At 42.6% G+C, this 116,955-nt stretch overlaps 1 protein-coding gene across 2 annotated transcripts; it reads right to left on the minus strand.

The window, feature by feature from the left end:
- Positions 1-482: 482 nt before the first annotated feature.
- On the minus strand, positions 483-94,758 carry SRPX (sushi repeat containing protein X-linked). 2 transcript variants are annotated; one of them, XM_015245729.3, is made up of 10 exons: positions 94,459-94,758; positions 45,229-45,288; positions 39,950-40,141; positions 38,393-38,569; positions 29,250-29,376; positions 26,096-26,217; positions 25,190-25,369; positions 23,534-23,667; positions 13,504-13,625; positions 483-999 (listed from the first exon to the last, which is right to left on the minus strand). In XM_015245729.3, exons 1-10 carry the CDS (start codon positions 94,550-94,552, stop codon positions 816-818), a joined length of 1,392 nt encoding a protein of 463 aa, XP_015101215.2. In that variant the 5' UTR covers positions 94,553-94,758; the 3' UTR covers positions 483-815. The 2 variants fall into 2 exon arrangements, with proteins under 2 accessions (XP_015101215.2, XP_015101216.2); XM_015245730.3 differs by lacking the exon at positions 45,229-45,288.
- Between the last annotated feature and the right edge of the window lie 22,197 nt (positions 94,759-116,955).

The following is a 116,955-nucleotide window of genomic DNA, read 5'->3' on the forward strand; positions in this document are numbered from 1 at the left end:
GAAGTCTCAGCAGAGGAGCATGAAAGGAGACGCCTAAAGGTACTTTTCCCCACTATTTCAGTATCCAGTTCTTGTCTGCTCCCAGCCCTCCCCACTGCCATGACTCCAGGATCCATAAAAGAGCCGGGGCTCCCTCAACAGTGTGACAACAGCGTGTCTTTGCTGGGCCACCTGCCCTTCAACTGGTGCACTGGTCCACTGAGGAAAAACAGAAAACAGAGTTGGTATATCTTCCATTTTTCATTTTGTTTATACCAGTAAACAAGTGATTAAGGTCTTACCTCTCATTTTCAGCTTGTTGCTTTTAATTGGCTGCTCCACCACTTCAAAGTCCAGCTGTCCCAGCTCAACTGAGCTTCTCTTGACAAGATTTATTACATTTTTCCTTTCCTAAACCACCACTAAGAATCACCATCCTAAAACCAGTGACCACACTGAGCAAGTATGGCTGGTGCTTGAAAAAGAAAATGAGTTCATCAATGTGCTCCAAAATATTTTATTAAAAAGTTTTATATAAAAAAGATAGATATGTGTCACACTGAATAATGTGCATTGAAAGCATGTGTATGGGTGTATTCCCTAATTTCTCTATAAAATTAACCAGCCATGATAGAGTAAATATATTCATTTTGGGGAGCGAATCCTTCAGAGTACAAAATGCAGTGTTATTTTTAAGTGCAAAGAAAGCTTATAATAAAATAGACTTTTAAAATTACAAATAAAAATCTGTACATCAAGGATATTTTTCAGGCCTTTCTGTGTTCATAGCACGGTGTAGAAAGAGAAGAGGACCTGCCCAGAGAGGACCCAGCCCATCAGGTGTTACAGGTCTGGCCCATTTCCGCTTGCAGGACCATCTCCTCTTTCCTCAAGGGGAATGTGTCGATCAGGTTGAAGAGGGCCACAGGCGTCACCAGGGAGACATAGCGCTCCTTGTCCATGCCGTGCTTATCCACCAGCACCATGCTGAAGGAATAGAGTGGGATCCGCAGCAACAGCCTGGGGCAAAGAGAGGACTGTGTCAAAACTGACACCCATGGGCTCTCGTGCCACTGGGTCTGGACAAAGGTTCCACCAAGAACCGAATCATCCCTTAGACCCTTGCTACTCCAAGTATGGCACCTGGACCAGGAACATCACACACGAACTTGTTAGAAACGGAGCAGCTCATGCTCCACCCCAAACCTATTGAATTAGAAGCTGCATTATTACCAAGATCCACCAAAGACTGGTTTGCACAGGAAGGGCTGAGTAGTACGGCTTTAGATTAGAAGGTCAGGAAGACTTTACACCTGCAGTGGTGCTGCGTACCAACAGTGCTAACAGGCGTTTTTGTATTAAGTTGGAGTCCATCCCCATTTGCAGACTATGTTTGCACGACCACATCTGTATTAGAGTCACTGCTTAGCAACAGGAGTGATTTTGTCCCCAGAGGACATTGGGCTCCGTCTGGACAGTTTCGGTGTTCACAACCAGGGTTGCAGGTATATGCTACTGGCCTCTAGTGGTTGGGGACCAGGGATGCTGCCTAACATCCTGTAGTGTACAGGACAGCCCCTCCCTCTCCCATAAACAATTATACAGCCGCAAATGTCACCAGTTCTAAGGTTAAGAAACCCAGGACTAGGTAAGGCTGAAATAACTTTATAAACATCATACTTCTGGTCCATCCAGCTCACGATTGCATAGAGGGACTTGAACTTGAACTTGCTCTATAACCCTAGGTAGAGTGACTTAATTTGTACCTCAGGTAATTTTCAAAAGCATGTGAAGTGGTTCCTAAAGGTCTGATTTTTTTTTTCCTATTCTACCACATTAAACTATAAAAAAATTTTCAATACAAACATGTTTAGATGAAAAAAGCCAGAGACAGCAAACAGAGAAGCCTTGCCCAGTGGGGGCCAGAGTGGGTGGGGAAGAGCCCACTCAGCTAAACTAAACAAAATCTGGAGAAGAAACTATCTTGAGATTTCTGTGAGGCAGAATATATACTGCCATCTGGATTTAAAGTGAAATATTTTCCTGACACAAATGGATTAAGGAAAAAGAAAATCCTTACTCGAAATCCAGACTGACTACACTTCTGCTTTTTAAGAGGGAGTTTCAGGGAAGATGGGAATAATTTGCTTTATCCCAGTGGGAAGCTAAATTGGCTTATCGACTTCTAGGGAGTAGAAATAAAAGCCTCACAACCTCTCCACTGGTTTCTTGGGGTGCTCAGAGGGGAACGGCAGAGTAGATGACTCAAGTGCATTCAGGAGTCTTTGAACATGTAAACAGACCACGAAGTGAGGTGACAATGGAGAGCTAAACTTCTCTATATCTTTAAATATTCCTCCTCTGAGAGTTTGTGGGGAGCAGAGAAGAGAGGGAAGGCCTAGGGGACAGGTGTCCCAGGAACCAGAAGAGTAAAGTAAACAAGTCTAGAAAGAATACATGGCTAAGCAATGCTGTGGTGGCTGGAATCTATGGGGAAGGATGCCCAGTGAGGAATCGGAGCATTGGATGTTCCATTACTTAAGAAATTAGGATGGAAATGTCCCACGGTGCCACCAGCTGCTACCACACACCTTCCTCCTGTGAGCCTTGTGTCTTGACTGACACAGAATCTAAAGAGGGAAAACTGCCATGAGAAGAGATGAGTGGTCAGGTCAGCAGGCTACTGCCAGGCACGGAGATGCATTCCACTGTGGCCAGGTGGCCACAGCCATGAGGGGTGGTACCTGCAATATTTTGGAGTTACACAAATGTCTGTCAGAATGCAGTGAATTATTCCTGGACAATCTTCTAGAGAATTCTAGACAAAGAAATCCTACAGGAGGTTCCAGTTCAAGATGGCAACGTAGGAAGATCCTGAACTCACCTCCTTCCGTGGACACACCAAATCTCCAAGTACGTTTCCAACAATCTTCTCTGAAAAAAACTTTTAAAATCTAGGATAGTGACTCCTGCTTATCAGGCACCCCAACTTTTAAGGCCTGCACTTGAGACAAACTCCAAAACATCTAACTTGTAAACACTAACGAGGCTTGTACCCATCAGATCTACGGGGCTGTTGAACTGAGAAACAGCTCATGGGAAGACTAACTCTTTCCCTAGACCCATTTGAAAAGTACCCAGACTTTATATGAATGGGCTCATTTGCTAGTCTTCCAAGGAGTCAGACCGAGGGGGCAAGTATGTGCCAATGGGAGCAATTTTGGAACTCTCTACCTTGCTAAAGCCAGCAGAAACCAGCTCTTTTATCTCTGTTTTCCAGCAGCTCGTCATCTTTACACTGCAGCCAGCAAAGACATCTTTGTGCATTGCCTCAGCCTTGCTGAAGCCGGCAGGCACCTTATGTATCTCTCTTTGTATACTGCCTGGCCCTGGTGGCCACTGGGGCTTAGATACAGTCCTGAGGGACTGCAAGCATATTTGCTTACTTTAAAAGCTGCTGCCTGAAGGTCTGCCTTCCAGTCAGCCCGAATCTAGGTGCTGACAGATCCTCTCCATCGGGGCACTGACAGGTCTTGGCACACCCTCAAACACTGGGAGCTATTAAAACTAAAATAGACTAGACAGTCACAAAGGTGTGGGACACTAACAAGACCTGGGGCAGGGTTCAGCAGTAATGTTCATTTCCATGAGGCCATTCCTTCAAGATGAGAAGTGGCTCACCTAATGCATAGAAGCTGAGAGCCAAGTAAAATGAAGAAACAAAGGAATATGTTCTAAAACAATAAGAGAAACTTCAGAAAAAACCTTAAACAGGGATAATTTACCTGATGAGTTAGTAGTTAATACAGACGCCCACCAAGCTCCCAAGAATGGATGCGCATAGTGACTTCCCCAAAGCAATAGAAAATACAATGTACTGAAGAGAAGTCACCTCACAGAGAATACAATAACTACACTGAAAAACGCACTGAGGGGTTCAAGGCAGACGAACCAGTAGACAGTACCAGCCAACTCCAAAGACAAGGCAGTGGAACTCACCCAGTCAGAGAGCTGAAAGAATCAAGAATGAAAAACAGTTAAAATACCTTAAGGGACTTATGGAACAATATCAAGCAGACTAATATTCGTAGTATAGGGGTCCTAGCGGGAGAATAGAGGAAGAAACAAAACTTATTTGAAGAAGTAACAGCTGAAACCTTCTCTAACCTGGGAAAGAAAACCACCAAATCCAGGAAGCCCAGAGAGTTCCAAAGAAGAGGAACTTAAAGAGACCCACATCCGGACACATTATAATTAAAATGTCAAAACCTTAAAGGGAAAAATCTTAAGTTTTTTTCCCTTGTTGTTACATACAAGGGAACCCCATAAAAATCAGATTTTTCAGCAGAACTGTAGCAGGCCAGAGTGAGCGCAACAATTTATTCTGCTGAAAGATTAAGAACTTCTAACCAAGAATATGCTACCCAACAATCATTCAGAATTGAAGTGAGAGAGTCTTCCAGACAAACAAAAGCTATAGGTCAGGCCACCAATTAACCAGCCTCATAAGAAATGTTAACTGGACTTTAAGCTGAAAAGAAATGGCACTAATTAGCAACAAGAAAAAACATCAAAGTAGGAATCTCACTGTTAACAGGTATGTATAAAGGCAGTGGATTTATAAAATGAGTACAAAGGTTAAAAGACAAAAGTAGTAAAATAACTACACTAACTAGTTAAGGGATACACAGGATTAGAAGATGTCAACTGTGGCATCAAAAAAGTATGTGGAGCTTTAGATGTTTCAATAGACCATTATAAAAAAGTTGTTATACGTAAGACTCGTGGTGACCACAAAGCAAAAAGCTACAGTGTATACGCAAAAGATACAGGAATCTAAGCATACCACTAAAGACAGTCATCAAACCACATAGGAAGAAAGAAAAAGATAGTAACAGAGGAACTAAGAAACAGCCAAAAACCAAGGCTTTAAATGAACTGAATTCTCTAATCAAAAGACTTGAGTAGTTAAATAGATTTCTTTTTAAAAAGTAAGACCTAGCTATGTGCTTTCTCCAAGAGTCTCACTTCAGACGTAAGGACCTACACAAAGTGAAAGTGAAGGAATGGAAAACTACATTCCATGCCAACGGAAACGAGAAGTTGGATAGCTATTTTTTTGTAATTATTGATTTTTATTTTCTATTTAATGACAAAGGTTAAATTTAGCAGCAAAACTTTGACACATACATACACGTTATATTAGTGTGTGTACATATAGTTTTTCCTAATATTTTTGAACAGCTATTCTTAGATAAAGTAGACTTTAAAACAAAGACTAAATGAGATAAAGGCAATACAAGAGATATATATTTGTATATTTATAAATATATATAAAGCAAATATTCAACTTTTTATTTTTTATATTTATAGTAATATGTTATAAATAGTATATATATATATATATAAAGCAAATATTAACAGACCAGACCTAAACGGAGAAATAGACAGGACAATAATAGTAGGAGACTAATACCCAGCTTACAACAATAGATAGATCATCCCAACAGCAAAATCAATTAAAAAATAGCCTTAAACACATTAAAACAGATGGACCTAAACAGATATACACAGAATATTCCATCCAAAAGCAACAGAAATATGTATTCTTCATGTGCACATGGAGCATTCTCTGGGATGGATCATGTGAGGCCATAAAACAAGTCTTAATAAGTTTAGAAAGATTATTGAAGTTATATCAAGCATCTTTTTTAGACCACAATATATGAAAATAGAAATCAATTACAAGAAGTAAACTGGAGGGAAGTGTACATGGAAACTCACGTGCACCAGGTCCAAGGGCAGAGGCAGTGATTTCATAGGAACCTGGGCCAGACCTGCCTGCTGGATTTGGAGGGTCTCCTGGGGAGGTGGGGGATGGCTACAGCTCACTCAGGGGACATAAAAGCTGGTGGCAGACATCCCAGGAGTGTTAATCTATATGCTCTTTCCTGGAGGCTGACATCTCAATTGGATCATTAGCACCAAGACCTAGCCCGACCCAACAGCCTGTAGGGAAGCCTCAGGCCAAGCAACAGACAAGGTGGGAACACAGCCCTACCTATCAGCAGACTTCCTAAGCCACAAAGGCCTCTGGACACAGCCCTACCCACCAGAGGTCCAGGACCAAGCTTCACCCAGCAGTGGGAAGGCACTGGCTCCTCCTGCCAAGAAACCTGCGTAAGCCTCTAGACCAGCCTCATCCACCAGGGGCAGATACTAGAAATAAGAAAACAACAATCCCAAAGCCTGTGAAAGGAATCCACAAACACACAGAAAGACGATATGAGGCAGCAAAGGAATATCTCCCAGGCCACGGCATAAGATAAAATCCCAGAAAAAGAAATAGGTAATTTATCTGAGAAAGTTTAAAGTAATGATGGCCAAGATGTTCAGAGAACTCAAGAGGAGCATAGATGCACAGAGTGAAGTTTTTAGCAAAGAGTTGGAAAATGTAAATACCCAGAGTTGAATAAAATCACTGAAATGAACCATACACTAGAAGGAACCAAGAATAGACTAAATGAGGCAGAAGAATGGATCAGTGAGCTAGAAGACCGATTAGTGGAAATCACTACTTCAGAACATAGAAAAGAAAAAAGAATTAAAAGGAATGAGGATAGTTTAAGAGAACTCTGGGACAACATTAAGCACACTAATATTCACATTATAGAGGTCCCAGAAAGAGAAGAGAGCAAGAAAGTACCTGAGGAAATTTTTGGAGAGATAATCACTGGAAAATTCCCCAACTTGGGAAAGGAAATAGTCACCCAAGTCCAGGAAGCACAGAGAGTACCACACAGAATCAACCCAAAGAGGAACACACCAAGGCACATAGTCATCAAATTGACAACAATGAAGGATAAAGAGAAAATATTAAAATCAGCAAGGGAAAAGTAAAGAGTAACATACAAGGGAACTCCCATAAGGTTATCAGCTGATTTTTCAGCAGGAACTCTACAGGCCAGGAGGGAGTGGCATGATATATTTAAAGTGATGCAAGGGGGAAGCTTAAAACCAAGAATACTCTATCCAGCAGGGCTCTCGTTTAGACTTGGAGAAGTCAAAAGATTCACAAACAAAAGCTAAAAGATTTCAGCACCACCAAACCAGCTTTACATCAAATGTTAAAGGACCTTCTCTAGTCACCAAACTATAAGAAAAGAGAACAAAAAGAAGAAAGAAAAAAAAGACCTACAAAAGATTGCTTTGGCTGTTTGGGATCTTTTGTGGTTCCTTATAAATTTTGGAATTGTTCTAGTTCTGTGGGGAATGTCATGGGTATTTTGATGGGGGTTGCATTGGATCTGTGGATTGCTTCGGGCAGTGTGGCCATTTTGATAGTGTTGATTCTTCCAATCCAAGAGCAGAAGAAATCTTTCCATTTCTTTGTGTCATTTTGGTTTTCAGAGTATAGGTAACCTCCTTGGTTAACTTTATTTCTAGGTATTTTGTTGTTTTTGATGTAATGGAAATGTCTCTGCCAGTTATAAAATTCTGGTTTTTGAAATGAAAAAAGTGAATGAAGAACTGGAAATGGCAAAACATCCCTCCTTTTTATGGGTGAGTTGTATTCCATTACATACATACATATATTTTTATATATATATATATATATATATATATATATATATATATATATATATGCTGCATCTTTATCTATTCAACTATTAATGTGCACTTGGGATGCTTCCATATCTTGGCAATCAAATAATTTTGCTGTTAATAAGCAAGGTGTATGTATCTTTTTGAGTTAATTCTTATTTTGTGGTTGGCTTTATTCCTTTGATAACTATGTAAGTTTAAAAAGCTAAAGCTCTAAACATTCTTAGAAACAATGAACAGTACATATATGTAAATTTAAAAATATATATGCAGTAAAAAAAATTATCTATCAAGCCATGAAAGACATAGAAGAAACTTAAGAGACGTATTACTAAATGAAAGAAGCCAGTCTGAAAAGGATACAAACTGTACGATTCCAACCAAAGGACATTCTGGAAAAAGCACAGCTACAGAAACAATAAAAAGATGGTGGTTTCCAGGGGTTTGGGGAGAGGGAGGGAGGAATGAATAGATGGATCACAAGGGATTTTCAGGGCAATGAAATTACTCTGTATGATACTATAGTGGTGGCTACATGTCATTATGCATTTGTCAAAACCTATAGAATGCACAACATCAACAGTAAACCCTTTTGATCATTTGTATGTCTTCCTTGGAGAATTGCTTGTTTAGGTCTTCTGCCCATTATCAGAGAAATGCAAATCAAAACTACAGTGAGGTACCTCCTCACACCAGTCAGAATGGCCGTCATTCAAAAATCCACGAATGGCAAATGCTGGAGAGGCTGTGGAGAAAGGGGAACCCTCCTACACTGCTGGTGGGAATGCAGTTTGGTGCAGCCACTATAGAAAACAGTGTGGAGATTCCTCAAAAGACTAGGAATAGACTTACCCTATGACCCAGGAATCCCACTCCTGGGCTTGTATCCAGAAGGAAATCTACTTCAGGATGACACCTGCACCCCAATGTTCATAGCAGCATTATTTACAATAGCCAAAACATGGAAACAGCCTAAATGTCCATCAACAGGTGACTGGATAAAGAAGATGTGGTATATTTATACAATGGAATACTACTCAGCCATAAAAACTGACAACATAATGCCATTTGCAGCAACATGGATGCTCCTGAAGAATGTCATTCTAAGTGAAGTAAGCCAGAAAGAGAAAGAAAAATACCATATGAGATCACTCATATGTGGAATTTAAAAAACAAAAACAAAAACAAAGCATAAATACAGGACAGAAATAGACTCACAGACAGAGAATACAGACTTGTGGTTGCCAGGTGGGTGGAGGGTGGGAAGGGATAGACTGGGATTTCAAAATTGTAGAATAGATAAACAAGATTACACTGTATAGCACAGGGAAATATACACAAAATGTTATGATAACTCAGAAAAAAATGTGAGAATGAGTGTGTATATGTCCATGAATGACTGAAAAATTGTGCTGAACATGAATTTGACAACATTGTAAAATGATTATAAATCAATAAAAAATGTTAAAAAAAAAGAGTAAACCCTAATGTAAACTATGGACTCTGGTTGATAATGTGTCCATGTTGGTTCATCAATGGTACCAAATATGCCACACTGATGAGGGATGTTGAGGGTAGAGGAGTACGTATGTGTGGGTGGGGAGGGCTATGTGCAAACTATTTTCTGCTCAATTCTGCTGTGAATCTGAAACTGCTTTAAAGGAGTAAGAACTATTTTAAAAAAAAAAGCAGAAGTAAAGTGGAAAATTCAGAAATATAGAGATTAAACAGCAAGTTACTCTACAACCAGTGGGTCAAAGAAATCAAGAGAAATCAAATACCTTCAGTCAAATGAAAATGGAAATAAAACATACCAAAATTTATGAGATGTAGCAGCAAAAGCAGTTCTAAGAGGGAAGTTCACAGCAGTAAATGCTTATCTCAAGAAACCAAAATCTTAGAAAACAACCTAACTGTACACCTCAAAGAACTAAAAAAGAACAAAGCCCAAAGTTACAAGTTAGGAAATAAGGATCAGAGAAAAAAATCAACCAAAAAGAGACTAAATAGACAGTAACAGAAAAGACCAATGAAACTAGAGCTGGCTCTTTGCAAAGGCAAAATTGATAAATCTTTAGCTAGACTCACCAAGCCAAACGGGGCTCAAATAAAAATAAGAAATGAAAGAGGAGACGTTACAACTGATAACATATGTATTCAAAGGATAAGAGACTATATACAATTTATGCCAAGAAATTTGACAACTTAGAAGTAGATAAATTCTTAGAAAATATAACCTTCTAAGACTGAATCATGAAGGAATAGAAAATCTGAACAAATTACTCATCAGGAGATTGAACCAGTAATCAAAAACCTACCAACAAAATCCCAAGACCAGATGGTTTCAATGGTGAATTCTACCAAATATTCGAAGAATTAATACTAATCCTTTTCAAACTCTTCCAAAAACTAATAGAGGTCACATTTTGAAACTCATTTTTACAAGGCCACCATTAGCTGATAGCCCAAACTGGACAAGGGCACAACTGCGGAAAATCACATGTCAACATCCTTGACGAACAGAGATGCAAATACCTCAACAAAATCTTAGTAAACAGAATTCAACATACACTAAAAGCATCATATACCTTCAGGTAGGGTTTATTCAGGGATGCAAGGACAGTTCAACATCTACAAGTCAACATGATATACCCTATCAACAAAATGAATAATAAAAATCATACGATCATCTCAACAGATGTAGAAATAGCATTTAACAAAATCCACCATCTATTTATGATTAAAACTCTCAACAAAAGTGGGTATAGAGTGAATATATCTCAACATAATTAAGGCCATATATGACAAGCCCACAGCTAACTTCAAACTCAATGGTGAAAAGCTGAAAGCTTTTTCTCTAAGATCAGGAACAAGACTAGGACCTCCCACCCCAGACTCACCAACATACTATTGTTATCCTAGCCACTCACTAGGCAAGAAGAAATAAAAGGCATCCAAATTGGAAAAGAGGTCAACTGTCACTGCTTGCAGATGGCATGATATATATAAAAAAAACCCTAAAGATTCCATCAAAAACTGTTAGATTAATAAACCAATTCAGTAAAGCTGCAGAACACAGGATGACTATACAAAAGTCTTGTACATTTCTATATGCTAACAACAAAGTATCCAAAAAAGAAAAATCACTTATAATTGTATGAAAATGAATATATACCTAAGAATAAATTTAACCGAGTGGGTAAAAGACTTGTAATTGATAATTATAGAACATTCCATTTCAAAGCCTTTGGTAAAAAAAAACACAAGGCCAGTGGTTCACTCAGTGTGATTCCCCAGACAAGCAGCATCAGCAACACCTGGGAACTTGGTGGAAATGCACATTCTTGGGCCCCCTCATAGACCTACTAAGGCAGAAACTCTGGGGGGTGGAGCCCAGCAATCTGTTTTAACAGCCGTCCAGGGGATTCTGAGGCAGGCTAAAGCTCGAGAACCATTGCATAATTCATTTATGCAACTTACTTGTTGCTTAAATCATCCTCAGCCTTTAGAGGTCTAGAATAGCCCCCATATATACAACCTGAATGATTTAAGAAATCAGATTTTTCTGTTCTCCAAATTTAAACAATGTAAAGTCATATAAATATCTTACATATGTAGACCTTCAATGGAATACTACGCAGCCATTTAAAGACATAACAAAACCAACAAAAAACAAAACAAAACCCATGTAGTCTAGCCCCTCTTTGGCACAAAATGGAAGGATCTAGGTCGTAATCTGCTCATCATGAACATCAGAGGGAGAAAGCAAATGTACATGATTTGCATGGTAAAAGGAGCTGAAGAAACTCAGGAAGAGAAAATAAATGAAAGTTTTCATGAACAAAGCAAACCATCCAAAAAAGACCTCAGATAGAAAATGAACCGAACTGTTTTGGAAGCACTTTGCCCTGTCCTCCTCCCAGCAAGTCCAGCCCAAGTCCTATGCTGAAGTTCAATCATTGAGTGCATCAGCATGTGACTTTTGCTAGAGTTGGGGCGGTTAAATCTGATTAGACTGAATGGATGCCTGTCCTCTGGAGCCCTAATACCATCAGAATTGTGCCATGCCGTTAACAGAAGGAGGTTAGGAACAGGGGATACTGCCATTGGGTTCCTGTTTACTCCATAAAGGCAGATTCCTGCAGACCAAATAAACCCATCTATTTGTTGATGGGGGGAAAAAAAAAGTCCTATCAAGCTTTTATAAAAAGATTCCCTAGCTGTATATGCAATGAGAAAGTCCTTTAGTAAATTCTGCAACAGGTTTTTTTAAAAAATCATTGACATAGATTATGAGTAGGTAGTTCTAAATAAGCAATAGCTTCATGAAACCTACTTTGAGGATGTTCATTAAAATTTCAGATGTCAACATGATCCTCTCAAGTTCTGTGATCTTCAAATTGAAGTGTTGGTATTTGTAAATATACCTTTAATTGTAAATATACTCACCCCTGGAAATAGTAAAGCTGTTTCAATTTAGAGTCATTTACTCTACCTACTTAGCACCAGCATGGTACCAGGCACTGTACTAGGTAGCAAATGTTGAAAAGATCTGGTACGGACCTCAGGAGGGTTACACACCCTAGGCAGGTACTAGATGCAAATGCAGTAGGACAAACAAACCAAAGCTTTTGAGTGTTCCCAGCCCTCTCCTTCCTTCAGTCAACTCCCATCCAAGTACTAACCAGGCCCGACCCTGTCTAGCTTCTGAGAACAGACAAGATTGGGCGCATTCAGGGTGGTATGGCCATAGACCCTTCAGTCAACTAAAGAGAATTCAGGCATAATAATTCTTCCATCCCTGGCCTTCTGAGTTTTTGACCTTGGTGTGGATGGGGTAGACTCTTTTAGGGTGGAGAGAGGTCAAAAGGCAGATGGAAAATAGGGAAATTAGAAAAAGAAATTGTGTCAATCTAACATCACTTGCTAAGGACGTTTCTATCATATAATCTCTCAAGGAATTTCTGTGAATCTCTGAAAAATCTGTGACAGGATTCACGAAGTTCTATTTCACTTTCTTCTGCCTGGGTATAGAAAGACTACATTTCCCAGCCTCCTTTGACTTTTGATCACGATCATGTGCTGAGTTCTGGCCAGTCAACTGGGAGAGAGCAATTTTATGCTTCTGATATGAAGCATAAAAAAGTAGCATGGTCTTTTTTTACTCTCTTCCCCTTTTGCAGAAACTTTGAAGTCCTGTATTCTGGATGTTGATGTTACAAGATAGTGGAGCCTCCATCAGCTTGGGACCCTGAGAGACTACTGAACAGAGATCTACCCCATCCCCTTGCAGCGTATGACAGAAAAAGATATGTGAGAAATGCAGATTTTCAGGAGCTTTGCTTCAACCTAATTATCCTTTTCACAGTGGTCCAGAGATACAAGTAAAAATTTGGATTGCTTTGAAATTACCTCTTGGCTGTTGAGTTCTGCTCCTTTAATGCCCCATTACTCAGAGTCTGGACACCATGGTTCTGGCTTTGTAAGTGTTACCAAAATAAAATATAGTTGTTAAAATAGGGCTATGGACAAGTGCCCTGGAAGCCTGGAGGAAAAAGATGCCAAGCCTGGAAAGGCTAAGTTGGATGCCTGCCCTCTTAATAACACCAAGGATTGCTCAAGACCTTTTTGCACTCTCCACTACCCATCCCACTCCTACCAAGGAAAAAAAAAACAGAACAAAGATAAAGCGAGAACATTTGGTTGGAGGGGGAAAAGAACACTGTCAATTACCCACTGCATCATATTTGGACAAGCAGCAACATTCCAGTTAGCATGGTTATAATACTCCCAGGATAAAAGTAATTAACTGTTGAAGGTTTCCTGGAATCAAGACTGAATAGAGAGGAATCCAGGAACCTCATCAGAGAAAAAGGACATTTATAGGTGATAACATTTAAGGACAGAAATTTCCCCTACCTGAGCTGCAGAGCTAGGGCTGGAGGCATGATCTTTGCCCCTATCCTGCCGATGAGGGTCGGGAACACACCTACCAGCTCCACTACGGTGATGTGTCGAAGATCCAGACCACACTGGGCTTGCTGGAAAAAACACAAAAACAATAGAGGAAGTGTGAGTGTGGCTGAAGAAAGAATTCCATGTCAAACTGCAAACTCACAGGAGCGGCACTGTTCTGTTTTGAGAACTTCATTTGCCGACTCCAAACTGTCCTGAAGACAGTTGAGAAATTGGGGTTAAACAAGTAGCTATAAAACCTAAATACCTTCCTAGAGGAATCATTCAGAAATGGCTTGGCAATGAGATTTCGAAAACCTAAGCAAAATGGCAGTGTATGTATTTCCAGATGGGGTGAGACTTTGCATGAGCCAAATTTCCAAAAAAAAAAAAGTCCAAGACCACCCCTAGAGGATTCTAATTTTGTCTTTGCAAGGAGGAAGGAATATTTCAGTGTCCCCTCTGCCCGTGCTTCCACCCATCACATCGCCTGCCCTAAGCCCCCCAACACATGAACATACTGAAGAAACAGGGATAAAAGGTTTCAACTCTGATCTGATACCTTGGTTTTTTACATCTGGTGACCTGATTTGGGTGGTTGCCACCCAGGGACACCCCTTGATGGCCTGGCTCTGGTGGCCAGAGAGGTCAGCATTCCTGGGTCCCATGTGACAGTTCTTGGTGGGCTACCCCGTCCAGGGCATTGCACAGACAGCAGACCGAAACATACCCCCATTTCTGTGAAAGAGGTCTCATATTTTTGTCCTGGGTCTTCAACCCTAAGAGCGGGCGTCAGGTTTGGCGCACACCTAGAGGTCCACAGGGAGGCTCTCAGAGCCTGTAGGCCAGGGACGCCATCTTTGCACTTTCCCTGTGGAGAGTTACCCGGCTATGCCCAGACAGGGGAGTTGATACACAGCCCCACCTACTGCAGATTGAGGCTCCTAGCTCTTCCAGACCAGAAAGCCTGTTTGGGAAACAGAGTTGCCTGCAGTGCCCCCCCTCCCACCGCCCCACCCAGGCAGGAGCCCACTCTACCTGCTGTGGAGTGTGGCCCCCACCTGGCAGGAAGGGTTAGTCACAGCACCTGGGAGCAGCGTGACCTAGCGACTCCTAGGCTGAGAGGTGGGTGGCCCGAGTTAGTGGCTGTCAGAGCCAAGCCAGTGGCCCTGTTCAGCCAGGGAACCTGAGGCCTAAGTCGGCTTGATTCAAGGCCACAAACAGCATTGGTGGCAACTGAGCTGCTTCTCCTGCTACGCCCAGGAAGGGAAATGCATTCCCGTGTTACTGAGCACAGCCTTCAGGCCGCCTGACCCAGGATCCCAACCAACACACACAGGCAGCCGTGCCGCCCATCCAACAGCCCTGCTTACAGTGGCACTTGAACAGAGAGCACAGCCCGTCGCTTTGTCTGCAGACCAAAACTGGTGTGGCCTCACCTAACCAAAATATTCAGTGCACACTCTTGCCTGATCTGGGTCCCCAGACAATGAACCATGCAGGCCCTGGGTCCCATCCTGCTGCCTTGCCAGGATAGGGAAGCTAATTCATAGTCCCACCTGCTGCTGGGTATAATACCCAGCCCCAAGCATCTAGGAAGCCTGGCCAGAATCCAGGCAATCATGAAACCCATCCTACAGCCTCACTGGGGCAGGGAACCAAGATAGCAGTCCCATCCAGCTGTTCTCAGCCAGCGGTACACCCCCAACCTCAGAGTTCAAACAAATGCCTTGCCTCAACAGACCCTTACAGCAGGGCCCACCTGCCCAAGGATGTGGCCAGAAACCTCAACAGAGCTAGAGCTGTCTCTGCCAAAGTGAACCTCAAAAGCCTGCAAAAGGAGATCACGTACTCAAATGAATACATACTGGTGTAAAGATTCAGGGATCATGAAAAAGCAAAGCTGTGTGATACCAAAGTACAGTAATAAAGGTCCAATAACTGACCCTAAGGAAACGGAGAGCTATGAACTGTCAGTTCAGATTAATCCTCTTGAAGAGGTTTAATGACCTGCAAGAACGGATAACTAAATGAAATTAGGTAAAACATGAACCAAGTAAGTTTGACAAAGAAATATAAACCATGAAAAAAAATCAGAGCGGAAGAGCAGAATAACTGAACTGAAGAATTTCCATGGAGAGCATCAAAAGCTGACTCACCCATGCAGAAGGGTCAGAAACCTGGAAGAAAGGACATTTCCAATTATCTGGTCAGAGGAACACAAAGGAAAAATAATGAAAAAGATGGAAGAGAGCCAAAGGGATTTATGGGACACAACAAAAATACTTGCATTTTGGGAATTGAAAAGGGAAAAAAGTGTATTTAAGTCAGTAATGGCTGATAACTTCCCAAACCTAAGGAAAGAATTAAGACATCCAGATCCCAAAGGACCCTAGATATGTTGAACTCAGATAGGGCTACATCATGAAATACTGTAAGTAAATCGTTAAAAGTCAAACACAAAGATTTTTTAAAGCAGCAAGAGAAAACAGAAGTTACATACAAGGGAACCTCCCTAAGACTATCAGTGGATTTCTCAGTAAGACTTTTCAGACCATAAGAGAATAGTATGATATATTCAAAATCTTGGATGGGAAAGAAACTGTCAACCACAAACTACTCAGTGAAGCTCCGCTTCAGAAATGAAAGAGGAAAAACTAAAAATAGAGTTACCATATGATCCAGCAATCCCACTCCTGGGCATATATCCAGAAAGAACTCTAATTTGAAAAGATACATGCACCCCATGTTCACAGCAGCACTGTTTACAATAGCCAAGACATGGAAGCAACCTAAATGTCCAGCGACAGATGACTGGTTAAAGAAGCTGTGATATATACAATGGAATACTGCTCAGCCACAAAGAAGAATAAAATAATGCCATTTGCAGCAATGTGGATGGACTGGGAGATTGTCATTCTAAGTGAAGTAAGTCAGACAGAGAAAGACAAATACCACATGATATCACTTTAAAAAAATTGACACAAATGAACTTGTTTACAAAAGAGAAATAGACTCACAGACATACAAAACAAACTTATGGTTGCCAGGGGGGAAAGAAGGTGGGAAGGAATAAATTGGGAGGTCAAGATTTGCAGATACTGACTACTACAAATGAAATCAACAAGTTTATACTGTATAGCACAGAAAACTATATTCAATGTAGTAACCTATAATGAAAAGGAATGTGAAGATGAATATATGTATATATGTATGACTAAAACATTATGCTGTACATCAGAAAAAGAAATGAAGGATACTTTCCCAAACAAAAGCTGAGAAAATTCATCACCACTAGACCTGCTTTACAAGAAACACTAAAGAAGTTCTTTGAGTGGAAGTACAGTCAGCCCTCCATATCCACGGGTTCCACATCTGCAGATTCAACCAACCATGGACCATGTCCTGTGTGTACAGCCTGAGGATCCATAGATGTGGAACCTACAGATAGAGGACCGACAACAGGATGAGCATCCGCAGATTTTGGTATCCGTGGCAGGTCCTGGAACCAATGCCCTGCAGATACTGAGGGATGACCATAAAGGGATGATAACTGACATCATAAAAGCATAAGGCAGTGTAAAACTCACTGGTAATTGGAAATATATAGTCAAAGTTGAATTCTGTAACATGGTAAGGGTGGTATGTGATTCATTTACAGCTCTAGTTTAAAAGTTAAAAAACAAACATGGTAAAAATAAGCAGAACTGTAATCATCTATTAGTTACACAATATTAAAGTGTAAATTGTAACATCAAAAACCGAAAATGTGAAGTAGAAGAGGAATAAAAGTGTCAAGCTTGGGACTTTATTGAAGTTAAGTTGATATTAGTTTAAAATAAGGTGCTATTAATTTTTAAGAATTTTTTTTATGTAAGCCTCATGGTAACCACAAGGGAAAAAACTGTAGTAATTACAAAAAAGAACATAATACCATACAACATCAAAACACAATAAAGCAGGATAGGAAGGAACAGTGGATCCATAGAACAATCAGAGAACAATTAACAAAGTGGCAGTAAGTCCTTATTTATCAATAATTAGTAGAAACACATGAATAATTAAATATAAACAGATTCAATTCTCCAAGTGAGAAACAGAATGGCTATGTGGATTTTAAAAAAAAAAAAAAGATCCAATGATATGCTGCTTACAAGGGTCACTTTAGCATTCAAGATACAAAGTGAAGGGATAAATATTTTAAGCAATTGATAACCCCAAAAAGGCAGGAATAGTTAGACGATAAGCTTTAATCAAAAAACACAAAGAAGTTCATTATATAACGATAAAAAGCATTGATACATCCAGAAGTTGTAACAGCTGTAAATATTTCTGTGCCCAACATCAGAAAACTTAAAAACAAAGCAAAAACTAATAGAGCTAAAAGGATAAACAGCTATACCCTAATAGCGGGGGACTTTAATACCCCACACTCAACAATGGATAGATTATCTAGACAGAGAATCAATAAGGAAACAGCAAATTTGAACACTATAGACCAAATGTACCTGACATACACAGAACATCCTATCTGACATCAGCAGAATACACATTCTTCTCAAATGTGCATGAAACATTTTCTAGGACAGACCACGTATTAGACCACAAAATAAGTCTTAGAAGATTCAAGACTGAAATCATGCCAAGTATCTTCTGACCACAATGGTATGAAACTGGGAAATCAAACAAGATGAGACTAGAAATGCACAAATACATGGAAATTAAACAACACTCTCCATAGAATCCATAACACATGGATTAAAGAAGAAATTAGAGAAATTAAAACACATCTTGAGACAAACGAAAACACAACATATCAAAACTTAAGGGATGCAGCACAAGCAGTTGTAAGGGGCAAGTGCACAACAATAAAAACCAACATTAAAAAGCGAGAAATTCCCCACATAAACAACCTAACTCTATTCCTCAAGGAGTTAGAAAAAGAACAAACTGAGCCCAAAGTTAGCAGGAGGAAGGAAATAAAGATTAGAGCAGAAATGAATGAAATTGAGAACAGGGAAACGATAGAAAAGATTAACCAAACTAAGTTAGTTCTTTGAAAAGATAAACAATTTTTTAAAAGATATATAAATTTGACAAACCTTTAGCTAGACTAACCAAGGAAAAAAGAGAACCCAAATCTAAGTTGTGACAAAAGGAGACATTACAACTGATACCACAGAAATACGAAGTTCATACGAGGCTATTATAAAAACACTCTAAGCCAATAAATTGGACAACCTAGAAGAAATGGAAACGTTCTTAGAAACATACAAACTGCCAAGAATGAATCGTGAATAGAAAGTCTGAATATATCAATTACTAGTAAGGAGATTAAATCAGTAATTAAAAATCTCCCAAGGAAGGAAATCCCATGACCAATAAATAGCTTCACTAATGAATTTTACCAAACATTTAAAGAAGAATCAAGACTAATTCTCAAACTCTTCCAGAAAAAAAAGGAAAAGAAGGGAACATTCCCAAACTCATTTTATGAGGCCAGCATTACCCTGATACCAAAGCCAGAAAAAGACACTATCAGAAAAATACAGATCAATATTTGATTAAAACACATGGGAAAATTCTCAAAGTACTAGCAAACTGAATTCAGCAGCATATTTCAAGTATCACTCATCGTGATCAAGTGGGATGTATGCCTGCAACGCAAGAATGGCTCAACATACACATGCAGTCAATGTGATACATCAGATTAACAGAATGAAAAAAAATCTCAATAGATGGAGAAAAAGCATTTAACAAAATTCAACATCTGTTCATGATAAAAAAAATGTAACAAACTTGGTATAGACAGAAGGTACCTCAACATAATAAAGGCCATATGTGACTAGCCCACAGCTAACATACTCAATGGTGAAAAGCTGCTAGTGGCATTTTTACATAAGTAGGAAAAAAATCCTAGATTTTATCTAAAACCACAAAAGACCCCTAATAGCCAAGCCATCCTGAGAAAGAAAAACAAAGCAGGAAGCATCACACTTTCCGATTTTAAGCTACATCATAAAGGTATGCTAACCACAACAGTGTGGTACTGGCCTAAAAACAGACCCAAAAAATCCAATGCAACAGAATCTAGAGCCCAGAAATAAATTCAAGTATATACAGTCAACTAATATTTGACAAAAGAGCCAAGAATATGAAATGGAGCAAAAAGTTTCTCTTCTATAATTGGTGCTAAAAAAAAATATTCACATGTAAAAAATGAAACTAATCCCCTATCTTATACTACTTACAAAAATGAATTTTAAATAAAGCCTTGAATGTGACATCTGACAACATGAAAGTCCTTAACAAAAACATAGGAAAAGAAACAGGCTCACAGACTTAGGGGTGGGAAGGGATAAATTTGGGATTTTGAGATTTACAACATGTTAGTCACTATATATAAAAATAGATTTTAAAGAAAGTTTTTGTACAGCACAGGGAACTATGTTCAGTATCTTGTAATAACCTTTAATGGAAAAAATACGAAAATGAATATATATGTATATGCATGACTGGGACATTGTGCTGTACACCAGAAACTGACACGTTGTAACTGACTGTACTTCAATTAAAAGAAAAACAGAAAAAAGGCTCTTTGATATGGGTCTTGGCAACAATTCTTTGGATACGACACCTAATGCTATCAACAAAAATAAACAAGTGGTATTACATCAAACTAAAGCTTCTACACAGCAAAAGAAATGATCAACATGTGAAAAGACAACCTACAAAATGGGGGGAAAAACTGCAAACTGTTTATCTGGTAAGGGGTTAATATTCAGAATATCTAAAGAATTCATATAACTCAATAGAAGATAAATAATCCAATTTAAAAATGGGCAAAAAACCTGAATAGACATTTCTCCAAAGATATATGGGAGGCCAGCAGGTATAAGAAAAGTCGCTCAACATCCCTAGTCAATAGGGAAATGCAAATCAAAATCATTAGATACCACCTCATGCCTGTTAGAACGGCCATCATCGAAAAGACTAGAGATACATACTGCTGAGGGTGTGCAGAAAAGGGAAGGCTCAGGCACTGTAGGAGTGCAGGTGGGAATGTAAATTGGTGCAGCCACTACATAAAACAGTATGGTGGTTCCTCAGAAAATTACATAAAGAACTACCATATAATCCAGCAATTCCACTTCTGGGTAATCCAAAGAAAAACACTAACTCAAAATGATATGTGCGCCCTCAAGTTCACTGCAGCGTTATTTACAATAGCCATGCTGTGGAAACAAGCTCAGTGTCCACTGATGAAGAAGGGAAAAGTGACAGACATGACAGAATGTTATTCAGCCGTAAAGAAGAATGAAATCTTGCCATTTACAACACGGATGGACTTTGAGGGCATCACGTTCAGTGAAATAAGTCAAACAGGAAAATATATGATCTCACTTACATGTGGAATTAAAAAAATATGCAAACAAAAAAAACTAAGCTCGTGGACATCGAGAACAGAATGATTTTTCTTGAGGTAGGGGGTGGGAGTTGGGCCAAGTGGGTGAAGGGATCAAAAGGTACAAATTTCCAGTAATAAAATGAAACAGTTATGGGGACATAATATACAGCCTGGTGACTAGTTATAAATACTGTATTTGAAAGTTGCTAGGAGAGTGGATCTTGAAAGTCCTCATCGTAAGGAAAAAAATATTTTGTCAACTATGTATGGTAATGGTTGTTCACTGGACTACTGTGCAGTACATACCAGTACTGAATCATTGTGTTGCACACCTGAAACTGCTGAAAGCGTTACATGTCAATTATACCTCAGTTTTTTAAAAAAGAGCACGTTCCAGCCCTCTGAGCTGGCCCTCGGCAAGAGCCTCGGGAACGTGACCTGCTCAACCACATGCCAGGAGGTCTCATCACGAGTGGCAGTGGCAACCAGGGAACAAAAAAGTAACTGAAGATGAATACGACTAAATGGGCCAAAATGTAAACTCCTGAATTAAATTATATCACCACATTTTCACTACAGTTCCACTGAAGCATCTCTGTGTGGGGTGACAGAATTGGTAGAAAAGTTAGAAAAAGTAGAAATATACACTTATTATTCTAACTGAATCATTAAGGCAATCAAACCTTTCCTTCAAGGCTCTGGTTAAAATCTCAATGTAAATATGTTGGGGGAAGGAGCGCGGGGGGAGTCACATATAAACACCTTGATGCCAAGTATCCAACTAATTGATTATAAATTTAGCAAGTGCCTGAAGGAATGGGATAAACTAGGGCAGGGGTCAGCAAATCTTTTCCATAAAGGGCCAGTTAGTAAATATTTTAGGCTTCGTGGGGCTGGAAGGTCTAACTATTCAGCGGTACCATTGCAGCGCTCGAGCAGCCGTACAGAATCACAAACCATTGAGCATTGGCTGTGTTTCAATAAAATTATACTTATGAAAGCCCTAGTTTGCCAAATTGAGGAAAACCCAGTTTGGCTTATGCATTTTTTCCATGGAATTAAGAGGTCAGGAAAAAAAAAAGAGGTCAGGAAATGTACAGTCATGGAATAGAGCCTGTAAGGTCAGTTTCCCACAGGAGGGGGAGGGTAGAGCACATGCTTAGCATGCACAAGGTCCTGGGTTCAATCCCCAGTGTCTCCATCAAAAAAATAAACCTAATTACCCTCCCCCCCCAAGAAAACAAAAGAGAACAATTTCCCACACGATGGGGTGCTGTGGGCTTGTGCTACCTGAAGAGCAAGTCCCTAGCTGGGACAAAGGGACACAGGTGGAGGTAAGGTGGCAGGGATGGAGGGGAAAGGTGAATTGGGTTCCTATCAAAGGAGCCCAGGGTGTTTTATACGGCCCTTCAGAGTTCATGGGAAGTCCTTCAAGTACATGGAGAGGATAAACAAAGACATTATTCATTGTCTTTTTTTTTTTTTAAGAGCAAAGATGGGACCAGGGGACTCAAGATCTCGTGGATCGAGAGTGCCGAAAGCCTGATCGACATCATATTTATTAGTATACAGCTCAGAAAAAAATGCGATCAAAGAGGTGGGGCTTTAGATATTTCATATGATAAGCACTAAGTTCTGCTTTATTATTCATTGTCTTGATGCTGAAATGAGAATTTAAATTGTAGGCTTTGATTAAACTAAGATTGTTCTCAACACCTAGTTCTAGTCTGTGTAATATAGGAATGAAATATTCCCCCCAAAACAGTGCAGCACCGCGTCCGCGACCCAGGATAACATCCTGCCTCTTTAGCGTTCAGATTGGCCACTCAGCCAGCTTCAGGACAACAATCAAGCAAGTTCTAGTTTAATCCTTTCTGTTTCTAGCTTGTTTCCCCCCACCCTCAAAAGACGCTGCCTCATTTTGTAGCTGCAAAACTTACACCGCTGGGAAGGGCTCATTTCCCAGAAAAGCCTCCCTCAAATGTTAAGGTTGTTAGGAGTCACCTGGAGGACTTGTTAAAATAGACTCTGATCCAGTAGGTCTAGGATGGGGATTGAGAATTAGCATTTCTGACCAGCTCCCAGGTGATGCTGATCTTACTGGTCCACAGACCACACTTTGAGAACCACTTTCCTAAAAGCTGGTCATCCCTCTCTGGGGAGCTCTGGGAGAGTTGGAAAGCTTCCAGTGGCAGGACCTGGAGCCTGAGGGCTCCTGGATGCCTCTCATCCCTTGAGCAAGCCTTTAGGACAAACGATTGATGCCTCCACCCCAGGCAGATCCTGAACAGGTTCGGCAAAGACCGCTGTTCTTTGGCTGGGCCTGGACGGCATGTCAATTAGGCTTCTTAGTGAAGACAAACCAACCTCATTAGTTGGAAAACGACTGGGTTAGCTCTGGGGAGCCAGTGTTAATCAGGTTATGCCCCAGAAGCAGAAACGAACGGTGGGAGTTCGAAAGTGCCAGTTCCTGCCGCGCACAGTAAATGGATTAGGCACTGAATCTGGCTTTTACTTTTAATAAAATGACTCAGCCCTTCCTGGTAGAGGGCTCCCTCCCGCCCTGGCCCCGCGGCAAGGACTCACCTGCAGCATCCCCAGCTGCAGCCGGTAGAGGAGGTTTCGGGCTGTGGGCGTGGACACAATGAGGAGTCTCCTTTTCTCGTAAAACTGATCCAGAAGTGCAGCTGCTGTTCTGACGCCAACGTTGACATTCATGGCTGTAATCAGAAATAACCAGCCCTCTAAACAAACAAAAGTGCAAAAAACTACACTTCAAATTTTAAAAAATTTTTAGAAATAGCCAGGTAGGTCAGAAACTCTACGGGTTGCGGCTCAACACAGGCCACGACAACACACTGTGTCTAAGAGGTCAAGATTCAACTAGGAGGTCCTAGTTTGTTCGGAAGGTGGTCCCAAGAAGCGCCGGGTCGGAGGGTGGGGAAGTGTTAGTTTCCCCTTGCTGCTGACACTCAGCACCACAAACCTAGAGGCTTAACACACACAAATTCTCTTACAGACGCCCTGGGGGAGAATCTGCTTCCGTGCCTCTTCCCGCATCCAGAGGCCTCCTACATTCCTCGGTTCTTACGTAGCCTTTCCCCCACCTTCCAAGCCGGCAGCATCACATCTTCGGGATTTCCCTCCTCTCTGACCCCTGCTTCCCTTATCTTTGACTCGGAGCTCCGCCTCCCTCTTATAAGGTCCCTTGTGAGTCCATTGAGCCCACCTGGGTAATCCACGCTACTCACCCCATCTCAAAATCCTTCACTTAATTACACCTGCAAAGTCCCTTTTGCTACTTAAGGTCATATAGTCACAGGTTCTGGGGATTAGGATGTGGGTATCTGTGGGGGAGGGGCACTACTCTCCTACCTCAGGAAACGAGACAGGGAAGGAAAGAGGTGTGTTCTCTGTACTTTAATGTATGAAATTACAGAGCCTCGGGCATCTAGCTGATGATGCACATCTCTCTCTCTCTCACCTCACTCTGCATGGCTGGGATTAAAGGAGCACAAAGATGAGAAAACACCAGGAAATGAGAAAAAAGTGGAGTACAGAAAGAAATAAGAGACATGCTCAGAATTTTCTGGCTAGTCCAAATTTCACAGTTAGCATTACCCAGCCCAGTTTTTCTTCCTCAGTAGCAACAGCTGACATGTATTGAGAGTTTATCATGTGCCAAGCACCACTCAGCTCCACTGTTCAGTGGATGGCCACGTTTAATCCCTACAACTGCTCAAGCAGTAGGTAAGGCATTTTCTTCCTCATTTAACAGGAGGAGGAAAGATTCCACGTGCCCAAGGTCTGCGTCACTTTCCAGCCAGTGCTGCAAAGCAGGCCTTACAGTGTCGTCTGCAGTAGTGTACTGGCTTTATAAAAAAAAAAAAGACTCTTACACTTGTAGAAGGAAGGAATTTTTAAATAAAATTTTAAAAAACATTTTTTAAAAAGGGTACCTAGAGCAGGACTTTGCTGATTCATAATGGGCCCCAGGTTCCCACCTCCGGCTGCCTCCTCAGAGGAGAGAAATCCGAAGATCCACAGAGGCAAAGGAGGGTGGGTGAGATGGGCTGCCCAGGGATTCGCGGACCGCTTTCACCCATCAGATGAAGAGGGATGGCACTGAACCTTTCAAAGGATAGAGAATGAAACCCTCCCTCCTCCCTGTCCTGGAAATCACAGCCAAAGGGTCTTTAAGCTCGGCTGCAGGCTGGGCCGGAGAGCGGACTGCACTCGTACCTGCACAGGTGGGCTCTGCGCCAGACCACGCCAGGTTGGACTGACACACGCGGGCAGGACTGCCCTGCAGCTCGTAGCCGCCGATGCAGGAGAATTCACAGGTGGCCCCGTAATTATCGCCGTCGCTGGAGCACTTCATGTAGCCGTTCTCCGGGGCGTTGAGTTTGCCGCAGCGTCTGACTGTGTGGGACACAAGCCCAGGGCACAGGTGGGGGTGGTTCAGTGCTGAGCTCCCCACCACAGAGTAACCAGGGAAAGAGCAGGTTCGGAGGCACCAGCTTTGCAACCCGGCTTCCACCTTGGCCCGGGAAGCGAGGGAGTGGGTGGGCCTTGGAATGGTCACTGTTCATACCACCGAGACCACTGAGATGAACTGGGTTAGCCCCCTGTGTTATAGAGGAGGACGTGGAATCCAGAAGGATAAAGAGTAAAGATGGCTAGTAATTAGCTGCCCAAACCATGAGGCATAAAATAAACCTTAAAAACATTTTTTTTAGATACCAAAGCTTCTGGAACACCGAGAACATTGTCTCTTGGTGGCCCAAGCTAGGGGACCAAGCTAACCTCCTTCACAGAAGGACTTACAGACTTTAGCTGGTCACTGAAGGCCCAGGGTGGAAGAGTTACTGAATCATATTCTCCTGGGAAAGCCAGCTGTGGGCTCATGTGGGACTAGCGTACTGCTCTCTCAGACTCCTTAAATGATCTGCCAGCACTGAACCTCATCCGGATTTGGACTGTGAAATTCAGGCAATAAGATGGCACCCACCCCCCAGCCTCATCAGCAGAGGCTAATCCAGAGGGCAAGTATCCCTCTGGTTTGGGGCATTCACGCTGGGTTCTTGCTGGAGACTCCGCTTCCCTTTGCTCTTATGGAGAAAAAAAGCCAATAAGCAGTCATCTTACCTCTGACTTTTACTCGAAATTTGCAGGTGCCCTTGTTCTCAGCTCTGTCATAAACTGTGTACTGGATCTTGTGGTCACCTTCCGGAAAATGCGAGCCTGGGGGTAACCCTTTAAGTATAACGCTTAAAGGGGGAAAAATCAGAAACACCAAAGATGATCATTGTGGGTGTAACAATAATTAGGCCATGATGAACCTAATGATCAAAGATGCAGACAAACCAAGGGACAGCTATTAGGCCCGTTTCACCACTTCACTTCTCAAAGAATAGAATTTTCTGAGCTTTTCTCTGTTTTGGAAGAGCAGTTTGAAACCAGAAAATGGAAGCCCCCAATTCCTGGGAAGTTTTGATTTATTTTTCTTGCTGGAGTGTGGAACAGCGGATGAGAGAGGCTAAGAACCCAGGGCCCAAGTCTTCCTCCCATCCTGCCTTTGTTCCACGGGGGAATCTGTATTTTCTGTGAGGATAATCATTTGAAAGGGTAGTCCAAGCAGTCATTGGCAACTTGGACCTGCAGGGGGCGCTAGAACTTTCTCTGCTTTTTCTGTCTGGGTGAGTGGAGACCTTTCCTGACCAAAAGGCAAGTTCACTGTGACTCCTTGGTGATCCTAATAATAATAAATTATTATCATTTAAGAATATTTAGTCATTTAAGATAATATATTAATATAATGTAATGGATAATACTATATTAATGTGCAATAATTAAGAACAGAATAATATGATTAATAATTTAGCAATGAATTATAATAAATCATTATCACCATTGTTCTTTGCATGTACATAAACTACACATGTCAGGCACGTTCTAGGCATTTCACATATACTCAGTTCTCACAACAACCCTATGAGGTGGGCATTATTATCTCCATTTCATAGATGAGGAAATTGTGGCACCAAAAGATCAAGGAACTCGCCAAGGTCACACAGCAAGGGTGACTCCCACGTCTTTCTTCTCGGCTGACAGGAACGTCTATAGGTACAACATGAGCAAATCCTAGGTTGTGTTTGTTTTTCAACAGATAGATACTTTCCCTTCTCTCTACACTTCTTAGGAGTGATGAGAATATTGGTTAATAAGGGGCATGTGACATTATCATTGTCACCATCGAGGAGAACCTTCCACTCAGGTGGACAAAGTAGTTGTTTAGAAGTATGAAGTGAGGGGTGTTAGGAAAGTGCCAGAAATCCCACCATTAGAGACATGTCACTTTGGTCCTTAGATGCTTTAAGGTCCTCAGGAAGCACAAGTTAAATGCAGATGAACCTGAGAGGGATCATACTTCAAATATGAGTCGCTGCTAACCTCTTGGGGACTCTCATCTGTGACACGCAAATAACAGTCATAAGGAGTAACTGAGGGAACTCACCGGAAGCCCTGGTCTCAGCTTGACACTAGAACCTTCCCTCCTAAAAGGCGACTATATAACAGGAGCTTGCAAAAGACATGGGGGAAGGGGTCACAAGAGAAATGCCGGAGAAGCAAGGAGGCCAAGCGACTGCTGAGAAGGGGACAAGACGGCCTCGTCTGAACTCCTCGTTCTGCGGGAGGGCGCTCCCCACAGCATCCTGCTCCAGCCTTCGGGCTGCGGAACTCGGGCAGCGGACAGCTGCTCTGAACAGAGGGCCAGGGGCTGCTGTGATGCTCTTTACAAATGTCACCCTTCTACCCATAACACACTGGTTACCCACAAAAATGCCAAGGGGAATAGCCCTGCCAGATAAATAGAATCATCTAGTGACCTGATTATTTTGTGTTTATTACACCGGATTTCAATAGCAGTCACTGTTGTGAAAATCTAAGAACCTATTATGGGCTAGGGGCTGGGCCCGGGCATTGTGCTGGGTCCCAAAAGATTCAGAGATTTAAAACCCAACCCCTGATTATATCAACGGTCACTTATTTTTTTTAATCCCAGTTGCCTAAAGTTTCTCCTTAGGGGTTTGTGATGTGTGTATACGACAGCAAATAAATCATTTTCTTAATACTTAAACTTTAACCTTGAGGAGTTACAAGGGGGCACATAACTAAGATTCTCTAAGTTAGACGGTGCACTGGGAAAACATTATCAGGCTGTAGGAACAAAATGTCCTGCTAGGGGTGAGAGACTCAGCCTCTTCCTCGTAAATGTTCTATTATCACTCATAATTGCTTAAAAATGTTTTTTCTTGCCCAGCCGGGGCTGAGAGGATTCTAGAAAGTCTCTCCCTGCTGTATAGCTCATCTGGGGGTAAGTCAGAGGTATTCTCTGTCCAGAGCTGGAAACTCGGTGGGGAGGTCTAACAAGACCATGAACTTTATGGATGTGAACGTGCTGACATGAAGCAGTGGCCTTCAGGGAACACGAAGTCCGATCAGATAGTTGCAGGGGCGCAGGACCAGACGCTAGATTAGAACAACATGTAGCTGGACTTCACCAAAGGGAACCACCCATTTTTAAAAGCATCTGGGATGGATTTCAAACTATTAATGCAGTTGGTCCTGGAGAGTGGGGGGTGAGGCGGGGGCGGGGGGGGAGAAGGCAGGAGGCACCTCTTTTTTTATTTTTAAGTGGTGTCTTTAAGGGTTCAATGTGGTCACACATTTAAAAAGTTAATTAAAGATCAAAAGTTTTGAAAGAAGCAGTTGCCAAAAAACAAGGGATGGAAAAGTTTTGCACTAAACCATACTCATAGAGCACCAGGCAGGGCAGCACTGGGCTCCAACCTGGGAGACGCAGAGGCTTTCCAGGGCGGCCTCGGGCAGGCCCCTGGCAGGCAGTGGGGGTGAGTCTATCCCTGAATGAACCAGTTGGCTTCCTTTTCCTTCTTCTGTCCCTCCTCTTCTCTTTCTCCCACCACCCCTTCTCCCTTCCTTTTTTTCTTTCAACAAATATTTACTGAGAACCACCTACGTGCTAGGCATGATGCTGGGCATTAGGGATACGGCCGTGAACATATTGCAGCGGAGACAGGCCATACACAAACACATAAGTAAAATATACACTATTTCAGATGGTGAAGAAAAATAAAGAAAGGAATGAGGAATGGCTGAAAGAGGGCTGTGCCGAGCCTAAAAGCATAAATAGACCAGCCTAGATACACGTCCTCACTCTGGGTAGTGAACGTCTCACATAAAAGAGGAGGCATCATTCAAGCTGCCAAGTTGCACTTACTCAGTGAGAATGCCATCAGCTGTGTCTCTTCCCTCGGGGGTCTCCCAGGACACCCGGACAGTCAACTTATTGGGTTCAGCAATGCGTTCCTTCACACTTGGGCACTTGATTCTAGGAGGTTCCATATCTGAAAATATAACCAGGACATTCTCACCATCATCAAGAAATATCTTGTCAACTTGGGGTCCAACACCCAGCATTTGGCATGCCCAAAGCTCTCGATGCTCCCCATTTCTGAAGGGCTCCTTCCCCGCTCTGTATTTCTCTTCCCTCGCTTCATCTTGCCTGTTGAGTTTTAAAGACTGAGTACTCACCCGCACGCCACTAAACCTGCCATCAGCTGGCCCTGCTAAGTGTCTTGTCAGGTAATTTATTAGCTACGGCAACTTCCTCCCCATGCTTCAAAACTCTGCCTGCTGACTTGGCAACATGGCAGTTACCCAGCTAGAAGTCATTCAGCCACAGTGAGTCCCTCCTGCTTTAAAGACAGCATCACAGAATACTAGGGAAAGGTGCCTTAGGTATCATCTAGTTTGAGTAAATTCAAGGCAACAAATCTTTAGTGAGTACCTGCCTTCCCCAAGGCATCATCCCAGCTGCTGGGTTTGGGGATGCACAAAGGCAAGAGAATCCCGTGCTTCTCAAAGGGTTTACAGTCTATTAGGGGCATTAGGTTGCCACACATGAAATATGATATGAGGTGGGAAATGGCACTGTTCCAGGTGAGGTAAAAGTAAGTGCTATGGAGGCTTAATGGAGTGACGCGATGCTCTCATTTACCGGATCTGGAAACTAAGGCTCAGAGAGCATAAGTGATTTATTTAAGGCCAGGCATATAAATAATGATAATGTAAATTATAACCCAAATTAGAGCACTTTGCCCTGGAACAAGCTCTCTCTCTTCTGGCTATGTCTGTTTCCAACATACTCCTCAATATCTGGAAACAAACAATGACCTGAGTCCATGCTCCCCTCCAGCCACCACTGGACCACATCTATGGTTTTCGTGTTTGGGGACAGCAGTTTTACCTTGGCTCTGGCCATCCAAAAGCCTCCAAAATTTCCCCAGATAATTTCTCTACCTGGTAACAGAATGTCTGTCCCCTCACTATCAAGGATGGGTTGATAATAAGGGTGAGAAGTAAGTGAGATGTCAGTTTCTTACTGGGTAAACTTCACCTTATCATAGCTAAAGTGAAATCACAAGGGGGAATTCAAACTTGGGCAAATTCTACTTGATGATTCTGAACAGGTAGAGAATGCATTTAAAGCAGACACAGTAAATGAACAACATTTAGATTTGCACTGCTTTATATATCAACTGGTAACTACTTAAATGCTACCACAACCTGAATGAAAATGAAATGACATTAGACTCTGAATCACAAACATCTTTGAGAGATGAAATGCGTCAAGTAAAGTCTTCATATACTTTGTCCTCCATCTTGTCTAACAATTTCTCATTGTATTTAGGGTAAGAAATTATGAACAATTTGTTAAACAATTTCATCCTCAGCTATCCAAATTCATTTTCATTCTACGTCATGCTTCAATGGAGTGTAAATTTACAGCCCTAATACACTAATCCTGAATTGAATAACTACCGTATTTCATCACTATCAATTGTGAGGAGCACCCTAATTTCTGGGATATTAAAATGTGAAAAAATAGGCTTCTTGGAACTGATAAAGTTTCTAAATGCTATGGTGAAGTGGAAGCTGCTTTAAATGTATTAGAGGTGTCTATTTTCAGTTGCTAAGCTTTTTAAAATAATCCTTTTCTTATTTTACTATGATAGGTGATAGAAGACATACTTTTATCATTCAGATGAACATTTCACAGCTTGGGGTGAATCAGAAAGACAAGTATACAGTACCTGCCCTCTGCTGGCAGTCTCATAATTGGAAAGCATTTTTTAAAAAATTTAAATCAAAAAGAGAGCGGCCAAGGAGAGGAGCTAGATTTCAATGTAGAATTACTTTGTGTTACCGTATTTTCTTGGAGCGACACTGTCAGAGTGAAGACACTGTCAGGCTCTGTGTCATGTAAACTAAACATCTGGATGATATGCTGGGTTTTTTTTTCATATAAACGGCATACTGACACTGTGACCAAACATCGCTCCAAATGAAGTTATCTGGGTGAAGAGTCTCAGAGCTTCCCAAAGCCAGCTTATGACAGCTAACAATGATCAGTCGAAACTGTCCTAATTTTTCAAAAGCACTGCTCTTCCAAATCAGAAACTAGAAGAAAGAAATCACTAAAAATAATAGCTAATATTTACTGAACCCTCCTACATGCCCACCCCATGCTAGATACCATCCCTGCATTATTTCATTGACTTCTCCCCACCACCCACTAGACTAAGCATTGTTATTCTCATCCTCATTTCTAGACTGGGAAATATTTCCTCTCTTTTGGAATTTCTCTGTGGTCTGGAATTTTAAGACATGATCACATATTTTTAAAATTATTTTAATAAGCTGAACCCTTCCGTGTGTCTGCCTGCTGCTGACCTAGTGTTTTCCTCCATCCTCCGCACATACGCTCTTTCGTGGTCGCCTGCTCTAGCTTCCCCGTAAGTCATCAAAGAGCGGCAGCAGGACTCAGTTCTGTTGCATCCTCAAGCATCATACCCTGTCTTTCAGCTGATGAGACCAGCTGGCCGGCCCTTCGGCAGATGCTCCAGAAACCTAAGCCTATTATTACACAGCCGTGGCCATCATTGCTTTTTAGAAGTTATAAATTTCCATGAATGAAATAAACAAAGTTACTATAGAAACATAATCACGTTTCCCTGTTGAGTCAGGATGCCTACAGGGCCAGTTATTGTGTGGAAACCCTGCAACTCTCCTGAAAATCCTGGCCTCTGCCCCACTCATTGGAGCCATTTGACAAACTGTGTCCCTCCTCTGTGCTCTAGTTCCCTCTCTGCGTATAAAATGTCAGAAACCAATATATCGCGCTGTATCAACTACTGTTTATCTGAGAAGCTAAACTATATACTTGGGGAATATTTAACACGTCTAACCAAGTAGAGGGTAGAAATAAGAAAGAGATCCAAAAGGACAATGTTCTGGCCAACAGATTAAGAAGGGAAAAAAACCCAAAAACCTTTAAACTCAGGCTATAAATTAACTGCATCCTAAAATGTTTGCTTTAAATAACGTTTTCCAGGTTCCAGGAGACCTGTGTTTGAAGATGACCACTAGAGGTATGATGAAAAGGTGTTTCAGAACATGACAGTGACGTGTGGCTGAGACTGCCTGACCTGGTGGGGGGTTTCTTCTCTTTCTCCAACTCATTCTAGGGCAAGATGACATTCTTATCTTCAGTAAAGGACCGTCACAGCTGCTCACAGCAAACAGATCCATTCAATACCCCTTTCCTCTCTGATGTCCTCCACAACCCATTCAAACTGGCTTTTAAAAAACATTTTAATTAATTACTTTAGGGCTTGGGGGGGTAATTAGGTTTATTTATTTAGTTTTTTTGTTAAATGGAGGCACTGAGGATTGAACCCAATGCATGCTAAGCATGCACTCTACCACTAAGCTATACCCTCCCCTGCTAAACTGGCTTTTTAACTGCTGTTTCTCTCCCTTCTTTTAGCCTTTGACCTTTCACACCAACTCCCTCTCAATCTGTATAGTCTATGTGGCAGAGACCAGTGGTTGTTCACCCACTCTCTGATTCCCCTTACTTTTAGTGCAGAAGTTTCCCTGGGTCTGTGGCCTTTCAGAAAGAATACTGTATTTCCTGGCCTCCTCTGAAGTTAGATGTGGCCTTGTGAAGTTAGGTGGGTCCCACCAATGGGTTGTGAGAAAAAGTAATGTGTGCAACTTCTGGGTTGTGCTTTTAAAAAAAAGGTGTGTATATGGGGAGGGGGCCTCCACTTTTTCTTTCTCCTCCACTCCACTTTAAAAACATTTTTTATTATTATTTATTCATTTATTTTTGGGTGGTAATTAGGTTCATTTAACTTATTTATTTTTAGAGGGGGTACTGGGGATCGAACCCAGGATCTTGTGCATGTGCTCTACCACTTGAGCTATATCCTGCCCCCACCTCCTCCACTCCACTTTGAATGTGGATGAGCTGGAAAGCTGGAACTGCCATCTAAGGAAGTCCAATTATCTGACTGGAGAGGCCACGTGGAGAAAATGAGAAATGATGTAGGGAGACAGAGAGAGAAAGAGACTCAACGCCAGCCAGTAGAGCCACCTCGGAGTGAGATGCCAGACATGGGAGTGATGCCCTCTTGCATCCTCCAGCCCCACAGTCAGACACCTCAGCCATTACTATGTGGGACAGAGATGAGCTGTCCCCACCCAGCCCTGCCCAAATTCCTAAGCCAAACAACATGAGCAATAACGTGGTAGTTTGAATGAACTGTTTTGGGTAGTCTGTTGTACAGCAATAGGTTACTGATACAAACATAAAACAGTTTGAAGCTGGGGATGGAGGAAGGAAGCGGTCGTTTCACGAGGCATAGGAAGACAGGGAGCGCCAAGGCAGTACAACCCCGGACACTGAAACCTTGCCCGCTTGCTTGCTTCCCCCAGCTGGAGTGTAATCCTTGTAAATGTCTCTGGAAAGTGGTTCCATTTCTGCGGCATCATGTAAGATATTAGCAAACTCTCCCCAGTGGCCAAGGGTCAAGAAGACAAGCAATGAACTCCACAATCAGAAGTCACTGTCTTCACCAGAAAGATGCCAAACTAAAAATTCATTGGTGATATGTTTATATTAGAGAGGGCCACTAAGAGTCGACCTGTTCAGTTTACACTAGCAAATCCTGCCAGGTAAAAAGTGGCGCAGTATCCCAATCAAATCATTCCAAAGCTGGAGCTAGTTTCCTAAAAGCTTGCAAAAGAATGTGTATTTGTCAACCCAGGAAAAAATTAGGATGATTTAAGAGCATACAGCAATGCACTGATAAATTTACTCTTAGCCCCACAATGTTTCTATCTTCAACTGAATCTCTGGAAATAATGCTATTCATGCCCAGCAAACTTCCTTATGGGTCACTGGGTAAACCCAGCTGGCAGATAGCTGGGAAGCCAGAAAAGTATTCCATCCATTTGCATATCTGAAATCTCAGAGAGTATTTTTTATTCCAGAATTTCATTCACGTTAACTCTCCAGCTATTCTATTCTGTAGGAACTATAAGAACAAGCCGAGAGCAATTCTAAAAACCATGTTGGTTTGTACATTGTTCTTTGTTAAAACAACTGGAGGGGAGGGCATAGCTCAGTGGTAGAGCACATGCTTAGCATGCACGAGGTCCTGGGTTCAATCCCCAGTACCTCCATTAAAAAAATAAATAAAAATAATTAAATATTTAAAAAAAAACCAACTAAATGGGGCTCTCTGCATGTCCAAAGATACTGGGTTTTCATTGTCCATGGGTTTTGAACTTTCTTGAATTTCTTTCTCTTCCCCTTTTGGCCCAGGAAAGAGTGTTGGTCTACAGGAGAGATCATGTGTCTACTCAAAATCTGGTCTCTAGATGAGGACTCGTAATTCTAACTGTCCATTGTTCTATCTAAATGCTGATGTAACCAAAAAGAACTAAAAATGGAAAGAAAGAAAAAATATCTCCCCGGCCCAAACAATAGTTGTTCCAGTCTAAGGTTTCTTTTTTTCTATATCAATGGAAGTTGTGGCTCTCGAAATACTTTACCCTCTTGCAATTTGCAGTATGTTTTAAGTCCTGCACTGACATTTCTGTGTCTGTTCCTGAAATAGTCATGGATTTGACTCCACTGCCAGAGTGTGGTCGGCAGAAGAGAATTAATTTTAACTCATGGTACTTTCAAATTAGCCAGACCACAGAACTGACCATCTCAGAGTCAAAAGTAAGCCCAGTGTTCTCTCTTCCCTCCAGATCTGGAGCAGAACTGGGACAATCTGCTCAGCACTGCACACAGCTCATGCCAAGAGGCGCCGTTCAAGTTGTGTGGACATCTGGGAACTGCTCGGCCCCCATGTGTCAGCTCCGAAACTAGGCTGAGGCTCTGAGCTATGCTCAGGGACCCCCTCGCCCTGCCAACACACAAACAAAGTCATTAAACTAATTTAAATCCATTTAATGCCAAAAGAGTCGGTGACATCTCTGGAGGAAAATTCACTGGGGACAAACTCTAGCTTATCTGTCACAAAATCAAAGAAAGAATCGCCTGCTTGCTTTGTCCGTTTCTCTCTCTTTCCTGGGAGCTCAATGCTCTCCCATGGCGCAAGGGTCCCCTTTTCACCACTTCCCCTTCACTGCGCAAATACCCCTTCCCCCCAGATATGCCTGAACCTTGCCCTGGCCCAATCTAAGATAAATCCCCTGAAATGGGGGTTCATTCCTTAGTCCTTTCTCTCTCCCTCTGGGAAGGTTCCAGGCCCATCTGGTCCAGCTTAAGATATGCTTGTTGCTTTTTGAGAACAATCAGCAATTTCTTTCCATTGTTGTGCACCATCTGGACATCTGAACAGTGGGATCCCTAGAGGACCTTCTGCCAATGCTCACTTCGCAGGAGGATTTGTGAGCTCTCCTCTCCTCCCGTCACCGCTGCCCCTTCCACTGTGAGGGAAGAGAGGCTCAGAAATGGGGGGGAGAGGGTTTGTTTCGAAGAGCTAGCTTGCACCTACCAAGTCACAGGGGAGACAGTAAAAGCAAGATCTGTGAGGAGCGACTGTGACCTGAACATCTGGCCTCAGGTCATAGCCTTCAAAAGGAGCATGTCGGGAGTTCACAGCCTCAGAGCTACCCTACCTGCTCGGGCTGGGCTGGGCGGACTTCTCCTGACTGAGAAGTACAGTGACTCAGCGGGAGACGTCCAAAACCTCAGAAAAAGGTCGCTGTGCCAAATATTCTGTTGGCGCTAAGTTTTCCTATAATAATCTCCTCTTTACCGCCTGGATGGAAAGTCTCAAGATTATATTTCTCAGACTCCTGCTGCCAGCTGGGTGCCGGATAGGTTTACCAAGGGGAGGCACTCCCATGAGAACAGAAGGCCGGGAGAAGGTGGAAGCCATTATGCTGCTGGTAGGAGCATCAGTGAGGGGGTCCTGGGCTCCTGACTTCATTCTCATCAGTAATGGTGTCAGTTACAGAAATGTCAGCATCGAGGGTGGCCTTATGGACTTTGGGTAGCACTGCCAGCCCACTTCTGCTCCCCCAGCCCTTGGTTGGTATGGCTTTCTGCTGTAACCGATCTCTGGTAACAGTGGTGTTCCTCTTTCGCTCCTCCAGCTCTTCCTAGATTTTTGTCACCAGTGCCCTGTATTAAATTCTCTGTTTGAAATACCTAGAATGGTTTCTGTTTTCCCAATTACTGATCAATTCAAATTCCTACCTAAATCCTAGAAAAAGAGAAGCCTGGAATAAATGAGTCGGTTATCTGAGTAGTTATTTGGACCTGGTGTCAAATGGATACAAGGTGCGGTCCAGGCTGTGACTGATATAGAAGGGTTTTGCTCACATCTTGGTCCAGGGCCCCTTGGCTGAAGCTCATTAACCACAGAACTGCAGAGGATGGCTGATGCTGCCAAGGGAGACAGTGGACAGTGGTACCATCACGAAGACACCAAGGCCAGAGGAGTTGTTGCACATCTGCCCCCAGAGGGTACCATCCAGTTTCAGTCGCGTTCCTGAAGTATCTGCCCCAGGCACCGAGCAGTCAGGAAGCAGTCCTCGGGGTAAAGCACTTTAGCAGACTGAGCTGAACAATTTCCTGGAGGATGGGCAGACCCCAGCAGGCTAAGAGCCAGGCTCCTGTGGCTGGCGGCCTTGGTACCTCAGTGCCAGAGCTGTCTCTGGATTCAGGAACTGTGAGCCTGAGAGCCTGGAGACATAGGCATAGCTCTATGCAATGTCAAGAAAGTCTCTCAGGCCTCATCTGTAGATGGGAGATTGATCCCAGGACCTCGTGCATACTAAACACACACTCTACCACTGAGCTATGCCCTCCCCCAACCTGGGAAGCTTATTTATAACCCCACTTGCCTCTTCCAGCTGTCCCCCGTCAGGCTCACTGAATCAGAATCCCTAGGGTAGGACCAAGCTATAGCAAGGTTCTAAAAGATATTCAAGTGATTCTAGTAAGTATCCAGGGTGGGGATCTATTGCCCCTACCCGGGTGATTCTCAGTGGGGAAGTGATTTTTCTCCTTTCCCTCCTCCTTCCTCCAGGGGTCATGTGAGAATGTCTGAAGACATTTTTGGTTGTCGTAAGTGGGAGCTGGGGGAAGGTGTTACTGGCATCTAATGGGTAAAAGCCAAGGCTCTGCTGAGCCTCCTATAGAACAAAGGACAGGACCCCACAACAAATAATTCTCTGGCCCCAAATGTCCATTGTGCCAAGTTTCAGAAACCCTGCCCCAGAGCATGGTCCAGCAGCATCCCAGCCTCCAACCCAGATCGGCTGAATCAGAATCCACATTTTCCCCCAGGTTCCCAGGTGATTCCCTGGCACCGTTCAAAGTTGGAGGAGCACAGCCTTAGACCCGCGGCTCTCTTTAAGCACTGCAGAATCGCCAGGGGGGCTCATCAAAGCAGGAAAGGGGCCCCATCCTCACAGTTTCTGATTCAGCAGGTCTGGGGTGGGGCCAAGATTTCTGCCTTTCTAAAGAGCTCCAGTGTTGCTGTTGCCTCTCCCTGGACCACACCTGGACCACACCTAAGATCCATCGCTCAACACACCCAGAGCAAGATAAAACAGCCAAATCCTTTCCAGTGTAGCAAACTGAGCGCTTGCTAACTACCAGGGTCAACAGCAGAGGAACGACGTCTGTGTGCTGAGACACGCAGATGCTCTCTGCCCGACTGGCCAACAAACGTCACCACCTCTGCTCAATGCTACAAGGCAGATCCCTGAACTAAAGCAGTGGGATTGCCCGGTAGCTCCGCCAGCCTCCAGCTGCCTCAATTGCAAGCCAAGAAGGAGACAAAGTCAAATGAAAGCCATCAGCTGTGATGAGGCGAGGTCTGTGCTGAGCCAGAGAGGTAGGGATGAAGAGAGCCACAGAAAGCCTAACTGGGTGCCTGCGCTTTACGCACAAGATATTGATGCTTCCTTAAAAATCCACTGTACAGAAACCCCCTGCTCCTCCCAAGTATGTGCCTCCTGAGAGTGGCGACATTTTCTTACCCACACAGGAGGCTGGTCGGCCGCTCCAGGCCTTGTTGTCCATGCACGTGACTGTCCGCTCCCCTTTCAATGTGTATCCTGGTGAGCAATAGTACTCACACCGGGAGTTAAAGTAGGCACCATCGACACACTTAAACCCTCCATTTGCTGGCATGGCAAGGGTAGGACATCGTTTTTCTGAAAAAGAGACAACCAGAGAGTCAGCATTTCTTAGTTTTTGTCCACGGAGTTTCAGAGTCCAGAAACTCTGAAAGCATAGGGTGAAAAATGAATTGAAATACAATGGATAGAATTAGAGAAACGATGGATGGTTGCATGTCACACAGAAGGGACACAAAGGTTCACATCAGACTAGCTCAGGTTGCCTTCCCAGCTAAACCACTGCCTTCAGCTGGGTTTCTCAGAAACAGACGCTGAGACCAGGATTTGTGTGCAGGTGGTTTAGTAAGGAAGTGCTCCCAGTGGGGCCCAGTGAGGGGTGGGGGAGGCAGGACAGGGGAGGGGACGAAGCCGGATTAGGGGGCATCTCTGGCGAAGCGAGCCTCAACCTGATCCAACAGGGGAGCTCTGGGGAGTGCAAGTCATTAAGAGCAAAGCGCTCAGGAGCTGGGGGATGGACACGCAGAACTGGTAGAAGGGCGTTCAGGGATATCTGGGGGAAGCGCTGAAAATGTCCACTGCAGTCGTCACACGGCTGCAGCTCCAAGCCTCCGCTTCCCCAACTATAAACTAATGGCGCCCGCATCAATAGCGCTGTTGCAAAACTTGCATGTATGTATGCAATATAATGTATCTGTGCAGTCAAACTGTAATAATTCTACCTAATGAAATTGAAAACAGAAAAAAAAAAACCAAAAACAGAACAAAAAACTTGCACGCATGTGAAATGCGTGGCGCACAGCAGGTGCTCCGTCACCACAGCTGTTTTGAATCGCGCTGGCATCTAAAATGCGCTTCAACAATGCCGTGCCGCTTGCGGTTTCCCAAATGAGATCCGACTTTTCCTGAAGCTAAAAGTCAGTCCCTGAAATACTCTTCCAGTCTTCTCCCCTGAGGCGCACTGCCTTTCAAGGAATAAGCATCTTTCTGAAGTAATTCTTCCCCTGCCTCCCTAAGCTCTACCCCTTGGGAGAGCGCTTGTCTCTGCTGCCGGGATTCCGGGGCGTAGCATCGTTCCTGTACTTCTACCTCCGTTTACACCCCTGCCCGCGGTCTCTGATGCTATTCTGTGAGACCCCTGATGGCAGAGCCTGTGTGTCCTGTTTCTAAATCCCCAACTCCTTTCCAGGGCCCGGCATTTACTGAACAGACATAACCTCCGTGCTAAACAAACCTCTGTTCTCTCCCCCTTTCCAAACAGCTAGCTGATCATACCCTTCCGTCTGATGCGCATCATCTCACTTCTGCTGTATCTTAGAAACTCACTGCCTTCTGCTCACAAGGGGACTTTTTATCATCAAAGACCACAACACACTGAGTAAAATTCCCTGGTCTCAGAGCAAAAGAACTTTGGTCCCGATCGGCCCTGGGGTCCCAACATGGGGCTGGGCTACTCACGCTTGCAGATGACCTTGTCGGACCACCGTTTGTTTGACTGGCAGATCAGCTGGGAAGAGCCGTGCAGCTCGTAGCCCTTCCGGCAGCGAATGTCACACCTGGTTCCCAGGGCTGTTTTGTAGTATCCTCCTTGAGGGGCCCTGCAGTACACATCCCCATACTTCACCTTGATGGGGGAGCACCATGGGGCGTCTACAGGTAGCAGAAACAAAGGAGAGGAGAAATAGAAAGTGACACCTTCAGAAAACATGTCTCCTCATTCTCAAAGCCCCTGGCTGGCTGCATTCCAGGTTTTGAACCTCCAGATAGCGCCCCATGTCTTTTAAGGTGTCTCTCAGTGGAAGGGTTATGATCATGGGACTAGGTGTCAGACATATGTGAACATGGGTCCAGGTTCCTCCATTAATAGCTACGTGACCTTGGACAAGTTACTTAACCTCTCTGAGTCAGTACCTCTACCTACGTCATAGGGCTTTTATAAGGACCAAGCGGAGGGGGAGAAGCATATCAAGCACCTAGCACAGTGCCTAGCACATAGTAAACGTTCAATAAATGCTTTCTTTTTAGTATTTCCCTTAACTAATAATTCTCTTGAGGGCAACTGATACTGTTGTGAACTCTAACTCCAACCATCTCACATAGTGGCAGAGCAGTCAATAATTGGTTAATTTAGATTTTCTTCCAAGTCTGTATCATAGTCACTGTAAAAACTCATAACACAATCTTAATTAATGTTAAGGAAGCTACAATTTCCAGGGGTTTGCCATAGGATATAATTTGGACAGTCACAGAACAATTGCTCCCCACAGGGAGACAACTTCCCTTTTCAGATGTCCCCAGTGAAGTCCCATTTCGGTAAGAGAGCACACCCTTCTCAAATGGCACAGTTCCAGGGTGTTATGATTTTGGCCTCACACTTGCCCAGAGCACAGCTAGGATGACACAAATTAATCAAAACCCCTCCCCTGGGCCTTTGGAAGATGCTCGCTGAGAGCCATAAAATTAGTACGGCAAGACTAGCTCCTCGAAAGTTCCCAGAGTGGCCAGTGCATAATCAGTGGGGACCGGAAACGAGCTCCTTCTAGCCTGTCCGGCTCTCCAAGCCATGAACAGGCACCCCCTCCCTACAGCTGCCCAGCTCCTCGCTCCACCCCAGCACCTGTGAGCTCTCAGCGAGTGGGATTCGTGCGCCATCATGTGGCCAGGAAGGAGGAAATTCACTGTTCGACTTTCCTAGGAATTCTATTCTGAGGATGCGTTTCTGGCTGCTTCTCAGCCCTGAAAACCAGCAGTTATGTCCAAGTCTTATGCATAGACTGTTTTTGTTTTTTTTTTAACTTTTATGCTTTCACATATCCTTTGGCTCATATTTTCATCCTATACTGTTTTGCAGACAGCTGAAAATGGGTATTAAAGTCGGGACTCAAGCAATATTCCCTGCACTTTCTGGGGAAAAGTGATGTCCCAGGCTTAGTCTAGAGCTGATTAAATTTGACCACGTGGATACAGACTTGTAGGAGCTTCCACTAGGCCTACAGGCCTTCCTTGAGCAAAGTTTCCTTCTTCTGGGGTTTACACATATAGTCTGTGCTAACATTTTTAAATGAGAAAAATCTGGACCCTGAAGCAAGGTACAAAATAGCATCTCCATTATTTTCTTCAAAGCATAAAAGAATTCTTGAACCAGTTTGAGATGTTCTTTCTTTGGTGATGGCTCCAGGTAAGCCATGAAGCTAAAAGATTTCAAGATCACAGGTAAATGAGGAGCCTCTGGGGAATGCTGGCTTAGCACTGCCAAGTTGTGGCTATTTCTTCTATAATCAAAAGTCCTTAAGGCAAATTCTGGAAAAACCCATAGATGCCTACTACTCAAATAAAACTGAGATTTGGAAACTACTGGCTTCTGTGACCACTGGAGGTGGTCTATTTCTCTCTCTCTCTTTCTGTCTTTCTTTCCCAACTGTAATAGGAAGGACCACCTACAAGGAAGCTCCCAAATGCACTTTTTATAGTTTACAGTCAGAGGACTTTCACGGTGTTGAATCTTACAAATCATCTGTCAGTTTACCTCTCTATCCCGGTCATCTCGGCCTGCCTCACTTCCTTTTAGTTCCCCTGTCTGCCCTGTCCCCCATCTGGACTGCAAGATCTCTGTTCTCCCCCAGCTCTAACCTGCTTCTTCTCTTGCCAACTGGTCTCCTTCACTGCCCCCTCCCCCACCATCTCACAGGTCACACTATAGCACCCTTGACTGATAACTGGGTTCCAGAGAGAAAATGAAATCCCCACTGGAGGTGGCAGCAGGGTGATGAGGTGAGAATGAATATGGGAGACCCAGACGGAGAAGATGGAAACATAGTGAGCTGCTGGAGTATAGGGGATATGATACTGGGCAGACTGGAGAGGTCTGGGCACACATGCTAACTCTGTCATCTCCTAGTAACCCTGGACAACTCAATACATTTTTCAGGGAACCAGATTCCTAACCTATAAGAGATAGGAGTGGATTACATTATTTCCAATGTCCCATCTAGCATAGCTTTAAAGTTGTAGGATTCAAATTCTGTCTTATTCCTCCCCGATCCCCTACCCATCTCACAGCCATGCCAACCTCCTTACTCCTTCTGACTGTTAACTTTTCTCATCTCCTGTAACCCTTCCAGCTGAAGGCAAGTCCTTTTTGCATTCTGGGTCTTGATCACAATTCCATGGATGTACAAATTGGAAGAGTATCCAATTCTTGTTTTTTCACTCAAATGTTGAACATACTCACATCCTCCAGCTTCTGGACTGTGACGTGAGTTTAGGAGGGACACAATTTTACAGTAAACTAATATGAGACAGCATACCTGCAATTCTTAGCACACACATTATGGCTGTCTTTCCCACAAATGTGCCCAGGACAAACATTGAAGGCTAACAGGTACATTAGAGAATGACGTGTGTATACACGTATCACAAATTCACATAGTTCAGGACAACAACGCACTCAGCAGATTTTTTTTTAACTCAGATATTCTGAGTCTTCAAATCCTCCTAGCAGTGTTGGCAACGTGTCCAAAAGCTGTGCTGTTGTCAGCATGTGGGGGAAAAAAATCTTGTTTTTATTTATTTGCCCCCCCCCCAAATTTTTTTTCTTTTGGATTACCTTCCAAGACAAATCTTTGGAAGATATTTTGACATTTTAACAGCTCTGCAGTGATAATATTTAAAAAGTCAGTGAGTGACTAGAATTTGAAGTGCATGTAAGCATCATAAATTAAAGTGAGTTAGTGAAATGTTTAACATAGAGGTTTAGAGAAAAGAAGTTCTAATGCTGCTTCAATTAATTAAGATAGGGTTCATTTAAGGAGAAACCTAAATCAATTTTTCAGGAAAGTTTCTTCTTCTTCCTGGGCTGCTGTGAAGGTCCTAGAGTAAGCAGTGTCATGTAGCAGACTAATGAGGAGCCACTGGTAAACTCTGGATGTTGAGCTAAAACATCTGGATTTCAGACCCAAACGTAATGTCTGCTAGCTGCGTGACACTGGGCAAGTCACCTCCCCGCTCTAATCTGTGGTTCCTTCACCTGTAAATCAGTAATAGCAACCTATCTCTACACGCCTTCCTTCTTCCCTCAATTAGTGTGAAGGTATGATGGTATTCCCTGTAAAAGAATCAAAAACAATTCTTGCCACATTCTGGGAACACAATAAATGTTGGTTTCATTTCACTTTCTTCCTTCTTTCATAAATTTTGTAAATTACAAATTTAACTTACTTAAATACCACTTATTGAGTATATACTCTGTGCCAGACACTGTGTAGGGGCCTGAGGATCTAGAACTAATCCCCCAGTTAACAATGGCTTGCCTCTGTTTTAAAACAAAACAAAAAAAATGACCATGAAAATAATTTCCTAAGAAGCATTAATTCTTAAACATTTAGGGTAGGCTCTAGGGAAGGCACATATTTTGGCCATCTGGTCTACCTTCCGCATTGGCACTGCTGCGAGATGAGGATGAATACTGGGAACAATGATCCCAGGGCACTAGACAACCTCTCTTGCACATATGAAGGGTCACATTCGCACACATGTATTTCAGAAAGATTTTTCAATAAGGGACTCAAAAAATATATTTTTCAAAACTCTCAATTCATTAAGAAGTGTTAGGAATCAGAATGTCATCTTATCCCAAACATCTAATTAACAAGTTTGTGCTTTGCTTGATTGGTTAATTCCTGAGGAAATAATATAGGAGCTGGGCATAGGAATGAGTATGTATATTCACAGGTCATAAGCAAATGTGGAATATGGTAGGGAGCACCTCTGGACAAAGGCACCAGTCATTATATTAGAAAGGTTGCTCATTTACGTGAAAAACAACGGAAGGACTCTCTTCAACCAAAGGCTGACCAGCACTACCCTGATTCTCCTATAACTTAGACACGTCACAACAGAGCAGGAGGGTATCCTTTTGCCAGGATGTAGACAAACTTCCTGGGCAAAATGCCACAATGGAAATTTATTAACCAATTTTCCTCAAATTATTTCTCAACTGTAAAAGGATCTGGATTCAGGGAGAAATAATCTAAATTTACCCTCACTTTTCCCAGGGCTCCCTAAGCTTTGGAGAAATGACTCACCAGTAGGAATATTTGTGGACAGACTTACCTGAGCCTGCATAGAAGGTTCTTGATTAGGCTTTTTATATCTGCTGGGGTGGGGGTGGGGGCTGCTAGAAATGTATAGAGATGGAGTTCTTTATCATTAAAGTTTCATTGGGCAACACACTTTACTCATCATTTCAGGAGCCAAACTAGACTCAGAAAGTGCACGATGAAATGAGCTTATGAAAATCAAGTTTTCTCATTCCCCATTCATCTCAATACATTAGCAGCACTGGGTCCAGATTTGACCTTGAGTGGTTTACTCTGGACGATTCTGGCTGTAATGTATGAATCAGGCAGAACTCATGGCTTGATTTTCACTTTTCATCAGCTAGAGCTTGGCTTTGCAGAAGTAAGGACAGTAAAGAAATTTATGAGAATAAAATGACCACTGGGTTGCTGAAGGACAGCACTTGAGAGATTTCCAAATGCTTTCTGTTTTCTTTCATTTGTTTTTCTTTTAACTGGGAGCATATGCGTATTAATTTTTAACTGTTTTGTTTTCCGGACAGGTCATTAGAACTTAAAATGTGTTGTCTGGTCACTTTATTATAGTCTGCTCGGCAGGGCAAAAAGGAAAGTTCCCCTGGCATCAGCAGGTCTTCATTAGCACATAAGCAAAGCATTCACCTTTATATCTAGTGTGTGAATACCCGACTTCATCGTCTTCTAGCGGTGAGTCTCCAGATCCTACAATAAAAAAAGAACAGAAACTGCAGCAAGAAAAGCCACACGATATGGACGAATATTTCGAAGCATTGCTTTGGCACAGTTCATGCAAGAGGGGCTATTAGAACGCAGAGCCAAGAGTAAAAGCTTCTGTGGCCATTCATGAAGGGACAGGGGACCTCTCAGAGTGAACCTGGCTGGGCCGAGAGTGCCAGAGCCAATCAAGATGAGCCTCAAACTGTTGTGGAATCACCACATGCCAACTGGAATTCTGGACTTGGGATTGAGAGAAAGTCAACTTCACTCTGAGAAGATGCCAAAGTATATGAATCTCATGCCAGGGGAGACGCAGTAAAATGTGTGTGACTCAGACATGGCCCACGGTTTCTCCAGCAGTCAAAGCAAACCTGGTAGAACTGGGTGTTTATGGTACCTGAAAATCAGTTCATCTTGTAAAATGAACTTGGGTGGAGGGTCAGGAGGCAAATCAAATGTCTTATCTTAATGGCGAAAGAAATACAAAGCTGCCTCGGTATATTTGCAGGAAATGAAGGCTGAAATTGGTGATCTGGATGTTTATTCAAAACCTCTCACCAAGGCATAGCTAAAGGCAAATTTCTTGATGAGCCTTGCTACTCTTGAAAACCACAGCCTCAGAGAGAAAGTCTGGATTTAATTTTTAAATTTAAACTCATTTGTAAGTTGGAACTGAATCATTTTTTAAAATGTTAAATATTGAATTCCAGTAAACGGGAGATGCTTCATCTTCAACACAGTACCAGGCCCCAAGCTTCAAAGCACTAATCTTTTTTTTTTTTAAGTTTCATTTTGTGTGGGATGGGTGTAATTTAGACTTGTTTGTTTGTTTGTTTGTTTGTTACCAGCTGCCCTGAGGACTGAACCCAGGACCTCGTGCATGCTAAGCATGTGCTCTATCACTGAGCTCTACCCGCCCCCCTCAAAGCAGTAAACTTAAATTTAGAGATCTTTCCCTCCAGCCTTCCTAATCTGATCGCTGACTCTTGAGTTAGCAGTGTCTTGATCACACATTTACCTGCAGGGACTACAACCATCACAGATAAGAACACTCTCTTTTATGAGGTTATTTGAATTTCCAGGATTCAAATAACAGGATAAGTGAATCGAGTAATGGTCCTGCTCCACTGGTATTCTGGATGAGAAATGGTGTGTGGAACTGAAAGTGGGGAGGTGATGAAGGCCGGACTACGTCCATTTGGAAAGGACCCCCACCAACCAGAGAAGCCCACCTTCAGGTTTCTTCGCCTGGTCTCTGGCCACCCAGACAGATACAGAATTACACAAACTGTTCCTTATTCCATATCAAAAAGTGAACATAAAACCCTTCAAGAAAGCAATCCAGCAACATGAATCAAAAGCCTATGTTCAAACCCCTTGATTCAGTGATTCCACTTCTAGGAATCTATCCCAAAGAAATAATATTGAATATTAGAAAAAGAGTTTACACACCAAGATTGGTTTGCAATGTTATTTACAACAGCAAAAGACTATAAACTGGCTAAATAGTATTATGGCTAAATAAACCATAGTACGTTCATTGGGTATAATAAAATGTAGCCATTAAAATGTTGACTAACAGTTACAATAGCATAGAAAAATGTTATACCATTAAGTGAAAAACGTGCTATAATAAAATTATATAAATGGTGTGATTTATAACAATGTTAAACAAATTCAAAAGAAACAATGCATAGAACAGTCTATGATCATTAGATGCTCTTCTTCCTTCTCTTCTAAATTGTCTATTATACACATGTATTACTTTCATAATGGAAAAAAAAAACCTTATGCATGTAACGTGAAGAAGTCTCATGTCCAAAATACATTTTGAATATATTAGAAACGTTTAAGAATCTACAGTTCCTCCCCTCCTGCCCTGCCTGCATTTCCCTCCATAGTCAGAGCTGAACTGGAATTCCTCCAAGAACTGCTGAATTCTCCAACTCCATATGGCATATTTCTAAGTGTTGAGAGATCTGTCTTATATTAAGAGCACTTCCCTCTTTCCCAAGTCATCGTGGCCTCCGTACCATCTATCTAGGCAGTAAGAGGCTCTGGACCCATTCCTGGCTCTAAGCAAAGAAGACAACTGTCACAGATTGGGCTCTCTGGAAAGTATCTTCTGAGATGGAGTTTAGCGCACAGGATGTTGGTTAGGGATCAACACCTGTGAAAGGGATAAGAAGGAAGCATGTTTGGACAGAGGGAGAAGCCAAGCTTTGATGTCTGCTCAGTGACAGCTTCCTATGGTGGCTAAAATGGCCGAGCCTCTATATCCCTCCCTCAATCAGCCATCGGATACCACCCACCTTGAAAAGGACATGAACGTGGGTGAAGCACTCCCAACAGCTGAAGCAACCTATGAAGGGACTGAAAGCTGACGGGTGTCTGATGATCGCATTACCTCCAGCGGAGACAACCACCCCTTCCTTGAAGGAAGAGCTGATCGGCGCATCTCCATGACCATCACAACAACACTGGCTCATTAAGAATTAACTGAAGATGTGTTAACTCATGAGGAGGGGACCCTCTGTAGAGACGGAAAGGGACTGCGATCTACTGGAGAGACAGGTGTGCCTGGGGTGCGTGGCCCCACTTTACCAGTACATCAGTATTCTGAGACATATTCATCACATACTGTGTATTATAGTGAAAATTAAACATCTAACAATAGGAGAATGTGCAAACAAATGATCTTATATCAACAAGCTATTCTAAAGCCACAAAATCAAGTTTGGAATGGGAAAATCTGTATGAAATACAGCTAAGCAGAAAAGCAGATACTGCAAACTGTATTCAAGATGAAGTATGGAACTGAATATATATTATATACTATATGTTACATATATAATGTTGACACTTATTCATATGTCAAATTTGGAATATTTTAAGGTAGGATTACTAATCAGTGGGGAAAAAGGTCAATAAATATGCTGGGATTAATCAGCTACACACACACACACACACACACACACACACACACACACACACACATACAGAAAAAAAAAACCCTAGGAGTCCTAGTTTATACCATACCAAAAAATCATTTCCAGACAGTTTATAGACCTAAATTTGAAAGCCAAAATTTTGAGAAAAATGAAGAATATCTGCATAACCGTGAGGTAGGGAAAGACTATCAAAACAAACCTTACAAACCATAACCCATAAAGAAAAATACTGCTACACTTCACTGCACAAAAATGTAAAACTCCTAAGCAGTAAAAGACATATAAACAAAGCTTAAAGACAAGACCCAGACTGGCAGAAAATATTTGCAATGTTTGTCAGGCAGAATTATTACCCAGAATATATAAAGAAGATAGTCCGACAGAAAAAAATGACAAAGATGAACAGGAGCTTTGTAGAAAAAGTATCTGAATCTGAAGCAAATGCCACAAAATGTTAATATGAAAGAATCTTCAACCTCACTAGTATTTAGGACAATATATATCTAAGAGACCAATTCGCAATCATCAGACTGGGAAAAATGTAACTGCCAAAGAGGTCAGGAGGCAGTTCACAAGCTCTGCTGGTGGAAATACAATTGTTCAACTAGGCTGGAGAGGAATTTTGCACTACATCTGAACCTACCCTTCAGATCAGCCATTCCATTCCTAGACATAGGCCTCAGGAGATCCGGCAGACTGCAAGTGTAAGCATGTGCAAGCCTGCTCCTTCCAGCATTGCCATTAGTCAAAACCAATGTATAACACCATTCCTAGAAAAAAATGGTGGTGTATTCAGATAACAGGAAGCTGTAAAAGTTAAAATGAGTGAACTTGCTCTACATGAAACGACAAAATCTCAAACACACCATGTATAGTTAATAATCTATCTAGAGTGTGAGATCGAGTATATAAAATTTTAAATTGCAGAAACTAATACTATAGTTTTCTATAGATATGCACTAAACTTATACTGGATTGGAAAGATACACATCAACTTCGTATTAATGGTTTCCTCTGGGCAGGGAGGAAGGGGAAGGAACTCAAAAATGCACACACCGGGGCCACTGATCTCTTACTTCTTACAAACATAAAAGATCTGAAGCAAATGTGAGAAAATGTTCATATCAGTTGAATCTAGATGATGATTACTTTTCTTATATTTGAAATACTTTATTTAAAAAAAGAAGACAGGGAAGGAGGGAGAAAAGAAGTGGGGAAGGTGGCTGGAAGAACACACCATCACCCTCCATGTTGGAGCAGTAGAATTAATGGGTGAAAATTTCCCCCCTTTTTTCTATCTTTTCCGTTTTTCTTCATTGAGCATATCATTATTTAAAAGTTTGGAAAAAAACATATTGAATAGCTAAAGGCAAAAAATGCTGGACTGTCGTATTCAATACGTATAATTCGTTTCACACTATTCCAAGTCCTCACATCCCAAAGCCTTGCTACACATCTAAAAGGACTGCTACACAGTCAAGTTCAGGGCCAGCGGTCAGAAGATTTTCGGCTGAGGATGGTAGAATGGAAGGATAAAAAGAACCTGGGATCTGTGATGACTTTATTGGGCTACTAAGTTAATCCTAGATCTCTGACCTCCATACTTCTTGCTCCATCACTAACAAATGTCCTCTCAATGTGAGCCACTGTGAATAGCATTGTTTGTGACTTGCGGCTGAAAGCATGCAAACTGATTCACAAATAAACAGGAAATTTCCTGTCTATTGTTGACAGGAGATAAAAGAAGTGAAAACAAAATAAATGGACATTAGCTCCCCCTTCCTGAATACTTCCAGTTTTTATGTAGCCGAAACTCATACATCAACTTCTATAAAAAAAATGATGACCATAGAGACAGAAGGTAGATTATAGAGGTTACCAGAAGCTGGAGGAAGAGGGGAATGGGAAGTTATTGCTTAGTGGTTACAGAGTTTCTGTTTGGGGTTATGAAAGGGTTTTGAAAAGAGATAGCAATGATGGTTACACGACGATGTGAACGTAATTAATGTCACTTAATTATATACTTAAAAATGGTTAAAATGGCAAACTTTGTTTCATATATGTTTTTTTTACCACAATAAAAAAAGATCTAGGAAAGAATTTGAGAAAAAAAAATGACGACCAGTCTACAAAATGGACATCATGAAGGATACAATAAGATCAAAGACCACTGACCAAGTACAGGGAACTATGTTCTATATCCTGTAACAACCTTTAATGAAAAAATATGAAAATGAATATATGTATGTATATGCATGACTGGGACATTGTGCTGTGCACCAGAAATTGACACATTGTAACTGACTATACTTCAGTTAAAAAAGAAAAAAGACCACTGACCAGCCTATGCTCAGCAGATTGTAGTTAGTAAAGCAGGAAAGGAGATTCACACATATTGGAGAAAGATTTTTCCACAGGGTTAAAATATAAAGAAAGGAATTTTAAAAAGAGAGAAAGAGAGAGGTTGGCGGGGGAAGGAGAGAGGGAAGTTTCCTAACAGACTATTATTTATTTACAAAAGGCCATCCCTTTAGAATTCTGGTTAATTGAGGTTTTATTATGACAACCATTAATCAGTCCTCATATGGTTCAGATTACCACTCTTTGGAAAGAATGCTTCAGTGCTTCTTCCACACAAATACAAATTCTACATTGGCTCAGAAATCAGAAACTCAGTGCCATGTAGGATTCTGTCCCTCAGCCATACCTGGAGCCAATTCCATTTATAATTCTGCTCTCCTTGCAGAAACTTCATCTAATTCAACAGATTTGCAAAGAAATAGCCACTTCTTTTTTCCAAAGTTCAAAGAAGGGTCTTCCCGGCCTACAGAATCCCACCCTTTCATTCTGAAATGAAATGGTAAATAATATCATTTAGGTACCAACTCACTCTTAAGAAATATTCCATTATATGTATTAGAATAACACCAGGAATTTAGATTTTAGAAGACAACCAGAGTGCTCCTTCCATCACCCTAAGTTTTTTCATTGTGAGGGTGGGGGATAGTGGGGGACATCTGAGACTCATGGAAGATGTAGCCAATTTGCTAAAACTACATATCTTTATTGATTGTGATACATGATCCAAATTGACAGATTTGCCGGCTCTGTGTTAAAGTTTTAGCTCAAAGACTTGGGTTTATTTTTAAGTTATTTGAAGACAGCTATGTATGCATTCTTAATATTTTGTCAGAAATTTTTGTTTTTTCCTCCTCATCATTACTCTAAATATAATTTTATGATTAGAAGTCACCATATTTAATAGTAAACTGCATCATCGATTTTATACTGAAAATCAATGGGAAAATCAGACTCACTTTGCAGTAAAGATTTTTAACCTGGGTCCCTGGCCTCCTAGAGGATCAATGGAAGGGCTTTGAGGGGGTCCATGAGCTCCCTGGAACTGGATATGCTTTTTGGTACCTGAATATACTTTCTTAAGGAAGAAGTTGCTACCTTTTAGTAGATTTTATAAGGGTCTGTGATCCAAAAATTTATTAAGAACCATGGTTTCTGCAGCATTCTTTATTATGAAGCACATTAGAATATTTACTAAAGAAGTATGTAGTATCTCCCTGATATTTGACTCTTTTTAGTATGAGACAGTAGAAACAAATATATTTAAAACAAGAATAAATGCTTATCTTTATTAGATTTTCCCCCTAGATTATTGCTGTCCAGTGGAACTTTCTGCAATGATGGGCATGTTCTGTATCTGTGCTGTCCAATAGGGTAGCTACTAGCCACATGTGATTATTAAACACCTGAAATATGGCTAGTGCAACTGCATTTTTAATTTCATTTAATTAATTTAAACTTAAATAGCCATGTGGCTAGTAGCTACCACACTATATAGCAAAGGTCTAGATTTAACTTACAAAAAATACTAGAGCTGATAAAAGAATTCGGCAAGGTAGCAGTATACATGATTAACATACGGAAATCATTTGCAGTTCTTTACACAAACAATGAAATAGCAGGAAGAGAAAATAAAGAAACAACCCCTTTTAAAACTGCATCCAAAACAATAAAATACTTAGGAATAAATCTGACCAAGGAGGTGAAAGACTTATACATGGAGAACTACAAAACATTAATTAAGGAAATTAAAGATGACTTAAAGAAATGGAAAGACATCTCATGCTCTTGGATTAGAAGAATCAATATTGTTAAAAGGGACATATTGCCCAAGGCAATCTACAGAGTTAACGCGATCCCTATCAAATTACCCAGGACATTTTTCACAGAACTAGAGTAAATAATCCTAAAATTTATATGGAATCACAAAAGACCCAGAATTGCCATAGCAATATTGAAGAAAAAGAATGAAGCTGGAGGAATAACCTTCCCAGACTTCAGACAATACTACAGAGCTATAGTAATCAAAACAGCATGGTATTGACCTAAAAACAGACATATGGTTCAACGGAACAGAATAGAAGGCCCAGAAATAAACCCACAGACCTACGGTCAATTAATCTTCGACAAAGGAGGCAAGAAATATACAATGGAGAAAAGGCAGTCTCTTCAGCAAGTGGTGTTGGGAAAACTGGGTAGCAGCATGTAAATCAATGAAGTTAGAACACTCCTTCACACCATATACAAAAATAAACTCAAAATGGCTTAAAGACTTAAATATAAGACAAGACACAATAAACCTCCTAGAAGAAAACATAGGCAAAATATTGTCTCATATACATCTCAGCAATGTTCTCCTAGGGCAGTCTACCCAGGCAATAGAAATAAGAGCAAAAATAAACAATTGGGATGGAATTAAACTTGTAAGCTTTTGGAGAGCAAAGGAAACCACAAACAAAACAAAATGACAACCTACAGAATGGGAGAAAATATTTGCTAATGATCAGACTGATAAAGGTTTTATTTCCAGAATACATAAACAGCTCATACAACTTAATAAGAAAAAAACAAACAACCCAATCCAAAAATGGGCAGAAGACTTAAACAAGTAATTCTCCAAGGAAGAAATACAAATGGCCAACAGGCACATGAAAAAATGCTCAGTATCACTAATTATCAGAGAAATGCAAATTAAAACCACAATGAGGTATCACCTCACACCAGTCAGAATGGCCATCATTCAAAAGTCCACAAATGATAAATGCTGGAGAGGGTGTGGACAAAAGGGAACCCTCCTACACTGTTGGTGGGAATGTAGTTTGGTGCAGCCATTATGGAAAACAGTATGGAGATTCCTCAAAAGACTAAAAATACACTTACCATATGATCCAGCAATCCCACTCCTGGGCATATATCCAGAGGGAACTCTAATTCAAAAAGACACATGAACCCCAATGTTCATAGCAGCACTATTTACAATAGCCAAGACACGGAAGTAACCTAAATGTCCATCGACAGATGACTGGAAAAAGAAGTTGTAGTATATATATATATATATATATATATATATATATATATATACACACACACACACACACACACACACACACACACATACAATGGAATACTACTCAACCATAAAAATAACAAATAATGACATTTGCAGCAACATGGATGGACCTAGAGATCATCATTCTAAGTGAAATAAGCCGGAAAAAGAAAGAAAAATACCATATGATATCACTCATATGTGGAATCTAAAAAAAAAAGAAAAAAGAGGACACTAATGAACTCATCTACAAAACAGAAACAGACTAGCAGACATAGTAAACAATCTTATGGCTACTGGAGGTAAGGCGGTAGGTAGGGATAAATCTGGGAGTTTGAGATTTGCAAATGTTAGCCACTATATGCCAAAATAGATTTTAAAGTTTCTTCTATATAGCACAGGGAACTACATTCAATATCTTGTAATAACCTATAATGAAAAAGAATATGAAAACGAATACATGTGTGTATATGTATGACAGGGACATTGTGCAGTACACCAGAAATTGACACATTGTAACTGACTATACTTAAATAAAAATAAATAAATAAATGACCTTGAGATAAAAAATATATACATTCTGTGGAGATAAATCATGTCTCTAAATTGCTCAGTGAGAACTATGTCTAATTTGTCTTGTATATCTAGCATATGATTCCAAATTGGTAGTCAACAGATGTTGGAAGAAAAGAGAAAAATCTGCCTCATATTTCTTATGACATATAAATCATGTGTCATTATGCTCTTATGTCTGGAATGGTTTTATCCTACTCAGTACAGCTTCAGGATATAAATGTGAACTGTGACAATACTGAAGGGATTTGGATGTTTAGAAAAAGGTATTTTGCACTATTGAAAGCCATAGGGTATTCATTTATGGGAACCAGATGATTTAGTGCTAGCAAGTGATTTGCCAAAGGGGCTCCTCCGCAACTGTAGTAAAGTCAAAAGGACATCTGAATGGCTTCTGAACAAAAATCAAATCCAAGGCTCTGCCAGGAAAACATAGTCTAAAGATGATGCCAAGGATATGACCGTCAAATCCTTTGTTAAGTCAAGGCGGTACTTCAGAGTATTTGCAGTCATACAAAAGGCCCTTTAAGCAGAGTAAGGATATGTCTCAGAGATCCTCTCAAACAGCAGAGAAGAGTTTATGTCTATGATATTTATGGATGTGGCTTTTGTCTAGTGGAACAAACTCCAAGAAGATTCACAGGAGACCCACAAAGTTCTTAATGAGTTATATATCCAGAAATATTACCAACATGACTGAGGGGGACAGAGATAATACACAATGAGGAGAGGCCTCTGAACTCCCAGAATTCTACTGTCAGGAAACAGGCCCACAGAGCTGCTTAGCTGTAAATAGATGATACCTTCCATGAAAAAGGAAAGGATGCTCAGAGGGTGGAATCAAGAGCCCAGAAAGTAGAGTAGAGAACCATAAAGAATTCTTTCCAGACTGTGAGGCTTGAACAAGGAACTACCAAAATGTGTCCAGCTAGATTTCAGGATTTCTATGGACCAGTGACCCCTTTATGCCTCCCATTTAACCCCATTTTTAATAGGAACCCTATAGCAGTTATATTCTGCCTATTCAACCACTGCAGGTTGGGTATTTGGGGAACAGATAACTTATCCCTTTGGTTTTATAGGTCTACAGATAGAGAAGAACTGCATTCAAGCAGTTAGAGTTAAAGCACACCTAAGGACTCTCATCCCCACCCAGACCTGATTTAGATGATGAGATTCTGGATTTTGAGCTGATGCTACTACAACAGGATGACTTTTAGGGACCTTGGGAGGGAATGAGTGTATTTCGCATGTGGGAAGAACATGGATCATTGGGTGCCTGAGGGTAGACTGTCATATGCAGCCTCTAAGATGGCCCCAAGTGATCCCTTTCTCCTGGAACTTATACCTTTGTGTAACTCCCTCTCTTTGAGTGTGGAATGGACTTACTGACTTTGCTTCTAATGAACAGAATATGGCAGAAGGGATGTCATATCTCTTCTGAGGTTAGTTATAAAAAGACTGTGGTTTCCATCTTGGACACTCTCTGTGTCTCTTGGATTACTCATCCTGGGACATGCTGGCTGCCAAGTCATGATGGAGTCCTACAGAGAGGTCCATGTGGTAAGGAACCAAAGCCTGCCAATAATAATGTGAGTAAGGCTGGAAAAAGATCTCCGCCCCACTCATCCCACCACCCACACACACGTCGAGCCTTCAGATGAAACCTCAGGCCAAGCCAACTTGATTGCAACCTCATAATCAAGTTGAGCCAGCTAAGCCATGACCAGATCCTAACCCACAAAAATTCTGAGAGAAGCATTATTTGTTTTAAAAACAAAAAAGGGGGTGTGGATGGGAGTACAGTCTTGTAGGATTTGTGCTCCAGAGCACCTTGTGGTGCTAGATTTTATCCAAAACTATATCCTTGCTTGGGTCCTTTTTTGTTCCCCCCTTTCACTTGTAGGTTTTCCCTGAGAACAGTCCCCCTATGAGTCACAGGGTCTGCTTCCAGGGAACCAAAGAGAGCCATTGAATTTTCCTAAAATTCAAACACCCCAATTGGCCATGCCTTATAGAGTTATCATAAAGTTTAAATGACATATGTATATGGTTCTAAAATACTACATTAAAATATTACTACTATCCTTGGCTTATTTTACAAATGTCTCATTTGATGGTCCACAATCACATTTTCTATCTAATTTAGTATGTGCATATTTTAGGCTTCTGATAAAAATCTTAAAATAAGACAAACTTATATTTGGACTGATAAGTTTTTCAAGAACTTTTTAAAGCATTAAGCATAGTCAGGAATCTTAGTGCCACCAAAGTTTTCTGTGCGTATTTTTCAATTCCTCTGTCTCAACCATCTTGTATGATTTACGATTTAGAAATATATAGAGATATATTCAATTTAATAACTACCAGGAAAAGCCACATTCTCAGTCCTCTCTAGTAAAATATACTGTTGTCAAGTTTAGTCTATGAATTCAAATGATCATGTGATAAAATCTGCTTTAGGAAAAAACGACGTTCAGTCTCAAGATATAACCATCATGTATCCTTTGAGGCAGGAAAACCCATGTGATTCTCTATACACCTTCATGTTTTAAAGATATTTACAAAATGGGAGCCTACAGAAAGTTATTTTAATTCTGCAAAATATTACTCTTGAGTCTCTCACATTCTGTGGCTCTTGCTAACACATACAAGCATTCAAACATTTTGGGGGACCCCGAAGAAGGGTGGACAGAGGGTAGAGTCCACCTTCTCTCCTCTGTGGGTAAATCTGCAAGGGCTTCTTGGCTAGAAAGTCCTAACATGTGGAGGACCATTGAGGAAGCCCAGGTGTCTCACATGCCCGACTGGCAGGCAAGACCTGCTCTGTTATGTCTTGCTAAGTTTCGAGGCAGAGGAGAGAGGTCCAAGAGTTGTGTATAAATGTGTGTTTGAAGGAGTGGAGCAGAGAAGACAATTTAGCTTTTCGAGACCATCAGCTTCAACTCCAAGACGTAGGAGCAAGTACACAGAGGGCCAGACACCGTGAAGGAGACACTGCTCCTTGGAAGCTTTATACCTCTGAATCAGTGGCAGACTAACAGATAAAAGTCCAAGGGTAAGAAAAGAGGGTGGGACAAGTACACAGAGACGATGCCTCTTCCAAGAGGAGCAAGAGGATCCAGAAAGATCAACCTAGATAAACTTTTTGCTAATCGTGGGGAATAGACTGAAGGCAAGGTTTATTACCAGTGTTTTCCTTGGAGGAGAATGTTCACCAAAATGTTCAGATGGGACGAGTTTACAGTACATTTGAGACACGCACGTCACCATAGCCCCTCTTTCCTCCTCCGTCACCATCCCAAGCCCCTCCACGTGTACCAGTGATCAGCTGGAGTAGTGTATTTCACACTTCTGACCCAATGTCATGGGTCATAACTAGTATTTTTGTAGTGAAATAGAATAGCATCGAAAATGTCAGGGTTCATCGCACATATTAAAGATAAATACTACTTTGTACAACTTTTGTTTAATTACTTAGGCGTATATGTTGGAGGGTGTCCCTAGTTTGCATGAGACAGCCCCATTTTGTGTCTGTTGTCCCAGCATTAACATCACTAGCACTTCCTTTCACACTCAAAAGTGTTCTGATTGGACAACAAATAATGTATTCACCCTAATAATAGACCACAGTAGAATATATTTCTTCCTATAGGTCTTAGGCAAAATAATTGGAAAAACAGAGATTTAGAATATTCTGAAAACCCATAGATAATAGCCTTGTCTAGTTAACTCCTTGTTTCCTCTCTCCAAATGAAGATATCTATCTGAGGAAGGCTTCTGAGGGCAGTGATGGAAGCCTTTGCTTTCCCCTGATTAATTCAGGACATGGATGTTCTAACCCACGAAACGCCAAGCAGGTACCGAGCTTCCTCAATCGCCCATGGCCATCCTCTCTGGTAGGATGCAGTTGAAAGAGTCCTGGGATTAAGTTCTAACTCCTCCATTAACTGTATGGCCTTGACTTGGAAAGTCACTTTTCTTTCCTGAGCCTCAGTTTGTTCATCTGTAAAAGGGAGTGAAAGTAGTGGGGAGAAGAGTGTAGAACATATCTTCAAATTATGTTCTCTCTGAATATTCCTACAGCCAACCTCTAGCAGTCAGGCAAATCAACACGCCCTCCTTCTCCTCCAGCTGGTAATACACAACGAGCATGGTGAATGACTCTAACCTTCACCAGATTCGCTCATTTCCATTGCCTCTTTAAGTCCCAGTGCAATCCCATGAGGTAGGTATCATTTAGGAACTAGAACGTATAGGTGGGGAGGGCAGCGACCCTTTGCTACTTTGTTCATGACGCTCCTCTCAGCTCAGAGAACGAGGTGAATGTCAAGCGCAAGGCAAACAAGGATTGAACACTTCTGACTATAAATCCTGTACAATTTCACGACTACTTGTTTCTGTCTGCGTGCCTTTGCACAACCCACCTGAAAAGCCCTTCCCCTCCTCTTAGCCCCTTTCTTGATTTAAAAGCTATTTCAAAGCCTAGCTTCTCTAGTTTGTCTTTTCTAATCTTCTCTTTAAAGTCTACTCACACTGATAGGCTCTGTTCACATTTTTGAATTAGCACCAATCTTACATTGCTTTGGATTTTTCAGAAGTCGTTTCAGATGTGTGTAGGTTCTGTCTTCGCAGCCAGACAGCAAACTTCTCAGGGAATACGGCTGGATTCTGTTTCCTCTTCCTGCCGCTGTGAAACTAACAGAGTGCCCCATCCACTGAGAATTCCTCAAAAGGGTTTTTCCCCTTGAGACTTTAGTCTACACACTCCTGACCCGCTGGAGCTGTTCCACCAGCGTCAAAACGAGACACCATCTCCCTTCGTGAAGGCTGTACTTACAGAAACAGATACTGTATTTAAGATTCAAAAAAGTTGCCCAAATAAAGCTGCAACTGGCACATTGTTCTTGGCAGTAAACCAGTTGGTGTAATTTACAAAATTCTGGCACATCGTAGCAAAACTGAGAAGAACAGGATTGAGGAGAGAGAGATACTAAGAAAATAAAATAAAATTGCAGCAGTGTGTACTGAGGAGAGTAGGCAGCAAGCCTTTAACGGCACAGCTGTAGAATGATAAAATGCAGATTACAGGGAGAGACAGGCAGACACAGAGAGGGCAGGGAGGAAGGAAGAGAGAAAGAGATGTGAGGGAAGATACTTCCAGAAAACAGCTCTTAAATGAACATCATGGGGTTGTCTGTCAGTGACAGGCTGCAGCCTGCTCAGCTGAAACTTGAGGCTTCGTCCTTCTGGCACTTTCTCTGGTTCCCTGACAGAGGATGGAACACCAGCACCCAAGGATGAAAGCCTGAACGTTACTTAAAGCCTTTCATGCCTGCTTTATGTAGCCAGCTGTGCTGTGATAGGACGGAGAACGGTTTCTTTTCCAGGTAGTTTCTCTCTTGGCTTTTGAAAGCATGCATTTTCCATCCAGTGCCCTTGAACTGACAGTCACACACTGGCTGCTGTCAGGGTTTATTACCGTCACTGGGAGACTCATGCTTGGGGCGGGGGGGGGGGGGTGAAGAAAGAAGGTGCAACTGAACTAATAGCAGTTCTGGATTTCCAAAGGATAATCTGCAGGCCCTGCATAATTAATGCCTGTTGGGAGCAGCTAAACCACAATACGCAATGCCTGGTGCTACCCCCCTTTCTAGGTGTGAGGGCCGTCTACTGTGTTCTTCTGACGGATCCAGGACCCCTCCTTTTGGAGAGCTGCACCAGTCCCCCATGCCAGCCACGTGCTTCTAGTACAGATGACTTTATCCCATCCTCTGACCACGGGGATAATCACATGAATCAAGCTGGGATAATCAGATCCTTCAGAGGATTTTTCTTTGGTGGCAAAATATGGTAAAAGAAAGATATGAGTCCTGCAATTGCCAATGACAAAGGTTAAATCTCATAGAGAATGTTAATCCGAGAATGAAATCATCACATAAAAGCAGAGACAAGACAGAGATAAAGGGAAAGAAAGAGAGCTCTCACAGTATTTAAGCCCTTGGTTCCAGTATTCCTCGGGCTCACCAGCACACCCCTGCCCTTCCATGAAACAAAAGCTCCCTTTTGCCAAAGCTGGTTCGAAATGGGTTTCTGTCACTTGCCATCAACAGTTCTGTCTTAAAACCGTAGGCCATCAATTCACATTTAAGAACTGAATGAGCAAAGGATGCGGCACGCGACATCTGGTTCGGGATAAGAAATCAGTCTTAGAATATCACCTCCATTTCCTTATTTTAAAACAATACCCTAGCTCAGATTTAAAGCACACTAAGGTGCTGTTCAACAAATGTAATGGGATCAGCTTTATTTGTAATAAAATAGTTGATTAGAATATGAAAAAAGTAAATACTTATAACACACTGTATATAGTAAAGGTTTATGCAACTTTTGTTTCAGTAATATAAATATGTATATTATATACATAATATTTCATTGATTCTAAAGAGCACTTTTTCACACATTCTAATCTCTCTGAAGTCACAATGACCTTTATAATTGATGGAATGGCATAATTTAATTGGCATCAATGCCCCTGACAACTAGTGGCGTCTTAGATTTGAGGACATACTGTGTGTGTGTCTGTGGCGTGTTTGTTTTCTCGACTGTGATGGAAAATGTGTTTCTTACTGCAGGTAGCGATTGAAAGAATTTGAAAATAACTGTATTACAAGACTAGGGATCTAGGGATCCCAAATTGATAAACAAAGTAATCTTTGCTATACATAGCAACTAAGGCATTTATCCACTCTCACATTTACATAATGCCTCAACACAACCAACTCTATGAAGGGCTCCCCAAATGGCTTCCTTCTCATTGTGGAAACCCCCAGTCTTCACGGAGGAAACTTCAGATACAGAGCAAGCAAGCAGGGGTAATAAACTGGGTCAGTGGGCTTCCAGTGTTACTCAGCAAGCACCCCCATGCAGCCCCTTGTCCACAGCAAGGCCCAGAGAGGCACAGGGTGCCTGGGAACCGTGCTAGGATTTCAAGACACCGGTGACACAGGAGCCCAAGTGCCTCTCACCTACAGCTGGCAGTGTCCCAAAAGTGCATTTGTAAATCAGTTGCTTGTAACTTGAACTTAGCTTTCCCTTGGAAACCATATTATAAATGGTGATCAGATCCCCTGGAGAGTCCACAAGAGCCCTTTTGGTCAGTCCAGGAGATCTGACCACCGTTTCTGTGGTCATAATGTAGTCGAACTCTAGAAGTGCCTGGGGGTGACTCAGTACCTACAAAGAGGAAGGATATTGTCTTCTCTCCAGCGCCTGTTACCTCCTGCATCCGCTGCTCCCCACCCCCACCCTGGGACACCGCATCCAGGCTCTTTCCAGTCCCAGTACAACCATCCTGCTTGGTTAGCAGTCTTTATCTGCTGGCCTAGAGTCTAACAAAGAGACTAAAATGGGTGTGGGTATTTACATGCGGGTTCTGGCTTCTCTTACTGAGAATCCTCTGATCCAAAGACTGAAAGCTCAGGAATTCCAGATGCAAACACAAATTGCCATTTTTATGTCTTGGCTGCTCTCAAGGATGCTGCAGCTTGTCAATACAGGAGCCTGCAGGGATGTTGGCCCCTTCCCAGCCCCTTGCTGGAGGAGGGCCTGCAGTGACAAGCTCCCTTTGTTTCCCCTCCAGCACCTCAAGTCATCAGTAAGCCCCAGGGGCAAGGCAAGACTGTAGGGAGGGGAGTGGTGGAGCTGGTCAAGTCACTGTTTGCAGGGATGAGGCCAATTCTCAGAAATCACAGGCCAGTGAAGAAGGAGGTACCTTAAGGGAACTGTGCCAAGCCAAGTCATTCTGAGCAATTTTCCAGTACTGTGATGAGCAGATACAAATCCAGGGCAAGAAGGAAACAGCCGAATAAAAGGTAAATGAAGTTGCAGTGGTTCCTCCAAGCTTTCATCACGCAAAAGCCGCGCTGAGCTGCACCACCTTATTCGGCCTTACTGGCCAAAACAGACACCAGTGAGTCCCAACGCAGGTGTCTGCGGCTTATAAGGGGGACCCAGGACCTACTATTTACTGAACAGACACTACTCCAGGCACTACCCTGGGCGATTTACATAAAGGATTTCATTTAATCGCCTATTCACACAAAGGCTACCCAAAAAGAAGGACAAATGCAAACACACCATTTTGCATCCCTTACAAAAGCTGTACTTGTTTTGTTGGTATTGGGCTTCGAAAAGTTTTCTAGATGTACAGTAGTCTTGTCATATTCAAAGTCTACGCAGCAAAATCAAAGCAGCTGTGGATGTTTTTCGTCATTCAGGATGCATGGGGAGAGGAAGACATGAGCATTTTTAAAGTATGGATGCTGAAGAACCACCACTCTTCAATGAAATGCCAAGCATGGAGCTGCAACTGAAAAATCAAGGCAAGCAGAAAATGGGGGAGTATCCTGGGCAGTCTTTTCCTCTCCTCCCGCAGTGAACACACGCAACAATTCTCAAACGCTAGCAAATGGCAACTCTTTGTTTTATTGGGACATCTTGAACAAGTGATGGGGTAGCCGTCTCCACTGAGAATGTTCTAGCTTGTGAATCTGAGGAGGGGGGTTCGAGGAGGTGCGAGTGCCCATCAACTCATCAAATTACCAGACTGCTCTAGTCTAATTCCATGAAATACATTCAAAAGTAAAACTATAGTTTGGAAAGGGCAGCAATTTCAAAGTCAAGCAATTCGGACTCAATTTCAGGCAGTGTGAGAGCCACTGTAGCCTGACCGTTTGCAATGCTTTGAACTTAAGTGTGTTGTGATTTTTTTTCACACAAAAAAAATCAGCTAAAAATTCTGTATAAATTAATTTTTTTTTGAAATCCACTTTGAGTTTTCCAGAAAGTAACAAATACTTAAAGACCAAAACCACTGCAAAAGTGGGAACCTGGTCAGGAGAGCAGTTACTGATGCTCACCCATCTTTCTGAGAACTGCTGCCAAAACTGAGTTCTGATAGCCATGGACCAGTGGAGACTCAGGTGCAGAAGACAAACCCCAGGGACCACTCAAGATCGGCAATTTCAAAGGAGACCTCTCACCTCCCAGCACCACCCACTACATAAAGCTGATATACCAAAGGTCTATACACGCAGTATAAGAGTAAACTAGAAATAAATCCCGGGTACCTGGGCTACAAAGAAAAGTTCTTGTCTTGCACGCTGGCCCTGAGCGGAAGGTGAAAAAACTCTCCCATGAGAATTCATAACCACATTATTATTGCTATTCTATTATTACTAAAATCTCAATAATAATCATGAAAACCACAGTGGTACCATTGCACACCAAACCAAGTTGGCAAAAATTTGAAAATCTAACAAGATCAGTGCTGATAAAGATGCTGAGTAGTAAAAGAAACACACACTGGTGGTAGAATGTAAATGGGTACAATCTCTTTAGCAAATAATTTGGTTTCACTGAAGAAAGTCAAAGTTATATATGTAGTATGGTGCAGCAACTCCATCCCTAAGGATTTATTCTAGAGAAATTTCTGTACCTCGTTCCAGGGAAATGAACAAGGATCTACCCAACAGCCCCGTGTCTTAGAACATAAAACCAGCAATGACCCAAACGCACATCAAGAGCAGCATGAATAAACTCTGGCGTATCTATACAATGGGGTTCTGTATAATAATGTGACTAAACAAACCACAACTGCACGCAACAATGTGAACAAATCTCAAGAATCTAACATGCAGTGAAAAAAGCAAGCTGCAGAAGAACACATTCAGTGAGTCCATTTATACAAAGATCAAAAGCATGCAAATGTAAATAATAGATTTTAGAGATATAAACATATTCTAGTAATACTATAAAGAAAATCAGAGGAATGATAAACCCAAAGTTAGGACACTGCTTACTTCTGAGGAGCGAGAAGGGCTAGAATCCAGGAGGGCATAACACTAACTTCAAGGTAATATGTTCTTTTTTGGTAATGTTCTTTTTATTAAACTAGCTGGTAAGTACAGAGATACTTGGCTTTTTTTTTAATTACTTTATCCATATTATATAAATATTCTTTTGTTCTACTCAATGTTTAATTAAAAAATGTTTTAAACCACAGCAATTTCAATGCCTTTGATGCAAAAAGTCTGTTTGTTACATTTGTTTCTCATTTGTTTGCAATTATAAGAATTTGTTTATCCTTGAAGGTCTTAAGAATGACCATTCCTCAACTAAAAGGCATGCTTTGCCAGTAAAATTAGAGAGTCTTAGATCTGGAAATGCTCTCGGAGGATAATCTGATGCAGACAGCAGCCTCAAGACTGAGAGTGTCCCAGTGAAAACTCACAAGTTCAGAGACAAAGACATCCCAGCCTAGTCTCGGTGGGCTTTCAACTTCTATCTCTAGGATGGTCTAAAGTTCTTCCTTAAAGTCCACTCAGTTTTTCTTGCTCTACTGTGTATGCCAACATCCTACCATTGCCACGATCCATGCTCAGGAGCAGCTGTGTGGGTCAGATAAACCTAGAAAAGGGGTGATGACAGTATAGCAAAGTGGACAGAAAATGCCTCTTGGGGCTCAGGCAACAAAACTGACTCACATGGAGGCAGGGCCTCATCCATGAAGTCACCCAAGTAGACCAGGGAACTTCCCATCTCTGCGGTGGAAAGTCGGGGATCTGAATCTAGACTGACCAGGGGCGGGGGACCGGGAAGCATGGATCACCAAGGTCAGATGAGAAGGGGTCTGACGTCTGGGAAAGAACAAAAGGAAAGAACAAAAGACTTACAAATTAAATCCATAAAATATATTTTCCCAAACAGATTAGAAAAACTTAAAAAGACTGGTAAGAGCTAGTGTTGGTTAGACTGTGGGGAAATAGTCTCATATGCTGCTTATAGATGTGCATTTGGGAAGATTCTTCCTGGAAAGCAAACTGGCAACACACATGAAAATCCTTAAAAATACACATGCACCTTGAGACAGCCACTTCCAGAATTCAGCCTAAGGAAACAATCAGCCAGTGTGCATGAACAAGGATGTTTGCTGTGACGGTGTTCATACTAACAAAGTGCTGAAAATACTCTAATAGTCCATCAAAAAGGGACTAGTTAAATAAATTGTGAAATGGCAATTAAAAATAATGATACAAATAGTCATTGGAATTATAATGGTATACAGCCTAAGCATGGGGATGCTAATGTCTGTAAGTTTGAAATATACTTAAAAACTAGATGTACTAATGGATGGAGGGTTGGATACACATGCAATGAATCATGTATAGTAACGTGTTAACTGTAGAATCTAGTTGGTATTATATGAGGGTTCACCATAAAAACGCTTTGAACGTCTCAGTGTGTTTACAATTTCTGCCAACATTTTGTTGACAGCATATTACTTGGAATGGAAAGATGTACACCATGAAATGTAAGTTTACAGAAAAACCCAAAAAGAGATGGATAACTAAGATCGATTGTATGAATGTATGTGTAGAAGAGCCTAGAAAGACAGCAATATCCAAAGGGACAGTTGTCTCCGGTGGTAGATTAGAGGTGATCTGACTCTCTTTTTTTGTATTTTATGCTTTTCAGTCTTTTCAGATTTTTTTTCAATGGCCCATTGTTACTTCTACAATTATTTCATAAAGTTATTTCCAAAAAAAAATCAATAAAAGCAGTAAAGAATATTTATCCAAGTGGAAGGCAGGGAGGTGGTGAGTGTGGGAGTGAGGCCGAGGGCGTCAGGGGTCTGGTCTCAGGACCCCAGCCCGAAATGCAGTCGCGCCTCTAAGGAATCTGGCAGCTTCCAAAGGTGCCTGCTACTCCCCCAGGCATGGCAGCATCGCTGAATTAGTGAGGAGACAAGAGCAACATCTTGTTCATCCTGTCAGGACACAAACTGCCCAGATTCCATATATTTTCATATATGAAAAAATATTTCATATTTTCATATAAATGAAGAGTTTGAAAGTGATGAGAATATAAAGATGAGTTTGACCCTGCCTGAGCAGCTGTGGAAACGTGAACAGATGAACAGACTAAAACCAGATATTCTCGACTCCTGAGGCACATCTGTCACCTCCATGCAGATGACCCCCTCATCAAAGAAAAAGCCACACGTCAGGAAGATGGCCTTGAAACAAGAGCAGCGAGACCCCAGCTGGGGCTTTACCTGAGCTTAAATGTCCCAATCCAGGGGAAGTACATCTCAGGGCCTGAAAGAATGTAGCGGGCAGACTATGGAATTATCCCCCATAATCCCTGAAATAGTAACGAAAACCAAAGACGTGTCAAAGACTAAGGATGGATACTTTTCAAACCAGTAAAAATATGGAGTATGGAAACTAACCATGAAAAATTCCAATTCCATCCTAGAGTTTATTTTAGAACATACTATTAAACAGAAGAACAGGAAGAAATTTTTTAAATGGTGATAATTTGGAATCAGCTCTGGTTCAAAAAGAACCAGTCAGGCCAAATTAACCTCATTTCTTTCATTTACTCAAGAGAACGTCTCTTCTGAAACAGTGCATCTTGTTTGTAGAAAGACCCACACACCATCATTTGATATCCCTGTGATTGGATGGCAATGTGTTCGGCGGTTGTAAATCCCCTAAAGAAACACTTATTCACAAATTGTGTTCACAAAAGCAGGGACTTTTTGACTTTGTGGACCACAATCCACAGTAAGAAATGCATTTTGTCTTGTGACTCGGTACACACATACACTCACATGACTGAAAAGTGAGTTCCGCAGAGCAATGCTTAAGGTGGGGTGACCTCTTGTATTTTCTACTTTTCCATGTAAGTTTTGAAAAAGGGCTGGCCCTGACCCACTACATGGATTTCTCCAGCCACAAATGGTACCACTCAGGAGATGTGCTAGAGGGCTCTGCGTAGACTCCAAGTGAAAGAAGAATTAAGAAGAACCGATTTGGAGAAGATCCAGAGTGGCCGAGGATGCGATCTTAGTTTTGCAACTCCCCAAGTAGGCCCTGAGACAAGGACTTGGTAGGTCACTGGGGAGGGGATCCCAGGAAGCCCAGTTCAGAAGTAGGGAAAGCGACAAAGGGAAAAGAGGAAATCCACGGAGATGTACTAATGTAACAAGCAAGCTGCTTCTGGGGGCAACTGGGATGCATTCTCACAGGGGATTCTCTGGGGAACTGTAACCAATGGGACTTGGAAGCAAAGGGCATTTATCCACTGACTCCTGGCCCGCTTTGGCTGACGGTTGGCTCCAGGGATGTTAAACCTCCTACTCTTCCAGAACTTTCTGTTGAGCAAGCTCCCACAATGCTGGTGAAAGCTGGCAGGCAGAGCCTCTGAGACACAGGGACATCTGAGGCCAGGAGCCATCCACATGAGTGGGGACAATCTACCTGGGCTGCAGGAGGATGCAGAGGTGGGCTGAGCGGACCTGATGCAGACCTGCAATGGCTATGGATGGGCAAAAAGGACAGATAAAGAGATCAACGGAGGAAGCAGCTGGTTGGACACCTACAAGGAGGAATTTCATACAAGTTATAAGCATAACATCTTGTATTCTCTTCCCACATTAAGCTGTTCATACCCAGTATGGAGGGAACTGGCCGACTTGGGAGAGAATGGCCAGCTAGTTGCCCAGACTGTGAGCTGGCAGGTGAAACAGCTTCTAGAAAAGAGAATGTGACAGTGACCAGTAAGAGAAAAGAAGCCAAAACACAGGAGACTAGTCTATCCTAGACTGAAGCAACCATGCTGGGAATATCAGGCCATTTAGGCTAATTCTTGGGGCCACTTAAGAATATCACAGACATGCTGGAAGATGCTAGAAAGAAAAACCCCCTAAATGACCAATGTGGGCTAGCATTAATAACAAGCAAATAAGGGGGAAAAAGTTTGTTGAATGATGAAGGAACTTTAGATTTATAGTCTGAAGAAAATCAGACTTAAGGGAAATAGAATCCCTGTGTTGATTTCTCATGGATTAAAAAAAGAGAGAGAGGGAGCCTCGCTCTGTGTAATCCCAAAAGTGAAAAACAGGGATAATGGATGGAAGTTATCCAGAGGCTGGTTTCAGTTCAATTTGAGGCAGGATTTTCTAAGACTTTGAGACCATCTTGAGACACCATCAAAGCTCCCTGAGCCTGGAGGTGTTCCCACAAGGCTGGAGGATGCCAGTAGGGCGAGTGAAATGGGGGAGTCCTCTCCCGCAGATCTAAGGCCCTTTTCCAGGTGAAGAGTCGACAGTTCTGTGAAATGATAATACCAAATAATGTTTGACACACACCGACCCTGGATCGACTTATGTCATTGGAGAACAACCTTTGAGGGGAGGGGGTGGGCAGAAAGATGGAGGAAAGGACAAAGAAGAGTTGAAAAATAAGAGAGGAATACTAGCAAAGCAGAGTGATGAAAGCTACAAACTGATCATTCCATCAGCTCCGGGGATAAGGGAAGATGGCTTTTAATCCACCGTTGGTTACAAACTGGGGCTCCTGCCCCTTCCGCTGCTGGAAAAGAAAGGTGGGGGAGGGAGAAAGAGAAGCCTCCATGAATAACCCTTCCATCTGTCTCCGATGCGGTGTAAAAACAGAAACAAGGGGTCTTGGTGCTGCCCTTAAGAAAATAAGCTACAGACTCTCACACACGTCATATTGTTGAAGCCTTGGAGCACAGACGTGTGGGGAAATTATAAATCCAGATGTGCCCTGGCGTGTTAGAAGCGTGCACAGCAAATATTAAACAAGCAAGTATCCCGGGGTGGGGGCCGGGATCACTGCACGCTGATCGCTCTGATTTTCGGCTGTGGCAAAGGCCTCTTTTTAAGTCAGGTTCGGCAGCACGGATGGTACAAAGATTATGCAGGCGCCAGGAAGCCAAGTACCCTGGAGAGCAGGATAAAAGGGCTTTAAGAGGAAAATGAATTTTTAAGATGGAAGAGAGAGGTGACTTGTTGCATAATAAAGGGCATTAGCAGAGTATTAAGTTGAGAAGCCCAAGCCAAAAATCAGGGCTCATGCCATATGCCACTTGTCTCCTCTTCTGCACGGTTTCCAACCTTGTCCACCCCAGCCATCCCTCTTCCGTAGACGTCTCATAAATGTTTTCTTTAAAGAAAAGTGCACAGTTCAATGACTTGTCACAAGCACTCAGATCAAGGAATGGGATATGCCAGAATCACGCCACTCTCCAGACTTCCAGCACCATCACAAGTTGATTTTCTTTCGTATATTTAAAAAGTGTGAAAAGAAAGTTGTGAGCAGCTTAAAAACTCAGTGTGGTATATTTGGTTGTGAGTGGATTCAAAATTCAAAATGGTGTCTTCAGAGGTGAGGTTCTATGAACAGCAAGCACAGTGACTTTCTAGAAGACTCGAAGTGGTACGGTGTCAGCCCCACCATCTCTCAGAGCTGTCCTTTCTTCCTGTTTACATGTGGAGGTGGTGTATTCTAATGAAGATTTTAAAATTAAGACCCAGGCATTGTCTTGGAGGGAAAGACTTGACTTCAAGAGTGTAAGCAAAAGGACACAGATAAGGAGGGAGACAGGACAGATAGACAGTGGCTGCAGGAAGAAAGGGGTAGAGGGATAAATTGAGAGTTCAAGATTTGCAGATACTACTATACATAAAACAGATAAACAACAAGTTCATACCGTATAGCACAGGGAACTATAGTCAATATCTTGTAGTAGCGTGTGAAAAAGAATATAAAAATGAATATTATGTACATGTATGAATGAAATATGATGCTGTACACCAGAAATTGACACAACATTGTAAACTGACTATACTTCAATCAAAAAATATATATACAAAAAAAATTCTACAACAATAACAAAAAAATGACAGTGGCTGGAGAAAAGGCGGTCTCAGGTCCCAGGGTCGGAGGCTCCAGCTGAAAGGAGCATCGTTCCACCTTAGACTTCAATGCTGATTTATACTCCCGAAGTGTTTTTCTAAGCTAATGATGGATTACATGTCAACGTTGTTGGTTCACAAGAGGAGACTTCAAAAGAGCCTATTAAATTAGGGGATTTGGCTTTCATTGATGTTTTGAACAGAACTTGGATGTTAACACGAAGGCTGTTTTCCGAGCCTCAGCTATCGCTGAGGAATTAAGCTGCAGTCAATTTCAGCTGTCTGCTCAAAGTAAGGATGTATGGCTGGTTCAACTGGGATTAGAAATAGCTTGGGTGGTGTAGGAAGCTGAGCTAAGCACCTTGCTGGGGCCACCTAGGACATGGCCTGCACGGCCCATGGGTCCACTGCAGAAAGCAGGCATCTGACTGCAGTGGAGAAGTTCACTTTTTTTTTTTTAAGAATTTTACTCTCTTATAGATAAGTGGATGTAATTTCACTTGTGTTTTAAAGCTGCTTACTGTTTGAGGATACCAATACAAATGCCCAAATAAAAGCAATTAATTGAAAAATTTACCAAAAGCCTCATCTGCATGAATGATCATGTTTTACTGAAAATCTCCCCCAATTCCAATTTCCATTTCTCAAGACTGAAGGCAGGATTGTTCAGTCACTGTGCAGACGAACTATCAAATAAAGCAAAAGGACACACAGCATTTGATGCATAATCATTCTTCATGGTCACGTTCCTTTAATTATTAACATATATTTGTTGGCTTCACCTCAGGAAAAAAGGCTTTGGGTTGAACTGGGTTTGCTTAAAGGAACAAAAGTAACTTATACCTGTGTCAGATGCAGATATATTATCATTTTGCATTTTTTCAGGGTGATTCTACAAGATAAGTATTTCTCATTTTTTAAATCATGTTTCTTTTCTCTCGTCCTAGTAGGTATATCTTTGGAAAGCAGAAGTGTTTTGCGATGATAACCATTCCAATCATTTCTCTAAATCATAATATTTATAAAACCTCATGCAAAAGAATTTTCACCATCTGCAACAAAGTCAAGTCAAAAGTTATTTATCAAGGTCCAATAATATACTTGGTACCATAGTCAAGAAAATGTAGGAAAGAAAGAAAAGAAGAAACGAAAGACAAAGAAAGGAAGGAAGGAGGAAATCACCTATTTGACCACCATGAAAAAGATGATGTAACATTAGAAAAACAGGTCACAAGGAGAGAGGGTAGAGCTCAGAGGGAGCACGCATGCCTAGCATGCAGTAAGTCCTGGGTTCAATCCCCAGTACCTCCACTAAAAAGTAAATAAATAAACCTAATTACCTCCCCATAACCCCCCAAAAAAAGTTAAAAAAAAAAAAAAAAGAAAAACAGGTCACAAGATTCCACTTCTGGGGAAGATAGAATAATCACACCCCATCTTGTCTTTCCTAAGAATGCAACCAAAAAACTCAAGAGTGCACCGACCAGCTAAGGACTCATAGTAAACATTAGCAGGCAGACTGGAGAAGAAGGCAGAATTTGAAGTACCACTGAATTGCTGGTGACTGTCCCTTGGGCTGAGCTCAAGTCAGCCCAGCTACAGAAGTGGACACTGGGCACAGAGAAAGTTTCAGAAGAACCTCTCTAGATCTGCTCCAAGAGTGGGAAAGAGGATTCCTAATGCTGAGAGTGGGGAAAATCCTCCACTTTTGTTTGCCTTCTTTGTTCTCTTGTGCCCCAGGCCCCAGGTAATCGTGTGGTGGCAGCAGGCAGGAGTGACAGAAGTGGCACCTACGCCTCTGGGTGAGGGGAACCTTTCTGTCTTATTGGAGAAGCTGTGGTCTCAAGAGGGAGGGGAGACCACCCATGGGTTTTTGTTCTTCTCTGTCTTCCCCTTGCTTGGTTTACTTTTCTCAAGCTTTTTTCTTTGTTGTTCAGGGACCTATAGGACGAGATCAAAAACTCTAACACAGGGGGGAGGGTAGAGCTCAGTGGTAGAGCGCATGCCTAGTAAGCATGAGGTCCCAGGTTCAATCCTCAGAACCTCCTTTAATAAAAATAAAGAAATAAACCTAATTACCTGCTCCCCCCCCAAAAAAATTTTTTTTAATTAAACATATAGATCTAACATTAAGATGCAGCATTCAAGAAGGAGAGAAGAAAGAGTGCAGTGGGATGCAGCTAAGGTGGTGCTTAGAGGGGAATTAATATAATTGGACACATATTAGAAAAAAGGAAAGGTTTCTAAACAATAACCTAAGCTTCCACCTTAACAAATTAGATAAAGAAGAACAAAATAAAGCCAAAGCAAGAAGATGGAAATAATAAAGGTAAAAGCAGAAATCAATGAAACACAATAGAGGACATAATAGAGAAAAATCAATCAAACCAAAAGTTGGTTCTCTGAGAGATATTCATGTAATTGATACAATTCTAGCAAGACTGACAAAGAAAAAGAGAAAAAGGAAGTTACTAATATCAGTAATAAAGCAGGGAGATATCACTTTAGATACTATGTACAACTCCACACAGAACTTTGACAACATAGATGAAGTGGACCAACTCCTCAAAAATCACAAACTACCAAGACTCACCCAGGATGAAATCAATAACCTGAATAGCCTCCAAAATATTAAAGAAATTAAATTTGTAGTTAAGCTTCCCCCTACTAAAATCTGGGACAAGACGAGGCTGCCCACTGTCACCACTCCTATTCAACATAATCTTGGAATTCCTAGCCACAGCAATCAGGCAAGAGAGAGAAATAAAGGATCCAAATTGGAAAAGAAGAGGTAAAAATAGCACTATATGCAGATGACATGTTACTATACATAGAAAACCCTAAAAGGTCCACCCAAAAACTGCTAGAACTAATCGAAGAATTCAGCATGGTAGCAGGTTACAAGATTAATGTACAATAATCAGTTGCTTTTCTTTACACTAACAATGAATCAACAGGAAAAGAAAGTAAAGAAACAATCCCCTTTAAAATATCACCAATGTAATAAAATACCTAGGAATAAACCTAACCAAGGAGGTGAAAGAATTATACACAGAAAACTATAAATCACTGATGAAGGAAATTAAAGAAGACTTTAAAAAAATGGAAAGCTAGCCCCATGCTCCTGGATTGGAAGAATCAATATTGTTAAAATGGTCATGCTGCCCAAGGCAGTCTACAGATTTAATGCTATCCCTACCAAATTACCCAGGACATATTTCACAGAACTAGAACAAATCATAATAAAAATTATATGGAACCACAAAAGACCTGGAATTGCCAAAGCATTACTGAAGAAAAAGAAAGAGGCTGGAGGAATAACTCTCCCACACTTCAGACAATACTACAGAGTACAGTCATCAGGTCAGCATGGTATTGGTACAGAAACAGACATATGGACCAATGGAACAGAATAGAAAGCCCAGAAATGAACCCACAAACTTTTGGTCAACTAATCTTCGACAATGGAGGTAAGAATATACAATGGAATAAAGACAGTCTCTTCAGCAAATGGTGTTGGGAAAACTGGACAGCAGCATGTAAAGCAGTGAAGCTAGAACACTCCCTTACACCATACACAAAAATCAACTCAAAATGGATCAAAGACTTAAACATAAGACAAGATACAATAAACCTCTTAGAAGAAAATATAGGCAATACATTATCTGACATACATCTAAAAATGTTCTAGAACAGTCTACCCAAGCAATAGAAATAAAAGCAAGAATAAACAAATGGGGCCTAATGAAACTTACAAGCTTCTGCACACCAAAGGAAACCATAAGTAAAACAAAATGACAACCTACGGAATGGGAGAAAATTTTGGCAAATGATGAAACCGACAAAGGCTTGATCTCCAGAATATATAAGCAGCTCATACAACTTAATAAGAAAAAAACAAACAACCCAATACAAAAGTGGGCAGAAGACCTAAACAAGCAATTCTCCAAGGAAGACATACAAATGATCAATGGGCACATGAAAAAATGCTCAATATCACTAATTATCAGAGAAATGCAAATCAAAACTACAATGAGGTATCACCTCACACCAGTCAGAATGGCCGTCATTCAAAAGTCCACAAATGACAAATGCTGGAGAGGCTGTGGAGAAAGGGGAACCCTCCTACACTGCTGGTGGGAATGCAGTTTGGTGCAGCCACTGTGGAAAACAGTATGGAGATTCCTCAAAAGACTAGGAATAGATTTACCGTATGACCCAGGAATCCCGCTCCTGGGCATATATCCAGAAGGAACTCTACTTCAAGAAGACACCTGCACCCCAATGTTCATAGCAGCATTATTTACAATAGGCAAGACACGGAAGTAACCTAAATGTCCATCGACAGATGACTGGAAAAAGAAGTTGTAATATATACATACATACATACAATGGAATACTACTCAACCATAAAAAATAATAAAATAATGCCATTTGCAGCAACCTAGAGATCATCATTCTAAGTGAAATAAGCCGGAAAGATAAAGAAAAATACCATATGATATCACTCATATGTGGAATCTAAAAAAAAAAGAAAAAAGAGGACACTAATGAACTCATCTACAAAACAGAAACAGACTAGCAGACAAAGTAAACAATCTTATGGCTACTGGAGGAAAGGGGGTAGGAAGGGATAAATTTGGGAGTTTGAGATTTGCAAATGTTAGCCACTATATACCAAAATAGATTTTAAAAAGTTTCTTCTATATAGCACAGGGAACTACATTCAATATCTTGTAATAACCTATAATGAAAAAGAATATGAAAATGAATATATGTGTGTATATGAATGACAGGGACATTGTGCAGTACACCAGAAACTGACACAGAATATAGAATACAGAATACAGAATAGAATATAGAATACAGAATACAGAATATAGAATACAGATTACAGAATATAGAATAGAATATAGAGTACAGAATATAGAATACAGAATATAGAATACAGAATATTCTATATACAAAATATAAAATATAGAATATAAAATATAGAATATTCTATAGAATATGTTGAATATAGAATATTGAATAAGATAGAATATAGAATAATATAGAATATAAATACTATATATAGAAAACCCTAAAAGGGCCACACAAAAACTGCTAGAACTAATCGAAGAATTCAGCATGGTAGCAGGTTACAAGATTAATGTACAATAATCAGTTGCTTTTCTTTACACTAACAATCAATCAATAGGAAAAGAAAGTAAAGAAATAATCCCCTTTAAAATAGCACCAATGTAATAAAATATCTGGGAATAAATCTAACCAAGGAGGTGAAAGACTTATACATGGAGATTTATAAACACTGATGAAGGAAATCAAAGAAGACTTAAAAAAAATGGAAAGATATCCCTTGCTCCTGGATTGGAAGAATCAAAATTATTAAAATGGTCATGCTGCCCAAGGCAATCTACAGATTTAATGCAATCTCTATCAAATTACCCAGGACGTATTTCACAGAACTAGAACAAATCATAATAAAATTTATATGGAACCACAAAAGACCTGGAATTGCCAAAGCATTACTGAAGAAAAAGAAAGAGGCTGGAGGAATAACTCTCCCACACTTCAGACAATACTATAGAGCTACAGTCATCAGGTCAGCATGGTATTGGTACAGAAACAGACATATGGACCAATGGAACAGAATAGAAAGCCCAGAGATGAACCCACAAACTTTTGGTCAACTAATCTTCAACAAAGGAGGCAAGAATATACAATGGAATAAAGACAGTCTCTTCAGCAAATGGTGTTGGGAAAACTGGACAGCAGCATGTAAAGCAGTGAAGCTAGAACACTCCCTTACACCATACACAAAAATAAACTCAAAATGGATCAAAGACTTAAACATAAGACAAGATACAATAAACCTCCTAGAAGAAAATATAGACAATACATTATCTGACATACATCTAAAAATGTTCTAGAACAGTCTACCCAAGCAATAGAAATAAAAGCAAGAAATAAAAGCAAACGGGGCCTAATGAAACTTACAAGCTTCTGCACACCAAAGGAAACCATAAGTAAAACAAAATGACAACCTACAGAATGGGAGAAAATTTTGGCAAATGATGAAACCGACAAAGGCTTGATCTCCAGAATATATAAGCAGCTCATACGACTTAATAAGAAAAAAACAAACAACCCAATCCAAAAATGGGCAGAAGACCTAAACAAGCAATTCTCCAAGGAAGACATACAGATGATCAATAGGCACATGAAAAAATGCCCAGTATCACTAATTATCAGAGAAATGCAAATCAAAACTACAATGAGGTATCACCTCACACCAGTCAGAATGGCTAACATTCAAAAGTCCACAAATGACAAACGCTGGAGAGGCTGTGGAGAAAAGGGAACCCTCCTACACTGCTGGTGGGAATGCACTTTGGTGCAGCCACTGTGGAAAAGAGTGTGGAGATTCCTCAAAAGACTAGCAATGACCCAGGAATCCCGCTCCTGGGCATATATCCAGAAGGAACCCTACTTCAAAAAGACACCTGCACCCCAATATTCACAGCAGCACTATTTACAATAGCCAAGACATGGAAGCAGCCTAAATGTCCATCAACAGATGACTGGATAAAGAAGAAGTGGTATATTTATACAATGGAATACCATTCAGCCATAAAAAATGGCAACATAACACCATTTGCAGTAACATGGATGTCCCTGGAGAATGTCATTCTAAGTGAAAGAAGCCAGAAAGAGAAAGAAAAACACCATATGATATCACTCATATGTGGAATCTAAAAAAAAAAAAAAAGAACACAAATACAGGACAGAAACAGACTCATAGACATAGAATACAAACTTCTGGTTGCCAAGGGGGCAGGGGGTGGGAAGGGACAGAATGGGAGTTCAAAATTTGTAGATACTGACAGGCATATGCAGAATAGATGAACAAGATTATACTGTATAGCACAGGAAAATATACATAAGATCTTGTGGTAGCTCACAGTGAAAAAAAATGTGACAATGAATATATATATGTTCATGTATAACTGAAAAATTGTGCTCTACACTGGAATTTGACACAACATTGTAAAATGACTATAACTCAATAAAGAAATGTTTTAAAAAGAAACCCTCCAGGCCCAGATGATTTCACTGGTGAGTTCTACCAAAAATTTAAAGAAATAACACCAATTCTACAGAATCTCTTCCAGAAAGTAGAAGTGGAGAAAATATGTCCAAATTCATTTTACGAGGCCAGCATTACTCTGACGCCAAAATCAGACAAAGAAATTACAAGAAAATAAAACTACAGGACAATATCTGTCATCAACATAGATGCATAAGTCCCTAGTATAATATAACCAAACTTCAGCAATAGATAAAGAAATAAAATGCCAACATCATGTGGCATATATCTTGGAAATGTAAGGCTGGCTTAATAATTTTAAAAAATCAATCAATAAAGATTAAGCAGTGTAATCCACCACATTAAAACAGACTAAAGAAGAAAATGCACATGAAGAAACATCTGGCAAAATTTAACATCCATTCATGACAACAACTCACAGCAAACCAGGAAGACAAGAGAACTTCCTCAACCTGATGAAGGAAATCTACAAAAAGTCTACAATTAACATTATACTTCCTGGTGATAGATTGTGTGCCTTCCCCCTGTGATTGGGAATAATGTAAAGACATCCACTCCCATCACTGGGAGTCTCTTATTCAACATTATACTAGTAGTCCTAGCCAGTGCAATAAGACAAGAAAGAAAGAAAGAGAGAAAGAGAGAGAGAGAGAAAGAAAGAAAGAAAGAAAGAAAAAAGAAAGGAACTCAGACTGGAGAGGAAGAAGTGAACCTGTCTCTATGCACAAGTGGCATGATTATTTATGTAGAAATTCCTAAAGAATCTATGAAATAACTCCTGAGGTTAGCAAGGTTGCAAAATACAAAGTCATAACACAAAAAAATCACTTGTATTTCTACATGCTAACAAGGAATCATTAGAAAATGAAATTTTTAAAAAACACCATTTCCAATAGCTCCAGAAAATGAAATACTTAAGTACAATTGACCCTAAGACAACACAGGATTGAACTATGCAGGTCCACTTATGCAGATTTTTTTCAGTAAGTACACAGCCAGCCCTCTACACCTGGAGGTTCCACATTGGCTGATTCCATATGTGTTTCTGATCTGCAATTGGTTGAATCCATGGATACAGACCTCATGGATGTGGAAGGCCTACTATGGGACTTGAACATCTGTGGATTTTGGTATCAGCAGCAGGTCCTGGAACTAATCCCCTGCTGATACCAAAAGATGACTCTATCAATCTAAAAAACAAATATGTACATGATCTGTATACAGAAAACTTCAAAATGCTGATGGAAGAAGTAAAAAAGGATCCATGTAAGGAGAGATCACCGTGTTTGTGGATTAGAAGATTTAAAACAGTAAAGATGTCAATTCTCCCCAAATTGATCAATAGATTTAACACTATTCCAATCAGAATCCCAGCAGGCTTTTTTGGTAGATGTAGACATGCTTGTTCTCAAGTTTATATGGAATTTGTAACCAAAATAATTTTGAAAAAGAAGAAGAAAGTTGGAAGAAGCCCACTGCCCAATTTTGAGGCTATTTACAAAGCTATGGTAATCAAAATAATGTGGTATTGTTGAAAGGACAGCACATAGATCAGGGAACCAGAACAGAGAACAAAGAAACAGACCAGCAAAAAAACTGCCAGTTAATTTTTGAAAAAAGCACAAAGGAAATTCAGTGGAGTTTATTATATGTCAAGTATATCTCAATAAAGCTGTTTAAAAAAAAACACCCTGTATATTCCTCTCACTTTTTTTTTGTTAATTTCAGGAATTTCAGAAATGTTAAGTGCATGAAGGAGGTCTTTGGGATTCAGAGAAATGGGAAATTATTTGGGATGCTGCAGCTGTTCCTTCAAGCTTCCTTATCCCAACTTAGAAACTAGATAAAAATTGTTCTGCCACTTGCTCCTCATGTAATCAGTATCCTTATTAGGCATTCAGCATTGAATTTAACATTAGGTCCTGGAGAAAAAATAATATATGATAATATAAAATAATCCATTTCAGATTAGAAATGAATTCAAGGCAAAAATCAAGGTCAAAGTAAATCTCTTAGGTATTGACAGCACCAGGGAACACTGAAGCCCTTTGTTATGGGGCACAAGTGATGCAAGTTCCTTGAAATGAAAGGACAGAAGAACACTTGAGGGCAGAAAAAGTAGGCAGTGGGAGATTTTTTTAGGGAGACCTAAAAACCAGGCTGGCTTGGAAAAGCATGGTGGGAGACACCCACGTTCACTTGAGCTTACAGTAAATGACCTGCCTCAAATTGCTAGTGGCCAGTGGTTACCTAACAGTCATGGCCAGCAATTTGTGGGTGTCTGTCACATAAAGTCCACTGAGGGCGAGAGAAAAATTGGCTCGTCAGCCATTTTCTACCAGGAACAGAAATCTGTGCAAGTTGTTTTTTTAGGAGTTAGAACCATAACTCATATTTGCACTGTACACTACGATCACGTCCCTAGGAGAGCAGGTGGCATTGTTCACATCTGGCAGATGACAGCGGAAAATGATCAAGTTCACCCAGCGAGTAGGTGGATAATGCTGTCAAGCATCTTCTCACAGACCTTCTTTGGTAAAGTGTCTGTTAAAATATTTCGCCCACCCTTTAATCTAGGTCACTTGTTTTCTTATTATTGAGTTTAGAGAGCTCTTTATATCTTCTGGATAAAAATTCTTTATCAGATATGTCTTTTGCGCATATGTTCTTCAGTCTGTGGCTTGTGTTCTTTTCATTCTCTTAACTGTGTCTTTCAAAAACAGAAGTTTTAAATCTGAATGAAGTACATTTTTTGGACTTTTTATAGATTGTGCTTCTGATGTCATAACTAAGAAAGCCTTGTCTAGCTCAAGCTCGCAAAGATTTTCTCCCATATCATCATCAAGAAGTTTTATAGCTGTAGGTTTCTAATCTAGGTCTACAATCCATTTTGAGTTCCTTTTTCTTTAATAAAGTCTGCGTTTGATGAAGATACGAGAAAGAAGTACTGGGGAGAAAAGGATGGAGGTGGTGCTAGTACTAAAGCACTGGGAAATGAACCTTGGATATTCCTAGGACTATACAGATTTATTCAGTTCTATGGACTTGCAGTGAATCTGGGCATGCCACATTCTGTAGTTAAACAGCCTAATACATTTGGATAGCTAGCCTGGGGTCCAGCATTTACTCAGAATGCACCCAGCAAACATCCTGGGAAATTAAGCTCACATTTCCAGTATGCTCTTCCAAACGAGCCCTGTAGGGCATTGCTTGCAAAGGTGGCCACTGACAATTCCTCCCGCCCTGTACATCTTCCCGTGCTAAGATGTGGAGCCTCTCCACTACCACCACCACCCTGAATCTAGGCCTGCTTTGCAATTTGCTTTGATGACTAGAGTGTGACAGAAGTGATGTGCCAAGGCCTTAAGAGCTCTGGCAGCTTTGGCTGTCATCCCCTGGGTAGCCATCTGCATGTTAAAAAGTCCATTTACTCTGCTGGAGAGAAAGGCAGCATGGGGGTGGGGTGGGGGGAGAGGAGACATAGAGAACAGGAGACTGCAAAGCACAGAGAGAGGCCCAGCCATCCCAGCCACCCAGTCATCCCACATCAAGTGCCGGACATGGGAGTGGAGCCATCTTGGATTTGCCAGCCACCATCATGCTGAGCAGAGATGGGCCGTCCCCACGGAGTCCTGCCCAAACTATAGGATGGGGAACGAATAAATCGGAGCTGCTGTTTTCAGCCACTAAGCTTTAGGATGGTTTCTTACACAGCAAGAGATACCTGAAGCAGTCCCCCAGCTTCCCCATAGAGGTCTGCCTTACAGTTCACCGGCTAACCTGGAGAGCTGTGTTCGGCAGGAATCAACTCAGCAGCAGAAAGAACTTTGAATTGAACGCTAAAATCTTGGGCTGGGTTCCTGCTTAGCCGCTGTTTGTGTGAATGCCCCCGAAGCAGACTCTCACATGCGGTGCAAGTAGTTCATCCGGAAGGAGCCCCAGGAAGCACGAGACTGATGGGGAAAGAGAGACGGAGAAGGGAGGGAAAGCAATCACTGTGCTGTTTGCTGGGCAACCGCGGCTCCATCCTGCTGGGGCCCCTTCCTCCCTCTCTTGCACCCCAACATCGGCTTTGTTATTTCTTGCCCCACTGAGGCTTTATTTCACCCGGGGGAAAAAAAGACTAGCGGTCAGGTGGGGCGCTGACTACAGCGTGGCCCCAGCCAGGCATGAGCTCTCAGGGGCGGCCTTGCCGCCGCAGCTGCTTCACCTGACAGAACGGTCCTTCTTCTATTCCAACTCTTCTGCACCAGACCCCGAAGGGATCACTTTTGGCAAAGCTGACAGTCCCTGCGGTCCCCCGGCACTCTGCCTTTAATTAGCAGAGACAATTAAGACAGCACGTGGCTTGTGAAATTTTAATTGTGGCCATATTTTACACAGCTAACGAAAAGCAAATGAAAGGCTAACTTTATACATGAAAGCGTTACTCTCATCCAAGGGAAAATAATATTTTTTTTTCAGTTTAGTCTCCTTCCATTGTTTAATTTTAGGCCCACTGCCTAAAGCTGGAAGAGAGGAGAAACAGGAATAAAAAGACGGGCATGTAACTAATGCCAACCCCGGTTCCCCCCAACGGGCATTCCCGGGGGCCTGGAGCCTGGCTGTTGGCATTCGCCACAGGCAGACCCCAGAAAGGCCTGGCCTGTAAAGTAAAACCAGACAGCGGAACAAAAGCAACAGCATATGGTCTTCCAAAGGCTCAACTGTCCTCCTCCTCCACGGAGGTCAACTAAGACACAGTCAAAATCCAAGAAAGAAGGGAGGCTGCGGCAGAAGGTTCCAGATCGAAGCGCTGGCTCAGGGAGATGCTGAGCTGGATCTGAGCTCTCTCCTGCTCTATATTCACACTTCGGGGGTGGAGCTAGCATCAAATCACCTCCGTCGCCTGGCAAATGAGGTGATTTTGCATCTTTACAATTCTGTTCAGAAGGCAAAACCAAATCAAGAACCCGCCCATCCACATCAGCGCGTGAGGTCTTGAGGCCTCACCACCATTTAAACAAAGAGAGATCAAAGGTCTGGGAAGAGAACGCGGCGATTCCTCTCACCTCACCCTCAAGTGAAAATCACTCACTGGGATTTTCAGACTCAGTGATAACACAGCAGTTACAGACTCTCTGACGGCAAAGAATGAAAACTGTTCAACTGCAGGCCCAAGGCTGTGATACCACTGGCCCTGATAGCAAAGGAGAAAGTTCTGGAACAAGAGGGAGTGAACTGAGCTCTGAGAAGGAACGTACAGCTGCCAGGGCTGAGAGGCACTGCCCGGGGACAAACCATCTCCTCAGATCCAGAAGCTTCCTGAGGCTTTCCCACGGACAGGAGGAGGGCCACTCGCTGTGTGCATGGGCACTCGCAAAAGCCATTTGGACCTGACTGGCCTGGAAAGATGGACTTGGGATTTGCATGAGGAAGTTTTTCTGATGAAAGTGTATTCTGAAAGGAGGAAAGGTTCAGAGGAAGAGAGAATACATCCCAATAGCTGTCCCCAGCTTTCTTCACATTTTAATCCACAAAAACGTTTCAAAGAACACGTTTGCAACAGCCAAACGTTGGTGGCTTTCAACTGGAGGAAGCTTCTTTTAATCAAATATGCATAGCACTGCCTAGCAGACCAGATGTGGGACAGACGGCGCTCCCCAAAGGTTTTTTCTTTTTTTCCCTTAGGTCTGCGGTGGTCACTGCCACCAGGAAATGCTGCAGGCAATTCAATGTCATTTTCCCAAATGTCTGTCCTGAAACCAAAAGCACAGTTCCCTTTAAAGATAACAAATGTGAAATACTTATCTATTGAGATGCTGTGAGAAAACAACTTAGAAAGGTCCACACCAATGGTTCTCACACCTGGGCAGGCATCAGAAGCACCTGGAGGGTTTGTTCAAACGGTTGCTGGGCCCACCTCCCCCTACGCCCAGCTTCTGATTCAGCACCTCTGGGGTGGGGCCTGAGAATGGATGTATCTGATAAGTGTGCTGGTGCTGCTGCTGCTGCTGGTCTGGGGACCACAATCTGAGATTCTGCGGTCCTCACTATTTGTTCTCTCCCAGAGAGTAACAATGACAGTAGAGGATCAACGCCCCTGAGCTGGCCTGCAGTGAAGAAACCTATGGAACACAACACTTCTCCACTTATTTACCATGCCTTCTGCTGCCCTAGGACATCTAGGAATCTCTTTGAGAAGTAGCACTTTAAGAAAGCCACTTTTGGAAAATGTTCCAGTAGGGATGGTCCTGACCAGCAGAAAGATCACAGGCTCCTGAAGGAACAGCCACCAGCAGAAGACAGATGTCCTAGTCAAGCCCTCAGCAGCGATCTAGGGTAAGAGGCAGTGGAGGGTGGCGGGCCATACCTTATAGCAGGATGCTGGCAGGGAGGCAGATCGGGAGGGCCCTGAGCCTGTGGTCCAGAAATCCAGGCAGCATCCAGAAAGTCTGTCGGCAGGTAGCCAAGGCCAGTCTGCCTCCAGCTTTGGATTAGGACACCAGGCCTTGGCCAAGAATTGGTGAAAATGAGATAGGGTCCTGGTTTCTAGATGGGCTAAGATATCAGGTGGTTACCAAGCCTCAAACATGGGGAATGAGACAGCCAGTTATCTTTTATCTGTCAGGTGAAGACCAGTATGGTGTACAGCGCTAGTCACAGCATGCTGGCCTGGACATCTTAAAAGACTCCCTGACTAAGGCCAAGATGAGTCCTGAGCTGAGCTTCATGGTGATGGAGAAGCAGCCCCAAACACCTAGGGATCTTATTAAAGGTAGGTTTTGACTTCAAAGGTCTGATTTCTATATTCCGTAAAGCTCCCAGGGAAGGCTGACTCTAAGCAGCAAGGCCCTGGTTAAGGGGTTGGCCAACTTTTTCTGTAAAGGGCCAGAGAGTAAGTACTTTCAGCTTTGCAGGCCATGTGGTCTCTGTCACGGCCGCCCAACTTTTCCACTGATCACCAAGTAGCCACAGAAAACATCCAAACGAATGAGATGGCTGCGTTCCAATGACATCAATATTTGAATTTCATATAATTGTCACGTGTTATGAAATATTATTCTCCTTTTGATTTTTTCCAGCCACTTTAAAATTTAAACACCATTCTTAGTTCACTGGTCATTCAAAACCAAGTGGTGCGGTCCTATTCGGCCTGCCCAGACTTAGTTTGCAGACTCCTGACCTAGATGACCGGTCCGCATCCCAGATCTGCCAAAGCAGAACACATAGAGGTAGGGGGTCAGGGAAACCTCCTTTCATCAGACTCCTCCATCATCCTAATTCAGCCTGTCCAAATACCATCGCTGGGCTGGGAACCACTTACCCATTCAAACCCGTGAAACAGTGGGAGGCCCCCTTTTAGTGCTAAAAGTTCAGTCTTCCTGACTTGCCCAGTTCGAGGACTTTGCGGGGTTTACATGAGGGGGAGAGTGTACCTTCCTGACTTCCCCACTGGTGTCAATGTCACCCATCCTCCAAGGTGCTGCTTCCTCCCTAACCCCAGCTGCATCGGTTTCTGTGCAAAGATGTGTAGCCCCTGTGTCTTTAAGGGTTGGTCAGTTGCAGAAATTCTCAACCCCAGGACCAGGTCTTGCTAGAGAGGCAGGAGCGGCCCTAATCACACTCATGTGGCCTTTCTTAAAGAGCCGAAGTTATGTCTAAGCTAAGCTGAGCTGCAGGGCAAAGCCAGCAAGGACCCCATTAGCCATGGACCAAGCCGGGCTGCGCTGTCGCTGCTGGAGGTCAGGCTAGGCAGGAGCTGCACTCCAGGCAGGAGGACTTCAAAGGAGATGAAGTCAAGGGCCCCCCGAAGGGTAGGGTTTGTTTTTGAGTTAGAAGAGGGATCAGAAAACGAAAGGCTGAACATGCTTATCTCAGGAATGTCGGGGACTTAGGAAAGGAAGTCTAGAGGATGCGATGATAAAGACAAAGCCAAGAGGAGAAGGGAGCGAGGAGGGGCCGTTATAAACAGGCCAGCTGCCCTGTCTTGGCAGAGGGCTGAACTCATCCAGCTGACCCATCCTTCTCAATTTCACTGTCTATAAGGACCTTCAGGGGGAGAGTATAGCTCAGTGGTAGAGCGCATGCTTAGCATGCACGAGGTCCTAGGCTCAATCCCCAGTACCACCATTTAAAAAAAAAGAAAGAACAATCATTGGAGGGATCTCATTAAAATGTACATGCTGATTTGATAGGTCTGGAGTGGGGCCTGACCTTCTGACTTGCTTACTCTGCTCTCAGGTGATGCAAGGATTCAAGCAGGTGAGGACATCACCAACATGCAAGCACAGCATTTTGTTCTGTTTTCCTTTTTGATAGTTGCAAGCTGTCGAAGAATATGGGGCCCACAGCTCTGTCCCATCGGGGGCTGAGCTCCTGACATCCAAGATTGCCATGCATGTATCTGGTTGTTCAGGGAGCTGTCTACACCACAGCCCCCACTGTCACACCCACCCAATGAGCAAGCAGGTCTCAAACTGCACTGCCCTCCACTCTTTAAGTCTCAAGTCCTGCCTCTGTCCTTTTCCTAATTAGCACATCTGTCCCAGACCGAGCATTGTGCCCATAGCATTACACATGCCTAGACAGAGCACCTTTTTTTCTTTCTTTCTTTTTTTTTATTGAAGTATAGTTGATTTATACTATTGTGTTAGTTTCTGGTTCACAGCAAAGTGATTCAGTTATACATATTCTTTTTCACATCCTTTTCCATTATGGCTTATTACAAGATATTTAGTTCCCTGCAGAGCACCTTCTTCTAATCTGTCCAGAGCACCTTATGCACTAGCGGTGCCCTACAGCCAGCAGTGAGTGAGTGAGTGGGTGGCAGCCATCCTTAGGTGACTCGTGCCAGTCTGTTGCCACAGTTGGCAGCGCAGACACTGCTTTTTCACGCAACCCTTGCGTGAAAGCTACTAAGGAACTGAGGTATAATAACATCACTTCACCAAAAAAATAGATAATATTAAGAGCTGATGAAGATGGAGAGAAATCGGAACCATTGCACACTACTGGTGGGAATGTAAAAGGGTACAGTCACTTTGGAAAACAGTCTGGCAGACCTTCTAATGGTTAAACATAGTTACCATATGACCCAGCCAGCCCACTCCCAGGTATCTACCCAAGAAAAATGAAAACATATGTGCACACAGAAACTTGTATATGAATATTCATTGCAGAATTACTCATAATAACCAAAAAGTGGAAACCGCTCAAATGTCCATCAATTGATGAAATGGATAAAATGTGGTCTATGCATACAATGGAATATGGTTCGGCCATAAAAAGGAGTCAAGTTCTGACACCTGCTACAACATGGATGAATCGTGAAAGCATTATGCTAAGCGAAAGAAGTCAGACACAAAAAGACAAATAGTGTGTGATTCCATTTATGTGGGATGTTAAAAATAGAAAAATCTATATGGACAGAAAATATTTCAGCGGTTGCCTAGGGCCATGGAGAGGAGGTGGGGAGTAATGGCTAAGGGGTGTGGGTAATGAAAATGTTCTAAATTGTGGTGGACACACAACTCTAGAAGACATTAAAAAATCACTGAACTGGTTTAAATGGATAAGCAGTATGGTATGTGGATTAAATCACAATAAAGCTGTTAAAAATATTATGACATATCCATTACGGAGCTCAAAACAAGTGGCATAGAGAGGGAGCCCTTGGGACCTCGACAAGAAGGGGTAAAGACTGGCCTTGAGGCAACGACTTCTCAGAACCGGTGAGGAACACGCAAGCAGCCCCAGGTGTGAGACTCTGAGGCTGCAGCCGACACTGACAAGAACGACCGGGCAGAAATCCACGAGGCCGGGGCTCAGGGAGCGCCCGTGGTACCTGCCAGTCCCCAGGGCCCGGCCCGGTGCCTAACTTGTAGCGGCCACGCAAAAGCTGAATTTAGTACCTGCCTTTAATAGAGGAAAAGGGAATCCTGGAGTCACCAGACGGAGTTCTAAACCTTGCTCTGCTTCTCACTCCCTGTGTGACCCCAGACAAATCTCTCCAACTCGCTGAACCTCAGAGGCTCCTCACTAAGACGTGGGGAGTTCCATCTTGGGTGCCCTCTCAATCTGAGATTCCACATGAATTAGGAGGCCCAGGCCAGGGAGCCTGGATGTGGACAAGAGACCCCTGTGCAAATCCAGATGGAGCCTGAGACATCCAGTCAGCAGTGCAGCCCCATCTGGAGGCGTGCTCCCCTGGAGATTTCATCCCACAGACCCCCCCAAAAGCCCCCCCGGGGGCCGGGCTCCCTGCTTGGCCATGAGGACACAAAATGAATGAGACCCTAGTGTCTGTCCATGTGGCTGGGGACGTTGGTCCATGAGTAGCTAAGGGTGAAACAGTATGATCCTACTTTTTGGAAAGCTGAGTTAAAAATCTAAGTGGCAACAGGATTTTAACATTGGATACATGAAGGGATTGAAGCCTTTGTCTGACAAATGCTGAGTCAGTGGCAACAAGTCTGTCAGAGTTCCTATACCGAACGGCCACACTGGGGGCAGAGTCTCAGAAGGTCGGGGATGTGGCCACGCCACCACTTCCTCGCCACTACTCAATGGACCTGCTAAACCTTGGCTCAATCCTCGCCCTGTGGCCCTAATTTAACCAGTGTTTTTGAACATCCTTGAATCAGTTACATACTTGCCAGTTATAGGGTCATTCACCTCAGCCACCCACACAGTAAGCGGCAGCCTGAGTCATCCAGCAGAGGGTCCTGGATGTGATGGGCACTGAAGAGATGGATGCTCGTCAGGCACAAGTGGACAGACACTGCAAAGAGCCAGTGACAACAGGGGAAAACAACATGGGACCCATCACACTGGGACACATGGGTCACTGTAGGAGCAGGGCCAAAGAAACGTGCAACCATCTCTCAAGGCTAAGGCAAAAAGTCCGCCCCCAAATTCTATGTTTGGATCTGTCTGACTATTACTCATAAAAAAAGTTTTAAAACCAATATACTCAATTTACAACCCCAAACCTTTCAGATAATCCAAGCCACTGTGTCCAAGCACATTTATCTTCTCCCTGGAGAACAATGCATAAAGAGGCATCCAGTATGAGCTAAGGATTACGGGTGAGTGAATCACTCGGCTCGGGAAGCAGTGTTCCAGAGATTTCTGAGGCCAGAGTGCGCCGGGCACCCGTAAGACCCAGGTGCAAGCAATTATCATCTGGACAACTTGGGAGTTTAGCAAACCTCCTGCTGACTTTTCTCACGCACAAGCTTTATCCTCAAATCTTTATCTGAAAATCCTGCCCCTCACTCCAATTCCCTCCAGTTTCTAAGTCTCCTAGAATAGCATCCTAAGGTGATATGAAATTTAAAAGCTTCAGTGATGAACTATGCCCTGATTGTTGCCTGTCCAAACGAATCTTTTGTTCAGAGTCCTGCAAATTTCCTCTGATATTTTGCTCTCACGCATTTCTTTTTCTTTGGGGATCAGCATCTTGGAAATTCTGGTTAAATCCTGCAGGGCTATTTGAAATCGAATTGTTGATTTCCTGTCACAGTTACTTCATTCAATCAACCCACAAATATTGACGAAAGCTCGTGCCCCAAGTCCCAGACACTGTGCTAAGTGAGGGCTCCAACAAGTAGTCAGCCCAGACCTGAAGGTAATTACAACCTATGATTATGACTGCTCTGTTTGGGGTCGCTTCTTAAATGAGAATGGGAAATTGTACCACTGGTTGTAATGCAGGAGGCCACGTGGTCATTGGTTCAAAGTCTCCCTACTCTGGCAATCTCATCTGACTTTCTGTGTGGACTTTTGTGCCCGTGCATTCTGTGCACATTTTCTCAGATAACTCACGAAGATGACCCAGTGAGTAGTGGTTTTGAATTAGGATCGGGCTTTCTCCCCCAGAAAAAGAACACCTACCCAGATTTTGGTTTCCAGTTTCAAAATATTCTTAGAGAAGGAAGCCCAGGGACCCCCCTAAGTTAACCTTCCTTGGGCCTGGAGTGTCACTAACACTGGCACCAGTATCTATCAACATCATTCTTCGACCTCCAGGCCATGTCCCTGCAAGGGACTCTTCCTTTCTGTGGTCCCAGGGCCTGTCAACCCATCTGTGTTATATAACATTTACCACCTTAGATAACCTGGTGTCTATTTCCTCATGAGACAGAAAGCTACTGACAGAAGGAATTCCCTACCTTTTTCATCCTGGTATCCTCAGCACTCCATCCTCCTGTGTCCATGAAAAAGACAATCTCTGGGTAGAGCCCAGGTTCCATGAGACAAGGCAAAAACTGATTCCATTTCAGAGCTAAATTCAAGTATCCAAGAGAAAAACTCAATCTTAAAAGACCCCATAAACAATTACCCATAAAACAACGGCCTATAAAAGCCTACAGTCAAGAAATGACCCAATCAAGAACTGAGGGGCTGGCTTGAGAAATTCCTTACGAACTGGAACTCAGGTGAGGTGATTAGTCACAATGCAATTTTGGAAACGAATTTCACCTGTGTGTTGATCATCATTTGGCAGCTACCATTTCATACTAAGTTACAACCAGGCAAGAGTCAATCTTGTTCTGTTGCAACTCAATCTTCACTTTCAATGACCCATCTGAGCTGCATTCTCTGAAAGGGGAATTGATGTAGCACACACGTTTGCGTTTATTAAGGAAACCATTCAACCGCTTTGGAAGGGGCTGCAGCAAAGCAGCCAACAAAAATAGTAAATGCAAACTCCAGCTCATGGCTGCAGTCCGTCTCTCGTCTTACAGCCCTCAACAGAGAAGGTTATTCCTTAAAGGGAGGGCGTTTGTGGATTTAAAATCAAACTCGACAGCCAGCAAGGCATCACCCCATGTATGCGGATTCACGGTGGCACAAGCCCTGTTGACCTGCACACACGTTTCTCTCAGCTCCCTTCGGCCAGTGGTCCATCAGCTGAATTACAGGGAACTGTTAACTCAATAAGCACAAATATCTACTTGGCTCCAGGGCCTTGGCGAGGCATCATGGGAAAGACAAAGGGGGCTGAGACAGAGCCATGCCCTGCCTTCACCAGCTCAGAATCTGAGAGAAGGGCAAAGGAAGCATTACTTATTGTAATGTATGGCGTGCCTGATAAATAGCATGAGAGAGATGAAACACTGTGGGTGTTTAAAGGAAGGCACAAGCTTCCCATTCAAAGGATAAAGGAGCAGTTTCATCAAAGTGGGGGTGTTGCTGGACGGTGAGCAGAATTTGGACAGACAGGTGGCTGGGGGCAAGCATTCCAGGTACAAGAAGCAGTAATCACCCAGAAGAGGCCAAATGTGACTCCAGGTCTATAGAAACAGGGGGTCTACTTTGGCCAGATTTTAGGAAGCCAGGAAAGGACTGGAAAATCAGGCCGCAAGCAAATTGTACAGTCCCCTGAAAACAGCAAACTTTCTAGTTCACTTGAGAGGGCAGGGAGCGGTTGTTCTACATTTCTGAGTAGGAGAGTAATGCAATCATAACAGTACTAAAGCGGGGGAGGGTATGGCTCAGTGGTAGAGCGTGTGCTTAGCATGCATGAGGTCCTGGGTTCAATTCCCCAGTACCTCCATTTAAAAAACACACACACACACACACACACACACAAAGCCCTAGTACTAAAGTAGAATTGTACTTAAAAGACCAGTATCTCGCCAGAGAAAGTAGAACGAGTCATTATAAGAGAGACTAAAAGTGAGAATGTTATAGAAATCATCGAAAAGAGAAGGGCAAGATTTCAATCACGATGTGAGGATGGATGAGGTGGGAAAGTTTGAAGACAGTGCTTTAGAGATGGTTTCTGGTGTCTCTTTCAGCTCACAAATCTGGGAAATGAGAAGCAGTAACAGCAGTATACTGTACGGAAGGTGTTATCAGTAAAGAAAACGCCACGTGAAAATATCCTGCTCTCCCCGGCAGTCTCCTTTCAAATGCAGAGGAATTTTGTCAGCTGATTACGTGTTTTAAACCCAAATAGAAGTGTCTAGCCTCACCTGCTCCTGATGTGACTTTAATTGTATATCCTGAGCCAGGTGTTCCGCTCCTAATACTTATCTCCACATGTGGCATTTTAAAAGGCTGCTTTGGCTGGTGTGGTCTGGTTAGGCTTTTAGCAAACCTCACTGGGTTTTCCTGACTGGCGAGAGCACACAGCTCCACCAAGTTTCTCCAGGCGTCAGATTTACAGAGCTCACTCTCCGTCTTCAGCCTTGCTTGCGGAAGGAGGTGGAGTGAACCTCCAAAATCTCAGATGTAAATGAGGTTTCAAGAGTTCATTTAAGAACAGAATAAAGTGGAAATGCAAAGCAAAACCAAATGAGGTATCGCCTCCACCTGTCAGAATGGTGATTATCCAAAAGACAAGAAACAAGTGTTGTCGGTGATATGGAGAAAAGGGAACCCTCGTGCACTGTTGGTGGGAATGCAAATCGGTGCAGCCACTGTGCAAAACAGTACGGAGGTGCCTCAAAAAATTAAAAATATAACAACCATATGATCCAGCAATCCCTCTTCTGGGTGTTTATCCAAAAGAAACGGAAACAGGATCTCATAGAGGTATCTGCATCCCCACGTTTACTGCAGCATTATTCACAATAGCCCAGATATGGAAACAATCTAAACGTCCATTAATAGATGAATGGATGAAGATGTGGTATATACATACAATGGAACATTATCCAGCCATAAAAAAGAATGGAATGTTGCCATGTGTGACAACATGGATGGACCTTGAAGGCATTATGCTAAGTGAAATAAGTCACAGAAAGACAAATACCATGTGATCTCACTCATATGTGGAATGTAAAAAATGAAACAAATAAAAGCTAAGCTCATACATACAGAGAGTAGACTGGTGGTTGCCAGAGGGGAGAGGCAGTGGGGAGTGGTCAAAACGGGTGAAGGAGGTCAAAATGTATAAAGTTCCAGCTTTAAAATAAGTCACGGGATGTAATGTACAGCATGATGACTATCGTTAATAATACTGTTTAAGAGTAGATCTTAAAAGTCCTCATCACAAGAAAAAAAGATTTTTGTAACTATATACAGGGATTGTAACTAGACTTACTGCAGTCATCACTGTGTGATGCAAACAAATATCGAATCATTACGTTGTACACCTGAAACTAATATGTGTCAATTACATCTCAGAAAGAACAGAAACAGAGTAAGAAATCCTATCTTGTAGGCATGCAAACACAATCCAACACAGACAACTTTGCTATGAACTTTCCATACATTTCATGTGGGGTTTTATAGACACTGAGTCTTTGCTAGGCTGCAAGGAATAAATCAGAAAGCCAGAAAAGCTGCATCAAATTCAAAGATGGAAGGACTCCAGAGACCTTCCAGGAGTGAGAATGGGAATGATTTACTCTGTCTCGGGCAGATTCTCTATTAAATCTCAGATGGTTATACAACTAGGGGGCTGATGGGGCCCTTGATATCCATCTCCCTCTTTCAGAGGTTCCCGATTCCAGGCCTCTTACAACTGCTCTCTTACTAGGGACATGATGTCCCCTCGTTAAGAGATGGAGTCTCAAATGATCTTCAAAATCTGTCACCAAGCACATCGGGTGAACTCAGCTGACATGATCTGCCTCGGGACCCACAGGCCTAGACAGTCTCCCCTCCCCAGCCTTCCAAAACCTCTGGCTTGGACTGAAATCCCTTTCTTTGGAATCAACAGCCCCAGGAGAGCACATTTCCTGAAAGACCCCATTGGGATGTGCCAAGTTGGGGGCAGCCTGCTGGCTGGTGGAGGAAGCCAAGCCAGCCAGGGCCAGTTCCCAAAAGACGCAGACTAGGGAGCGCCCAAAGTGGAAACCCATGATTCTGTGGGTGCCTGGGCCCTGGCATCAAGCTCCGCTGTATAAGCGTAGAAGCTGAGGGAAGGAGAGCAGAGGGCAGGGTGAGGGAGGGGAGGGAGGTCAGATGAAAAAAGGGAAGAGGCCCCTTGGCTGAGAAAGGCTACACCAGATGTACAGGCAGCTTAGAGACGCCTTGCCTCCCAGTTCAGAATGAAAGGCTGCCTCTAGCTTCTTAACTTCTCCCTCTGCTCCTGGTCCAGAACTGACTTCCCCTTCCTTCCGGGTTCATCTTAACCTGACTCCTGCTGGGGTGGGGCATGAACACGCCTGGAGAACAGGGGAATGGCATTTGCCTGGCACAGAGAATAAGTCTCCTTTCCACTTTGCCCTGAATCAGTTCCTACCAAACAGCTTAAAATTTACAAGAGTCAAGCTCAAAACATAAATGTTCCCGTTTATCAGTTTACCTGTTTGTTTGATTCATTCATTCATCTGTGCGACGTGCAGAGAATTTCCAGCAGCCACCCCTACATCTCCCAAGCAGGCTATCTAGGACACACACCCTCTCTCGCCACCCTTCACCCAAAACTCGGTAGGTTCGTTTCTCAGATCCCGGATTTAAATTGCCCAGAGTGTCGAAAGTAGAGCCAGATATGTGCCCGCCCTATAGTCCATGCCACCCACTTTCCCATTAACACTGAATTAAAATGTGCCATGGATTTCTTCTTTCTGGGGAGACAGGGGTGCAGCCATGTTGCCTTGAGCCTCTGAAGTTCTTTGCTAACTTAAGGGATGAGGGAGTTAGCTGGAGCTTTTTAAAAGGCATCTCCAAAGAAGGTTCTGTCAACACCAGGAGAGCCCTAATAAACACCAAGGTCCCCTTGGATGCTATAGGCCACTCCCTCCAGCAACAAGAAGCCACACCCCCTGTCTAGCAGAGCCCGCAAGTGTAGTCCTCTTGCGCTGGGGCAAACCCAGCGCTTGCCACATGTCACCACTCTCCGCAGGCACCTCTCTCCCAGAGGTGCAGACTTTCTCGGAATCCCCAGCAGGGGGGGTTGGGGAATGCGGGAGAGGCCCGCCCGTGCCGTCCACAAGCGTCCTGTACCGTGGCTTGTGCCCTGCAGCTTCTGGGGGTGGCCTGGGACCTCAGTCGGAGGAAGTAGGGGCTCCTTCCAGGACCAGCTGCCAGCCCCTGGGCCCCGGCCGTGAGCCAGCAACCGTGTGAGAGGCAAAACTCCGGGGGGTGAGAAAGTAGCCCGCGGCCAAACTTCTCTTCGTCGCCTCCAGCGCCAACGTGGGTTTGACTGACCCCCTGGAACCCCAGGCGCAGAGGGTCCTCTGGCTCACGGCGCCGGCCATGGACTGACAGTCGCTCTCCCCTCCCAGTGCCCGGACGCGAGCCCCGTTCCGCGTCCCCCCCGTCCCCGGGGCGGCGAAAGACCAGCTCCGCGCAGACAAAGGGCGCCCCCCGCACCGCCCTCCGGCCCGAGCCGAGGGTCCCCAGCGCCCGGCAGGGGAGGCCGCCCCGCCCCCGGCCCTACCTGGGAAGCCGCGGCTCGGGGGTACTCGCAGCAGCAGCAGCAGCAGCGGCGGCAGCAGCAGCAGCAGCGCGGGCCGGAGTGCGGGGCTCCCCATGGCGCGCCGGCGCTGCGCACGGCTCGGCTCGGCTGCGCGGCGCGCTTCTCGTGGGTGGGAGGAGACCGACCAGACCCAGGGGCTGCGCCGCGGACCGGCGGAGGCCGAGCTGGAAAACTCCTCCTCTCGTGTCTGTCTCTCTCCCTCCCGCCTGGGGCCGGCCCTCCTTCCTCCGCCTCCCCGGAGCGCTGGCGCGGCTGGGGCCCCGACCCACCTCCCTCCTTTTGTGCCAGCGTCTCTTCTGGAAGCGGGGCTGACCCCTCGGGGCCTGAGCGCGCCAGGGGCGTGCCCTGGCAAACTGGATTATCCTAAAGTAACTTTCTGGTCCCCAATTGCGCGCCCTTTCACCCCGAATATACACACTGGTGGCCCAACCACCTCCCAGATCCCGGGCCCCTAGCACCATGCCATCTGTGCAGAACGCTACGTGAGTCGCACAGAAAGAGAAGGGACAACCGAGGGCGTCCAGAGTGGCCCACCGCAGCAGGCTATTACGGCCAAGTTCGCGGCTTTGACACTCACGACCGCGCCCCTAGTTCGGTGTTGTTATGCCCATCTTAGCCAAGAAGAAACGACGCTCAGAAACTTGCCCAGGTTCACCACGGTTACGGGCAGAGCGGCGATTTGAATTTAGGTGTGTGGTTCTGGAGGCGCCAACGTTCAGGCTGCTGCTTTTTGGTTTCTCTTTTGTAAAGGAATGACTCGAGGGCTGGCCCTGGTGCATGCTGGCTGCACTGCGGTTTGGGATGGGGCTTGAGGTACTCTTTCCAGGGTCGGCTGATGGGCGAGTACAAGGCACAGAAAGCTCCCTGTCTCACCCAGAGCCTCGTGAATCCAGCTGTTGTAGTTTTGCAACCAGATTTCCCCATTTCCTGGATTGTTCGCAACCACCCCTAGGACAACCAGGATCAGGGTGGAGCCTCCACCCTGTGGCCTGGCTTCAGGATAGGGTTTCTAGGCTGCCTGCAGGACGGATCTGGTTTCTTTTTCTTCGCTTTCTCAATTTTTTTTTTTTTGTAAACCCATAAGGCAGGACCTCGTCCCTTTTGTGCCTCACCCCTTTCCTGCCCGAAGGAGATATTAGATAAGGCAGGTTCCAACTAGGGCTGCTGCGTTCAGTTGTGTAGTTTGGTGGCTGAACTAAGGCCCTGGAGGAAGGGGCAAGTGGGAGCCAAGGTCCAGCAGGCTCTGGGGTAACAAGAGCCCTGTGCCTTGGCTGAGGCTATGTCCATTTTGAAAGGGCACCTTTCTCCTTGCCTCCACAGGCTGCTCTGTTAGCTAGGGTAAGAGCCCTGGGAACATCCATCCAGAAGGGTATCGACTTTTTTTTTTTTTTTTATCTAGAGAGTGTACTCTTTTCCTAATTTTCACAAAAGCCTCTGCCTTGAACCTCCGTCTTACCCTCTCCAGGGCTTGGGGAACTCCTCTCCATCTTTTCTGGGTTTCTCCATTACCGCTGCCTCTTCAAGGAGCCAACAACCCTTCGATAACCCTCTGATCACAAGACAGTGAGGGCGGTCAGGCTCTTCCCTGGCCTCCATCACACCAGATTCTCCAGGGAGTGCTGCTCAATCCTGTCCACATTCAAGAGTAACCTGAGGGAGCTTCATGGAGATTCTCTGTCTGGGCTCTACCTTGACCATGAAACTAGAATCTTTAGGGAAGTGGCCTGGAATTTGAGCAGATGCATTTTTTTGTTCCTCCATGCTCAGTGGTGCAGGTTTTAGAGTGGGATCAATTCTAAGCCAGGGTGTCTCATCCTAGGCACTGTTGACATTTGGGGCTGAATCATTCTTTGCTGGGGAGGGTGGCTGCTCTGTTCACTGAAGGATGTTTAACTGCATCCCTGGCCCCTATGCCCCAGATAGTAAGTAGCAACTCCTCATTTTTCTCAGCTGTGACAAGCAAAACATGTCTCCAGAAGCTGTCAGATGTCCCCTAGCAGAAAACTTGGCCCCAGGTGAGAACCGCTGTTGTACCCATGAGCACAGGTTAATGTACACCCGAAATTTCAGGCCCAGGTTAGTCTGTCCAGCAGCCTTCCTTTCCTCTGTATCATCTCTGAGCAAGCTCTACTCACAGAACCCAGCATACATTCTATTACTGGCTTTCCCCTATCACCTGAGTCTGGTTGAATCCCAAGAAACACTACACTCGGTGTTAAGAGTTGCTTTCTGTGCTACTTTAGAGCAAACTCCAATCAGATTGATGATGGTGATGATGATGATAACACTGCCAGGCCTGTCTCTGGTAGAAGGGATGAGGGCAGAGGACAGCTCAGGAGAAGAGATTATCCATTCATCCCACAATATCTTGGTAGACAGTAGGATGGTTAAGTAGATTTGTAATCTGTCAAACAACTGAACCCAGAAGATGGGGTAATGACTGGATGGAAATGGGAAGAGAAGTCTCCCAGGGAGTGCCACAGAGCTCTAACCTCTTCCTGTCCTTCTGGACATAACTACTCCTGAATTGGGGAAAGATGCTATTGGCATGAGATGCAAAGATAGGCAAGAAATAGATTCCAAACAACTCTATCCACAGGAGTGCTGTATTGACTCTGAACAGTAAAAGAGAAGGAGGATAAATATGATGCCCGGCATTAGATCTCAAAAACCAGCCACACAGATGCAGGGTAGGGGGACCGTGGCTCCTCAGCGGTACCTACCCCAGCAGTTGTCTCCAAACTACCAAGGCTTCCTGGGCACCTCGGGGCACTGCTGACAGTGCCTGTTCTGTCCTCCGTAGCATTCCCAAGAGCTGGGCAAAGTGCCGAAGGTGAGGAGCTGGGAACACAGCCCTCAAAGTCTGGCCGGGGGAGTGAAGATGTCCTTACACTGTGCGCAGTGTGGAGGAGGTTGGATTAAACAATAGCCGTGTCCCCTGAGTCAGGGCAGAATGACCCATGGTGGGGGAGGAAGGAAAAGGATTCCCAGGATTCACCTCTACTTTCTTCCTTAGGCTTGGAGACTTGGAGACACCACCAAAGGAGAACCCGGTAGCCCCTGCCTGCTGCAGGAGAGAGGTTTTCTGAGCACGTCAGTCAAGGCTCTTCTCTCCCTGTGCCCCTCCCACCCTCCTACAGCTCCTCACTCTCCCACCCTCGCAAACCAGTTCTCTTCCACATCCTTCCCAACTAAAGGACCTGAAGTTTAAGGGGAACACTGGCGGCTCACGGTACCTTCGGCTCACGGTACCTTGGGAAATGGCTGGCAGTGGAGTAAAAGTCAAGGAGACACTCAGGAGGGAGGCAGCCTAGGGAAGTGCTTCTCAAACTCTCTGTGGTGGATTAGTTTTCAAAAATTCCCAATCCATCACTGGGCAAGGCTTTTGTAAAATCAATAAACATGACTCACTCGAAAAATGAAATGGGAACGAGTCAGAGGGCAGCACGGGTCTAGGGACCACACTTTGAGTAGCACGGTTAGAGTGGGTTTAGTGCTTTCCATTCTGCACTTATACAAACTACATGCTATACTAGACTCTCTAGGTTTCCGAGAATTCAAGACTTGAAAGACGAGATCCGAGATGACTGGGATCACGCTCAATGAATGCCGGAAGGGTAGGGTGAGTTGGGCTGGTACTTTCACTCTCTGGTATCAAGAAATTTAGATCTGAGAGGGTTAAAATGAGAGTCTTCAAGGTCAAGATCAAAAAGAGCAAAGGGCAGTCCAAGAACAGTATCTGTTTACAGTCCCCTGGCTTAAAGAGATTTCTTCTCTTTCTAGAATAAATATTCAGAATGAAACAATGCAAGCTCTAAAGGATGAAAAATTCTGCTGCAAAAGGGAAAGGGAATATTTTTACTCTAAAGATTCAAAGGCAAATATCTCACTTATGAAAATAATTAGCTATAAAAAAAGGAAAAGCAGTTTTAGAAAATATCTATTTGGTGTATTCAGTACAAGATTCAAGGAGAAGGCTTTTATAGAATACAATAGGAGGTCATACCGACAATTGAGAAATATAAGAATGAAGATTTTCAAATGAAAGTGATGCCTTTCGGTTTCAATTACCCAGCTTGGAAACCACTGTTCTGGTCCCAACAACAAGAAAAAGCTGGGCAAACAGAAAAAGCAATGACTTTTCTTGGACTCAACAAAGAACTGAGTTTTCAGGACAAATAGCTAGCCATCACTATCTGGAAAGAAAGCCATAGCCAGACAGTCACAGCCAGGATCTGCTTAGGTGGGGCAGAAGCCCTACAGGAGCGATAAATTGGTAGAAACACTGAAATGGCAATTTAGAAAAATTGCTGGGGGCTGAGTGTGGACTAATATGAGAGCGAGAAGCTCCTGGGGGCTGAAGTCATAGCAGACTCCCACACTGCTGTGGGCTTTCACTCCAAAAACCCTACCAGGTTTTTCATGATGCAGGTCCAAGAAAGCCCTCTCCTGCTCTGGCCGGGAGAGGGGAGAGGATACTCATTCTGAAATATGCTCAGAAGCTTCTCTGGAGAAAAGGACTACTTGACAAGGACTGCTTGACCAGAGCCTGATCTCACTTCTGAGAAGGGCTTGATGATGAATTTCCTGAGAAACATCACTTGGGGAACTGCTTATGTGGGGGTTCTGCCAACCACAGACACGCCAAAGCTCGGTCACAGGTGTGGCGCCATGAATCAGGCTGGATCAATGGTAGAACTTGACCCCCAGGCCACTGTAATTAGAAGGGTAAGCACAGGTTTCAGGCTGGCCAATCAGAGGCTTGTGCAGAGATTTTTAAAACAAAGCCTGGTTGAAAGAATCCCTCTTATTTTTCCTCTTTGGTTAGATGTTGTATGAATGTGACCTAAGAAATGCTCATTTTGAGTGGGGCTCGGAACAAAAGAAGACTGTGTGATATGTCTGGGCTGTTTTGCAGGCTGCTCTGTCACTTGAGCCACGGGACCAGGAGATCTAGTGGCGCTCCGTGTGTCAGTGGCCAACAGAGAAGCATTCTGAAGCCTTGGGCAAGCCCCTATTGATGAAGCAAAACCTGACCCTTAGAATTTTGTAGCAAATCCCTGCCATTCCTTGGTGGATGACTACTCTCCTTTTCAGAATCAACTTCTGACTTGCTACTGGGCCTTAGTAGAGACAGAGCGCTTAACTGTGGACCACCAAGGTACCCTGTCACCTAAGCTGCCCGTCATGAATGGAGTGTTGTCCAACTGACCAAGCCATACAGTTGAGTATTCACAGCAGCGCTCCATCATCAAACGGATGTGATACATATACAATCAGGCTCGAGCAGGCCTGGAAGGCATAAGTAAGTTGCATTAGGAAGTGGTCCAAATACCCATGGCCCTTTCTTCGGTTACATTCCATTCTGTCTTCTAGCCCACAGACCTGGCCTGATGGAGCATTTCCTATGGCCACTGACTGCAGAAGAGAAACCTCAGATCGTCCTGCATGGCACGGAGGCACCATCTGAAAGCGGAGCGTGGCACCACTACCGCCCTACTTTCCGAAAGCCCCAAAGGACAGCCGTGAGGGGGAATCCTCCTAGTAGGCAGGATTTTGAGTCGTTTACCTGGTTACTTGAAAAGACATATTGGGTATGGATTTCCCTTCTCTGTCCATATGCTTCTGCCAAAATTAACATCCATGTTTTTATGGAATACCTTATCCACCATCGTGTTGTTCCCACACAGCACTGCTTCCAATCAAGGAACTCACTTCACAGCAAGTGAAATGAGGCAGTTGGTCCAGACTCACGGAATTCACTGGTCTTACCATGTTCCCCCATCATCCTGAAGCAGCTTGATAGAAGTGGAGTGGCCTTTTGAAGATGCAGTTAGTGCCCAGCTAAGCGGCAACAGCTTGCTGGGCTGGGCAAGGTCCTCCTGAATGCTGTATGCGTGTTGAGTTGGCATCCAATATATGATGCTGTTTCTCCTAGAGCCAATATTCATAGATCCAGGAGTACAGCAGTGGCACTGTTCACTATTACCTCTAGTGATTTAGTAGCAAAATATTACTTCTCATCTGTCTGATACATAGGTTCTTCTGGTCTAGAGGTCTGAGTTTCAGAAAGAGGAATGCTTCCATCGGGGGACCCATCAGTGATTCTACTAAAATGAAAATTGAGATGGCTACCCAGACACTCTGGGCGCCTCACGCCAATGAATCAACAGGCAGAAAAGGGGGCCACTGTCTGGCTAGGGTGATTAATCCTGAGAGGTGATTATCAGGGAGAAATCATGTTGCTACTGCCATACACAATGGGGGTAAGGAGGGGAACATCTGGAAAGCAGGCAGTCCTGTGATTAACGTCAACAGAAAACTACAACCGAATTCAGGCAGGGCTGCTAATATCCCAGAACCTTCAAGAATGAAAGTTTGTGACACTTTGCCAAAAACCCATGACCAGCCACTGAGGTGTTTGCTTACAGCAAAACAAGTAAGAAATGGTACAATATGAGAAGGTAATTATAAATATTAGCTATGACCATGTGACCATGGACGAGCAAGGACTGTAATAGTTATATTTCTTCCTTATTTTAATACAGATATGTTTGTATATATATTAACCAGATATTTTCACTTTCTCTCCTTTCTCATACCCTTATTCTAAATATATAACATATATATTTTTTTCTTTTTTTGGTGGGGGTAGGTAATTAGGTTTATTTCTTTATTTGTTAGTGGAGGTACTGGGGATTGAACCCAGGACCTCGTGCATGCTAAGCACGTGCTTTACCACTGAGCCATACCCACCTCCCCTAACACAAGATATATTAATACTTAATGTCTCAGTATTTAAGTTATAAGTTATCAAAGGAAGTGTGTGAATCAGCTTGGAAAAGAATGAATATCACCCAAGGACAAAAAAGGAACTTTATATTCTCTTCTGGGAAAAAGGTTAGCGTTTTGTAGTTGTATGTGGAATAGCTGTATAATGCTAGGCAGGAGTAGGACTTTGTATTATCTTTATTCAGATATTAAGTATACTTTAAGGAAGATGTGTTTGGATGCCAAGTTGACTAGGGGTGGATTTTAATGGCTTTGTGATGTGTCAACTTGGCTAGGCTGGGCTACATTTCCCAAAATTCACTCTCTTGTTTCCAGTTAGGGCCAGTCCCAAGGGAGATTCTTGGGAGATTTGGAGGCTGGAAAAGGAGCAGTGGCCATTTTGTAGCTCATACATGTTGCCGATCTGCAGACTCACCTCGCTGGTATGAAGCAGTAGCTGGGCTTGCCACTGTTCTTCCTTCCCCTGATCCTCCGTCTTCTTTGTCTCTTAGGCCAGGTGTGTGTGTTTAGCTCTGTGATGAAGAGCCCCACTTCTGCTGGATACCCTCATTGCCAAGGCCAGAGGTCACAAGAACTAACAAGAGTTCCCGTTCTTCCTCATGGGGCTCCAGCTTGTGATTGTTGGTTCCAACCCGCCCTTGACCTCCCTCCTCCACTTCACCTCCTTCCTTCCCTACTGCCTGCTCCATGAGCTTCAAGCTCCAGCAGTAGACTCACAGAAAACAGCCATGGAGAGGCTTCTTAGTAAGCGCCCACAATTGCCTGAGAACAATTTCCTGTAGCAAATCCATATTGGACTTACACAACATGTATCTCCTTCTCTGGTTGAAGTCGGACTGATAACAGGCAAGGCGCGAGTGTGAGGAGAAAAGAAGCTTGGTTTTCAACATGTCAAGAGTTCAGTGCAACAAATGACAAATGCTGGAGAGGTTGTGGAGAAAGGGGAATCCTCCTACACTTCTGGTGGGAATGCAGTTTGGTGCAGCCACTGTGGAAAACAGTATGGAGATTCCTCAAAAGACTAGGAATAGACTTACCATATGACCCCGGAATCCCGCTCCTGGGCATAATTCTAGAAGGAACCCTACTTCAAAAAGACACCTGTACCCCAATGTTCATAGCAGCACTATTTACAGTAGCCAAGACATGGAAACAGCCTAAATGTCCATCAACTGATGACTGGATAAAGAAGTGGTAGTGTATTTATACATTGGAATACTATTCAGTCATAAAACCTGACAATATAACACCATTTGCAGCAACACGGATGCTCCTGGAGAATGTCATTCTAAGCGAAGTAAGCCAGAAAGAGAAAGAAAAATACCATATGAGATCGCTCATATATGGAATCTAAAAAAAAAAAAAAACACAAAGCATAAACACAAAACAGAAATACACTCATAGACATAGAATACAAACTTGTGGTTGTCAAGGGGGTGGAGGGTGGGAAGGGATAGACTGGGATTTCAAAATTGTAGAATAGATCAACAAGATTATACTGTATAGCACAGGGAAATAAATACAAGATCTTATGGTAGCTCATGGAGAAAAAAATGTGACAATGGATATATATATGTTCATGTATAACTGAAAAATTGTGCTCTACACTGGAATTTGATACAACATAGTAAAATGATTATAAATCAATAAAAAATGTTTAAAAAAAAGAGTTCAGTGCAGGTGGAACAACAATGTCGGCATGCCTAGTGCTAAAGTAATTTATCGTTCAGTAGGAGAGATGAGGAGGGGGGTATAGATTTGAAATCCTTGCATGGAGGTGAAAACCGAAGTCACTGCAGTGGATGAGATCCTTAAGGGCACTGGAGAAAAAGGAAGAAAAAATAGGCCATATAAGTCAGAAGGGAAGAGTGAAGGAAGCCATAGCAAACATCAGTTTCTGGATCTTGACAGGAGATATCTGAGTCTCAAGAGGGACAAGCTTTTTTTTTTTTTTTTTTTTTGCGCCAGATAAGACTTGTGGAAATTATATACAAGGGAGCATGACTCAGTTCTAGAAGCTGACAGAATGTTTGAAGGAAGTGAAGAAACATTGGTTAGATCCTGTGGTTAAATCTCTTTCCTATAAGTCCTATAAGGACTGAGTCCCATAACTTCCAAGCCTTCACCTTGGGTTGGAATGTGGTTTGTGGCAGCCTAAGAGAGGAGCAGAGAAAGAAGGGGCCAGAACACTTCTGAGACAGGAGTACTTTAATGTGGTAACGAGAAAAAAATCGATTTGTATTTCAGAGGCTATGCATTTGAAAAGGAGAGTAACTGGTGTGGGACTGGGATGTTTTTGCATAAAGACTATCCTCAGACATACGCCCGCATCCAACTGTTAGGATATTGATTGACCAAAGAAGACCCCAGTCCTCGGCTCAGCGGAGTCTGCTTAGGGTCCCGTGGAGAGAGTTCTGGCCCTTTCACCCTTTATTCTCAACAAGATTCTTGGGCTGCCAACTTTGAAGATGGTGCAACTGACCTCCTGCAGAAGACTGCATCCACTGAGCTGTCTCCCTACTCTCCCCTTAATTTTGGCTGATTCTGTTGATGTTGGCACATCCTGGGGCCTCTGTCTTTTACAATGCTGAGTCATCCAGAAAGCATCTCCTGGAGGTAGTAGCCTTGTCACTTGTTTCAAGTCAAAGAAGGATGTGTTGGAGAAGGAAAGCTTTCATTTACTCTCTTGTAATCAACCCAAAGGTCAGCATCATGGCAAGGACTTAGACTGGAAAATTAGTCCTGGAGGCTAAAGAAGGGCTTCCAGCCACAAGAAGAACAGCTAACATACACCCTTCTGTGTGTGCACACAGCATAGGCTGCCTCTCCCTTTGGCTTTCCCCTGCCCTCTCTCCTGTTCCTAAAGCCCTCTCTTGGATCCTGAGAGTTTCTGGCTCATTGTGAGGTCCTCAGGGAGGCCAGAGCTTATGCAGAAACCCTGCTGTTTGGCCACAGTCTGAGGGTTCCAGCCAAGTACAAAAACAAGCCAAGTTTAGAAACAATGAGTTAATAGTCCTTCCCGGGTTGCATCATGCCGTTAGTGATAACTAATCAAATGCTTCATCCAGTCAAATCCTGTTGGATTTTTTGTTCCATTTGCTTTTCAAGGATCAGCCTTTCTCTGACCTTGATAAACAGCCAAAGAAAAGTTGATGCATGGAAAAATTGTGAGACTTGCACAAAGGCCCACAAGAGTTGAACATACCCAAGCTGAATAAAGATTCTGAGCTATCAGCATTGGGATTCTACAGTAATAGTTTTCAGTTGGCTGACGGAAGCTTTCCTGCATTGCTCTGGCGCTTCTTTCCCTCTGCCAGGGTGGGTCTGATTTCTGTTTGTTTGGAGCATATAAGATATAAGCATTTGCCCCACTTGCTTCATGCTCCCTTCTCTTTAAAAGGAGAATACACAGTGATGTGTCTCTTGGCGGTATGATCTGGTAGAGTGAAACCCAATGTTTGGTATGTCTTATTCTCAAATGGATGCTATGGCATGATGGTCATATTAGTGTTCCTCCAACTATTTCTTTCCCTTTCAAAAAAATTGCCTAAACTCTCTGCTTCCATCAACCTACTCCAACCGGGGTCTGCACACATTGGTCCTCTGAAATAACTCTTGCTGTCATGGTGTGCATGTGGTTCACACCAACAGACAGACATGTTTTAGTCCTCATTTATATACACTTCTCAGAAGCATTCACTACCAAGGGGCACTTGTCACTTCTAGTAATGCTACCAATCTTTAGCTTCCAGGATACCACACTGTCACACCTCCAACATCTCTGGATGCTTCTTAGTCTCTTTGGCCACTCATCAGTCTCGGGGCAAACATTACATGTTGAATTCCATGAGAAACTCTATCCTCTCTCCCTAAGTGATCTCATCCACACTCAGAGCTTTAATTACCAGCTAAACATTCGAACTGATAAATAGGTACCTTTAGACTCTCCCATGTGTTCCTGACCTTACTACACAACTTCTCTTGATTGTCCAAATGCACTTCCAACTCCACATACACTGAATAGATTCAGAACCTCTAACCTACAAACCTAGTTGTCCTCTAGCATTCTCTGTCTCTGTGATTGGCACCATTATTCATCCTTGGAAGCCTGCAACCATGCTGTGCAAAAGCCACGTGGAGGGGTCGTGTGTACGTAAACCACCTGACAGCTCAGCCAAGACCCCAGTCAACAGCTAGTATCAACTGCCAGACGTGGCAGTGAGGAAGCCTTCAAGGTGTCTCCAACCCCAGTCACTGTCTGCAACTGCAAAAAAGACCCTGGCCAAGAACCACCCACTGAACCCAGTTAACCCCTAGAACTGTGAGATAAATGACATTGTTTTAAAGCTGCTAAATTTTGAGCTGATTCATTACACAGCAGCAGATAAACATGTGCTTCATAGCATATGCCTATTTGTGTACTCCTTTGTGTACACTGTTTGACCTTGTCATAGTATTTATCTATTTGTGTAAATCATTCAACCAGTATCTGTATTCTGCGACAGGGTATGCTTTCTTTAACACAAGGAGGTACAGTGTCTGATTTCCTCCGCTTTGTATTCACAGCACTAACAAACAGCACATAGTAGGTACTAAAAATAAACATTTAAGTAAGTTAATAAATGAATGACTTCCTATTTGTACAAGGTTTTATAACTTTCTCACATGAGAGCTTAAATGAACACTTCAATACATCTAATTGTGTAATCTCTTTTTTTAAAATTGTGTGATCTCTTGTTTTTTGTTTGTTTGTTTGGGGGGGGTGATTAGGTTCATGTATTTATTTGTTTGCTTATTTAATGGCGGCACTGGGGATTGAACCCAGGATCTCGTGCATGCTATGCACGCATGCTACCACTGAGCTATACCCTCCACCCCCCTAAATTGTGTAACCTCTTACTGCTTATTTGAGCTGACACTTTTCACTTCAAAATTAATTCCTTAAAGCATGATGAATGATGATTCAACATCCATTCATCAAACATTTGACTAGGTGCAAACGCACTCTGGAAATACCAGGAGTTACACCACAGGGCTTCTGCACTGCAGTTACTCATACATGACATGCTTCAAGAATTTATCAGAGACTATCGGCACTCAAGGAGTCCACATTCTGTGTGTTTATTTTTTTGAGAACTTACTGAGGTATTTATTTGAATCTCAAGAGTTCTGATGCCTAGCTGGTAAGTAATGGGTCTTGCCTCTCCAGCACCTAGATCTTGACGGGCTGTTGTTTTCTCTCTGGTAATGCTCTTGAAGTGATTGAAAGTGAGTGTCTGTAGTATTGAATTGTCGTGTGGTCACATCTAGGAATCTATTGAAATGTGATTAGAAAAAAAGCTGGGAATGCATATAGAAATATCTACATTTGACATTTTAGTGGCTTAGAAGGCCTTTGTGAATTCTGAGTGTTTGATGAGTGACTGTATGGGTGGTATGGTCAATGAGAGGTGAAAGTAGACTAGAGGGGTCAAAAAAGCCATTGTAGAGGAGATAAGGCCTCAGGTAGATTCTGAAGAATGGAAGCGGAGGGAGCAATGTGATCAGACACATAGAAGTGGGCGTGTGCACTGCAACAAGCCAGGTGCAGAATGGTCATGTAGGGGGACAGTGGGAGAGGCAGCTGGAAAGGAAAATTAGAGCTAAGTCCCTGAAGAGCGGGCTAAAAGCTACAGGCTTGATTCTAGAGCCTAGAACCTATAGGTAAGTGATTCTCAAGGAGAATGCAATACGACCTCTCAGGGTTGTCAAAAACACCTGCTTCTGTAGAGCCTGATCTGCACCCCCTGCCAGGGGTGCCTTTCTTCTCCTTTCCTCTTTTTCTCGGATCCCTGCTGTAGTGAAATAGTAAGTAAAAAGCTCTTGTGGCTGATGAACACATGTTGTTTGGGTAGGTGGAGGCAAGAAAAAATAAAATAAAAAGAGAAGATTGAAAGTATATTCTATAATATGGTCTGTAGATACACATTTAGGGCTTTTTAGAAGCATGAAAGTGAGATGAGTAAAGCGGTCTCTGCGGAAGAGGACTATGGCAGAGGGCGCCATGAGTGAGAAGCGAAATCTACAGGTAGAAGCCCATGCCTCAGGTACTGCTGTTTGCCAAGCCAACATCCATTCTTTGCATCTTCATTGCTGGCAAAGCCCCAGGTTTGTTCACTTCCCATCCACACTCCACAAGATTTAGAGGGGTCTGACCCTTTCCCCTGCTCCAGAGGCAAATCCTACTTGGCTTAAGCCGATCATGACGGTCCTGTTCTCTGTACCAGGAATCTGTTTAAGGGCGTGTGTAAGACACAGTAGCACATTGAGATTTGCGGGGATATCTGAGAAAGGTTTATTCACTTCTTGTTGCAGATCAAATTCCCTCAAAAGCAGGCTCTCAGATGGCCATGAACATAGAGAAGATTCATGAAGGAGTGTAGCTGGGACCAACACCCGTGAGATGAAAGAGAAGGCAGCAAGATGGGGCAGAGGGACAAGTTGGCTGTGATGTACTCTCAGTGACGGCCTCAGTCAACCCCACAAAGAACTCTGAAGATGGTCTTGTAGAGTTGTTCTGAGTTGGGCTGAGGAGGCCGGGCCTTTATACATTTGTGAAAAACAGTCATTGGATATGGGCTGCTCCCAGGAAGGGAACATGAACTTGGGAAGACAGTTATCATCAGCAAAGAGCATTTCCAAAACAGGCTGACAGCTGCAGGCTCACTGCTGGAAACATGCTCAGCAGCTGGGAAAATAAGTCCTTTAACCCTGAAGAGGGACACAGGCAGCACTCCCAGCTCCCACTCTGCTCTGAAAAGAATCATACGGACAAGAGAAGTCCCTCTTCTTCCACTGATGCTGTTATGTACAGATGTGATGCCTGGAAAGCATCAGCCATTTCACAACAAGTTTGAGACTGGAGCCAACATACACGGAGAAGGGGAAATGAAGAAAAGTGCAAGAGAAATGGAACCAGAGCCCAAACCTATGGTGCCTGCAGCCCACCTGGGATGCTGGACTACTTGATACCAGTGGCAAGAAATGTCCTTACTGTTTGCATCAGTTGAGTTAGGGTTTTCTCTTACTTGCAACCCACGCATCCTAGCCAAGGAGGGGTAGTTCAGGCAACAGATAATAAGGTTTGGAAAAACATATAAAGAATGGGAAGGCAGGCATAGATACAAGAAACGTGACAAAGAAAGCACCAGTAAAACCTAGGTCTTGGCAGCATATAGGGTATGATGGTTACTTCTTTTTCATAGTTGCCACACACTTGCTTTTAGAATGGTCAAATAAATTAGATGGTACCAGTAGTCTGGCAAATATTTAAAGTGACTGCTATAGTAGATAGGTATTTTGTGATAGTCCAACACCCCTTCCAAATGGTACCCCAGTTTCTTTCTGGGGAACTATGATCCTATTGTAAAAATTTGGTAGCATGAGAAATCCAAATGGCTCCCTCTCTAATTGTGGACATTCACGGGGTTTCAGAAGGTCACCTTCATCTGATTCTTCCTTATTTCCCCAATGCAGTATAAGGTAGGTATCTTTTCTTGGTCATTTGGACCTTGAATCTAGAACAAGTGACAGAAAAGTGACAAAATGGTTGGAGTTTTTTTAACCCTATAGTAGCAGTGCCCTGACTGTTCCTATTGCCTGTTTCCCTCACAACCCACCCCTGCTCAGAGCTGGTGTCCTTTTCCTTGTTTCCAAATCATTTCCCTCTGTCTTCCTGTCCATACTGTGTGCTCCTGAAATCTTACTCACTTTCCATCAATATCCAGTTTCTCTTTTTAACAACAGAACTCCCGAGTTTCAGCTAGGCACTTGGATTTCTAGCTCAGGATGGTATTTCATCTTTCTTTGCAACATGGTGTGGTCATGAGGCTAAGCTTTGGTCACTGGAGCTAAGCAGAAGTAATGGATACTATTTCCAACTTGTCTCCCTACAATGGAAGGTTCATGTGCTCTCCTGAGCCTTTCCCTTTAATCTTGGCTGGGAGATGATGAGAACTGGACTCAAGCCATCTTGAACCATGAAACGGGATGACAGAGCAGCCTTACTAGTCTTGGTCTGTACATTTCCAAACTGTGATCTGAGAGAGAAACATATACCTTGAACAAGCCACTGACCAGAAGTTCTCTGTTGCAGCATCTTGACATGTGCCCTGAGTGATATAACTTCTAATAGGTTCTTAATTTATGATCAAATAAATTAATCTGATATGCCTAATAAATTAGTGTTAATCACATGAAAGTATTAAACAATTCAATCTTTGATGGGCTTTTGTATCCTAAATGTTGGTGCACATGAAATATTTAAACAGTGCTGCAGCCAAGAGAAGCTGCTGCAGACACTGGAATATTTATAATGCAAGACAGGAAGAGTCATGGTATTTGTGTTTCCATAAGGCCAAGGAACCATTTTCATCTTGGATTCAATCTAGAAATTATTTTTCCTGCCAAAGCCTAACTTGGATAAAATCCTCTCCTCACCAGTGTGGAGCAGAAGCCATAGGAGGAGAAAACTGAGTTTCCAATGAACAGAGAACAGAGCCACAGCACACAGAATGTGATCTTATTTCCAGAGTTGTACGATAAAAGCAATGTGTCTTTTGCTGTGTTGGAGGGGCCAAACCTGCCTAGTAATGTAGTTGCTACAGCTCACAACTGTAAAGTAAACTTGGAACAACTACTCAAAGTGGACATCATTTTCTATAAATTTTCCAAAGAGCTTATGACACACATATTTATTGGCCACCAGATATCTATGTGCTCCCCGACATTTCCCAGCCTTCTTGCAATTAGGCTGAACCACGGGGCTGGTTCTGGCTATGAGAAGTGTGATGCATCATTCTCAGGCTTCAGCTTTTAAGAGCCAGCATGCATAGTTAAAAACCTTCCCACAAAGAAAATTCCAAGCCCCGTTGACTTCACTGGTGAAATAATATCAATTCTCATAAGCTCTTAGAGAAAACTGAAGAGGAGGGAGTATGCCCCAACTCATTCTATGAGGCTAACAGTATGCTGATAGCAAAACCAGACAAAGATATTACCAAAAAAAAAAAAGAAAGAAAGAAAAAAAGCAAACTACAGATCAATTTCCCTCATGAATATAGATGTAAAAATTCTTTACATTTCAGCAAACTGAATCAATCTGTAACATAAAAAGTATAGTGTTTTGTGACCAAATAGAGTTTATCATAGGAATGCAAATGTTTTCGAATTCAAAATTCAATGTATTTCACCACATTAACAGATGCCAAAGAAAAAATATATGATAATCTCAATATATGCGGACAAAGTATTTGATAAAATTCAGCAACCATTCCTGGTAAAAATTTTCAGCAAACTGAGACTAGAAGGAAACCTCTTCAACCCAGTAAAGAACATTTACTCACCAAAGAACTGTAGCTGATATCATACTTTATGGTGAATGACTGAATGTTTTTCCCTTAAGATCAAAATGTCCATTCTTACCACTCCTATCCAATATTGTACTAGAAGTTCTAGTCAGTGCAGTCAGGCAAGACAAAGAAAAAAATGGTTTTCAGACTGGGAAGGAAAAAATAAAACTGTTATTCAAAGATGAAATGATTGTCTATGTAGAAAATCCAGTGGAATCTACAAAAAGCAATTAGAACTGATAAGTGAGTTCTCTACATTATATATTATACAAATAATTGGAAATTGAAATTTAAATGTACTATTTGTAATAGCATTAAAATATAAAATATTTAGGTATAAATCTGATAAAGGCTTATAAGGTCTGAATACTCAAAACAATAAAATACTGTTGAGTGAAATTAAAGTTCATGGAAGGATCAGAAGACTCAATTTGTGGTGCAGCCACTGTGGAAAACAGTATGGAGATACCTCAAAAGACTAGGAATAGACTTACCATATGACCCAGTCATCCCGCTCCTGGGCATATATCCAGAAGGAATCCTACTTCAAAAAGACACCGACACCCTCAATGTTCATAGCAGCACTATTTACAATAGCCAAGACATGGAAACAGCCTAAATGTCCATGGACAGAGGACTGGATAAAGAAGAGGTGGTATATTTATACAATGGAATACTATTCAGCCATAAGAAATGACAACATAATGCCATTTGTAGCAACATGGATGTCCCCAGAGAATGTCATTCTAATTGAAGTAAGCCAGAAAGAGAAAGAAAAATCCCGTATGAGATCGCTCATATGTGGACTCTAAGAAAAAAAAAAAGAACATAAATACAGGACAGAAACAGACTCATAGACATAGAATACAAACTTGTGGTTGCCAAGGGGGCGGGGGGTGGGAAGGGACAGACTGGGAGTTCAAAATTTGTAGATACTGACAGGCATACGCAGAATAGATAAACAAGATTATACTGTATAGCACAGGGAAATACATACAAGATCTTGTGGTAGCTCACAGTGAAAAAAAATGTGACAATGAATATATGTATGTTCATGTATAACTGAAAAATTGTGCTCTACACTGGAATTTGACACAACATTGTAAAATGATTATAACTCAATAAAAAAATGTTAAAAAAAAGAAGACTCAATTTGTTAAAATGTCAGTTCTCCCCAGACTGATTTATACATTAAGCTCAATTCAAATCACAGTCTCAGGAGGCTTTTTAAGTAGAAATTAACAGACTGATTCTAAAATGAATATAGAAATGCAAAGGTCCTAGAAGATCAAAAACAACTTTGAAAAAGAAAAAATTGGAGGAATAGCACTCCTTGTATTGAAGATTTATTAAAAAGCTACATTAATGAAGATAAGAGTGGTACTGGCATAAAGTAGACAAATAGATCAATGAAACAGAATAAAAAGTCCAGAAATAGGCCCACATGTATAATGTCAATTGATTTCTGATAAAGGTGCAAAATGCAGTACAGAAAGGATAGTCTTTTCCTTTAGTGCTGTAACAATTAAATATTCATATGCCAATAAAAAACTTTGATCCATACCTCGCACTAAAGACAAAAGCATTAATTCAAAAAAGACAACATTCCAGAATGTAAAACATAAAAATATAAAATATCTAGAAGCAAACATAGGAGAAAATCTTAGTGACCTTGGGTAGGCAAAGATTTCTTAGCTATGACACCAAAAGAATAATCCATAAAGGAAAAAATAACATTAAATAGACTTAATCAAAACTAAAAATGGCTGCTCTTTAAAAGACAACGTTAGGAAAATAAAAAGACAAGCCATAGATGGCGAGAAAATATTTGCAAATCACACATCCAGCATATATAAAAAACTCTCAAAACTTCATAATGAGAAAATAAATAACCTCACAAATTTGAAAAAGACAATCCACCGAAGTAGATATATGGCTGGCAAATAAGCACAGAAAATGATGCTCAACATCATTAGGGAAATTCAAATGAAAACCATAATAAGAACACTATATACTTTTTAGAATGGCTAAAATTGAAGACTGACCATATGTACCAAGTGTTGGCTAACCCACTTTGTTGACTCACATTGGATTTATATCCTGAGCTCAAAATAAACCTTCGTTATGTTAAACAATTGGCTTTAAGGTTAATTCATTATCATAGTGTAAACTGGTCCATTAGGGTTCAAGTAGGAGAGCAGAACCACTGTGAGTGACACGGAATTTAAAATTTATCAAAGGATTAGACCTTAGGCAATTGTGGGAACTGGTGGGGAATACGGTGATGAGCCTGAAGTCACTGTAGGTAGCAGGGCTGGAAAAGCTGAACATGTGGTGGGAGAGAGCAAGGACAAACTGGAACCTGCAAGGACAAAGTGGACACCATCTGTTATTACCATCTCCAGCTCCGAGGATGTGGGTGACCTGCAGAGATTGGCATCTTTTGTCATGGAGCTGCATATGCATGTGGCTCTGAACTTGAAGAAGCTGAGGGAGATCAGGCCATTGCTGAAGAACCTGTCAGCCCAGCTGCTGTCCGGTGCTAAGAAGGTAAGCCAGCCTGTCAGTGGCAATGCACACACTCTGCAGTATTGCCCGGCATCTTACACTGACCTTCAGAGAATAATTACTACTGAATCTCTTGTGGCCAACTAGAAACCAGAACCACACAAGGAAGGACATTCTGAGAAACACAGTTCTGGGGTTAGCTAAGTCGACACAGTACAAAGCCAATATGTAGCCTAACAATACAGACCCCAACGGGGATGGCAATGGGACACTCAGAAGAGGACTTAGCAACAGAACTTGGATAACACAACAAAGTGAAACAAGACAGGATCAAAATGAAGACCATTTTATTAGCCACACCTGGCTAAGGATATTCATCAATTCTTCAGAGAGAGAAAAAAAGGCAGACGTAGGAAAATAAATTTTTATAGTGCTGTACACAATTTATAGTGATTAAAAGAACAGGTTTTGTAGAAACAGACTCATAGACATAGAATCCAAACTTGTGGTTGCCAGCGGGGAGGAGGGTGACAAGGGACAGACCGGGGGTTCGAAATCTGTAGATACTGACAGGCATATGTAGAATAGATAAACAAGATTATATTGTATAGCACAGGAAAATGTATACAAGGTAGCTCGCAGCGAAAAAAAAAGTGACAATGAATATATGTATGTTCATGCATAACTGAAAAATTGTGCTCTACACTGGAAATTGACACAACATTGTAAACTGACTATAACTCAATAAAAAAATAGAATAAAAACACTTGAGATAAATCTCCATAAAAAAAAAGAACAGGTTTTGTAAAGCTAGAAATCCATTCAAAAGCTGTGTGTTTTTATGCAAGTTCATTATCTTCTCTGTGACTCACTTCTACATTTGAAAATCTGGATAATAAAACTCTTCTCATAGGCTTGTTATGAAGATTAAATGACTTAATAAAGCAAAACAGTGTGTGGTGCATCAATGCTTATTAAATGTTAATGTTATGATTATGGTGTGTAATTGTGCTTTAACTTTATAAGGAAGTAGATACACTGATGATTGTCAGTAAATTTCTGGATCGTCTTCATGAAATTCTGAGTGAAATTCTTGCTCCATGTGTTATGTTATGTACCAGGTAGATGCCTCGAATGGGAGTCTCTGCCTGACAGTTGTAGCCAAGATTCTGGCGTCCAGAATGGGGAAGACCACATCTGCAGAACACTTCGCATTCAAGACAGTGTCTCATCTATACCTCATAAACACAAATTATTACCATTTCTATATATTTATGTCTTATCAACACAGGACTTCTGACAGGAAAACGATCTACTCATTCCAGAGAAAGCAAAAACTGTCTACTTTTGAAAAAAACTCTTCTAAAATCTGCCCTCTGTGTTAAGTGGAAACTTCTCAGGTAAAGTCAAGGTATTCAAGCAAGTGAGACTGCAGTTTATCAGACTCAATTCTGGATCTGGGATGATTTTCACTAGAACGTGTGTACTTGTGTTTGAATGCGCACGCGCGCGCGCGTGTGTGTGTGAGAGAGAGAGAAGCTTTTATCAAATCAGAGTTTCCTGTATTTAGCAGATTTTCACAGCCAATTTGGTTGATTGCATTTTGCTATTTTAAAACAGTCAGTACCTTTTGGGAGGAAGGCCTAGGGAGCCATGATTATGCAAGACCAAACTGGCTAAGAAAGTTTATAATAGAACCATCTCCTTCATTACCTAGATGTGGCTGAGCCTCTCCAATTTCTGTTATCCCAAAGAAAAGAAGTCTTTAATGATATATAAAATATCTTGGACTTGCATCCTATTGAGTGTCATGTCTGGGTTCTTTCTACAGTCTCCTGGATAGTGAGTGGGGCTCTTCTCTAGTACCTGGTGGTCGTGGACCATTCCATGCCATGGTTCACAAAAGAGGCTGAATCTGTCTGTAGCAGAGCCTGTAAGGAAAAAATCTTACCCCAAGTTCTCTTCTCTTTCTGGCCACACTGTTGAACCTAAACTAAATCAATGTAGATTTTTTTAAACTGAAGGATCATCGTGGCAAAGACTTCTGTTTATTAAACAGAATTTCTAGCTAGGCACGTTGCTTCCCAGAATAAAGGACTCTGTCTCCTGCCTCTCTCTTCCTGTAGAAACAGGATCAAGTTTTAGCCAATGGGATTTGGTGGAAGTGGTGTATGCAACTTTGGGGAAAGCTGTTTAGGAGCTGACTCAGTTGGAGGTGGGGAAGGGTCTTTTTGCTTTTCTTTCATTTTCTTTCCTAGACTACATCTGTAATGGCTGGAGTTCCAGACTTCACTTTGGGACACAGGATGACTTTAAGGACAGAAGAAGCCACATGGTGAGAACGGCTGAGCAAAAGTTAGGATGATTTTAGATCCCTATGACTTTGTGGATTTGTCATAACAACTGTAGACTGTTGACCTGTGAACTTGTTTTATGCAAGAGAATAAACCATTGTGTTTTAAGCTACTATATTTGAATCTCTATTACTACTACTTGAATGCAATTATTGATACAATTAGGAAACCTTAGAAGGTTAGTTACCTCCTAGCTCAGGACTTTGCCAGGATAGAGCCTCCTGTGGATCCTCCTTCAGCTCCTAATCTAGCTTTCCCATCTCAGGTTGGTGACAACTGACTAAATTCCAATCCCATCTGATTGCCTCATTCCTTTCTACAGGAGGAATTTAACCCCTGGGTTCCTTCAAGCACTGAGCAGTATCTTCAGTTTCAGCTAGCAGACCTGGACAGGGAGTTGTTTGCTCCAGAGCAGTCTCAGTTTTATGGATGAGGATGACTCCGGATCATCCAGTTCTAATTTAAACATTTCATCAGTGAAAACTGCAAAGTTGATGGCCCATTTAACTATGTCACCCACTGTGCCAGTTTAGGTCCCCTGGAAAGCAGGTGCCAATATGGAATTAGATGTGTAGGAGATTTATTGAGGGTAACACCTGTGAAGGATAAAGGGGAGAGGATGAAAACTCACAGATTTGCCAGATAGAAATGAGGGACTTGGTTTGTAACAGATGGGGAAATCTTCTCAGCTTTGCTAGCCCAAGGTTGAGGTCCTAGTTTGAGGTAAATGTTGATTATAGCCAGATATTTAAAGGGGAGATCCTGAAATCACTGAGCCATTGAAGAGCTGAGATAAGCTCTCCATACCACCCTCATGGGCTGCCAAACTAAAAACACTGGGGAGACCCAAAAGATCCTGGGGAAAAGTGAAAGCCAAGGGAAATACGAGAACTGGCTGCAGGTCTGAATGCAGTCCTTAATCATGGCACAGTTCAATCAGCAGAGGGTGGAAGCCTTATGAGCTCAACTGTTTGAACACAACTTCAGCCAAGTTAACTGGCTAACCAACTAAGCTATTCAGACACAGAGGCAACCTTAGGGAAGCTGGGCTAAAATGTAAAAATAATTAAAAGTCTGAACAGAGACATCAGTAGCTGTATACTGGGAGAGAGGTGGGATGGTGGGGGTTAGGGGTGGGGGAAGACAGATTCTGCAGTTTTAAGTTCAAACAAGTTACTACACACCAAACAAACAACCATACAGAAGACTTTCAGAAAAGTAAACCAGTCTAGAGTTATTAGAATGTATTATATAAAATATTACCTAAAGTGTCCACTTTTAAGCCAAAAATTACTAGGCATACAAAGAAACTAAAAAGTGTAACCCAAACTCGGGAAAAAAGTAGTCAATAGAAACTGACTCTGAGTGGACCCACATATTGGATTTAGCAGAGAATGTCTTCTAAGCAGGTGTTA

This window comes from Vicugna pacos, chromosome X, assembly GCF_048564905.1.
Source record: "Vicugna pacos chromosome X, VicPac4, whole genome shotgun sequence".
Lineage (NCBI taxonomy): Eukaryota > Metazoa > Chordata > Mammalia > Artiodactyla > Camelidae > Vicugna > Vicugna pacos.

Coding starts and splice junctions, on each gene's coding strand:
- SRPX (XM_015245729.3), bottom strand. CDS start 94,552: ATGGGGAGCCCCGCACTCCGGCCCGCGCTGCTGCTGCTGCTGCCGCCG. Junction 40,142..45,228: donor TTCACACACTAGATATAAAG/GTGAATGCTTTG, acceptor TGCTACCTGTAG/ACGCCCCATGGTGCTCCCCC. Junction 13,626..23,533: donor TGCAGCTGGGGATGCTGCAG/GTGAGTCCTTGC, acceptor TGTTTTTTCCAG/CAAGCCCAGTGTGGTCTGGA.